General features: G+C 44.6%; 1 protein-coding gene across 3 annotated transcripts; it reads left to right on the forward strand.

Annotated features, from left to right (window-relative positions):
- The first annotated feature begins 10,234 nt into the window (after positions 1-10,234).
- Positions 10,235-87,132, forward strand: mfhas1 (malignant fibrous histiocytoma amplified sequence 1). Of its 3 annotated transcripts, none has more exons than XR_004411396.1 (3): positions 10,235-13,269; positions 83,457-83,677; positions 85,297-87,132. XR_004411396.1 is itself a non-coding variant. In XM_033017902.1 (3 exons), the coding sequence occupies exons 1-3, from the start codon at positions 10,419-10,421 to the stop codon at positions 85,299-85,301; spliced, it is 2,979 nt and encodes a 992-aa protein (XP_032873793.1). In that variant the 5' UTR covers positions 10,235-10,418; the 3' UTR covers positions 85,302-87,132. The 3 variants fall into 3 exon arrangements, 2 of the variants coding, with proteins under 2 accessions (XP_032873793.1, XP_032873794.1); XM_033017902.1 differs by having other exon boundaries at positions 83,457-83,579; XM_033017903.1 differs by lacking the exons at positions 83,457-83,677; positions 85,297-87,132 and adding exons at positions 15,335-15,337; positions 23,139-23,261.
- Positions 87,133-126,166: the final 39,034 nt, after the last annotated feature.

Here is a 126,166-nt window from a genome sequence, read left to right on the forward strand (position 1 = left end):
GTCCAGAGCATGAGGAAAAAGTGGTGTGATAAAATAATAGCAATTGATGAATTACTCTGCTGTGTTGTGTTTAATGTGCCTATAAAGTTTCAACAAGAATTTCATTGTTAACTGCCCAGTACATATTACTATAATACTAAAACTCTTCCTATTGTTTGTGTTTGTGCCGACGATGTGTCAATCTGCTTTTCCCATCTTCTTCCAAACGCTAGGCCACAGCCTTCCCATTTTCACATATCATATTCACATTTTTCCCGTTGTGGCGATAAACATCTTCCTGTCGCATTTCCACCTATATTTCCGATGATATTAATCCTTTAAAAAAAATTTAAAAGCCCCAAAAACTCACCCATTGAACTGAAAGCCGAGCCCGGGGCTTGGGATGGGGCCGTGACCGAGAAAGAAGCCGCTGCTGGAACCAAGAACGAGCCTGGGTCCGGGGTCAGGAACGAGCCCGGAGATGAAGTTGGGGCCTGCACTGGAACCAGGCAGCGGCCGAGCTGAATGGGTCCTGGGGCAGGGAATAGGAGTGAGGGGAGGAGGATGAGGGAAATGAGCAGGAGGGAGATGGGGTGGCACTCCCACCCTCTCTACCCCCCTCCCGTTCTACCCTCTTCCTCCCTCTCTACCCTCCCTCACCCCACTCTACCCCCTCCCTCTCCCTCTATCCCCCCCTCTCTCTCTCTATCGCCCTCCCTCTCTGCCCCTCTCCCTCTACCTTCCCTCTCTACTCCCCTCCACTCCCTCTCTACACCCTCCCCCTCCCCCTGTACCCGACTCCCTCTCTACCCCCTCCCCCTCCATCTCTACCACCCCTCCCTCTCTACCACCCCTCCCTCTCTACCCCCCTTCCTCTCTAAGGATTGAAGAGGGAGGGTGAAGAGGAGCAGGAGGGAGTGCTGGGGGATGAGGAGAAATGAGCCGCACCTGCGCGGTTGGGGGCTATGTGTGAGTGGTGCAATATTGCTTTGGGGAAACGGCTGGCATTGGGGAAACGGGTGAGTGGTGGAATCTTACATTGGGGAGCAGGCGGAAAAGGCTCAAATGTCGAATGGTTTTCTTTTATTCCGAGTTGGGAATTCACCTTGTTATCAGTTTACATTCATTCATTATTTATCAGTTATACCCTTTCAGCTTAATAGTTTCTCCTCGTTGGGATGTTTTCTAATTCATTTGATTCAAACTTATTATGTTCAGTTGAAAAAAGGACACAAAGTGCTGGAGTAACTCAGCGTGTCAGGCAGCATCTCTGGAGAACATGAATTGGTGATATTTCAGGTCAGGTCCTTCTTCGACCGCCTTATATTCAGTTTTGTACATTTGCGCCATTTAATTGTAAAAACCGAACACTTCACGAGCCAGTGGGTTTACATGGAAGAAGGCAGGATTATATTTTGGCCAAGATACTTAAACAGTTGGTTTCTCAAAATGCATCTTCTGAATGAATTGATAAAGCTTCACCAAGATCATATTGGTGATGCCGTACCTCAATGCAAGTCCTTCATCCTAAATGATGAACTATTGCTTAATATTTCCACTTTGAATAATGCATCAGGCCCTCCAGCCCCTAATAAAGTGTCTCTGTCTCGCTGCCACCCAACAGAGTGTTACCATACCCCTCCTCACTTCATCCCATTACCTCAACATAGTTCCTTCCCATTTCTTTCTTCTCCTCCTGCATTTCTAGCCATTCCTCCTCCTTCCCAGAAGCCATACTTTGTCTTGCTTCTTTCTTGCAAAATCATGTTTCCTCAACCCACCCATAGACAGCTGATTTCTTGAACTCTTTTTTTACTCATTGCCGGGGTTTTAAAAACTGAAATAAAGTTTTTTGTTTCATTTATCAGACATATACAATGAGCATTTGTTGTAGCAACTGGTTATTTAATCCACCCCCAATTCATTTTAGCCAGGAAATATTTCCAAGAGCTTTTGGTACTCTCACAGTTTTGGACAGTGGCATTGAAAGGAACCTAAAATATATCTCTCCTCCACAATTATTCCTCTATCTCCCCATCTTTTTTATCAATGTCTTTCCTCCTATTTTATCTTACTACTAGACTAAGTGGAACCCGTTGGGTCCCAGCATCACACGGGAGGGCTGGTCCCCCAACACAATATTCCACCTCTCCACCAATTCCAATATTGGTGGCCAGTGGGGAGGAGGGGGTGGGGGGGCTTTCTGGAGCGCTAGTATGGGTGTTGTGGGCTGAAGGGACTGGTTTCCAGAGGGCTAGTATGGACTGTGGGCAGAATGGATTCTTGACGGCTCAGTCACAAGCCTGTTGTGCTGGCAGCTCACTCACTCACGGCTGGTGGGCTGGCAGTTGACCCACAGCTATTCCTTGAAATTCCATTTCAAGCAGGGTGCAAGGCCACTAAAGACAGCGAGTCGTGACCTCTTCCTCCTCCATCTAGCAGTGACTGAGCCACGCCCACACTTCTGGGTTTTATAGTCCGTCCCCCCCTCCCATCAGAAGGGGCGTGGCCTTCATGGCGTGATTAACAGGAAAGAGAATCTCAACATTTTAAAAACACTAATAACTCTTTTATTTTTCACCGATGGGAAAAATCCTCGGCACCTGACCGGAGGGGGACTCTGAGTAAGATGGACAAAAATCACAGCCGTACATGGTAGCGTTTTTTCTAAAATCAATATAAAGGGCAAACAGGATGTGGTCAAGATTAGACTTTAATTATATAGAAGGCAAGGCAACTTTAATTGGGCAAGGCAGCTTTAATTAGGCAAGGCAACTTTAATTAGGCAAGGCAACTTTAATTAGGCAACACAGCTTTAGCATTTCCAAACTATAGGCAACACAGCTTTAGCATTTCCAAACCAAAGGCAAAGCAGCTTTAGCATTTCCAAACCAAAGGCAACACAGCTTTAGGATTTAATAACCAAAGGCAACACAGCTTTAGCATTTCAAAACAATATTTTCTAACCAAATTAAGGGCACTGACAGGTCAGTAAAACCACTCACAGTTTAGTAGACATGTGTTCAGTGTTATTCACAGCTCAGACTGAGAGACGTGACCCTCTCGCTCCCCCATCTTGCAGATACTGATTGAGGCACTCAACACTTCCGGGGTTTATAGTCCCTCTGGAAGGGGCGTGGCCTTCAGGAGAGAGAATCTCAACATTTTTTAAACACTAATAACTCTTTTTGTTTTCATCGATGGGAAAAATCCTCTTGTCCTGTGCAGCGGAGGGGGACTATGAGTAAGATGGCCAAAAATCACAGCCGTAAGTGGCAGCGTTTTTTCTAAAATCAATATACAGAACAACAGGAAGTGGTCAAGATCAGACTTTTAGTAATATAGATGTGATTTCCATAATGTTTTTCTCCCACGTCTTTTTGAATTATTCCTAGGTCCATATGCTAACTGGAGGTTGGAAATTGTATGAAATGTCCCTTGAAGTGTCAATGCAGTGTTGTTCTATACCCCTTGGAAATGTGATTGCACTTAAGACCCGAGGCTTTGAACACTTTCCTCCTTTCAATTCCACTTTTCCTCCTGTGCAAACCCTGAAAATAATCCATCAAATAACGTGCCCAATGCTCTGGCCCTCCAATCATCACAACATTTCTGCAGCTACCATCCTACTCAAGCACGTTCTCAACTGGCCACTAGGGACGCTGCATTGATGGCAGCCTCTGCATACAGTCTGTCTGCTTTTCTGTCTTTTTTAAAATTTTTAGTCAGTTTTAAAAGTTTGTTTTGGAGATTTCTTTAGCTTTTCTATGTGGGGAAGGGGGGGAATGGGTAAGGGGGAAACCGTTTCCCAGTCACTTCCTGGCGAGGACGCGACTATTCTCCGAGTCGCATCCTCGCCCCCTTCCTTGCGGCCTACCACCTGGATTGGAGCGGTCTTTCCTGCCGCGGACATGGACCAGAGCTTCAACAGCGGCGGCGCAGCGCTGGATACATCGCGGAGCGGGCGATTGCTTACCTGGATCGCCGTTGAAGCGCCGGAGTGTTGGGCCTGCTGCTTCAACATCGGAGCTGTGGTTTGTAGAGCTTCCAGTGCGGGCGGCACTAACTTCAACATCGCGGAGTCCTGGGGCCCTTTGCCGAGGGCCGCCAGCGTTGAATCTCCATCCAGCGCGGCCTGTGGATTTCAGGAGCCAAGGACTCAGGTAGGAAGTGGCCGATTCGGATGCCCAAGCCGCTGAGGATGTCCTCCAGTCCCGACGTCGTACTTCCATCACCCCGGCGAGCGGGCCTGAACATCGGGCCGCCCGCAGCGGCGACAGCGGGGAGTTCAGGAGCCCCCCCTGACCACGGGAGGACAACAGAGGAGGATAACTGAATTTTGGAGCCTTCCCTCACAGTGGGATGTCTGTGTTAAAGTCTATTGTGTTCTGTGCTCTTTATTATTCGTATGGCAACCACACATTTCACTGGACCAATTGGTACATGTGACAAATAAATGTATCTTGTATCTTGTATCTAACTTTGAAACCCTGGTTATCATTAAACATCAATATGAAAGCTTCACTGTCACTCCATAGGAAGTAAATTAGAATAGATTTAGCATGCAGCATTTCTAGACTTCTTTGTGACCAAGATTGACCCTCTCTGTTAATTCACACACTTCCTCGGTCTAAGCAAAATCTTTCTCGAAGATTCTTCCTTGCCCTGACCTCCCATCTACCTCCATTAGCTCTTCTAGCATTTTCTCCATGTGATGCACCTCCTGCTTCTTGGAATCTTTTCACCACAACTGCTAATCACCCAACACTCTTCCTCACAGCTAATCACCCAACCCTAGTCATCACATTAATGACTGTCTCTGTTCACGTAAAGTCCTTTCTTGTCTCCAAAAATGAACTGTGTTTTTTTTTGCTTTTTTGTTTGTCACCATATCTCTAGCCTCTCCTCCCTCACCAATGCCTTTGAATGCACATCCAATTCATCATACCAGTATTTGCTGACCTACAGTATATTTGGTCCCAGAGATTTGGATTTTGAAACGGTCATTCTTGTTTTTGATGAGCTTCACCTCTCCATATCACTGCAATTTCCACCAGCTGCACAGTCCTCTGAACTATGTGACCGTGGAATTCATCAGTGCCCTTCCTGGTGGTAGGAATAACTGTTCCTGGAAATTCCCCACCATTTCTCCATTCATGGCTTCCTTATAATCCTCTAACATGATCATTGCATCTTTGAGAGCTGTGATTTCATCTGCAGGGGGAGCTTCATAGATTCATAAAGATAAACAAGGCCAACACGATTTAAGCTGATTCTAAACCGCCTGTTTACATTAGTTCTATATTGTTATTTTATTCACTTCTTAATCTTTTATCCTTTTTCAATCCTTTGTTTATTCTAACCTAAACTCTGGAATCCCCTTTCCATATCTCTCAATCTTTCTATCCCTCTTTTGAACTTTTGCATTTATTAAAACCTATCTCTTTGTTCAAAATTGTGGTAATCCGTCATAATCCGCCTTGGCAATTATATGTCTGTGAAGCACATAGAACCTCTTAGAGATATGACATCTGTCTTATGCTTGTCGTGTCATAAATGTCCAAGATAGGGGACTGACTGAGAAACTATCATAATTGCCATGGGCTAAATCAAGTTGGTTCAAATGCGACAGACAATTAATTTATTTCCAAACATCCATCATAATAACATATCAAGAGCAATGTTCTATATTTATAGTGATTTACCCAAGAACATGGATTGCTCTACCATAAGAATTATCTGGAACAAATAGCACAGATAATTTGTGAGATGTTAGACAAATGAGTGAGGGTAGAGGTACACTGCCAGGAGCGTGAAGGACCTACAGATGCTGGTTTAAACCAAAGATAGACACAAAATGCTGGAGTAACTCAGCAGGACAGGCAGCATCTCTGGATAGAAGGAATGGGTGACCTTTCAGGTCGAGGCCCTTCTTCAGACTGTCAGGGGAGAGGGAGATACATAGATAAGGAAGGTGTGAAAATGAGACAAAGGGGATGAAGATCAAGGACAATGTAGAATAGATCATTGTTAGCAAGGAGAAGGAAACAATAAACCAAGCAGAGATAAAATGTAAACGAGGACAGTCAGACTTGTCGGAAAACTGGGAAAGGGGAAGGGATGGAGAGAGAGGGAAAGCAAGGCATACTTGAAGTTAGAGAAGTCAATATTCATACTGCTGGGGTGTAAACTGCCCAATCAAAATATGAGCTGTTGTTCCTCCAATTTGGGCTGAGCTTCACTCTGACAATGTAGGAGGCCCAGGACAGAAAGTTCAGTGTGAGAATGAGAGGGAGAGTTAAAGTGTTTAGCAACCGGGAGATCAGGTAAGTTTAGGCGAATTGAGCGGAGGTGTTCAGCAAAACGATCGCCAAGCCTGCGCTTGGTCTCGCTGATATATAGGAGTCCACACTTGGAACAGCGGATACAGCAGATGAGGTTGGAGGAGGTACAAGTGAACCTCTGCCTCACCTGAAAAGACTGTTGGGGTCCTTAGATGGAGTCGAGCGGGGAGGCAAAGGGACAGGTGTTACATCTCCTGCAGTTGCAGGGGAAAGTACCTAGGTACTTCCCCTGCAGTGGTGTGGATGGGAAGGGACAAGTTCACCAGGGAGTTGTGGAGGGAACGGTCTCTGCGGAAATGGATTGAGATGGGAAATTGAGGGTAGTGGTGGGATCCCATTGGAGGTGGCAAAAATGTCGGAGGATTATGTGCTGTATGCGACGGCTGATAGGGTGAAAGGTGAGGACTAAGGGGACTCTGTCCCTGATGCGACTGTGGGGAGGGGGAGCAAGAGCGGTGTTGCGGGGTACCGAGGAGACACGTGTGAGGGCCTCATCTATGATGGAAGAGGGTAACCCCCGTTCCCTAAAGAATTAGGATATCTCAGATGTCCTTGTATGGAACACCTAATTTTGGGCATAGATGTAGGAAGTGGGAGTAGGGGGATAGAGTTTTTATAGGAAGCAGGGTGGGAATAAATATAGTCTAGATAGCTGTGGGAGTCAGTAGGTGTAGATCTGCTCTACTTATATGTTAACCAATACTAACACACAATTCCAATAAACCAATACTAATACACACCATTATTATCCATAATCCAGTCCGGGTTTTCATCATACCAGCACCTTTATACTTAAAGCCCTGTCCCACGGTACGAGTTCATTCCAAGAGCTCTCCCGAGTTTAAAAAAAATCATACTCGGGGAATGAACGTAGTGGGTACGTCTGAGCTCGGTGACGTCTCTTAGCGGCTCGTAACGCTAACGACAGGTACTCGGGAAGACTCGCTAACGGCAGGTAAGCACGGAAAGATTTGTGAAGATTTTTCAACATGTTGAAAAATGTCCACGAGAGCCCCAAGTACCTACGAGTGGCCATTAGCGTAAATCTCTGAGTTCGAATCAGGGCAAACTCTGGAGAGCTCTTGGAATGAACTTGTACCGTGGGACAGGGCTTCAACGGCTCCTGACACAAGCTACCAGTCGTGATGCAGACACAGTGATGCCAATATGCTGTGTAACTTTATTATATGCCAATAAATCTATTGGATCTTTACTTTGAGTATGTGTCAGTTGCTCTACAGTAGGTTTATAATAAATGTTAGTCGATAGTCTATCTCCTGTGATGGAGACAGTGAGAAACGGTAGGGAGATGACGGAGGTGGTCCAAGTAAATTTGAGTGCGGGATGGAAATTAATAGTAAAGTTAATGAAGTCAGTGAGTTCTGTATGGGTGCAGGAGGCAGCACCGATGCAGTCGTCAATGTAGTGGAGATAGAGTTCAGGGATAGGGCCAGTGTACACCTGGAACTGGGATTGTTCGACATACCCGACAAAGAGGCAGGCATAGCTAGGGCCCATACGAGTGCCCAAGGCTATGCCTTGGATTTGGAGGAAGTGGGAGGAGTCGAAGGAGAAATTGTTAAGAGTAAGGACCAGCTCTGCTAGATGGAGGAGAGTGTTGGTAGAGGGTTCCCTCTGATCCAGGGAAACAAGTCCTAGCCTAACCAGCCTCTCCTTAATAACATTCTTTGTGCTACGAGAACTGCACACAATCCTCTAAATGTGGTTTTACCCAAGTCCTGTTCAACTGCAACTGTAACATGACAATTCAACTCCCATTCCCCTGACCAAGCCAAACACCTTCTTCATCATCCTGTCCAATTTCATGGAATTATGTACCTGCACCCTTGCATCTCTCTGTTCTACAACACACCCGGGCTCATTTACTGTGCAAGTCCTGCCCTGGCTTGTGTTACCAAAATGCAGCACCTTGCATTTAACTGAACTAAAATCCATATCGCTATTCTTCAGTCCAGTCGCCCAGTTAAAGATCCCATTGTAATCTTAGATGACATTTCGTCACTGTCCACTGTACCACCAATTCTAGCATCATCTGCAGTTAAACTGCACAGTTCATTTCTAAACTGTAACTTCTATGGAAATCTTTGTACAAATCATGATAGATGGGAAATGTGAGTGCTGCAGACCTTAAAGGCATTGTAAATTCCAAGGGGCTTTTAACATTTCATTAATTCTCTTTCACTTGTGGGTTCATCTTCACTGGTCATTTTAATCACCTGTAAATGTCTTGTTTATATTGCACTTTTATATCCTAACTTCAGTTTTCTAAATTATAGCTTTTATTGTACAAATCCTTTATTACATTCTTCAGAACAAAACATATCCATTCCCTTATTAATGCCATGGTAATTTTTACACCTCTCTTCCTATGCTTCTCATGACTGTAATTTAACCAAATAACCCCTTAAGGATAAAACCAAACTGCTGGAGAAACTCGGCGAGTCGATCAGCATTTGTGGGGAGAAAATAATTAATCCCTTTGTTTTTTTTGCCCCATATTTCGGCATCTGCAGCCTCTTGTGTCTCCCTTAGCTCAATGCATCATTTATGCTAACTCGTACAATAATTAAATGTAATAATTTGCCTTATTTTAGGGTACAATGTCATTGCCTCTGAAGTGTATAATTCTCCAATGAAATAGTGAGATTTGCAAGCACCAAATGGTTACAATAACTTTCTACATGAACCTACCTTTGTTCTGCACCGGAACAGTGAAAATTAAAACCTGCCTATTATTTTCCAAAACTATTACAAGATCAGAGTCGCGGAACCCCAAACAGAGCACCTTGTCATGAAAAACAGAATCACACGCTGGGTTCCTTTAACAACATTCTATCCTCGGTGAGCAAAGGTTGTAGTTTGCAAGGGAAATGAAAGTTTCGCAATGTGTGCCTTTTACAACAAAGGAGGGGATAGCGAGAAGGTAAATGTTTGATGACGGCTGATTCATTCTTTTTACCGTCGCATTTCAAAGCGGAATTTCCAATTACAAAACTACTCCTCATAACCACAGCCTTCATTTCTTTGTAGCGATCAACTACAACCGAGGAGTTGAATTATAACCTACAAAGGCCAAATTAGGTCAGAAATTAATGATACCGTTTTTTAAAAAAAGTTTAAATTATAACAGGAAAGGGCTAAACATACACAATGTAATAGTAAACAAGTTATTTGAATGAAGGGGTGTGTTCTTGTCATTTACTGCCGATCCTTTTAATCGGGATAGATTGGACTCGGGTTAGCCTCACTGCCTCGGTCTGAAGTGGAGAAACAGCATCTCATATTTCGCTTGGGCAGCTTACAGCCCAGTGGTATGAATAAAACATACAAGAGTAAGATATGATCTTTGGTATGAATATTGATTTCTCTCACTTCAGGTAGCCCCGGCATTCATATTCATATTCTCTCTCTCTCTCTCTATCCCTCCCCTGCCAAAGTCGCACTTGCTTCTCATTCTCACCCTACGAACAGCTTAAAATTGCCTGTTTCTTTTATCATCGTTACTTTTTTCATATATTTTATTCATTGTTCTTTATTTCTCCACATTGTCGTCTATATCTCTTATTTCCCTTCTCCCTAACCAGTGTGAAGAAGGGTCTCGACCCGAAACGTCACCCATTCCATCTCTCCAGAGATGCTGCGTGCCTGAGTTACTCCAGCTTTGTGTGTCTATCTTCGGTTTAAACCAGCATCTGCAGTTCCTTCTTACATATTTCGTCTGCTCTTTGTTACGGTCGGTTCGACGAAGCTGAGCCGGAGTGTGCGGAGGGGCGGCGGCTCCGCCCGGCGTGCTGTGTTATTGGTTGCGGAAGGGAGGCGAGGGAGGAGTTTGAAGCTGTCGGCCGCGGGTAGACAGAGGCAAAGATCCTATAGCGGAGATCTTTGGACAGCGGTAGGTAGGCAGGCAGTGCAGACAGATAGTGTAGACGGGCCGGCCGGCTGCGGAGGCTCAGCTTCCCCCTTCTACTCTCACGGTCAATGGCTCCGGCACAAGGTGGTGGCGGCGGGAGCCCGGGACACTCGGCGCTCAGGGCGGCCGTGGCCTGCGGCTGACCATGTAGAGGGAGCGGCGCAATGGCCGAGAGCAGTGGCAGCGTGCAGGCGGTCAAAGTGTGGCGGGAGGCGGCGCTGCGTTGCAGGAAACTCCGCAGCAACCTCCGGCAGCTGAGCCTGAGCAGCGCTGGCGACCAGCGCCTCTCCCTGCCCGACAACATCAGTCAGGTGCAGATCCTCGACCTGGCCAACAACTCGCTGCGGGAGCTGCCCGACGGCCTGGACGCGTCGCTCACCAACCTGCGGGCGCTGATCCTTCGGAGGAACTGCCTGTGCCGCCTGCCCGCCCCCGTCTGCGCCCTGGACCAGCTGGCCGAGCTGGACCTGGCTCACAACTGCCTGGCGCAGCTACCCGGAGAGCTGGGCCGCTTGCAGCGCCTCAAGAAGCTGTGTCTCAGCCACAACAAGCTGCAGCTGCTGCCGCCGCAGATCGCCGCGCTACTCTGCCTGGAGGAGCTGGACATCAGCTTCAACGAGCTGGGCCAGTTGCCGCCCACCTTCGGGCAGCTGCAGCGGCTGCGGACCCTGGACCTGGACCACAACAGGCTGAGCTGCTTCCCGCAACAGATCCTGCGCCTCGGCGAGCTGGAGGAACTGGACTTCTCGGGCAACAAGATCGACGCTCTGCCGCAGGAGATCCTGCAGCTGCGCTCCATGAAAATCCTTTGGCTGAGCGGCCTGAGACTGTCCGACCTGCCCGAGACCTTCTGCCAACTCACGGCGCTGGAGAGCCTGATGTTGGACAACAACAGCTTGCGCTCGCTGCCCCAGAGTTTCGGCCTCCTGGAGAAGCTCAAGATGATCAATTTGTCCTCCAACCTGTTCGAGGACTTCCCCAGCGCCCTGCTGGGGCTGAGCAGTCTGGAGGAGCTGTACCTGAGCAGGAACAGGCTGTCTGTGATCCCGCAGAAGATCGGCAACATGTCCAGGTTGGCCACACTGTGGCTGGACAACAACAGGGTGCGCTACCTGCCCGACTCCATCGTCAGCCTGTGTCACCTGGAGGAGCTGGTGCTACAGGGCAACCAGATCGCCATCCTGCCCGACTCGTTCGGCCAGCTCTCCAAAGTCAGCCTCTGGAAGATCAAGGATAACCCTTTGATCCAGCCGCCCTACGAGGTGTGCATGAAGGGCATCCCCTACATCGCGGCCTACCAGAAGGAGCTGGCACTGTCGCAGCCGGCGCTCAAACCCCGACTTAAGCTGGTGCTCCTGGGACCTAAGGACGCCGGCAAGACTTCGCTGCGGCAGTGCCTGGTCGGGAGCAAACTCAGCTCCCCGGCCGTGCAGAGCAAAGGCATCGAGGTGACCCAGTGGGTGGCGGACGCCGAGAACAACCTGACTTTTATCGTCTACGATTTGGCGGGGGATGCGAACTACGAGCCCATCCAGCCGTTCTTCCTCTCGCCGGGCGCCCTGTATGTGCTGGTGGTGAGCCTGAGAGCGTACGCGCCGCGCCGCTTTTACCAACAGGTCGGGTACTACCTGCACTTGCTGGGGGCGAGGGTGCCCCACGGCGTGGTGTGTGTGGTGGGGGCGCATGTGGACGAGTGCAGCGAGCGGGAGGTGGAGGAGAAATGCCTGGACATCCACCAGCAGATCGCCGTGCAGGAGAAGCGAGACGTGGAGTGCATGCAGGCGCTGGCCGGCCAGGTGGACGGGGCGCTGGGGCAGGGCCGGGGGCTGGATCTGCGGGCCGCCAGCCCGCACGCCCCCTTCTACGGCGTGTGCGAGAAGAACCTGCGCAGGAAGAAGGCCCAGCTGCAGTACCTGCTCAACCACCGGCTGCAGATCCTGTCCCCAGTCATCGGCGTCAGCTGCTGCCGCGGGCGGCCGGCCGGCATCGGCCGCCTCAAGGACAAGTTGCTGTCGGTGGCCGAGCACCGCCAGATCTTCCCCAACCTACACCGGGTGCTGCCCCGCTCCTGGCAGCGGCTGGAGGAGCTGCACTACCGGCCTCAGCGCCTGTGGCTGTCGTGGTGGGACTCTGCCCGCCTGGGGCTGCAGGCCGGCCTGACCGAGGACCGGCTGCAGAGCGCCCTGTCCTACCTGCACGAAAGCGGCAAGTTACTTTATTTCGAGGACAGCCCGCCCCTCCGGGAGTGCGTCTTCCACAACCTGACCGGGCTGATCGACATCCTCAACGTCTTCTTCCAGCGCGACGCGTCGCTGCTGCTGCACAAGCTGCTGGCCGGCGCCGAGGTGGACGAGCTGAGGGCGGCGCAGCTCCAGCACTTCGTGGAGGGCTTCTTGCTCCACGGGCTGCTCCCGCTGCACGTTATCCGGCTGCTGCTCAAGCCGCACATCAACACGCAGCAGGACCTCCACCTCATCCTGCAGCTGCTGGAGAAGTTGGGGCTGTGTTACTGTCTCAACAAGCCCAAGACGACCCCTCTGAACGGCGCGGCGGTGTGGTTCAAGTTCCCCAGCTACGTGAAGAACGAGGTGCCCCACGCCGAGGCCTGGATCAATGGTTTCAATCTCTCCGGGCAGCCCATCGCCGTCGAGCAGTTACAGGTGGAATACAGTTTCCCCTTTCTGTTCCCACCAGGCCTATTTGCCAGATACAGCGTCCAGATCAACTCTCACATTGTGCAGCGGTCAGATGGCAAATATCAGATCTTTGCCTACAGGGGCAAGGTCCCGGTGGTCATCAGCTACAAACCCTCCCAAAACTGTCTGCAAGCGGACACCTTATCTATTGCCAGCCACGCTACCTTGCCAAATATTTGGACTGCATGGCAAGCCATAATCCCTCTGGTGGAAGAACTAAACGTGCTCCTCCAGGAGTGGCCGGGATTATACTTCTCTGTGCACGTCCTGTGTTCCAAGTGCCTTAAAAGAGGGTCCTCAAATCCTCACGCCTTCCCAGGTAAGGTTCTGTTTCCCAACTGCCTCAGCAATTCTTGCCTGTGTGATTCAATAAGTCTGTGTATCTGTTTTATGTATGCTTTACATCATTAATACCTTTACATTAAGATTGGTTTGAAAGTGCGGCTGGCATTTGCAGGAGGCGGTTGTACCTTCAGTTTTAATGGCCACATGCCCATGTGTGGGGTGGGCAATAAGCAAGACCAATGAGAAAGTCGCAAAAAGACTATTGATAGATGGACCAGGCAAAATTATGGCAGGCATGGTTCAATGTGCAGACACCCAGACCTTTCAGGAAAGATGCGTACGAGGAAACTCCAGATGCTGATTTACACAGAAGATAGACACAATATGCTGAAATAACTCCGTAGGATAGGCAGCACCTCTGGAGAAAAGGAATTGGTGACATTTCGGATCGTGACTGAGGAAGGGTTCGACCCGAAACGTCACCCATTACTTCTCTCCAGAAATGCTGCCTGTCCGGCTGAGTTACTCAAGCATTTGTGTTTATTTTCAGGAAGGAGTTGGACAAAAGTTTTTCTTCTTTGTAAGAATCTATTGGTTTATTATTTCAATATAAAACCGTACTGTGAAAAAAGTTTTGTTTTACGTACTCTCCAACCAACCATTCCATATATCGGGAGGTTCAAAAAATAAAATTAACAGAATGCAGAATTTAATATTACAGCTGCAAAGAAAGTGCAGGGGTGAAAAAAAATGCAAATGGTATAACAAAGTAGATTGGAAGATTGGGTATTCGGCCCTAGCTTATGAGAGGTTGACTCAAGAATCTGATAACAGCGGAAAAGATGTTCCTGAATCTTGGGGTACCTGCTTCCAAGGTTTTGTATCTTCTGCAAGAGTAGAGAAGAGGAAATGACCAGAGTGTGAGTGGTCCTTGAGTGCTAATTTCCTGTGGTAGTGTGAAGTGTAGATGGACTGTGGACCAACATTCTTTAAAATTTCATGAAGTTTGTCTGGAAGATAGTCTAGGAGCTTGAGCACGAGCTGTGTATTTCCATTTCAAGTAATTCCAAGATCTGCAGGAAAGGAGGATGGGTAACTCGCGTTGTCATTCTTAGTAGGCAGATAAAGAGCATCCAGCGTATTTAAAGCAGGTTGGATTCTAGCCTGCAGTGATGAGGTGGGTGATAATAGTTGCACAAGCTAACAAGTGATTATTCTGTAAGCTGCTTGAACATTCCAAAATATTCTTATGATCGAGGTGGTTTGAAAAGGAGCTTCTAATTTAGTTACAGACTTGTTGAACCCAGCATAGAGTTAGTCATCTGCATCTCAGTAATGTGACCTCTGCTGACCAAGACTGCTGGGAATCGTGGAGGTTGACAGAGCAAGTTAGAACTGGGCTGTGAAATACTTTGCAATGGATGAAGTGTCACGTACCTCAGTGGCCTAGGCACATTGGTAAGAACTTTGAAATTAGGGACTTTGTTAAACAAGTAGAAATGTCAAACCTAGAGAAGGAATATTCGGCTCACTCTGTTTATGCTGAACTTCACTGATACAATCTGGAATTAATCCCCAAACCCTGCACTTTTCCTCTGTCCCATTTCAATGTCTTATCCAATTTCTCCAAGATTCAATAGTTCCCAGCTTTAACCATTCCATGTTGCAAAATATTCCATTGCGTAAGAACTCAAAATGTAACTTTTCACTATCTCTATCAAATCTGACTTTTCCTGCCCCAGTGAAAATAGTCCCATGCCATTTAATATCACTCCTATGGTGGTTTATTCCTGCTTACATCTGCTGAATCTTCTTTCTAACTGATGCCCTTTCTGAAGGAGGCATCAAGAATTGCAGTTAGTACTCGTGTTTTACAGAGTTGTTAATGTTGTGTGCCATTATCGCAGCAAGTATGCAACTCTGCTGTCTGATTAAACACTGATAGTAAAATTGTGATCAGATTTGCCATGATGGCATAAGTATCTGACCTGCATATTGGCAAAAGGCTCACTATCTTATTTAGTAACTTCAAGTTATAATATAACAAGGATTTGATTTAGCCATTGCTTAATATCAGCCCTACTGAGAGTCTGGAGAAGGGGGTTTCACCCCTTCTATGAATGAGCAAACTTGCATTCTCTGTTCTCTGTTCCACATCCTCTGTAAAAAAACGAATGGAGGGAGTTGATGCTAGCCCCAATGACATGGATCATTTCCTATCATTAACCACCGCTGATCAGATCACACACACACACACACACACACACACACACACACACACACACACACACACACACACACACACACACACACACACACACACACACACACACACACACCCTTGATGCAAACTTGTCAGCACGCAGGCTTTTGATTGTCACAAATAAAAGAAAGTGTCTGGGAAACCAATCCGTGTCTCGCTTTTGAGAGCAAGGTAGAAAATTATGACACAAAATAAAATCTATGATTTAAAGAATTATTAAAGCACTTTTCTGACATTATCTGGATGTTTTTAGATCTTGACCAAAGCATTTATCCTGTAAAGAGATGGCTTTTCACTTCTATTGAAGTCACTTCCGAGACATAAGACATAGAAGCAGGAGTAGGCCTGTGGAAACAAATCTGTGTGTTCCTCTCAGTACGTTTCAGAATTTTGTAGGTCTTAGTCTGATACCCTTCCATCTTCTGTACTCCAATGAGTGTAGACCATTCAGCTTCATTGGCCAATTGATTATTTCCAGGAATCAATCTTGGCAATTTAAACTGCACTGATTCCAAGTTAAATGTGGAGTTTCTGTTATGGGGCAAAACACTAGGGAATACTCGCGTTGAATAATCAAAGCCCTCTGCAAGAGACTTTTACTCTTGTACTCCAATCTCCTTTCAATAAGGCCAACCTTTCCTCCTCGTTGATTACTGCGATTGTATGTTTTACTTACTACATTTGATGAACCAACATAGAAGACAGCTCTGAACATCAACATTCCTGGGTTCTCAATGTTTGGATCCTCGCTTCTTCATCGGCAGAGCTCAATCAGTATGAATTGGCAGCAATGCTGCTTTCTGGATAACCATTAACACAGGAGCATTGCAAGGATGTGTGTTCTACTCTCTCTAAACCCATGACCGTGTAGTTAGACATTGCTCCAACACCATTCTAAATCCACAATGATACCACCATTGTTGGACAAATAACGGGTAATGATAGTCAGAGTACAGGAGGGTGATTGATAATCTGAATGGTGCCAGAACAATAATCTTACACTCAATGTTGTCAAGGCCAAGGAACTGATTATTGACTTCAGGAAGGGAAAGCTGAGGATCCGTGAATCTGTTTTCATCGACACAACAGTAGTGGAGAAAGTCAATAGCTTCCAGTTTGTGGGTGTGCATTTCTCTGAGGATCTGTCCTGAGCAATGATATAATCATCACAAAGAACACTCATTAATCCCTCTACTTCCTTAGAAGAAAGAGGAGATTTGGTATGTCGCCAAATGTTCTATCAAAGTTCTACATATGTACAGTAAAGCACATACTGACTGGTTGCTTCACTGCCTAGTTAAGTAACTCGGAATGACCATGAGCATAGGAGGCTGCAGGGAATAGTGGACATTGTCGGGTCAATCACAGATACTTATTTCCTCACCACCATGGAGATCTACTGGAGGCACGGCCTCAAAAAGACAACTAATATCAAAGACCAACACTACCCTGGCCATGCTCTTGCATTGCTAATACGGTCATGAAGGAAGTACAGGAGCCTGAAAGCCATGACCTCCAGGTTCCAGAACAGCTTCTTTCCTGCAACCATCACGCTCTTGAACACAGTACAGCCCGAACCACTCCCTCAGCAACCATGAACTATGATGGACTTTGTTGTGGTTGCACAAGGAGTTTGGATTTGCACTACTGTTGTGTGTAGGCAGATTACCTAGTATTACTGATTATTAATTTATTGTATTATTGTTTGTGTATATATATATATATATATTTATGTATTACTGCATTGGTGGGTTTGTTAAGCTGCAGCTAGTAATAATTTAATTGTCCCATGATTGGCACAAATGACAATTAAACACTCTTGACTCTTGATGTGTGAAAACAGTTTTTCTATTCTTCCCACCAAACTATGCATAATTTAATATATTCCCCACATTATATCTAACATTTAATGTGCACTCAATTAACCTGTCCAAATCCCCTTCCAGATTTTTACATCCTCGTCTGAACTTAACTTCCTACTTGGCTTGGAGCCATTGGCAAATCTGTACAATTTTTCATTTGTGAACTGATTGTGATTAGTTCAAAGCCCGTACAGTCCCCTGTGTCACCGCTCTACTGGCAGTATGAATCATGAGAAGACTTGCTTATTCCTACTCTCTGAATCTTTCCACTAATCCGTCCTCGATTAGAAGTTTTAACATCTTTGGTGTTCACTGTGGGTTTCATTTTCAGGGGAGGTAGCAATGAGTGTAATGACCAAAGATACTAGAGGAGCTCTCCTCTAGTATCTTTGGTAATGACTTTCTGTGACAAGCCATCCTTCCTCTAGAAACAATGTAATTTTATAGCAGTTCTGGAGACTGGGTGGGCTGATAAACTGAGGTCAAACATCATACAGGGTTTCATCGATTGACGAGTAGACCTGCAGGGCTCACGATTGTATGTTCTTGCAGCGGATCTGTCCTTGTAATGTCCTCCAGTGCTTCACGGTGAATGAATTACTGTGCACTGCACCCACTGGTGTTTTAGGAAACCAAGACACCCACACCAAGATCTCAGTGAGATTAAAAGATTCATCTATTTTTGATGCTTTTGCCTCAGGGAAGAATCTTGGCCCGGGACACCTGGCAGATCTTTTGTGCTTCAGTGGTACCTCTGAAAGTGGTACCTCTGGGCCTGCCTGAACTGGCAACCAGAGTGGCAGCTGACAAACAGGAGACAGGGACTTTGCCAGAACAATGTGGTCTCAACTCTAGTGAAGGTTATCCGATCGAGCCCTGGGGAACCTATGTCTTTTGACTTGGGCAGATGTTTAGTAATCCATACCTCCAGATTCAGGGACAGTTTCTTACCAGCTGTTAGGCAACTGAACCATCCTATCACCAACGAGAGAGCTGTCCTGACCAAAGATCCTATAGCGGAGACCGCTATAAGATCTTTGGTCCTGACCTACCATTTACCTCACTGGAGACCCTCAGGCTAACTTTCATAGTTTTTTATTGGACTTTACCTTGTACTAAACATTATTCCATTTACCCTGTGTCAGTACACTGTGGACAGCTTGATTGTAATCATGCATAGTCTTTCCGCTGTCTGGATAGCATGCAACAAAAAAAGCTTTTCACTGTGTCTCGGTACATGTGACAATAAACTAAACTATAGTTTAGTGATACAGCATGAAAACAGGCCCTTCGGCCCATCGAGTCAATGCCAATCATCAATCACCCATTCACATTGTCTCTATGTTATCCCACTTTCTCATTCACTCCCTACATAGTAGTGGAAATTTACAGAGGCTAATTAACCTATAAACCTGCACGACTTTGGTATGTGAGAAGAAACTAGGAAACTTATGCGGTCACAAGGAAAACGTGCAAACTCCACACAGTACCCAAGGTCCGGGTCAAACCCGGGTGTCTGGCACTGTGAGGCAGAAGCTCTACCAGCTGCAGCACTGTACCGCCTGGTATTGTGAAAAGACTGTAAGGTTCCCAAAGATCCAGACATTGCCGGATGTAGGTATGTGCTTCAGAGCCTCTTGCTTGTAAAGTTATTTGCTCCCTGCTAGCCCAGTAAAAATTAATTTATATCTCACTCAGAAAAGCATGGGAAATAAAACATTCCGTGCCTTTATCCAAGCCAGGCTTTCCAGCCACTGTGCTATAATGTAAACAGCTGCTCGCAAAGCCTCCGCGTTACAGCTCCTGTGACCTGGGTTCAGTCCTGACCTTGGTAGCTGTCTGTGTGAGTTTGCACGTTCTCCCTGTGACCTCGTGGGTTTCCCCTGGAGGTTGCTGGTTTCCTCCCACATCCCAAAACATATGGACGGTTTCACTATTTTCATCTATTGTGTAGGTAAAGGATAGAATCTATGGGGAGCTGGTGGGGAAAATAAAATGGGATTTGGGTCATTGGTGTAAGTCAGTGCTCCCTGGGGCATGGACTCAGTGGGCCAAAGGGCTGGTTTCTGTGACTGTTTAAGTGGGAGTAGGTTTAAAGTTGCCATTAGGCTCTTAACTCCAGCAGCACAGTGGCACATCGGTAGAGTTGCTGCGGCGGCGGCCGGCAGGGGGTCAGCGGCAGCGGCGCCACACGCATCGGATCGGCGCGCCGCGGCAACGGCCGACGGAGCAGTCGGAGCTGGAGAGCAGCGCAGCGGCGACGGCATCGGAGCTGGGACAGCATCGTCCAGAACTCGGACTGGGGCACTTCCGGAGGCAGCGGCTACTCGACCCGACCGCGGGCCCAGTGGACGACAGCGGCGGCTGGGACAGCGGCAGCGGCCTCGACGCAGAGGGAGAATAAGAAGGGATGAGACAAAGACTTAAGACTTTTGCCTTCCACCACAGTGAGGAGGTGCCTGGTGAACTCACTGTGGTGGATGTTAATTTGTGTTTATTGTGTGTTTTGTCATTTTTACTATATGTAGGACTGCAAGGCAACAACATTTCGTTCAGACCACAAGGTCTGAATGACAATAAAGGCTACTTGTTACTTGTTGTTGTAAGGATTGTAAATTGTCGCTATTGTGTAGGATAGTGCTAATGCATGGGGTGATCACAGGTCGGCACGGACGTGGTGGGTTGAAGGGCATATTTCTATGCTGTATCTCTACACTAAACTGTTCAAGTAGAATGGTGTAAAATGCATACAGGTTTTGAAGAAATAAGGAAACCGGCATGTCAGTACTTGACCAAACCCCATACCCACAATACATATTGGATGTCTGATCCTTAAATCTGAACCCTCCCACCTTATTCCACTCCAGCTCATGGATTCAGCCCCCAAACAGTATTACCAGACCCTATTGTCCTTGACACCTTGGCCAGCTAATCCCAACTCTCACCATCTCACACTACAATTTCTGGATCCCTCTACAAATCATTTAAGATTGTAGAATTGGTTCTTAAAATTAAGTACTTGTCCAAATCTTTCAGGGTAGACATACTTTAAATACTGAATGCACACATTCATTGTCTTAAGTGGCTGGATACTGATTCCTACCTATTGATCCAGTCTACACGGATTCTCATTGTACTCCACTTGTGTGCCTGGTCTGATATAAATGACTGCAGACCGTGCTAGTGAAAGGACCAACCTGTCGGCCTGGCCTGATCTCAGGCACCAGCCATGTGTGTGTTGGGATTGGGCCAGGTATTTCTTCTTAATTGGTTTGAGTCTGTCTATCAAGCTTGACTGGGTAGTTTATTCAGGTTAAAATGATTGGCTTAGTATTGCTGCATGTGTTCTCTGTTCTTGATCAGTGGTGTTGGGGGGGTCTGTTTGAGATTATTATCTTTAGAATGCTGTACGGCTCAGATATAGCAAAAACACTAAGTCCGAGGGTACAGGTGGTATTTGGATCTGCTGAGGTAGATCTGGTGCAAGTAAAGTTTTAACTTTCTATCCAGTCAACCCTTGGATCAGACATCCAATTCATTATCAAGGACCAGTTTGTAGTCATACTCTGATCGGGCCGAGGTAATGGATTTGGTCTCTTTCCTTCACCCCATGACATTGGGTTTGTGGGCTAACTGGTCCGGTAAGGGCCTGTGATGATATGTGGTATATTTCACTCACGCTCTGCCTCGTTTAGTGAAGGTGAGCATTGCTGGACACTGGAGGTTGTAGACCACAGTAGTTTTCACTGTCATCCCTTGTCATTATGCATTGCAGTGGGCTAGCCAGGGTGTTGGTGTACGGAGGCTTCTCACAGTGAGCACTTGGGTGAAGCAGAGCAGCAGTACCAGTGTATATCCGATAGATATCTTGGTTGGCATGTCGTTGGGCAGAAGGGCCTGTTTCTGTGCTCTATATATCTGTAACTCCATCCTTGCTGCAGAAATCCGTCTGTGCTACACTTCACTCAACATTAGATTGCAAACCTACTTTGTTCTTGAGTTGTGCAGCCCAGTTTCCTTTCCTGTCCTCCCCCCTGCACTCCGCTGATGCCCATTAGTTTGCCACATTGCTCTATTTGGTGTCTGGCTGCGCTTTCTCCGAAGAATTTATTAGGGAGGCACTAGTCAGACAGACATTCCTTTGGAAAATGGATTTGGGACCTTTGTTTAAATATCAGTCGCATATTCTGCCAAAATGTTGATATATGTGGAAAGCTTTGATCGGGAATTCACTCTTTGTGGTCACAGGTCTGCACCGGGTGCAAACTTGCAGGACTTTTAAACAGCCTGCAGAGTTCAGTGGCATTGCAGAGTTCAGACTTCTCTCCGAGGGTTTGAACACTGCCAGATCTTGCACAAAAACTGCTTTTTTTTTTGTCTTGTTAAATGTATGTCTTGAGTCTAGTTTTTATTATTTTTCTTTAGCTGTGTATATGTGGGGTGTGGGGGTTCATAATTTATAGGAGCAGAATTAGGCCATCCAGCCAGCCTACTCCGCCATTCAATCACTACCGATCTATCTTTCCCTCTCAAACCCATTCCCCTGCCTTCTACCCATTAACCCTAACGTCCACACTAATCACGAATCTGTCAATCCCCGCCGTAAAAATATAATTGACGGCCTCCACAGCCGTCTTGCCACAAGGTTAATTTTTCTAATTAAGTGCAACTACCCTTTTTAATACATAATTGTTAATCTTCTGTCAATCCATCTTGCTTGCCTAGAAAGTCAACCGGTTATTGGGGAGGCTGGTTCCTTAGGCCGTGAAGAGTGTTCCAAGGTTTTAGATATGCCTGGGAAATGTTTCTTGTTTGGGGGCAGATGTTGTTGCTGTAACCCAATTGCAACAGCTTGAATGGAGTTGTAGTTAGATGTGGCAGACATCTTCAACACTGATCAGGTTGTGTTCAGGCCCACAGTCTTTGCTGATTCAATGCTCTCGGCTTTTTCCAGGTACTGCGCACAGTGAAATAATAGGCTGAAGGTTTGCTTCTGTGAAGGCAGGGACCTTCGGAAGAAGCCAAGTTGTAGCAGCATCATAGGCACATGGACTGGGACAACACACAAAAATAATTCTTATTTATACATAGATAGAGATACTTCAGGGTAGTCTTGCCACAGATGACCAGATCTTGTGAATAAATAAGGCAAATGGGAAGACATTTCTAAATCTTTTTGGGCTTCCTTAGGGATGTCATGCCCACTTCTGGGCATCACACTTCACTAAGAATGTTTGGAAGATATTGGCGATTTACTAGCTGGCGACATGGATGAGCAACTTCAGATGCGTGGAAGAATTGGAGAGGCCCCTCAAAACAATGTTAGGAACATGGTGCGGTCTAAAATCATGGAGTTTTGATGAAATTAGGATATTGAATCTTCTGCAAAAGTGTTAGGAATCGGAAGATATCGATTCAAATGAGAAGAGACATAATTGAATGTGAGAAAATTCTTAAAGAACTTGAAAGATAAGGTATAATGATGATGGTGTATTCTCAGCTGAAAGTCATCGGGCTAATCGATAGGACATTTAGGACTGAAATCAGGAGGAACCTATTTAATGAGAGGGTGAAAAACCTTCGGATTTCTCTGCCTCGGGTGGAGGCTCAGTTGTTCAAGAAAGCGATCATTAGGTTTTCGAACATGAAGGTAATTGAGTGGTATGGGGTGAGTGCTTGAAAAGGGCACTGAGGTAGATGTTCAGTCGAGGTGTTGATGAATGATGGAGAAGGTTCAAGCCTTAGGCCACTCTTGCTATTTCTGTTGTTTTTCTTGAGAACAATTGACAGAAGAACCACGGGTAAGATCTGAATGTTTCATGACTGGAAGGTATTGACCTAATTTGTTGCAGAAGCAGATAGAATAATAAATAGAACATTGGATAAACACTCAAAAAGGGAGGGCAAGTAAATGTGTGAGTCTGGGGCAAAGAAAAACCTGTCAAGCAGTATCTGTGGGGGGGGGGGGGGGGAAGGAATTGTCGACGTTTTGGTTCAAGACCCTTGCATTAGGACTGAGAACGGAGAGGGAGATAGCCAGTATAAAGAGGGGAGCGGTGAGAGCAGGAGCTGGTAGGTGATAGATGGACCAAGACGTGACAAGGGATAATGGGCAGAAGGAACCAGGAAGGCGATGGAAGGGTGGAGATGGGATGTAGGTGGGTGGTAGGTGGAAGTAGATAAAGGGAACGAAAAGCTGAGGGGATGGAGGGAAGGATGTAGTTGGAGATTGAGGCTGGAGGGTATTATGGGGCACAGGCTGTCAGTGAAGAGAAGGTGATACTGGGAACCCTTAAAGGAGGTGATGGGCAGATGGAACCACAAGGGGGAGGTGATTCAGTGGGTGAAGTATATGGGTGGTACATGGATACAGGCAAGAGGGGGAGGGCTGAAAAGCAGGTGGAAAGGAGGTGTAGACACAAGGGGTCTGCAGATGCTGGTTTACAAACAAAGGCACAAAGTCTGGAGTAACTCAGCGAGTCAGGCAGCATCTCTGGAGAACATGATATCCATTTCACCTAGCCATGTTCTCCATAGATGCTGCCTAACCGGCTGAGCTACTCTAGCACTTTGTGTCACTTTTTACTTGAAAAGGAGAGCTTTGTTCAGTTCCAGCAAATGAGCTGGGCAATGAGAGTAAATGAATAGTTATTTCATATGATAGGCACAGTCATGATGGATCAAATGTCATCCTGTGATGTGTTATTTTATTGCTCTGCTTTTGAGTCATTGTATATGAATTTTTATTATTGCCACAGAGGTTGTTCTACCTCAAGTAGGGTCCTTTCCTTTCCAAAATTCCCAGCATCCATTCTACAAAGATGTAAGAAATATGTTTCTTTAGTCTTTTAAATCCCTTGTGCTGCAACTGTTGTTTGTACTAAAAAAAATCTCAGGTGTCTTCAAAGGAAAATTCCACTGCAGGGGCTCTCTTGTCACAAGTATGCTACCTTGCTCTGCTTGGTATTTCGTCCCACTGGTTGCCTGTAAAACACCCGAGGCCAATGAGTTTGCAGAGAATGTTCTTGCCACGTAACAGTTAAGACAACGTTCAATAATTTGGTTTTGGCAGTTGGCGCAAATCCTGTTATTTCTTAAACTTTACTGAGAAAATGTTTGCTAATTTGTTGGTTGATTTCATGAATGAGCTTTGAGGGCACAGAATGTCTCCAAGAGCTTTGTAGCTGTGATAGCTTCATACATTGTAACCACAACTCTGGCATCAGAAACAGCAGCCTATTTGCAGACTAGGATCCCTAAAGTACCAGTAAGTTAAGGACCAAATAATCTTTCTTCATGTTTGTTGAGTGATTAAATATTGTCCATGATATCCAAGGAATTTCTTCTCAATAGACTGAGGGAATATTCACATCTACCTAAGAGTACATGCAAGGCCACGATTCAATGTCTTATCCAAGAGAGTGGTGGTACTGCCTGTTTGCTGCTTTAACATGTTAGGCTAGGTTGACCTGCTCAGATCTCCAGAGAAAGACTTGATTCAAAAACGTACTCAGTGAAGACATGGCGGCAAAAGTGATTGTTGTTCATTTTCGCTGTGTTCCAATCTAGAAAGCTGTACTGTCAAATCAAATTCATCGACGTGAGGTTGCAGGCTAATTGTATTTTCAGCTTGCTGTGCTCTCTTTACCTCTCCTTCTCTCTCTCTCTCTCTCAAACTCAATTGCTTTGGCCTGTGCCACTGAGAACTCATTATAAAACGATCTGTAAATGAAACCACCCAAAATGCAAAAACTGTGGGTGCTGGGAATATGAAATAAAAAGCAGAAACTTATTGGAAACACCCAGCTGATCAGGCAGCACCTGTGAAGAGAGAAACATTAATTGTTTCGGTTCCAAGACCTTTTGCCCGAACTGGGAAGAGGAGACAAGTTTTAGGGTTTTTATAAATGGAGGTAGACAATATGGGAAAACATTTAGATGATACTAGACCAAGTGCAGACCCTTGGGTCTGTTCCCCCAACGTGTGGTTGCGGGGAAGGGGGGGGGGCGGGCTGGGGGGGGAGGCATGCGGCGTCACACACACTAACTACCCCCCCGCACAAACGCTAACTACCCCCTTGATATTATATTAATATTATTACTGGCTCCTTTTACCCCATAACCGCCCTATCCACTGACACATGGCCCCCAACTCGCAGGTGCATCGAGAGAGGGAGGAGAGGGGGGGTAGAGAGTGAGGATGCATTGAGACACAGACATAGGGAGGGGGGGAGCAAGAGATGGGAGGAGAGAGAGGGGGCAAAGAGAGAGGGGGTGGGAAGGGAGGTGGAGGGAAGGGGGTGGTGGAGGGGAGGGTGTGGAGGGGGGAAGGGGGTTTAGGGGAGTGAGGATGGGGGGTTGGGGGAGAGGAAGGGGGGAGTGAGAGGGAGGGGGGGAAGAGAGAGCGGGGGGAGGGAGAGAGGGGGGGAGGAGAGAGAGAGAGGAGAGGGGCGAGTCGACAGCCCGAGCGAGGCACGGAGCGATCTGAGGACGGTGAAAAACAGCGGGGAGACCAGCCGATCGTGGCTTCCGCCAGCGTGACAGAGCTGGGCCGGGCCGGGGGGGTGGGGACAGATGATCGTCCCCTGTGACGGGTAGAGAGCAAAGATCCTATAGTGGTATCAACAGCCGTTGATTGCTGGAGGAACAGCACCTCATATTCCGCCTGGGTTGCTTGCGTCCGGATGGCATGAATGTTGAATTCTCCCAGTTTTGCTAGCCCTTGCTGTCTCCTCCCCTTCCTTAACCCTCGAGCTGTCTCCTCCCATCCCCCCACCCCCGGGCTCCTCCTCCTCCCTTTTTCCTTCCTTCTCCCCCCCACCCCCCCATCAGTCTGAAGAAGGGTTTCGGCCCGAAACGTCGCCTATTTCCTTCGCTCCATAGATGCTGCTGCACCCGCTGAGTTTCTCCAGCATTTTTGTGTACCAGCCGTTGATAACTGCCTGCTGACATCAGCCGTTTAAAGACGCGTTCGCCCAGCAGCGAGCGTTCACAGCAAAGAAGCACCGGCTTCTGACTCTCTGGAAACCCACAGCTGGGAGGGCCGGGGCTTCACGAGCTGCGCCGGCAGTGAGGAAAAGGTTCAGCACGAGAGGCGCCGCTGATCCGAGATCTGCAGAATCCTATAGCGGAACGGAGCTTTAGAATCTTTGTTCTGCAGAACTTTCTCAATCTTTCTGCGCCTTTAATCCACAGCGGCGGCGGGGGGGGGGGGGCCAGGAGCCACGTGGGCCTTGATTGGTGGGCATGTGGCCATTGTGACGTAGCAGCTAGCAAGCGGCGATTATATTTTAAAAAGTGAGTTTTGTGAACAATTTTATTCAAAATCTGGGGAAATAATTTAGAGAGGAGTGCATTTATGAAACCGTAAGTTAAATTCCTACAGAAATTGTAAAAATCGCTGCGTTTTTGCATCTGGTTTTCGAGGAGGTACGTTTCAAATGCAAAATGCTGCGCACACACACACACACACACACACACACACACACACACACACACACACACACACACACACACACACACACACTATAATAGATATGATATGATATGATACGTTGTCATCCCCAATTAGGCAAAAAAGGTCTTGACCCAAAACATCACTTATTCCTTTCCACCAGAGATGCTGCCTGACCCACTGTGTTACTCCAGCATTTTGTGTCTATCTTTAGTCAAAAGTCATGTTGCTTGCCTTAGAATTGGGTGGCCTGTTATCAAGATCCTACCTCGGCAACAGAATGCTGTGGCCCACCTCTTCCACTACCTGTACTGTGGACTTGTTTCTAATTGTGCACGTTTTCACTTGGACAGACATTTTCTTTCCACTATCTTGTACAATTTATGTGTAATTTATAAATAATTTATGTTTTGTGTGTTGTCTGCATCTATGTGCCTTTGATGCTGCTGCAAACGGGTTTTTCTTTGTACCTGTACCTCGGTGTACTTGTACATGCGACAATAAAATCAATTTAAAGAGGATATTGATGCTTCATCTGGGCAACGCCGCAGGTGGGAAACTGCTGTTATGAGGCAACATGAGATGCTGGAAGTATTTCTGCATTAGCAGAACATTTTAAATTACTAAGAGAGTTAATGGTTTAAAAGACAAAAGACATAATTTTACAGATTAGGGAGTCCATGGCAAGGAGCCATTAATTTAAAATTGCTCTGCACTCTGTCAGCTGATGTCTGCAAACCCTTATTGTTACAGTCTTTGTGCCAAACATCGAGGGAGCATCATGTTTCAGTACAAATACAATCTGAGTTGAAAGGTTATTTGGAATCTCCTGGGTTCCTTCAATTTTGAAAGGTAAATAGGAAGACCTGTGTTCATAAAGATCCTGAAACAGCCTCAGGGCTTCCTACGCATTTACAGCCAATTAATCTGTTTGTGCAGACACAGTTATAATCAAATTAACTTCAGCCCCATTCTTTGTCACGCTGATGCTGGCAGTCTTTTGCAGAAAAAAGGATGGCATTAACCTGTCCCATCCCAACTCAAGGCTGAATAATCCGTGTACAATCCCTACCAGTCAGGCACAGGGACAAGATGGAGTCACAGATGGAGCAGCAGGACACCAGACGCCTGTGGCAGGGGCTACGGTCTGTAACCAACTACCGGAGCAGCCCCCCCTCAACCGGAAGTGCCGACACCTCCCTAGCTGATGACCTGAACTCTTTCTACGCTCGTTTCGAGACGGGCAACATCACCCCAGGCTTGCTGGCTAACGACAACACCACCAGCGTGCTGGCTAACGAAGCTGGAGGGAGGTCCATCGCTGGGAATGTGCACACATTCTCGTTGTCCGAGCACGACGTGAGGAGGGCTCTGACACGTGTGAACACCAGGAAAGCTGTAGACCCAGATGGTATATCTGGGCGAGTATTTAAGTCCTGTGCTACTCAGCTAGCTCCAGTGCTCACTACAATATTCAACCTCTCCCTGGCTAAGTCCGTGGTCCCTGCCTGCTTCAAAAGATCCATCATTGTACCTGTACCAAAAAATGCCTCCCCAGCCTGTCTGAATGACTACCGTCCGGTGGCCCTCACCTCGGTGGTCATGAAATGCTTTGAGAGGCTGGTGAAGAACCACAACTGCGCCTTCCTTCATCGCAACATGGACCCACAACAATTCGCATACCGTCCGAACAGATCCACGGACGATGCGGTCTCCCAGGTTCTGCACACCGCTCTCTCTCATCTTGACAGCCAGAAGGGGGGCTACGTGAGGATGCTGTTCATAGACTTCAGTTCAGCCTTCAACACGATAGTTCCCACCAGACTTGCTGAGAAGCTGCTGGAACTGGGGCTTAACACTCCCCTGTGTGCCTGGGTCCTGGACTTTCTCACCGCCAGGCCCCAGGTAGTCAAGATGGGAGGAAATACATCGAAGTCCCTCACCCTGAGCACAGGATCCCCCCAGGGTTGCATCCTCAGCCCCCTACTGTACTCCCTGTACACACATGATTGTGTGGCTTGGTTCAGCTCCAACTTGATAATCAAGTTTGCTGATGACACTGTGGTGGTGGGCCTGATCTCCAATAACGATGAGAAGGCCTACCGGGAGGAGGTGGCTGATCTGGCACTCTGGTGTCAGGACAACAGCCTCTTCTTGAATAACAAAAAAACTAAGGAGCTGATCGTGGACTTTAGGAGGGCACATCATCTGAGGACGTTGAAGATAAATGGGGATACTGTGGAGAGGGTGAGCTGCTTTAAATACCTGGGAGTCCACATCTCAGAGGATCTGACATGAACATCACACGCCGCAGCACTGGTGAGTAAGGCAAGGCAGCGCCTTTACCACCTCAGGCAATTGAGGAAATTCAGAGTCTCTCTGAGGATCCTCCAGTGCTTCTACTCAGTGGCTGTGGAAAGCATTTGTCTGGAAACATCACATTTTCTGCAGAGAGTAGTGCGTTCGGCCGAACGCACTATGGGAACTACACTTGCCCCCCTGCAGGAACTATACATCAGGAGGTGCAAATCCAGAGCCAACAAGATCATGGGGGACCCCTTCCACCCCGGCAGCAGACTGTTCCAGCTGCTACGGTCAGGCAAACGCCTCTGTTGCCATGCTGTGAAAACAGAGAGGATGAGAAGGAGTTTCTTCCCAGAGGCCATTAGGACTTTAAACTCCTAACTCACCAGGGACTAACTTACTGTACCAATTTGCTGTTGTGTGGTGTCTTTTTAAATTGCTGTTTCTTTTTTTTTTCTCCCACAAATATGTAATTCCATTATGTTTTGGGGTCTTTTTGCACAATCCGCAAGCATTGCCACTTTTCATTTCACTACACATATGTGACGAATAAACTTGACTTGACTTGACTTTCACTTTTTTCTACGTGCAGATCCCAGAATTTTCTACCGGTAACCTGCAAATTTAGATTTTTTGTTCAAAATGTTGTTTAAATTAAATTAAATTTAAATTTCTTTATTTATATAGCACATTTTTAGTCAACTTGCATTGACCCCAAAGTGCTTCACATAATTACATCCACATCCACACACACAGGCAAAGGTGGGTGAAGTGTCTTGCCCAAGGACACACACAGGCAAAGGTGGGTGAAGTGTCTTGCCCAAGGACACAACGACAGTATGCACTCCAAGCGGGATTCGAACCAGCTACCTTCCGGTTGCCAGCTGAACACTTAGCCCGTTGTGCCATCTGTCGTCCCAGAACTGTACCAATTTGCTGTTTAAAGACACACAAACTGACCTGATATTGGGGGGGAAACTCAAAAGCCAAGGGCCTGGCATAAATCCAAGGCAGTAACAGGACCAGGACAGCTCAGAGAAGAAATAGACTGACGCTGATTCTTGCAGCTTGCCATTTCAAGACATTTTCTGGGTGTTGATTGCCAATTTTGTACAAAGCGAGCGAAAGGAAATAATTCACATTCTCGTGCTTCCTTTAATGAGTTCAGGGTGTCTGTGGAGTATCACAGCCAACACTTATCCCCATCACTGCTGTAACATGTTGGAGCCAGGCAATCTGACGCCTAGCAAAGTCCCACAAGATAGTGAGTGAAGTGAGCGATTAATGGCAGAGAATGCTGAAAGTACTCAGCTGGTCTGGCAGCTTCTGCGGAAAGAGAAACAGTTCAATTTTAATTCAGCCCATAAATGTTATCTGACCTGCAGAGCATTTCTAACATTCTTTTATTTTCTTTTTGTGCTTCTAGCATCAGTAGTTTTTTTTGCTTTGTAAGATGAACTAGACCAAGTGCTGCTCCCCCAACGGTGTGGTCCCCCAACGCAATATTCCCCCACTCACCCGTTTCCCCAACACAACTGAAGCCGTCCCCGAACGCAAGATTCCAGCACTGCAAGCCGGCAGCCCTGCCAGCAGCGTGTTTTTTTTCTACTTTTTTTGTTTTTTTAGTGTGTCTCAATGTGTGTTTTTTATGTTTCTCTGTGTGTCTTGTGTGGGGGGGTGAGGGAGAAACCGTTTCGGTCGCCTCCTCCACGGCCCAACATCGAGGATCGGTGCGGCCTTTCCCGGAGACGCGCCCGGGGCTTCAGTAGCGGGCACAGCGAGGACTCTTTCGCTTCGTGGAGCGGGCGAGCCCTCGCCGGGGGTCGCCGGAAGGGAGAGCTCCGTTCGCTAGCCTGAAGCCATGGGCCAGAGCCTGGGATCCCTTGTTGGGGACCCCGGAGAAGAAGACCTCCGACCGCTGGCCCGCGGCCTACTTCTACCGCGGGTGCGGCGGTGACTTGCCAGGGAGCCCTGGAGAGGATCTCCGACCACCGGCCCTGCCGTCTGTGGTGCGTCTGGCTGCGGGAACTTTAGATCTTCGACCGCCGGCCTGCGGCCTACACAAACTTGAAGCCTCTGTCTCCGGTGGGGAGACACCGATTCAGGACTTACCTGGACTTACCTTGTCTGGACACCCGCAGCGGCGACTGCGGAGGGTTGTGGTCCCGACCAAGGGGGAAAATGGAGGAGGTCGCACCAAATTTTGTGCCTTCCACCACAGTGATGAATGCTGTGGTGGATGTTTGTGGGTTCTTTTTTTATTATACCTCTGCTGGCAAATTCATTTCACTGCACTTTATGTGCAAGAGACGAATAAAACATGACTTGACCTGACTTGACTGCCCTGCCTCCCTCAGCAGTGGACTTTAAAAAAAAAATCCAATTGCACCTCCCCTGCCTGCTGCAGCAGTTCCAATTGCAATACCAATTGGCCCTCCCCATACTGTTGAAATATCCCATTGAGGTGAACTTCAGAGTGTTCCTGTCTTGCAACTTTGTAGCGATGTGTGTTGGAAGCTGGGAGGAAGGATTTTAACTAAAAATGTTGTTAAAGTTGGCATTTTTAAAGCTTGAATCACAAATAACTTTGGAAATATAGGTGGAAATACACATCGTGGTCACAAACAAGGCAAAGACTTTTAGTTATGTATAGTAGATGGATAGATGGATGGATTTTTAAAATATGTAAACTATCATTAGCCAAAGGAGTTCAATTACCCCGTAATAGCAACATTATTTTACCCTATCACAGAAATCCCCCTTGACACACTCATGAGCTTTTTTTTTAAACCAAAAATAAATTTTACAAAAATGATATGTACAATACAAACAAACCCACCACCATGATACAAGGTAAAACAAATATTCTTAAATTCTGAATATTAAATAATAATAATAATAATAAATTTTATTTAATGGGCGCCTTTCAGACATCTCAAGGACACTTTACACCATCCTTATTGAGGATTCATTCCACCCCTGCTGTGCCCAACGGTCCCGGAAATCCCCAGGATGCCCCTGGGCAGCGTGTAGTCCATCTCTAAATCCACCTGGGTGTGGATATAATTCTGGAAAAGGGGCAGGCAGCTGGCTCGGGCAGAGCCCTCTTCCACCTGGCGCTGTGACTCGCGGATAGTCAGCTTGGCAAGGCCGGGGAGCAACCCAACCAGGACATCTTTAGCCCTACGCACAGGGTGTCCAAAGATGAGGCTGGTGGGTGTGAAGTGCAGCCAGAAGGCAAGGACCTCCTCCATCTTCTCCACCCCCTCCCCCGAGCTTCCTGACCCCTGTGGCCTAGACCAACGATTTCACTCCTCAAATCTGATGAAGTGTCTTTGACCGAAATGTTAACTGTTTCTCTGTCAACGGATGTCGTGTCTTAAGATTTTCCCAGCATCTTTGTTTTTTCCTTTCAGATTTCTTGTGTCTGCAGTTTTTTGATTAAGTTTTTGATAAGTTCAAGGTTCATAAAAATAACAATCTTTGTAATGATGAACCACTGCAGCACTGGTGTAATGCGGGTTGATATTTAAAGCAATTACTCTACAATTTTCCGCATTCTCCTTTGCTCATTTACTCACCTTTTGAATTACACCACTGGGCCTTTTATACGCACTTGAGGAAGCAGCTGTGGTTGCAGCGTAATGTCTTGTGAAAGACGGGACTTTGATTTTCAGCCTGGCGTTTTTACTGGTGTTCCTGCTGAAATCGTCTGACAGAGGGGTGAAGTGGCTGATGCCTGTCGTATTAGTCTGGTACCTGATGGATGTCCAGTCATGCAACAATAATGCATCTGCTAGCTCGCCCTTTCGTGGCCCACCCTTCAGCTCTCTGCCCTTGGCTGCAAGATCAACTGTTCATGGGTTTTGTGCATAGATTAGTGGCATGATAAAGCTAATTCAACAGTTCTAATCAAAATAAACAAAGCTAGTCAAATTATACAGCAATGACCTCCAGTCTGTCACGTAAGCAAACGTCTCTCGTCTTTCTTTCTCATCTTTGCAGTTGTTTCTATTGAATTATACTGAATTACACAGTTATCATTTGTCACATACACACTGACTGCTTCCATAAAATCATCAGCCAGAGCTTATTGATGGCACTCTGGCCTATGAGACAGCTAAGTCATGTGTTTATCTCACTCCAGAAACACAGTCTAGGCCGACACGTCAGTGCACTGTGATCAGAGGAGCCTTCGTTTCAGTTGAGATATAAATCTGAGGTCTTGTGTAACCCTTAGATGGATTTGAAGAAATACATTTCACTTTTCACAGAATCATTATCCAACATTGCTAAAGCAAATTATTTTAGATGGTACATGAATATGCGGGAAATGGATATGGATCACGTGTAGGCAGAGAAGATTAGTTTAACTTGGCATCATGCTCGGTACATGCTCACCCCATTCACCATCAACAACACCACAGTCACATCTGTAAGTAAGTAAGTTTATTGGCCAAGTATTCACATACAAGGAATTTGCCTTGGTGCTCCACCCGCAAGTAACAACATGACATACAGTGACAGTTACGAATGACTCAGAAAACACTAAACATTAATAATAATAAAACATTAATGATAAAACACCATTGACCAAGCATGTGAACCAACAAAATACCAGATCAAAAGGAGGCTACAGATTTTTGGCTGTGGAGTAGAGCAACTACTCGTGGATAAAAACTGTTTTTATGTCTGGCTGTGGTAGCTTTGACAGTCTGGAGTCGCCTTCCAGAGGGAAGTGATCCAAAGAGTGTGTGGCCAGGGTGAGAGGGGTCAGAGATGATCTTGCCCACTCGCTTCCTGACCCTTGAGGTGTACAGTTCATCAATGGAGGGAAGGTTGCAGCCAATAATCTTCTCTGCTGATCGTGCCATATTGTTCTACGTTTAAATCGACGACTCATTGGGTGTGGGAGCCTTCAAATTGGCTGCTACATTTTCTCAGATACAATTACTGAGAGAGATACAGGAAGCGAGGGATGATTGTAGTCCAGTGGACCGTGAGCTTTGTGCCAGTGATGAGGCTTCAATCTTAGAACATACATTTCCTCAGACTGAAAGCACAGTGAATTTAATTATTGATAATTGGCTTCCTTAAGAGGTAGTTCACAAGTTCCAGGATAAAGTCCACATTTTCCTAGCTCTCCCTGTGCACATATGCAGTTGGAGGGGAAGGTGGCAAAGGACTTTTGTTCAGCAGTGTAAGGCCTCGCTCATGCTTCAGTGAATAAGGAAATAATGTCTTGGTGCTCATGGTGCATAAGTAAGTGTTATTCCCACATTGTATAGCTGATGTTGGAAAAGCAGGCGGGTGTAGGTTGAGCAGTTCCCCACAATCCACAGAACAGCCCCTTGCCAGCGGGTAACGTTTTAAAGGCGAGGTGTGGTGCAACAACACGGTAAGAAAATGGAGAAAAGCATTGGGACAATATCGCAGCTTTGCTTGACACTAGTTTGGATTGAGAATGTTGTAGATCAAAATCATGGTTTGTAAAGTGGAGATGATTTTTTTGTGGGGACCAAGTTTGAGAAGGATGTTTTGGCCCATCCAAAATTAGTGACAGGTTCTATACAAATGCAAGGCTACTAGGAGGCACCACAAAACATTTGGGAAGATAGTCCCATCACCATCTCTGCAAAGGTCTCTAAATCCACTGGAAGGCTCAAGGGACAGACACTGGGATCCTGGCCCAGTCCTATATCCCCAGCATAGGAGTCATTGTTACATTCAGCTGGCTTCAATGAGCTGTTTACACACTCCAAATCAGAGTCCTAAACCAGATTTCTCCAAAGTCCAGCAAGGTAAGAGGTTACCAGTTGGATGGAAGAACAATTCAAGGATGATATCAGAGGCTTTGTGAAGAAAATGCAACATCTCCACTGATTGCAGGAGTTTCCGGGCATGACTTATTTTAATAGAACAGCACTGTGAACTTTATCTCTGTTCCTCAGGAGCGTAGTGTAAATGGAGAACAAAGAACACCACAACCCAAACTAGACACCCACATGCTTCATCAAGCACCTTCTGCCCCACCAGTGGCAACTATTGAATCTCACATTGGCCTCATCGAGGCTCTGCCTTCCTTCTTGGGAGAATGTGAAAGATGCCAGGCACTGTCGAGGTGTTACTTCAATCAGCATGTAAACGTGCCTGATGCTATCACTCTGCTGCAAGGATTGTCTGCTACATTTCCTACACTACAGTACTATTTTCCAGAGCATAATTGTTTCTAAAATGTTTTGGCCCATCCAAAATTAGTGACAGGTTCTATACAAATGCAAGGCTACTTTTACTTTAAAACCTGCAACAACTAATGAAACATTCTACTCTGAACTTGTCATATCCTCAAACAGAAACTGGGAGTAATGCACCAGGAGAATTATTTATCTTATTCAGGAAAGAAAAGTTCTGTTTAGAAACTGGCGGGGAAATCTGCAACCCTCTTCCAACACATTTTAACAAGGGCTAGGATGGAAGAGTGAATGAGGAAAGGGTAACAGGATGAAATGACGAGATTGTACAGCTGGAAGGCTCCAGATTCCTACCACAATCTGCTGAGGAGACATTTCTATTTGCCCTAAATTTAGTAATACAGGTGTTTCAACAGGCAGTCCTGTGGGCTCACTACTAAAGCCGGTGTTTTCCATTTATACATTATTCATATTCTTAAAAATCAATTGTGTCATCAATAACTTATGTGATGAACCTTCCCTTCATTTGCAGATGTCCTGTGTTGAAGGCCTAAAAATCAAAACCAGTACTGAACTATTTGGCATTGACAGTAGAATGTTTAAATTAATAGTCAGGTCACATAGAGGGTAGTGCTTATAGGGGGATGAGGTCCAAGAAAGAACCCCACTAAATTTCACCTCATTTTCAATTAAGCCTTTGCCACATCTTTTGAAAGTAGTCACTTCATTCTAAAATTAGATTTTTCTGGGCATCTTCAAAACTCTCTATTGGACATTAGCTGGAAGCATCGTGGACCAATTACCAGCAAATATTTGAAGACATACCTGCCCCCCCCCCCCTCCGCTCCCCCTGCCCCCCCCCCCCTCCCCCTGCCCATCCCATCCTCCCCATTTTCAATGTACAAAGATTTTGTTGGTTATGTACATGTTTTTCAGTTGCCTTTACACTGCCTGCTGGTAGCTTCTTACTTTCTTGAATAAGTGGTTTGACATGAGCAAACCTCCAGGGCTTCTCCTCTCTACCATCTGAGGAATGAAAGATTGTGGCCAGTGCCTCCGCTATTTCAACTTTGCAGTATTGCTCTCTGAAACCCATAAACTGCAGATGGTGAAAATCTAAAATACATCCATAAAATGCTGGAAATGCACAGCAGGCGAGAGAAACTCAGTCAACATTGATGTCGTTGCTTTCTCACAGACTGGTTTACTGTTGTCATGTGCAGTGCTTAGTTTGGAGACAAGGAGGCGCCGGTTAAAAGGATTGTTCCTTGCTGTTGGTGCAATGGCGGATTGCGTCCTGTAGGTTACTTAAGCTGTTTGTGTAGCTGGCTGCCTAATTTAATTCATAACATTTTTTACTTTGATATCTTTGTAGTATTAAAAATTCAAAACAATTGAAAATCTTGTTTTCAACTTTCTATAGGTGGCAATATTCCATGTTGTAACAAATTAACTAAGATACAGTGAAAAGCTTTGTTTTGCATAGTGTCCAGGCAAATCATAACACGTGAGTAAAATCAAGCCATACGCAAGTACAATAGGTAGTGCAAAGAGAAAAGAAACAGCGGCAGTATATGCATAGACTTGGAAAGGAGTGTTAACAGAATAGAATGATTGTAATGGATGATAGTAGATCCTCTTCTGGGAGCAACACGCATAGTCGTCACACTCCGGTGCCATCTTTGTCCTTTCTCCCATCTATCTTGATCAGCGGCGTTAGGGTTTCATTTAATATTACCTGCTAGTCATGCCTTGGCACTACTTTGGCTCTTGCATTGTTCATATTAATTGTTATCTGTGATTCCTGTCATCTTCTGGTTGTGATGAAACCTGCACATCCTGTTTGTTGTATTTAAATTTTTATTCCCTTTGTTATTCCAGGCACATAGCCTGGCTTGCAGTACCTTTGTTTTTTCTTCAAAAGAACATGTTCAGCTTCTATTTTAGTCTGACTACCCTCTATTATGCTGGTACTATTTTACGCTGCAATCCTGCTGACGCTCTACTTAAATCACAGAAATTAGCTGCTTTGCTGGGAAGCATTTTTGATGTTTCTGGTGCATTTCCAGAATTTCTATGACTAACTGACCTCTTCCCATTACATTCTCTGTGCCCTACCTCATTTCCTAGAACCAGATCTAATTCTCTTTCCTCCACCCTTCTCAGTCTGGTGACGTCTTATTGAAGCAATTCTCTCCCACACACATCAGAAATTTCCCCTCTCTGCCCCTCTTGAGCAATATTTTTTTCACCTACTGTGTCAGAGTAATCTTCTCCTTATCGAGTCCACACACAAGATTAGAAGTTGTTCAGCCAGAGCTGAACACACTTCTCGGCATTTGCACAATGGTGTCTGTCTTGCGCTTCTTGTGCTTCTTGTGCGTGGTGGTGGAAAGATTGGTTGAAACAGGGCCGCGACGTGAACGCTCTTTCCTTGGCCCCCTGGATGTTGTCAGAGTAATGAAAGTCCCTGAATATGACCATTCTATTTTTGTTGCATATGATTCAAAATTTCCAACATGTTTGCTAATTTCTCTCATCATTATTTGACACTGCACAAAATCTGCCAACAATTTAAATGCTGCTCTGTTCAACAAAAGAAAAGACATCAGTCCAGGAAGCATCTGGTCAATCCTATATATTTGGGACTGTAATATCATCTTTAATCAATACTCGCACAGCCCCAGCTATTGTCTCTGTAATTGTTAACCAGGAATATGAAGAGCACATTCTTGGTTATTTTTAAGTCCAGTCTCTGTTAATAAGATAAGGTAATAAAAACAAGGAATACAAGAAACATTCACTAGTCAAGTTCAGTCAAAGGAAATCGACATATGCATAAGTACATCTAGTAAGACATTGGAGTAGAATTAGGCTATTCAGCCCATAGAGTTGGCTCTGCTATTCGATCATGGCTGATCTATGTTTCCCTCTCAACCTCACTCTCCTGCCTTCTATCCGTAACATTTGACTTAATCTTACTTGCAGCAACATTACAGGCGCGTAGACTTAGACAATGCACCAAAACATGAATTATGCATACGTTATATATAAATTCTACAAGAGAGTGAAAAGAAAAGGTCTATGCAAAAAAGAAGACATAAGAGCAAAACACAATTAGTAAATAAGTCCACAATAATGCAAGAAGTGGTCTATAATGTCTCTTTACTGAAGTAAGATTAGGGTTGTGCAGGTCATTTCAAGAACCTGTTAGTTGAGAGTAAATAACTGTTTCTGAACCTGGTGTTGGACTCTGGCTTCTGTACTTCCTACCTGATGGTAGAGTGAGAAAAGGGCATGGCCTGAGTGTGAGGATTCTTGATGATAGTTGCTCGAGGCAGCGCCTTATGTAGCTGCTTTTGATGATGGGGTGGGCCTTGCCTGTGCTGGACAGATGGCATCTATGGAAAGTGGGACAGAATTAATATTTCAGGATGATAATCCTTTATCAAATCTGGAAAAGTGTTCAGGAAAGTTTCCTCAGACAATATGTAGGGCCCTACACGGGCGAGGGCAACTTTTGATCTAGCCTTAGACATTTGGAAGGGACAAGTGGATGAAGTGTTCGTGGATGAGCTTTTTGGGACCAGCGACCACTGTTCTATTAGGTTTAAGATAGTTATTATGGATAAAGACAGGACAGGTCCGAAAGTAAAGATTCTAAATTGTAGCAAGACTGTCTAATACCAACTTTGATGGGTTTAGATAGGAACTCGCACAAGTTGATCGGAGCAGGTTGTTTGCATTAAAAGGAGCGTTCGGGAAATGCAGTAGACAATAGATGTAGGAGTAGGCCCTTCGGCCCTTCGATGCTTTTAAAAGTATGGTGACTAGAGTTTAGCATGCTCATGTTAGAGGGAAGGGCAAGGCAGAGGGACGTAAGAAAGTCTGAATGATGAGAGAAAGTGAAGCTCTGGTCAGGAATAAGGAAGAGGCATGGGACAGGTATAGGCAGCTGGAGGAAGATATCGGGAGGGCAAAAAGTGGGCAAGAAGATTGCTCTAGCAGATAAAATTAAGGATCACCCAAAGAGATTTTATATGTACATTAAGGGGAAAAGGGTAATTGGGCCCATTGCTGTTTGTGGTTCATATCAACAATTTGGATGAAAACCTTATACAATGCATGATTAGTAAACTTGCCAGAGGGTCCTGATCAGTTGAGCAAGTGCGGAGAGGTATGGTTAATGCAGTTTAATGCAGATAAAGTGAGGTATTGTGTTTTGGGAAGTCTAACCAGGCTGGACCACACAGTGAATGGTAGGGCTCGGGGGAATGTTGTAGAGCAGAAGGATCTAGGAGTGCAGGTACATAGTTCCCTGAAAGTGGCATCACAAGTATATAGGGTGGTCAAAAAGGATTTAGGAACAGTGGCCTTTATCAGTCAGGGTTTGGGGAACAGATGTTGGGATGTTATGCTACAGATGTACAAGTTGCTGATGAGGCCACAGTTAGAGTATTGTATTCAGTTTTGGTCACCCTATTTATAGGAATGATGTTGTTAAACTAGCCACTGTGCAAAGAAGGTTTATAAGGATATTGCCAGGACTTGAGGGCCTGAGCTATAGGGAGAGGTTGGGCAGGCTTAACCTGTATTCATTGTAGTGCAGGAGGATGAGAGGTGTTCTTATAGAGGTGCACAGTATAATTAGGGGAATAGATAGGGTACATGTACAGAGCCTATTATCCAGAGTATTGGAATCAAGAACCAGAAGACATAAGTTTAAGGTGAGAAGGGAAAGATTTAATATCAATCTGAGGGGCAACTTTTTCCACACGGTGGGTATATGAAATGAGTTGACTGAGGAGGTAGTTGAGGCAGAAAATATAGCAACATTTAAAAGACATTTGGACATGTACATGGATAGGAAAGGTTTCAAGAAATATGGGCTAAGCACGAGCAGATGGGACTAGTGAAGTTGGGGCTGAAGGGCCTGTTTCCGTGCTGCATGACTATGTGACTAACACCGCTTCAGACCTTGGTCACTTGCTATTTTCTTCAATCAGCTCATTGCAATGTTTAAGCCATTTCTATTTTTACTGTGTTTATACACCGCCCTCTGATCAAAAGCTGCCATTGTTGTTTCCCCTCCAACTGCCAAATGAGTTGTGTTTATTTGTGAAACACTGGGAACAGTAGTATAACTTGGAGGTATTAGAGAGCATTGTGTACTGATTACACTTCTGTGAGTGTGCCCTGTCAGGATGCACCCAGCTTTCGTCAGCCAATTCGCACAGAATTAACCACTCCTTGTATAAATACATTTTGCACATTTTAATTTTCTTGACACAGAAAAGAAACAAGAGCATCTGACTTCAAACCACAGGGTGTATTTAGCACGATGGTGAGTGGAAGTTGTTTTGCTTGCCGAACACATAGACTGCGTGGCCACTCTCAGTATGTGTAGGTATTGTTAATAGGCCTGGGCCCGGAGTGTACTCTGCAACTGGGCAACTCTTTGGGATCCGGATTGCTGTGGTGAATGTCTGCTGGAAATAATGTTTCTTCCAGGTACCTCAACCCACTTCCTGATGGAAGTTAATGCCCAAGCCTAATGATACCGAGTTGATTGTGTCGATCCTTGTGGAAAGGAAAGTCATATTCTTTCGAAATTCCTTTGTACGGTTTCCTCCTCAATGTACTGTTGGGCAATGGCTTGAATACTACACCACACTAACTGATGAACAATAGACTGTTTTGGGTTGTACTGAGGACTTTGAGGGTTTTTTTCTTGCACTGGTATTTGGATTATTGGTTTATTGATTTTTTGTTGTTTATTGTATGTTATCTAAGTGTATTTATTTACAGGTCTGTTGTGCTGCCGCAAGTAAGAATTTCATTATTCCGTAGTCAGTACATATGACAATTAAACTCTCTCTGACTTAATTGGCAGTAGAGAAGTGATGCAGCCACTGACTGCGACACTGAAAAGCTGTTTTTTCTCTTTGACTGGTTCTGATTTGGATGGTGTAACTCTTACAGTGCTCGTGATGGCCTTCAATGAGGAAGGAATTGAATCAGAGTTTGTGGGGATACAGTGAAAAGTGGAGGGAGGGGGATCCTTTAAAAATAGCCAGCACCGACTCTAAGCTCGTTGGCCTGAATGGTCTGGTCTGTGCTGTGGTATTGCATGAATGATATTCGGGTACATTATCAGGACTGAGGAAATGGAATTAGTTCTGACTGCCCACCCACCCACCTCCTCAAGCTCAAAGATCTTGCTGATTGTCTAAAATTAGATATTTATCCCATTGCTGCCCTTCCTCCATCTGGATAAAACCCCAAGTAATCACCCCATAATTTGGTGGAGCAAGTTATTGGGACTGTCTGTAACTAAACTTTGACTATTCAGGAATGTTGCCCATTTTAATTGGACTGAAGGACAACTTGACATGAAACTCTTGCTTGTGTATTAAATAGTTCAAAGGTTACTCATAAAATATAGAACAGTACAGCACAGGAACAGGCCCTTCAGCCCACAATGTCCATGCCAAGTTAAACTAATTCTGCCTAAACCTGATTCATACTCTTCCATTCCCTGATTATCCATGTGCCTACCCATAAGCCTCTTAAATGCTACCATCTCCACTCTCACCTCTGGCAATGCATTCTAGATACCCACCACGCTGTGTTTTTTGAAAAAAACTTGCCCTACAGATCTTCTCACCTTAAAGCTATATTCTCTAGTCATTGAAATTTTCATCTTGTGCAAAAGGTTCTGACTGTCTACCATTTTTTATATTTCTCATGGTTATACATCTCCTTGTTTTTTTTTAATTTAAGGTAACATTTGTTGTGATGTGGAAAATGCTAATAAAGTGGCTTGCTGCTGGGGATTTTTAGCAGAGAGAGAAGCAAGGAGTTCTACCCTCTGAGCCTCTACTCCCCCTCACTTGGATCACAGCTGAATTTTTGCCTTGTTTCCCTTCACTAACGCAAACCTGTCACCCGCTGTCAATATATCAATTGGCAAAGAGACTTTAGAGGAAGTTGCCTTTGGTTTTCAGTGACCATTTTCTGTAAGAAAATGCTTCCTAAGTTTGCCATTAAACAGCTTTTGAAATTATGCCCACTTTGTTCAGGCGTCTTCTAGCAGATTTTCGCTTTAACCAGTTGATTCCTCTTTAATGTTAAGACCTTGATTGCAACACCTCATCTGCTCTGTGTGTGTTTCTAATTGATGAGTGGTTTTAGATTCTGTGTGTTGACTGTGAAAGAATTATGTTTATATTCCTTCCTCCAAATGAGAAACAATTATGTTTTGCGTCAAATGCCTCAATCGGACAAACAGTGGAAACCAGTCTGGTGCCTGACTAAATTTGGTTGTGTTAAGACCCATGTTTGTTTGATCTGTGGTGACGGATACTTTCATGTGAAAGCTTTTGTTAATGCAGTGTAGTGATAATATTGGCAGGTTATTCCAGGGATTGTTTTATCCATTTTTGGTGGTTTTCTGGAGGTTTATGCACAAATATTTTGGCTGCAATGCAGTCGTAGCGTGCGGTGGAGCCCTGTGTCTCTACTCGCCTCCAAGCGTTGCTTTAAATAGATTCCAAATTGCTGTCAGTGATCAATAAATATTTTGGCACTACGGCAGACTGTCTCCACTTTCCACCCTTGGCACCTTAAATTAAACAGAAGAGATTACAAACTTCTACTTTCTTCTCGTGCCAAAAGAGGCACTGTGGTGGGGAATCTGCACCAGTTGGTGCCATGGTCCAAACTTCATTGACCTGACAAACTCCGAGCCTTCCACATGCACCTGCTTACAAATCATGACGCAGCTTTTGCCTTGGCAATGTCCTGCTTTGTGTAGGAGGATGGTTCGAGGATTGTGGTGAGGGAGTTGAAATGGGACGGGTAAAATCAGAGTTGTGGTTGATCAGCGTAAGACGATGATCAGGTTTGCGGGAGAGGGGGAAGAGGGGAAGATCGAGTGAGGAGAGAATTGAGAATAAATTAACAGTAAAATGATCAGAATATAAGGAAAGCAGTGCATTTTGGGGGAGAAGATCAGTGAGATCGTGAGGCCGGGGAGATAATTGAACTCGATGTAACTTGAGGGATGAAAATAGAAATCTGAGAGATGGGTGGATTGGAGATCAGACCAGGGATGGGTGTAAAGTTCAGTGAGAGGCAGCCTACGTTTTATAAAGCTGCAACATGCCTACCCTACATTCATTGGCCCAACTGATGAAGGCAAGTGTAACATACACCTTCATACCAATCTGTCTACTTGTGTTGTCACTCTCAGCCAGCTGTGGACTTGAATCCCTCTATACACCAATGTTGTTCACCTGCTATTTCTCAGTCAGTTCAAGGTTCAAATTTCAAGGTTCAAATGTATTTGTCACATGCACCATAAGGTGCAGTGAAATGAATTGAACATGCAGCGTTACAATTAAAAAAGGACATAATGCACAACATAATTCAATACAGACATCCACTACAACATTCTTCACTGTGGTGGAAGGCAATACAGTCCATACACTCCTCCTCCTCCTGGGTACACATAAATGCTGGAGAAACTCAGCGGGTGCAGCAGCATCTATGGAGCGAAGGAAATAGGCGACCTTTCGGGCCGAAACCCTTCTTCCGTTTCGGCCCGAAACGTCGCCTATTTCCTTCGCTCCATAGATGCTGCTGCACCCGCTGAGTTTCTCCAGCATTTTTGTGTACCTTCGATCTTCCAGCATCTGCAGTACCTTCTTGAACACTCCTCCTCCTCCTCCCTTGTTCACCCATGGTCGGGGCCCTGACCCTCAGTAGTCGCTGCTGCGGACAAACCGATGTTCAAGCCCTCTGGTCGGGATGGTCGGAACGCCGACGTCGGGACAAGTCGAGCACACCCCGTGGCCCATAGCTCCCAAATCAGCCACCTCCTTACCAGAGACTGTGGCTTCAAGATGTAGGCCACCGGCCGGCAGTCGGAGCTCTTCAATGGAAGGTCCGCTCCACGCCTGCCGCCAGATGTTCCACTGACCGAGGCTCCAAGATGTTGTAGGCCGCAGGCCAGCGGTCGGAGCGCTTCTCCGGCAACCCCCGGCAAGGGGCTGCCTCGCTCCACAATGTCAAAGTCCCTACTGCGCTGCCGCTGAAGCTCTGGGCCCGACTCCGGGAAAGGCCGCACCAAACCAGCAGTAAGGCCGCGAGGAGGGAGGCGAAGAAAAGACGAGGAAGAAAGTCGCATCTCCGTCGAGGAAGGTGCCTGAAAAACATTTTCCCCCTATTCCCCCCCCCCCCTCCCCCCATCACCCCCCACACAAGACATACAGAGAAACACGGAAACATACCTTTGGGCATACTAAAAAAAACAAAAGGTCGTAACAACGAACCCGGTGCAGGCGAGGCAGCCGACTCACAGTGCCACTGGAGCTGGTGTGTCTTTAGACTTTAGAGATACAGCATGGAAACAGGCCCTTTGGCCCATGGAGCCCACACCGTTCAGCAATCACCCTGCACACAAACACTATCCTACACACTAAGGGCAATTTACAGAAGCCAATGAACCTACAAACCTGTACGTCCTCCTTGCCTTCTGGCTGCATTTTTCACCCACCATCCTCATCTTTGGACACCCTGTGCGTAGGGGAGAGGGTAGGGCTGAAGAAGTCCTGGTTGGGTTGCTTCTGGGCCTGGCCAAGCTGGCCATCCGCGAGTCAAGGCGCCAGACGGTGGAGGGCTCGACCCGAGCCGGCTGCCTGCCCCATTTCCGGGGATACGTCCGTGCCCGGGTGCGGATGGAAAGGGAATACGCCCTGTCTACGGGCACCCTGAGGGAGTTCCGCGACCGCTGGGCACCGAGGGGGGTTGAATGTATCCTGGACAAGGATTGCAATATAGTTGTTTAGCAGTTGCTTAGCATATGTTTCGTCTTGTATTATGGTTGTGTTTTGTTTTATTGTATTGTAAATACTATTTAAATATTTGAATCAATATTTTTGATTTAAAGGAAAAAAAAAAAAAAACCCTGTACGCCTTGGAAGTGTGGAGGAAACCGGAGCATTCAGAAAAAATCCATGCAGTCACAGGGAGAACGTACAATCTCCATTCAGAAAGCACCTGTAGTCAGGATCGAACCTTGGTCACTGGCGCTGTAAGGCAGCAACTCTACTGCTGTGCCGCTCCACAGGGTCTTTAAAAAAAAAATGATGACAAATAGATGTAACAAGTCAGTTAATATTAATCAGAATTCTTCTGTCCAAGGGCCATTATGGCAACAATGGTGTTTTCCAGTGTCTCTGTCTTGAAGTAATTCATTTCTATGCTGACAGAACATGATAACAAATGTCTAGGAGCACCACTTGACCCAAGTAAATCTCATTGGCAAAATGAAACAACGCAAAGCTTTTTCAAGGCATTTTTGATGCAATATTTTACGCCTTTGGAAAATCTGACAGAATATGGCATTCCATTTGTAAGTGACACCAGGATCAAGGCTCTGATTGACTGCGTGTCCAGTTTCTTATGTAATGTAATATGGTGCCTGCTTAATGGCCTTTGGAACTTGTTATTGAGAAAATCCTTTTCTTGAGAGCTGAGTATCTTACACTCCATAGGTGAAGTCGCTTGATGGTTAATCTCTTTGTCATTCATTCCTGACAGACTTTGTGAGCAGGGCTATATTTATAATGCATACAGCGTGAACAATATCTGAGAATGATTCATTTTTCACTGATTTATTTTGTAGATGACTTGCAATTTCACAAATTCTGGTGATATATTACTTCATAAGGAGGGAGTCTTCCCATTTTTGTGAATTTATAACTTTAAGAAAGGCAAGGTGGATGTAAACATTCCCACCTGCCCACTTATCACCAGGTGGCGCTGCATTAGAAGATGGATAACGTGCCATCTTAATAGACAATGGAAAGCTTGGGGGACTAATCCGGGGGGTGGGGGGGAGAATGTTCAAGATTGGAAATTGTTTTTTAAGTTTTTCAAAGCAACAAACAAACTCACTGATGACGAAGGCTTTTCAGCTCATCCACGTCAATCCTCTCCCCGCCCTCCCAAGAGCCCCCCAAATCCTGTCATTCAGTATCCATTTCCCAAATCAGGAGGTGACTTGGCCATTGGCCCTGAGCCTCTCCGATAGTCTAGTTGTCCTCTGGTACCAGCAGTACATGGCCAGTCAGAACCCTTTACATTGCCTGCTGTACAATAACATCCTTTGGCACCTGCTTGCACAAAATAGGATCCTGTTGGCATCCAGGTACTTTCACAAACTGATTCATGCTGATTCTGGGTGGAAGCTTCCCAGCAGGTGTCCTCTGGGACTCTGGGCCTCTCCCCACCCCACAGTTGAGCTACCTTCTTTCCTCATCAGCAGTTATATATCTATTAGACAAATGGGCTCAATGAAATGGATGAGGTCATGGCAGAACCCCAGTAGCATTTTGCTTGCTTGCCGTGTGTCGGTGTCCTTAAGATCGGTTCCGGAGAACCTCAGGGCAATCTTAGCGTTAATAGAGTTGTCTTCCATGACAAGATCGAAGATTGATGTTCTGTAAACTAAAACCTGTTCTTGCCCTACAGTCAGTAAACATGTTTCTTATGGGTGTATTGATATTTTTGTACCATGGTATATTTCCCCAGAGGGATTGTATATGTGCTTGGTGAACCGTTGGACAAAATGTGACATGGGCATTCCATGGCCAAAACCATCTCAAAATCAGTCCCTCAGATCATAGAGTCCTGGAGCTATTCAGCGTGGAAACAGGCCCCATGGCCCAACTTGTCCATGTTAACTAGGTTGGCATTCAGGCTCCTCCCATTTTCTCAGCATTTGGCTAAGCTCCCTCCAAACCCTTTCTTTCAATGCTCCAACTGTGCTTTATTGTCACATGTGCAAAACACAGTAAAATTATTTTTTGTGTCGCCAGATTTGGCACCATTTTCAAAGTCCGCACACTAGGTCTTATGGAGCGGCCACCGATCCAGTCAAGTCACAAGCTACTGCTGTGCCTCCAGCAGTCGTCTTCATCTGGATCGCTCAGCGAACCGACTGACATCTCACCTGACCTGGTCATCTTTGTGCCCGGGGGCGCCTCCCACCGCCGACCTTGAGGGCGTGGAAGGTACGACCGTGGTTCACTTTCCTGCCAGATTTGCTCTTCGCAACTGTCATCGCCGGCTCCCCCCTCTTCGTTTCTCAGGAGACTAGCGGGGCTCGGCGGTTTCCCCACCCCCCTACAGGCCACAGCCCAGGTCCTCCTACATCTGCCCGTGTAGGTCTGTCTTTCCGGGCAGGTACCCCGGTGGGCGAGCCAGGCCTGACGTCGCGTATGGACGCCGTTCACCGGGATCCTTTCCACAAATTTGTCCTAAAGTCCTTTGAAACTCTTACTTGGATCCACTTCCATAGCTTGCTCTGGCAGCTCATTCCAGAATTGGACTACCTGCTGAATGAAAAAGCTGCCCCTCTTATATCCATCCCCTCTCACCTGAAGCCAATGTTTTAGAATTCTCTACCATGGGGGAAAAGGCTGTGAGCATTCACTTTATCCAGGCACTTCATGGATTTGTATACTTTAGTACCTCACCCTCGTTCGCTCCAAAAAAAAAGACCCCAGCCAGTCCAACCTCCCTCTGTTACCGAAGCCTGCAGCGCTAGGTAACATCCTGGTGAATCTATTCTGCACCCTTTTCAACTTAATCACATCCTATCTGTAGCTGGGCTACAGGAATAGTTGATTGATTAAATCTAAAGGAAGGGAGGGTTTTATGGAACGTGACAGTCCACACAATGAGGGAGGCCACTCACCTGATTTCTACTGCATATAAACATAGACTTCAGTGCAGGAAGTCTGGTCTTTGCTCATTGGGTCTGGAGTGAGATTTAGATGTTCTAACGCGGGCAACGATGGCCAGTCCCAAGACAAAGACATTCTCCTCCTGATCCTCTGGAAGGAGAAAACAAGGAAAATGCATATGAATTAAAATTAAGATTTATACCGGTTATTTATATTTCTCTTGCTGATTTGGGGGCACTACTGATTTTGTTTATTATCTTGAGGGCTTTGGGTAATATCCTCAGTATGTGGCGGTGTGTGGCAGGTTCCATTCTATGAAGAACATTGGTGAACCAGTTGGGTTTTCAGCCACAGTCTGATGAACTTTAACACCCACCCGATGGGAATGAGAGGTTGAACCCATGTAATTCAATAGACAATAGACAATAGGTAATTAGGCAAGGCAACTTTAATTGGGCAAGGCAACTTTAATTAGGCAAGGTAACTTTAATTAGGCAACACAGCTTTAGCATTTCCAAACCATAGGCAACACAGCTTTAGCATTTCCAAACCAAAGGCAACACAGCTTTAGGATTTAATAACCAAAGGCAACACAGCTTTAGCATTTCAAAACAATATTTTCAAACCAAATTAAGGGCACTGTCAGGTCAGTAAAACTACTCACAGTTTAGTAGACATGTGTTCAGTGTTATTCACAGCTCAGACTGAGAGAGTGACCCACTCGCTCCCCCATCTTGCAGATACTGATTGAGGCACTCAACACTTCCGGGTTTTATAGTCCCTCCGGAAGGGGCGTGGCCTTCAGTAGAGAGAATCTCAACATTTTTTAAACACTAATAACTCTGATTTTTCATCGATATGAAAAATCCTCTTGTCCTGCGCAACGGAGGGGGACTCTGAGTAAGATGGCCAAAAATCACAGCCGTAAGTGGCAGCATTTTTTCTAAAATCAATATACAGAACAACAGGAAGTGGTCAAGATCAGACTTTTTGTAATATAGATGTCCTTCCTCAAATTAGGGGACCAAAACTGCACACAATACTCCAGGTGTGGTCTCACTAGGGCTCTGTACAACTGCAGAAGGACCACTTTGCTCCTATATTCGATTCCTCTTGTTATAAAGGCCAACATGTCATTCGCTTTCTTCACTGCCTGCTGTACCTGTATGCTTACTTTCATAGACTGATCCCGTTGTACTTCCCCTTTTCCCAACTTGACACCATTTAGATAGTAATCTGCCTTCCTGTTTTTGCTACCAAAGTGGATAACCTCACATTTATCCGCATTAAATTTCATCTGCCATGCATCTGCCCACTCCCCCGACCTGTCCAAGTCACCCTGCATTCTCATAGCATCCTCCTCACAGTTCACACTGCCACCCAGCTTTGTGTCATCTGTAAATTTGCTAATGTTACTTTGAATCCCTTCATCCAAATCATTGATGTATATTGTAAATAGCTGCAGTCCTAGCACCGAGCCTTGCGGTACCCCACTAACCACTGCCTGCCATTCTGAAAGGGACCCGTTAATCCCTACTCTTTGTTTCCTGTCTGCCAGCCACTTCCCTATCCATGTCAGCACTCTACCCCCAATACCATGTGCCCTAATTTGCCCACTAATCTCCTATGTGGGACCTTATCAAATGCTTTCTGAAATTCCAGGTACACTACATCCACTGGCTCTCCCTTGTCCATTTTCCTAGTTACATCTTCAAAAAATTCCAGAAGATTAGTCAAGCATGATTTCCCCTTCGTAAATCCATGCTGACTCGGACCGAACCTGTTACTGCTATTCGGCTATTTCATCTTTTATAATTGACTACAACATCTTCCCCACCACCGATATCAGGCTAACTGGTCTATAATTCCCTGTTTTCTCTCTTCCGCCTTTCTTAAAAAGTGGGATAACATTAGCTACCCTCCAATCCACAGGAACTGATCCTGAGTCTATAGAACATTGGAAAATTATCACCAATGCATCCACGATTTCTAGAGCCACTTCCTTAAGTACCCTGGGATGCAGACCATCTGGCCCTGGGGATTTATGAGCCTTCAGTCCCATCAGTCTATCCAACACCATTTCCTGCCTAATGTGGATTTCCTTCAGTTCCTCCGTCACCCCAGATCCTCTGGCCACTACTATATCAGGAAGATTGTTTGTGTCTTCCTTAGTGAAGACAGATCCAAAGTACCTGTTCAACTCATCTGCCAGTTCCTTGTTCCCCATAATAAATTCACTTTTTTCGTTCTTCAAGGGTCCAACTTTGGTCTTAACTAATTTTTTCCTCTTTACATACCTAAAGAAGCTTTTACTATCCTGCTTTATATTCTTGGCTAGCTTACCTTCGTACCTCATCTTTTCTCCTCGTATTGTCTTTTTGGTTATCTTCTGTTGTTCTTTAAACATTACCCAATCCGCTTGCTTCCCGCTCATATTTGCTACGTTGTACTTCTTCGCTTTAATTTTTTTACTGTCCCTGACGTCCCTTTAATTTTTATACTGTCCCTGACGCCCAGTCATGGTCGCCCCTTACTCCCCTTGGAATATTTCTTCCTCCCAGGAATGAACTAAAACTGCACCTTTTGTATTATTCCTAGAAATAACTGCCATTGTTGTTCCACTGTCATCCCTGCTAGTGTATCCAGTCAACGTTGGCCAGCTCCTCCCTCATGGCCCCTTAGTCCCCTTTATTCAACTGTAACAGTGACATCTCCGATCTACCCTTCTCCCCCTCCAATTGTAGATTAAACCTGACCATGTCAGGAATGGAGGGTTATGGTCTGAGCGCAGGTATATGGGACTAGGGGAGATTATGTGTTTGGCACGGACTAGAAGGGTCGAGATGGCCTGTTTCCGTGCTGTAATTGTTATATGGTTATATGTTATGGTCACTGCCTCCTAATGGCTCATTAACCTCGAGATCCTTTATCAAATCCGGTTAATTGCATAACACTAAATCCAGAATTGCCTTGTTGCATGTTGAAATCTCCCATAACAACCACAGCATTACTTTGGCTATATGCCAATTTTAACTCCTGATTCAACTTGCGCCCTATGTCCAGGCTACTCTTTGGGGGCCTGTTGATTAGTCCCATTGGGGTCTTTTTACCCTTATATAGAAACATAGAAAATAGGTGTAGGAATAGGCCATTAGGCTCTTCGAGCCTGCACCGCCATTCAATATGATCATGGCTGATCATCCAACTCAGTATCCTGTACCTGCCTTCTCTCCATACCCCCTGATCCCTTAGCCATTCAAAATTCCTTAGTTCTATCCATACTGACGATTTTCATATTTACGAATTCCTAAAGTAAAAGTTCACTGCTTTCTGATCATTGTTTCATTCAGTCAGACAGCTGGCCAGACAGTGTGAGCTAGACTCTAAGCTGAAGATGATTCACGAGGTCTGGGATTTGGCAATAATCCACCATTTCTGATGATCGTTTCATACCCTGAGTCAGATATATTGAGCTCCATTTCATACATATTCAGCCCTCGTATGTTAATGTTCCCCAGTATGTACCTAAATAAAATACCTCATCTAACATAATTATTATTGTCTGTCATCTTGTCTTTCGGATAAAGGTTCAAAAAGATATCAAAAGGATTCTCTATTTCCACTTCAATATGACTTCCAGTTTGTAAAACTGACCATCTGTCCGAGTGCCTTGGCTGAGCTGATTATATATCCTCTCTCTGGGACCATCAGCAGTGGAAATTTCCTCAATTCTGTGTTAATAAGTGATCAACTAGCTTTAAGAGTCTCATCAAGAGCTGTTGTGCAGCCATATTAAATAATGTGACTTCTTGCCTATATTCCTGGTTAATGCGTGTGCCCTGTTCAGTCTCCACATCAGACACAGGAATTTGGAGTTGTACTTTTCAATGCAGTACTCTTGGGAATTAAGTTCACTGCTCTGCTTCCTGCAGTTCCTAGAACTGCCTGTTTTATTTTTTCCTTCAAAGCTTTGTTTTAATATCAGGGGAACGTGCTTGTATATAATCCCTTTCCTGGGCACGATGTCCCAAACTATACACTGACGGGTCTAATAATGAAATGTGATCATTATTTTGATGTTTGAGAAAGGTGAAACTCCAGAACACAACAACAAACAACGTGAAACTTGAATCAGAATTTATTTTATTTTTAATTTCCTTTTCCATTTTCTTTGAACACTTAATAATTTAGAAATTCTATTGGATCCTAACAATGAGCTAGAGCTTGGAGCAGCTGAATTGCTGAAAATGGTTGTGGGGTCTAATATTATACATCAGCTTTGAACATGGTTGCGAACAAAATGTATCATTATATGGTGATTAGGGTGGGGTTAATGGGAGAATGGTGGGGCAGCATTTAGAGGCCTGATTGGGGTTGATGCAGTAATCCAGTGACTAAGGATGGGTCAACTGGATCAGGGGAGCTCAACCGCCTCAGGAGAGTTGGGAAGGTGTAATCTCTAGAGGGATACAAGGCCCCTGAGCCAGTTGAGAAAACCACAACTTTCCATTATGGCACTGATTGTTAAGGAATTCTGGCTAGATGCATCTTTGCAGTACAGGTCATACCATTCCCAGATGAAGGCACATGCTGGTCTGCAGAGTGGCATTATGTGGTGAACTGCAGCAGTCCATTGTGCATAGATTTGTTCGCATGATAATTCTTGCTTAAGGGTTGTTTGTTTTTGAGACAAGCTACAATGGCATCTGCATTGATTACAATGCCTCAGTGATGCACTAAGGCTAGATCTAGCCCTGGGGAGTATGAAAGGTCCAAATATTCAGTGAGCTCTCTCTTTCTATTGATCCATATCATAAGGTCATAAGTGATTGGAGCAGAACTCGGAAATTCGGCCCATCAAATCTATTCCGCCATTCAATCGTGGCTGATGTATCTCTCCCTCCTAACCCCATTCTTCTGTCTTCTCCCCATGACCCCTGACACTACTAATCAAGAATCTATCTAACTCTGCTTTAAAAATATCCATTGACTTGGCCTCCACAGCCTTCTGTGGCAAATAATTACACAGAATCACCACCCTCTGATTAAAGAAATTCCTTCTTATCTCCTTCCTAAAGGAAATGTCTTTAATTCTGAGGCTATGACTTCTAGTCCTAGACTCTCCCACTCGTGGAAACATCATATCATTCCATTCCTTGCATATCTATGTGCCCATCTAAACGCCTTTAAACAAGCGCTAATGTATCTTCCCTCACCACTACTGTGAATTACCTTTATTGTCATTCAGACCTTACGGTCTGAATGAAATTTCATGCCTGCAGTCATACATGCAATAATACAATAATAAACAACAACAAACACAAATTAACATCCTCCACAGTGTATCCTCCAAACACCTCCTCACTGTGGTGGAGGCAAAAATCATAGGGCTGCAGTCTCTTCCCTCCTCTTCTCCCTCTGCGCTGAGGCGATTCCCCACCGGGCGATGGTACAACCAGTCCCGCGGCTCACCGAACCCCGCAAACGGGCCGGCTCAAACACCGCGGCCCGGGGTGGTCGAAGCTGCCGCCCTCCAGTCCAGCGGACGCAGCCGCTGGCCCGTGGCTGAACCCAGGACTCAGGTCGCCGCCGCCAGAACGCCGTCCCAGCCACCGGAGCACCTTTCCAGCCCCTAGCTGGATCGCCCTCACGTGAGTGCCGTTCCTCCCTCGAGCTGGGCCGCTCCGACGGGAGCGCCATACCACCCTTGAGCTGGGCCGCTCCGACGGGAGCGCCGTACCTCCCTCGAGCTGGGCCGCTCCGACGGGAGAGCCATTCCACCCTCGGGCTGGGCCGCCCCGACGGGAGCGCCACAGCCCCTCACGGGAGAGTCTCAGCCCCGCGCCAGGCCGCCCTCACGGGAGCGTCACAACCCCTCACGGGAGCGCCGTTCCTGCCCCGAGCCGGACCGCCCTCACGGGAGCGAGCCCAGGGCAAGTCCTGACTGGCTCTGCCTCCAGAGTCTCGAGGTCGCCAGCTCCGCCATTAGGCCTCAGCGCAGACGGAGGCAGAGAAGGGGGATATGACAAAAAAATCGCATTCCCCCGAAGGGAGAGACAGCAAGCCCCGTTTCAACCCCCCCCCCCACATAAACACAACCTAAAAAACAAAAACTTAACTAGACAAAACGAAAAAAAACAACACAAAAAAGTAAAAACAAACGGACTGCAGGCGAGCCGCTGCTGCCAGGGCAGCGCCGCCACTTCCGGAGTGTGTTTAATTCTGAGGCTTCCTGAATGTGGCAGCGCATTCCAGATACTCATTAGGGATCTATGTGAAAAAAATTGCCCCAAACATCTCCTTTAAACTGCTCATGTCACCTTAAAGCTCTGCACTCTAGTCTTTGAGATTTCCACCCTGGGCAAAAACGTTCTGAATGTATACCCTATCTATGCTGCTCATAATTTTATATATCAGGTCTGCCTGCAACCTCAGACTGTCCAGAGAAAACAATCCAGGTTTATCCAACCACTGCTTGTAGTTATAATCGTCCAACCCAGGCAGCATTCTGGCAAACCTCTTGTGCATCCTAACCAAAGCCTCCACATATTTACTGGACTGGGTTCACCAGAACTGCATGCCATACTCCAAATGCAGCCGAAGCAAAGTCTTATGCCCCTGTCCCACTTAGGAAACCTGAACGGAAACCTCTGGAGACTTTGCGCCCCACCCAAGGTTTCCGTGAGGTTCCCGGAGGTTGCAGGTGGTTGCCGGAGGTTGCAGGTAGTGGAAGCAGGTAGGGAGACTGACAAAAACCTCCGGGAACCGCATGGAAACCTTGGGTGGGGCGCAAAGTCTCCAGAGGTTTCCGTTCAGGTTTCCTAAGTGGGACAAGGGCATTATGAGCTGCAACCAATCAAGGCAAGCATAGCATACACATTCTTCACCACTCTATCTACTTGTATTTCCACTTTCAGGGAACTATAGACTTGGGATACCAAGATCTCTTTGTATTTCAGTCAACATCTTGTTGTTCAATGTGTAATGGTGGCAGTTAAACTGGCTGAGAAAACAGTGACTGGACCTACTTTTGCCAGTGGTTTGTAAGCGTCCATAATGGTCAACCTACTCCGATTGAAATGGAGAGCAGTGGGCAGTCTAGCGGCAGGGTTTCCTTGGCTTCAGGAGCCAGGGTGGCATGGATATACATGGCCATACTTTGTGGGGCATTTGTACATTATCATGTGAGGTCCAACCAGCAGGGTTAAAGTAGCTGAGTTTCCTACAGAACATGAACCTCAATCATTTATATTCTAAGTTCAGCCATGTTTGAATGGAGGAGTATACTTGATGGGCCGAATGGCCTAATTTTACTCCGATTACTTATGACCTTATGACAGTCCAGGTATATAGCGTACTTAAAAATAAGCAGTGCCAAAGCCTTGTGCATGTTTATTCTCATTGGACTGATGCTACTCTACAGAGCTATTTCTTGCTTTCTTTGATCTCCTGTAATATCTTCAGTCCTCTGATTGAAAAGAGACAATTTGTTCCTCTGTCTACTGTCTAGTCACAGATTTGCTATGTTTTGACATCGTAGAAAATAGGTGCAGGAGTAGGCCATTCGGCCCTTCGAGCCAGCACCACCATTCAATATGATCATGGCTGATTATCCTAAATCAGTACCTTGTTCATGCTGGACATGGGCTATTCTGGAATTGTCTCTATTTCCAGAATATGGTTTCTAGCCAGTGGTAACATGAATGAGGAGGTGTTTGTATCTTTAATAGTTCAGAGTTCTTGTGATGGAAATGGGCAAGAGGCAGTGGAACAATATTTTAGGAGAAAGAGAACTGATGAAGAACAGAGGATGTTACTATAATGTTACATTTGTGCAGAACCTGGTCAAGGGACGTTGAAAGATAAAATATCCTAATTATAAGAATCCATCTTGTATAAAGTTTAAATTCTTCATCATTTATACCTAGTTTAGAGCTTTTTAGTTCATTTTCATACTGTCTGGTATGCTTGCCTTCATTGTTTGGGGCATTAAGAAAAGAGTCAGGATGTCATGTTGCATCTTTATCAGGCAGCATTTGTAGTATTCAATTAAGTTCTAGTTGCCCCATTACAGGAAGAATGTGGAGGCTTGGGAGAGGGTGCAGTAGAGGTTTACCAAAATTCAGCCTGGATTAGAGTGCATTAGATGTAAGGAGAGGTTGAACAAACTTGCATTGTTTGCAGTTGAGTGTCAGAGGCTGAGGGAACTATAAATAATTATGAGAGGCATAGATAGGGTAGACAGTCAGAACCTTTTTCTCAAGTTGGAAATATCAAAGACTCAAGGGCATTGCTTTAAGGTGAGAGAGGCAAAGTTTAAAGGAGATGTGTGTGGCAAATATTTTTACACAGAGAGTGGGGATGCATTGTACATGCTGCCGGGGGTAGTGTTACAATTTAAGAGACTTTTAGATATGCGCATGGTTATGCAGAGAAGGGAAGGTTAAAGGATAAGAGAGGAAGGCATGGGAGATTAGTTTAAGTTGGCAGCATTTTTAGCACAGACACTGACGGCTGAAGGGTTTGCTCCAGTGCTGTGCTGTTTTATGCTCTGTATTTCTGAGAAAATGGGCGATTATTATAAAACAGAGATAAATCGGGATATTTGGACAGATTAAGAGAATTGTGATGTATTAACTATACGTGGCTGAGAAGTGTGATACTTTCCAGATGTATAGACGTACCACTGTCAGCGTGGTTGCAGACTGATCTTGTGTTGCACCTGTAAGGAGGGAGCATGAAGGGGCAAGTTGAGCAAGATCAGGTCAGGTTCAAAGTTGGGATCTTTTGGACGTATTTGTCCCTGAGACCAATGGAGGCAATGTCTCCCATGCTCTATGTCTTGGGCACACATGATAAGGCCCAGCCTATCAGAGGACTCAGATGGGAACAAGATAGAGGTGGCACTAGACCACCCCCCTATGAGTTAAGTGGACAGTTGGTGGCTGAAGCCTTGGAGGAAAGTGGCTTCCGAGTCACCGCAATGTGTTGCTAATGTGTTGAGATCTGGGTGGTCGTGTACAGTCTGGCCTTCTGGAATGTGCACAGCAGACCGCACTATTTAAAATGAAAGAGATAAAGCAGGCAAGAGGGATGGCAAATACAAATGGCCTGTCCCGACACCAACAGAAAGAAAGCAAGTAATCTGGATGATTCAGTATTAAGTCCTGCAGGCAGGCAGTGCCCAGACAAAAAAATGGGATGCTAGTCCTTGTGTTTATGTGGGGCTTTGCTGTAACAGTGCAGGAGACCACAGTCAGAGAAGTCAGAGTGGGGCGGTGAATCCAGAAACTCGATGCAACACTGCACACGGAGCTCAGGAGTTCCATAAAGCTATCAACTAACGTGTGCTTGGTTTCTCCAAAGTAGAGAAGGCCACATTGTTATCCTGTCAGGACCATGCCCTTTAACTTCAACACATGCTTGGATCAGACCAGTCCCAGCCCATGTTCTTGAGAGGAATGAACATTAAACCCCAGCCTTGTGAGAGCACCGACACCACACAAATAATATTTTTTTAAATATCTGTAACGCTGTTTCCACAGAAATTGCGGATTATTTCAGTTTATAATTTTCATTTTAAAAGCTACAGTTTTTTCATTAAAAAAGTCTTACTTTTGAATTTGTGGATTTGCGAAACTTAATCAAAACCCAGCATTTTGACATTCAGGGAGGGTTTGCATTAGAGTCGCAAAGAACTTCCAGAAGATTCTTACACATTTTGAATTCTCTGGCAGAATTCCTGGGAAAAGCAGGATGTCAGCGTAACCTTGGTTACAGCAAAGAAGCAGAATATCATATCTGGAGTAACCATGATACCAGTGAACTATCATGGAAGCATCTTGTGCTGCTTTCATCTCCACTATCAAAACATTCCAGCAATAACTCTGCTCAACCTTCTCATCACCTCTCTCAATCTTTGCCGTGGCTTGTTTTACTTCGGAATTTATGTCTTGAATCTCTTGCTCTCTGCTGCAAATGAATGTAACATCACCATGAAATAGAGGGATGTAATGAATGGCTTCTGTAAAGCACCAGCAGTCATTTTACCCCGTTCAGTAAAGCATTCATTGATTATTTGACTCCTTCCTCCTCAAAAGTCTTAAGATTTGGCTTAAAGCATTATATAATGTTGAAACAAGGAACTGTTGATGCTGGTTTTAAAAAAAAGACAGAAAGTGCTGGAGTAACTCAGCGGGTCAGGCAGCATTGCTGTGGAACATGGTAAGGTGACTTTTCGGGTCAGGATCTTTCATCAGACTGATTATGAGAGGGGTGGTGGGGGAAGAAAGCTGGAAGGGTAAGACGGGCAGGAGAAAGCCTGACAAATAATAGGTGGATACAGGTGATGGGGGGTTGATAGACCAATGGTTGGACAAAGGCAAGAAGCAGAAGGTGTGAGGCAAAAAGATTGAAGAGTTGCAAATTGTGAAGCTAGAGGAAGGAATATGGTTGGTTTGGGAGAAATAGTCCAGGTAAGGCACAGTGGAGAGACGTGGGGGTGGGGGAGGAGGGGGAAGACAGTTGGGTTGGGAAAGTGGGAGGATGGGGTTTTGCAGTTACCTAAAATTGAAGAATTCAATGTTCATTCCGTTGGGTTGTAAGCTACCCTAGCGGAATATGAGGTGCTGTTCGACCAGTTTATGTGTGTTCTCACTCTGGCATTGGAGGAGGCCCAGGACAGAAAGGTCAGTATGGGAATGGGAAGAGGGATGGTTAGCAAGAGATCCAATAGGCCTTGACAGACCGATTGCCGAGTCCAAGCCTGGTCTCGCCAAAGTATAGGAGGGCCATAACAGGAACACTGAATGCAGTACACGAGGTTAGATTAGGGACTTAGGAATCTTTACCTGCCTCACATCAGAAATTACCTGAGAATCAATGCAATTTTCTCCGTAAGTAGCTTGTAATGCAGTAGGGCATTTATGCCTTGTTTTTCTGTACAAGATGAAATGGTTATGATGTTATTTTATGGAAGTGATAATGCTGAGTTGTTCTCCCTCTCTTGTATGGTTAAAGAAACATTATGGACTTTTGACATGAAACATTATGGTTAAAGAATATTATGAACTTTTCATACTGAAGAAGAGTTTCGACATGAAACTTCACCCATTGCTTCTCTCCAGAGATGCTGCCGGTCCCGCTGAGTTACTCCAGCTTTGTGTCCATCTTCAAATGACCTCACCCGCTCCAGATGGCTGTGCGTATGCATGTAATCGCGCCCGACCTTCGCGGGACCATCGCGGCTCAACGCGACCATGAGGTCGCGTAATTTGCGTGCCACGGACACGTAAGTGGGACAGGCCCTTAAGGCTTTCCTGACTGGTTCAAATGCCCATTGTGACAGTGAACATCCACCAGCTGTAAACCAGCAGACTGCCAATGGTTATTTCATTTACTTCTGAACATAAACAGATTTTGTCAGATCCTCTCACATTTAAGGATTTAAGGTCATACCCTTTGCCCTGTGCTATTCCCCTGACCTATCCCAGTCTCTCAAGAGTATTTTCTCAGTGTACCACTCATTCACTTTCTAAAGTATTCGCGGGCTTTATTCCTACTTGGACAAGCAGGCTTCTCTGCAAAAATAACTACTTCTTTAAATGTCCCTCTTCTTGCTGTTCACTATTTTTATTTTAGTTTTTATTTAATTCTTTATTTCGAACAGAATAAAAGAATAAAAAGCAAGTGTGAAACAGCATACAAAAAAACAAAACAAGGATATTTATAAAGTGTCATAAACAATATCTATAAATTAATGAAATCGCATGTGTCCGAAAGCTGTTCACTATCATCTTAATGAAAGAATTCCTTTGGATCAGCATTTTAACTTTGAGTTCAGAAAGGTAGATTTTAATTCCCCTAACGGCTCATCGCATTTTCTGAATTTCATGCCAAGGTTGTGTCTTTGTAATTGTGCTTCTTTGCTTGTGGACTTCCATGAAACAGTGAACATTGTTGATCCGATGATCAGTCCTTCATTCTTTCTTGATACATCGCATTGCAATATTTATATTTGCAGTGCTCGCTGTTTGAGTCGCAGCCACAATCCGACAAAATTGAGAAAGGATGAGTAAGGGGAATAACAGAACAAGTGTGAATGGGTGGTGGATGGTTGGAGTGTACTCAATGAGCCGAAGGGCCTGTTTCCATACTGTATCTCCAAACTAAACTAAACGTTCAGCACCTAACTGGGGAAGACCAACAAACCCATGGGAAGTGTGCAACTGCAATCTCTTCCAACATAATGCCAGGCATTGAGAGACTTTATTTACAGGAACAGATTGAGAAATTAGTTTCATTAAAACAGAATTTTTTTAAGGGGCTCTGAGGAGAAACATGTGGCACTGATCCACATTAATGACTATAGATTACCAGCGCGCAAATACCATAAGAACAATGTTCTGAATATGTTTTCTGCACCAAGGGTTGCAGAGACAAAACCATATTTAAAAGGAAGTAACTGTTGCATATTTTGGAGAAGTATGGGTTTGATCGAAAAGGGGATCTTAATGATATGTAATTGTGAGTCAGTCACGTTACAGCACAAGATTAAACCATCTGTTATCGGGAGGAACACCGACAAAGGTCAAGAGATTTTCCAACATCATAAAAAGTCTAGAGAAAGAAATTTGCTGACATCCCCAGTCACAGCACAAATAATTTGGTACTAATCATAAAATAGATTAAAAAAATTAAGAGCCACATGATATTGGAGGTAGACACAAAATGCTAGAGTAACTCAGCAGGACAGGCAGCATCTCTGGAGAGAAGGAAAGAGAAGATAAGGTAGCATTTCTCCAGAGATGCTGCCTGTCCTGCTGAGTTACTCCAGCATTTTGTAGGAATTAACCTGGTGAATCTAGGCTGCACACCCTCAATAGCAATAATGTCCTTCCTCAAACCAAAATTGCACACAATTCTCCAGGTGCGGTCTCACCAGGGCCTAGTATAACTGCAGTTGGACCTCCTTGCTCCTAAACTCAAATCCTCTCTCAATGAAGGCCAACATGCCATTCGCTTTCTTCACTGCCTGCTGTACCTGCATGCATACTTTCAGTGGCTGATGTACAAGCACACCCAGGTCTCGTTGCACCTCCCGTTTTCCTAATTTGACACCATTCAGATAATAATCTGTCTTCCTGTTCTTGCCACCAAAGTGGATAACCTCACGTACATCCACATTATACTGCATCTGCCGTGCCTCTGCCAACTCACCCAACCTATCCAAGTCACCCTGCAGCCTCATAGCATCATCCTCGCAGCTCACACTGCCACCCAGCTTTGTGTCATCCGCAAACTTGGAGATGTCACATTTAATTCCCTTGTCTAAATCGTCAATATAGATTGTAAATAACTGGGGTCGCAACAACGAGCCTTGCGGCACCCCGCTAGTCACTTCCTGCCATTCTGAACAGGACCCGTTAATTTCTACTCTTTACTTCCTGTCTGCCAACCAGTTCTCCATCGATGTCAATACCCTACCCCCAAAACCATGTGCTCTAATTTTACACACTAATCTCTTGTGTGGGACCTTGTTAAAGGCTTTTTGAAAGTCCAGGTACACCACATCCGCTGGCTCTCCCTTATCCATTCTACTTGTTACATCCTCAAAAAATGAGAGAAGATTAGACAGGCATGATTTGCCCTTCATAAATTCATGCTGACTTTGACCGATCCTGTCACTGCTTTACAAATGCGCTGCTGTTACATCTGTAACAATCAACTCAGGCATCTTCCCCACTACCGATGTAAGGCTAACTGGTCTATAATTCCCTGTTTTCTCTCTCCCTCCTTTCTTAAAAAGTGGGGTTACATTGGCTATCCTCCAGTCCACAGGAACTGATCCAGAGTCGAGAGAGCATTGGAAAATGATCACCAATGCATCCATGATTTCTAGGGCCACATCCTTGAGTACTCTGGGATGCAGACCATCAGGCCCTGGGGATTTAACTGCCTTTAGTCCAAACAATTTACCTAACACCATTTCCTGACTAATATGGATTCCCTTCAGTTCCTCCCTCCCACTAGATCCTCGATCCCCTAGTATTTCTGGGAGATTGTTTGTGTCTTCCTTAGTGAAAACAGAACCAAAGTACTCGTTTAACTGTTCTGCCATTTCTTTGTTTCCTATTATGAATTCACCTGACTCTGATTGTAAGGGACCTACATTTGTCTTCACTAATCTTTTCTTTTTTACATATCTAAAGAAACTTTTAGAGTCAGTTTTTATATTCCTCGCACACTTTCTTTCATGCTTTCCCCCACCCCCCTCTTAATTTAACCCCTTTGTCCTCCTCTTGAGTTCTAAATTTCTCCCAGTCCTCCGGTTTGCTGCTTCCTCGGGCCAATTTATATGCCTCTTCCTTAGATTTAACACTATCCTTGATTTGCCTCATTAACCACGGTTGAGCCGCCTTCCCCGATTTATTTTTTTTGCCAAACGGGGATGAACAATTTTTTGGAGTTTATCCATGCGATCTTTAAATCTTTGTAATTGCATCTCCACCGTCAACCCTTTAAGTATAAATTGCCAGTCTACCCTAGCCAATTCCCGTCTCATACCTTCAAAGTCTCCTTACTTTAAGTTCAGGACTTTAGTCTCTGAATTAACTGTGTCACTCTCCATCCTAATGCAGAATTCCACCACATTATGGTCACTGTTGCCTAAGGGGCTTTGCACAACAAGATCACTAACTAATCCTTCCTCATTACCCAATACCCAGTCTGGATGGCCTGCCCTCTAGTCGGTTCCTCTACTTATTGGTTTAATAAACCATCCCGTATACATTCCAGGAAATCTTCCTTGTCAGCGCTGTTACCAATTTGGTCGGCCCAATCTATATGTAGGTTAAAGTCACCATGATAACTGCTGTACCTTTGCTACATGCATCCCTAATTTCCTGCTTGATGCTATCCCCAACCTCCCTGCTGCTGCTTGGTGGTCTGTATACAACTCCAACAAGCGTTTACTGCCCTTGGCTATTTCGCAGATCTACCCATACCAATTCTACAGCATCCAAGCTAATGTCTCTCCTTGCTATTGCATTAATCTCCTCTTTAACCACCAATGCCACGCCATCTCCTCTTCCTTTCTGTCTATCCTTCCTGAATATCGAATACCTCTGCATGTTTAGCTCCCAGCCTTGGTCACCCTGGAACCAATTCTCTGTAATTACAACTGTCATATTCCTTACTACTAACTGCACATTCAATCCATCGACCTTATTACGAATGCTCCTTGATCTGGGGGGTCCTTGTTCATCAGTCAATGAAAGTAAGCATGCAGGTGCAGCAGGCAGTGAAGAAAGCGAATGGCATGTTGGCCTTCATAACAAGAGGAGTTGAGCATAGGAGCAAAGAGATCCTTCTGCAGTTGTACAGGGCCCTAGTGAGACCACACCTGGAGTATTATGTGCAGTTTTGGTCTCCAAATTTGAGGAAGGAAATTCTTGCAATTGAGGGATTGCAGCGTGGGTTCACAAGGTTAATTCCCGGGATGGCGGGACTGTCATATGCTGAGAGAATGGAGCTGCTGGGCGTGTATTTTCTGGAATTTAGAAGGATGAGAGGGAATCTTATTGAAACATATAAGATTATTAAGGGTTTGGACATGCTAGAGGCAGGAAACATGTTCCCGATCTTGGGGGAGTCCAGAACCAGGGGTCACAGTTTAAGAATAAGGGATAAGCCATTTAGAATGGAGATGAGGGAACACTTTTTCACACAGAGAGTTGTGAGTGTGGAATTCTCTGCCTCAGAGGGTGGTGGAGGTCGGTTTCTGGATACTTTCAAGAGAGAGCTAGATAGGGCTCCTAAAGATAGCGGAGTCAGGAGATACGGGGAGAAGGCAGGAATGGGGTTCTGATTGTGGATGATCAGCCATGATCACATTGAATGGCAGTGCTGGCTCGAAGGGCGAATGGCCTATTCCTGCACCTAATGTCTATTGTCTATAACCACCCTATCAGTCCTGCTTTTCAGCCTCCTACCTAGTGCTCTATACTCACGTTGCAGAATCTCCTTCCTCATCTTACCCATGTCGTTTGTCCCTACAGGATGTGGGTCGTTTAGTTTATTTTTATTGCGAAGTTTCATGCACAATGTGGGGAAGTGCTGATGGCTGTGGTCCACTTTGTTTCTTCACTCTGATAACCCCTTGATAACCCCTTGAAAGGTTGAAGGATACGTCTGTGAAAGAAGCCACATTCCACAGCTTTGAGCTGTGTGGTCTATGTGAGTCATCCCCTGACAACGGAGCAATGGACTGAGCCTCTGATTCCCGAACTTTATTTTGAATTGATTAATGAGTTGAAAAGAGATTTTGATTAAGTTTGCAGATCAAATCCAAATGTTTGGATACATTTTAAATATATATATTTATTTCTTCTAATTTTTCCAAAGGTCAGGCAGAAATGCAGAAAACTTAAAACATGCATTAAACTGGCAGGATAAAGGGTCAAGAAAACAGATGTTATTTTACGTGAGCTGCAGGTTAAAGGCATGTCCAGTTAACACTTTGAGGGGTTTTGATGGTAAAATTATGATAGGGAGTTCCCACTATTTGCTGAGGCTGAAATGCAAATGAATACTCGTTCCCAAAAGAGGAATTAAAGAGGTTAGAAAATATTTCTTTATACGTAAGGCAGTTCAACTATTTTTTTCTGGCACCAACTGTGATTGAAATGGACACAATAATTAAAAATGCAATTGGGTCATTTGAAAAAGAGAAATATAAACAGTAACAGGAATGAGGAGGAGCCTGGGATGTGTTTAAGATAATGGAATGTGGGATTAATGTAGATGAGATGCTACAAGCCTTACAAGAAGTGAGGTGGAGATTGACATTAGATGAGAGGAATAATACAAAATAAGGGGAGTGAGTTGGATTTGACCTGTTAGGAGATATTAAACAGTATTAATGGTGAAGGAGGAGATGGCAATGGAGATCTTGAGGATGCAAGAAGGCCAGTGTGTGTGGAAAAATTGCAGACTTGAGGATTAAAGAAGATAAAGTGGGAAATGGACAGGTTGAAGCAATTTTTCATTAGGCTAAGGGGACTTGAGTGAGGTCTTTAAGTTATAAATGGGTTGGGCATTATACACCAGGCATGAATATTTACATTTTTGAGGGAATCGAGTGGCGCCCGTAATGGCTGCCTCGCCAACAGTTTGTCTTGTCCCTTCTCTGTTTTTATTATTTTAAGTATGTCTTGAATGTTTGTTTCAATGTCTCTTGGTATGTTTTATGTGGGGGGGGGGGGGTCGGAGGCAACTTTTTCCAGTCACTTACCTCGATGGAGTTGTGATTTTTCTCTGTGTCGCATCTCCGTCCTCCCCTGCGGCCTACGACGTGGAGTCGTGCGGCCTTTCCTGGTGACTGGCCCGGAGCTTCAAGCCACGGGTGCGGCGCGGACTTACTATCGCAGAGCCCGGGATCTTTTGCCGAGGATCGCCACTTTAACACCGTGAAGCAGCTGTAAGAAGAGGCCGACTCGGGAGCTCCACGAGTGTTCCAATTCGTCCCGACGCCGGAGTTTTGATCATCCCTACGAGAGGGCTTGAACATCGGACCGGCGGCAGCAGCACTGCAGAGGGTTCAAGGTCCCGACAACGAGTGAACAAAGGAGGAAGATGACTGAACTTTATTGCCTTCCATCACTGTGAGGAACGTTAATTCCACTGTGGTGGATGTTTATGTTAAAGTTTATTTTATGTGCTGTGTGTATTTTTGCTTTTTTACTTAGTATGGCTGTATGGTAACTCACATTTCACTGGACATTAATTTGTATATGTGACAATTAAATTGAAACTTGAATCTAAAACTATGGTCTACATGTTCAAGGCAGTAGCTAAAAATGCCACTAAGCCATTCAGCTACATTTCTTCACCAAGACTAGAATCTGTAAATCATGGGAACTGGTTGAGGTGAAAAATTGGGATGCTTTAAAAAAATACATGAGAGAAATGGAGATTGAATGGTAAGATGAAGGGCAGAGAGTGAGGCAGATGGAGTGTGAGGGGACGTGAGGGCAGTAGCTGCTCGGGTAGTGTCTCAGGCTGACGATGACTTGCTGGGTACGTGGGTTTTGATTGGCTGATGAAACAACGTGGGAACTGCAGACGTTTTCACATGTGGGCAGCTTTAGTTAATGAATGAATGAATACGTTTATTGGCCAAGTATTCACATACAAGGAATTTGCCTTGTTGCTCCGCCCACAAGTGACAGCATGACATACTGTGACAGTTAGGAATGACACATAAAACATTAAACATTAATAATAAAACATTATTGATTAAGCATGTGAATTAAATAAAATACCAGAGCAAAAGGAGGGTACAGATTTTTGGTTATTGAGTAGAGCTACTACTCGTGGAAAAAACCTGTTTTTATGTCTGGCTGTGGCAGCTTTGACAGTCCGGAGTCGCCTTCCAGAGGGAAGTGATTCAAAGAGTTTGAGGCCATGGTGAGAGGGGTCAGAGATGATCTTGCCCGCTCGCTTCCTAGTCCTTGCAGTGTACAGTTCGTCAATGGAGGGAAGGTTGCAGCCAATAACCTTCTCAGCTGATCGGACGATTCGCTGCAGCCTCCAGATGTCGTGTTTGGTGGCTGAGCCAAACCAGACCATGATGGAGAAGTTGAGGACAGACTCTACGATGGCCGTGTAGAATTGGACCATCATTACCTGTGGCAGATTGTGCTTCCTCAGCTGCCGCAGGAAGTACATCTTCTGTTGTGCCTTTTTGACTGTGGAGTCGATGTAAAAGAGGTGTACTGCATCCAATATTTACACCATGCTGCTAAGTGAATTTGGTGCCGACAATACATTTTGAATTCAGTTTGAAGAGGGGTCCTGACCCGAAACATATCCTTGTTTTCCATAGATGCAGCCTGAGTCGCTGAGTTATTCCAGCACACTGTGTCCTTTGTTTGTAAACCAGCATCTGCAGTTCTTTCTTTGTACAATAAATTTTCAATATCATCTCGAATGCTCCTTCTCCACTTTGAGTGGTCAAGAGGCCATGGATTTCCAGGAGTCAGTGGGGTTACTGTATTTTTTCTAAGGAAGCTGAGCACATCCTTGAATCTTTTTCACTGTATGCCAAGTAAACTCTTACCATGACGGATCTGGGAAGAGTGACTCTATTTCCACAGTCGGACATCTGAGCAACATCAGGGCCACGATGCTGGGGATGTTGTTGTGAGAGAGAGACACTGGTACTGGTTTGCTTAGCCTTCCAGTGAATTTTGAATGATTTTGCAGAGACTGTATTTGTTGTTGTCTCTCCAATGCGTTCAAGTGCCTGCTGCAGATTGACCAGGTCAGAACCGTACAGGAGGCAGAGATCACTCCTTTCCAATAGACCATTAATTTTATACCATGTCTTGGGTCGTGATGTTCAAAATACTTTTCCTCAGTTGACCAAAGGATGTGCTGAATGTGAATTTCATGATTGACGTATGCAATCATTGAATCGTATGAGAGGTTGCTCACAATTTCCAGAGTGTTATTGTGATTCCTAACTGTTAGATGGAGGTGTTGTACAGTTAGCATTGGTGGAGGACCTTTGTCGTGGCTGTTAAGTGTGAGGCCCATCCTCTGGTCTGTTTCTCTGTCCAGCCTTCGTGTTGTATGTGCAATGCCATTCCATGTAATGTAAGGAGTGAGGAGGAATGTGCGACTCAACTGGGATGTTGCCTCAGGAGAAGCTTTCCTTGGAATCTATGTTGTTCTTGATCAAATGATTGAATATTTTCTTATTATTCAATTCTTCAAGGTAACATGATGTGCTCGCTTCGGACTTTCTCGTTCAAGAATTGAACTTATCTTTATCTAATTGTGGTTACAAACCTAGGGGAAGGTTTTGATTTGTTACGAATTTCATATAAATCTTCGCCCACTGCTCAACATCATCTGATTATAAAGGTTAAATGTTAAAGCTCCTCCACAGTGAAGGTTGTGGGATTTTTACACAGCTCAAGGCTACTGTTCCTTTTTGTTGCCTCTTTAATAAAAAGTTAAAGGCAATGTTTCCTCTACAGTTATATTAAACAGGGCACTATGCCACATAAATGATATTAAGCAAACATAAGAAACAAGGTTCGCATATAATCAATGTCAAGGGCACGTTTTGGTGCCACTATTGCATTTCATGAATAATAGTTAATGCTGTGATAAGTCTCCTCACTGGTGGAGTGCTGGGAGACATTAAGTGGCCGGCAGCTGTAGAACTGGGAGGATGATTATCACTTGGCGGGGGGGGGGGGGGGGGGGGGGGGGGGGGTCTATGCCCTTGACAGCTGCGAGCGATACTTTTGAGCTGCGGCTCCCTTTACTTTGCACTCCAACCTTTGAAAGGACAAAGTTCACTTTTCAAAGCTCAGGACTTGTTTCCGATCAGCAGTGTGGAAATATGTTCTGGTCCAAGGTTCCAGTTTATCACCATCAGCAAATTGCTCCCAGTGTGTGGGTGTGAGGTAGAAGGGAACTTGGGGGAAATTTTTAAAAACGGGATTAAAATCGCATAAGTACAAATGGATCCTTAATGGTTGGTGTGGACTCGCTGGGCAATAGGGCCTGCACTAATGCAGTATGTCTTTGACACTATACACTGTGCAACTAATGTTCCTGAAAACTTTTATTGTTTGAACAAACTTTCTGATAACTTCTTAATTTCTCCAGGGATGCAGAATTTCCTTTGTTAACCCTTTGCACTTGTCCCTGTGTGTGGTTGTCAGGGAGAGTGGCCAGAACTTGAAGGTTTGAGTCACAAGGAGAAGTTGGGCAGACTGGGACTTTATTCCTAATGCCCCTGTCCCACTTAGGAAACCTGAATGGAAACCTCTGGTGACCTTGCGCCCCACCCAAGGTTTCCATGAGTCGCCAGAGGTTTTGGTCACTCGCCTGGAAAGCCTCGACCGAAGCGTGAGCTGCATCTACTCACCAAAGATCCTACAGGATCTTTGCTACCGACCACACACACACACACACACACACACACACACACACACACACACACACACACACACACACACACACACACACACACACACACACACACACACACACATCGCAAAGGTTGGGGCCAGGGACAGCGGAGGAGCGCTGTCTGCACGATGAAGAGGAAGGTAAACGGCTGCCACGGAGCACGGTAAGTCCTTTGGAGAGCGCGGGAGGGAGGGAGAGAAGGGGAAGAGAAGGGGAGAGAAGAGGGGAGAATGGGAGAGAAGGGGGGGGGGAGAAGGAGTGGAGACAGTTTTAAGAAGATTAATAAAGTTAGTGGGCATTTTACCTTCCGGCGGATCTTCTAGGTCCTGAAAACTCCAATGAGCTAATAAAAATGGCCGGTCAGCGATGGAAATGGCCATCGACTGCCTGTAAGTAAATAGCGACCCCACTCCACTGGCTTCGACCAAACGGTAACTAATTTTTAGTCGAGGCCGGTTTTGATTTTGTTGAAATAATCGAAGGAACATAGAAGAAGCCTCGACCACGCGGAAACTACTTTTGACCATTAGGGAGAGTTACCAAAACCTCCGGGAACCTCATGGAAACCTTGGGTGGGGCGCAAGGTCACCAGAGGTTTCCGTTCAGGTTTTCTAAGTGGGACAGGGGCATTAGAGTGCAAGAGGCTAAGGGGTTATCTTATAGAGGTGTGTCAGATCATGAGGGGAATAGATAGGGTGAATGCAGCAAGGGTTTTACCCAGAGTAGGAGAATCAAGAACCAGTTCTCATAGCTTTAAGGTGAGAGGGGAAAGATTTACTGGAAACCTGAGGGTCAACGTTTTCACAGAGAGGTTGGTGGGTATATGGAATGAGCTTCCAGAGGAGGTATTTGAGGCAGGTATTATAGCATTTGAAACACAGATACATGGATAGGAAAGGTTTAGTAGGATATGGGCAGTTGGGACCAGTTTAGATTGGGCATCTTGGTCAGGATGAGCAAGTTGGACTGAAGGGTCTATTTTCATGCTCTAGGACACAAAGATAGCAATACTTGGAGGTGTAGAAATGTCGTAGATCACTGAGGATCTTGATCTTATGTGAGAAAACTGCCAATGATGAAAATCTGAAATCAAATCAAATGTTGAAACCCCTAAAGAGGTCAGTCCATGTCTGTGGAAACAGAAACAAAGTTAATGTTTCAGGTCAGAGGTCTAAGCTGCCTGACATGCTGAATATTTCTAGCCATTTCTGTTTTTATCTTTTATACGTTGCTTCATCACAAATTAGCAGTCCCTGTAGCACATTATAGTCGTGTTACATTGGGATTCAAATCTCTCCATATCCTTGTGGGTCCCTGGCTCTCGTTGACAACCAGCTGAATCTTTGCATTCTTCCCATTCTCATTCCTTGTGCATTCACGATTTCTCTTGGTCCACCACTGATAGCTGTGCATAGACACAAAATGCTGGAGTAACAGCGGAACAGGCAGCATCTCTGGAGAGAAGGAATGGATGATGTTTCAGGTCGAGACCCTTCTCCAACATTTTGTGTCTATCTGCGGTTTAAACCAGCGTCTGCAGTTAGCTGTGCATTTGGTTGCTTGTGGCCAAAGCTCTACAATCCCACTGCCCCTCGGCTGATTGTTCTTGCAGAGAAGCAAAGATCAATATCACATGGATGCTGATTGTAACTCAATTTAATAGGCTATGTTGATCAATATTCTTGACATATTACTAGATTGTGGCCACTGACATTGTAAACGTCGATAAAACCATGGCAGTGCCTGAGGTAAGGCAGACCACACACTTCAATTGTGCTACACAAGTCGTGGCTTGCATGGGTTACACATTGTTCCAGCGAATGTACTGATAACTTGTGAATAAACAGAATAAATAAAAAGACTTAGGCAAGCTTCTAGTCAGCCTTACTGGAAACAGGAGCTGAAATGCGAGATTCAAGTATGCAGTCATGAATCTGTTGGGCTGATGAATTCTCTGTGGTATACTGGTGGCCAAGCCAGTGACAGTGCAGCTATCCCTCAATACTATATTGGAGTGTGGGCCTTGCTAACCATACTAATCTCAGAGTGGCATTTATATCCCATAGCCTGCTGCCTGGCATGTTGCGAGCTACAGTACACACTCTGTGGCCCTATATTTCCACTGCAAATAATTGGATAAGACTATTCCTTGCTGTCTGGCTTTCAGGAGATCCACAAGCGAAGAGGTTTTCACTTGACATTACACTATGCCAGTTTTCATCTGACATTACGAGATGTTCCCTTGCTCAGCAGAATGTGGGGTATGACTGGAGGATTAAACTTTGAGCATCCGCTGTTCCTAGATTGCCCTAGATGGCCTCTTGCATGAACATTATTGAGGTGGAATTCCCAACCCGGTTTAATTACATGACCTCCCATCTTAAACCATCCCATAGAAACATAGAAAGATAAGTGCACGAGTAGGCCATTTGGCCCTTCGAGCCAGCATCGCCATTCAATATGATCATGGCTGACCATCTAAAATAAGTACCCCGTTCCTGCTTTCTCCCCATAATCCCTTGATTCCTTTAGCCTTAAGAGCTAAATCTAACTCCCTCTTGAAAACATCCAGTGAATTGGCCTCCACTGCTTTCAGTGGCAGAGAATTCCACAGGTTCAAAGCTCTCTGGGTGAAAAGGTTTTTCCTCATCGCAGTCCTAAATGGCCTACCCTTTATTCTTAAACTGTGATCCCTGGTTCTGGACTCCCCAACATCGGGAACATTTTTCCTGCATCGAGCCTGACAAATCCTTTAAGAATTTTATATGTTTCTATAAGATTCCCTCTCATCCTAAATTCCGGTGAATACAAGCCCAGTCGACCCATTCTTTCAACATATGTCAGTTCCCCCCCCCCTGTCACCCTCGGCAGTGCTCCATACACTAGGTACACTGCCCCTCTGCAGCTATTAAGGGGTTGAGCATCTCACCACCCGGGTCGATCGATCGTGACTGTGAGGGAAATTGCTGTTTTTGCCCCCTTCAGCGATGTTCCTCTAGCAGTTTGATTATTGTCATTGTTCTGGATAATCTAATAGTTTCCTTTAGTTCTATCTACTCAGTTATTGAAATAATTAAGTAGGTGATCCAACTGTTCAAGTTCAAGTGAGTTTATTGTCATGTGTCCTGTATAGGACAATGAAATTCTTGCTTTGCACACAGAAAATAGTAGGCATTTACTACAAAACAGATAAATGTGTCCATATACCATGATATAAATATAAACACACATGAATAAATAAACTGGTAAAGTGCAAATAACAGAAAGTGGTTATTAATAATCAGAGTTTTGTCCGAGCCAAGTTTAATAGCCTGATGGCTGTGGGGAAGTAGCTATTCCTGAACCTGGTTGTTGCAGTCTTCAGGCTCCTGTACCTTCTACCTGAAGGTAGCAGGGAGGTGAGTGTGTGGCCGGGATGGTGTGGATCCTTGATGATACTGCCAGCCTTTTTGAGGCAGCGACTGCGATAAATCCCCTCGATGGAAGGAAGGTCAGAGCCGATGATGGACTGGGCAGTGTTTACTACTTTTTGTAGTCTTTTTCGCTCCAGGGCGCTCAAATTGCCGAACCAAGCCACGATGCAACCGGTCAGTATGCTCTCGACTGTGCACCTGTAGAAGTTAGAGAGAGTCTTCCTAGACAATCCGACTCTCCGTAATCTTCTCAGGAAGTAGAGGCGCTGATGTGCTTTCCTTATAATAGCATCAGTGTTCTCGGATCAGGAGAGATCTTCAGAGATGTGCACGCCCAAGAATTTGAAGCTCTTGACCCTTTCCACCATCGACCCGTTGATATAAACGGGACTGTGAGTCCTCATCCTACCCCTTCCAAAGTCCACAATGAGTTCCTTGGTTTTGCTGGTGTTGAGGGCCAGGTTATTGTGCTGGCACCATTTGGTCAGTCAGTTGATCTCTCTTCTATACTCTGACTCGTCCCCATCAGTGATACGTCCCACAGCAGTGGTGTCGTCTACGAACTTGATGATGGAGTTCGCACTATGACCGGCTACGCAGTCATGAGTATAGAGTGAGTACAGCAGGGGGCTGAGCACGCAGCCTTGAGGTGCTCCCTTGCTGATTGTTATCGAACAGTCTGTGGTCTGTGAATGAGGAAGTCGAGGATCCAATTGCAGAGGGATGCGCAGAGACACAGTTCTGAGAGTTTGGTAACCAGCTTGGAGGGGATGATTGTGTTAAATGGCGAGCTGTAATCAATGAATAACAGCCAGACATAAGTTTTTGTTGTCCAAGTGGTCCAGAGCGGAGTAGAGAGCCAGCGAGATCGCATCCACCGTTGATTTGTTGTGGCGGTAGGCGAACTGCAGAGGGTCCAGGTTTTTCTCGAGGTAGGAGTTGATTTGCACCATGATCAACCTCTCGAATCACTTCATCTCCACCGACGTTAGTGCCACTGGTCGATAGTCGTTGAGGCACGTCACCTTGCTCTTCTTGGGCACCGGTATTATTGATGCCCTTTTAAAGCAGGTGGGAACCTCGGATCTCAGAAGTGAGAGGTTGAAAATGTCCGTAAAAACTCCAGCCAGTTGGTCCACACAGGTTTTTAGAACACGACCGGGTATACCATCAGGGCCATGCGCTTTTCGATGGTTCACCCCACTGAAGGATTTTCTGACGCAGGCCTCTGTGACTATGACTGAAATACCATCACAGCTCAGGGAGCTCAGGAAGGCACATCAGTGTTCTCCTTATCAAATCGTGCGTAAAACGCATTGAGCTCGTCAGGGAGTGATGTTTCGCCGACATTCGAGCTGCCTTCTGCTTTCAGGCCTTGTGATTGCATTCAGGCCCTGCCACTTGCCGAACATCTGTCTCATCCTCCAGTTTGGAGCAGAAGTCCCTTTTGGCCTTTTTGATGGCCTTACCAAGGTCGTATCTGGACTTCTTGTAGGCCACTGTATCATCAGACATGAATGCCCGGTGTCTGGTCTTCAGGAGAGTGCGGATCTCAAAGTTCATCCAAGGCTTCTGATTGGGAAACACTCGGAAGGTTTTTGTCAGGATGCAGTCCTCCACACATTTCTTTATGAAGTCTGTAACGAATGTGGCATATTCGTTCAGGTCCGTTGCCGAGTCCCTGAACATTGCCCAGTCTACAGACTCCAAACAGTCCTGGAGTTGTTCTTCTGCCCCCCCCCACCCACCCCCGACCAGCTCTGTGCTGTCCTCACCTCTGGGGGTGCGCTCTTTAATTGCTGCCTGTAGGCAGGAAGAAGCAGCATTGTATGGTCGGATTTACCAAAGTGAGGGCGAGGAATGGATGGTGGTGTAGCAGTGGTCGAGGGTGTTTGGTCCTCTGGTGCAGCAGGAGACATGTTGGTGGAAGTTAGGGAGCGATTTTGTAAGGTTTGCTTTATTGAAGTCCCCAGCTATGGTGATAGATGCTTCGGGGTAAGACGTCTGGTATTTGTTGACCACGGCGTGCAGCTCCTCCAGTGCCAGACGGACGTTTGCCTGGGGTGGGATGTAGACCGCGGTCAGGATGATGGAGGTGAATTCCCTTGGGAGGTAGAAGGGACAGCACTTCACCACCAGATGTTCGAGGTGTGGAGAGCAGGAGTTGGACAGGACTGCCACGTCTGAGTACCACGCAGAGTTGACCATGAGGCAGACGCCCCCTCCTCTCCCTTTCCCAGATGCCTGCGTACGGTCCATACGGTGGATGAAGAACCCTTCAGGCTGGACCGCTGAGTCTGGGGTGCTGGGGTGAGCCATAGCTCTGTGAAACTGAACACAGAGTATTCCCTCAGCTCCCTGTGATAAAGCTTCAAGCCAGAAGTGCCTGGTCGCTGATCCCCAACCGCCTGAAGTCAGTACCTTCACTGAAACCAGTCTTGGGCCAATACATAACTCTGCATGTGATACTAGAAATCACTGAGAGCACTGAATGCTTGGGCAACATCCAGGGGTGGGCTGATATAGCGGCATCACTCAAATCCCAGGCAAAGTCTATCTTTAACACAAAGATCTAACCATCTTTCCTGGATAATCAATGTTGTTACCCATGAATTCCATCATAGTAAATACTCACTATCAAAATCCTGGGGTTGAGTATTGACTAGAGGTGTGAATGAATAGTTACATAAAGAATGTACCTACAAGAATATTTCAGAAGCTGTGTATACTGTAGGCACTGCTTCATACTTTCACCCCCTCTACTGTCGATGCAGCAAGCCTGCAGTTTGTTGTCACACCCCTGAATTAGAAGTACCGAACAGGACTATGGGAATATCCTCGCAGTGGTACTGCAGCAGTTCATGAAGCCAGATCACCAATGTCATTGTCAAGGGCAATTTGGGCTGTACATCAAACGGTAGCCTTGGCAATGCATAGTCAGATCCCATATTTGAAAAATAAATGTATCCCAAATGTCGCTGTGGTCTGGACACCTTGTTGGGAGGAAGTGCGTTGGCTATTGAAATCAACTAAATTTCATTGTTTATTCTTAACCATGAAGTATTTGTAGTGAAAAATAAGTATGTTCAGTTTATAGGCCCACATTTAATGTCAGATTTCAATGTTCTGCACATATGGTTATTGAAGCTTCCTTGTTTAACTGATCGGTAATGCATTTCTGTCATTTGCTCGTGGAATAACAGTCCATACACCGTAATAATTCAACGAATGTGAATTACTGTTTCTGATCATGTGGTGAAGCATGCCTGCCACGTAACACTAGCTGACGAAACACTTTCATTAGTAAACGTGGGCTGAGGCAGCAGATGTCCGTCACATCTCAGTGTAGGCATGAGTTCCAGATGGTTAAAGCCACAAATCCACACTGGTAGTTGATTAAGAGTGTTATGGGAATACTGTACAACGGAGGTGGTGTTTTTTAGATGAGACATTAAATTCAATGAGGCCTTCCTAATGAACAGAAAAAGTTTCAGTAATTGTAAAAATGGGAACTTCGCTCAAATGCTTTAGTTAACACTCTTAATACCTAAACCAACTTTTGTAGGATGGAACTTCTCAAGCTGGTTTAAACCGAAGATAGACACAAAAAGCTAGGGTAACTCAGCGGGACAGGCAGCATCTCTGGAGAGAAGGAATGGGTGACGTTTCTGGTCGGGAAGAAGGGTCTTGACCCGAAACATCACCCATTCCTTCTCTCCAGAGATGCTGCCTGTCCTGCTGGGTTACTCCAGCTTTTTGTGTCTACCCAATTTTATTTCTGAATGCATATGCGAATTGATAAATTGATTACATTTCCTACTAATGCCCACACTTCAAAAGGTTTGTTGGTTGGTTTTTAGAATCCTAAAGTGAGAAATGTGACTGTGGAAATGTTGCTAATAAAGAATCTGTTTCAATTGAGTACTTTCCTACTCTTCTTTGAACGGTGCCTTGAGATCACATTCACCTGAGAGGACATGTAGATTTAATGCCTTATTCAGAGAACTCTTTCAACAGTGCAATACTGCGCTGAAGTATCAGCCTTGACACCCGCTCATGTCTGGAGTTTTTATTCTCTCCATTACTTAACTTACACTTAAAGATTTAGCAGTAGATTATTTGAGTGCTGGTCCTTTCAATCAATTCCATCATAGTCAACATCTTTATGCTACACCTGGCTTTGGAAAAAATGCCAGTATCAGATGCACTACCTCAACTAGTCATAACTTGTCCTCGCATTTTCCAACCAGTCTGAATGTATAAGAAGAATTCCTGTCGTTTCCAAGCTTAGTTGATAATCTAAGGTACGTTTGATGTTTTCACACATTAAACCCCATGGCGTCTGCTCTGTTTGCAAATGTTAAGTTCTCTGGAATATACGTCATTAGATCGACAGTCAATACAAGACTGTTTCGTTCTGAATGATGATTGGTTTATGATGTTTTTCAGCCAACCAAAAATGTCGGTGGGAGAAACATTCTAACGGCTGGCTGGAGAAATTGTGCACACACCCAGCAGGCTGCGTCAGTGGATGCTATTCAAAGTACAAAGCAGAATTCATGCTTCTGTACTTTGTTTTTCAAATATTTAATTTTGAGGTTCTGAATGGTGTGTGTGTGGATCAAAGGATGAAAACAAGATGGATGAGTTTGAAGGCGATTTTGTTTGCCTGGTGTCCCTAGTTTTCACTCTGCAACGACAACATAGCTTCTTGCAACTCAACTTTTCCAAAAGTAATCAATTTATTCATCACAAAGTGAATGTTTAAATTATGGAGGGCAGAGATTGTGGGTGGTGGACAACAGGGAGTCAAAGTCGGGACATGAGACTGCAGATGTGAAATGCTGGAGAAAATCAATGGGCCAGGCAGCATCTGTGAATCAGTGACAGTCGTGTCGATGCAGATCTTGCTGGAATTGAACTTCCCTTGCACCGATTGGACAGTGTTAAGGGCCTGTCCCACTTTCACAACGTTTTTTACTCGTGGACATGTTTCATCAGGCTAGAAAAATGCCCCGACCTACTTGATGTCACGAGTACCAACGAGTAGCATCACGACCTGCCTACGACCTACCTACAACCTCCTACGACTTGACCTCATGACGACCATGCTGCGAGTATGAGTCAAGGGCAAACTCGGCAGAGGTTGTGAATTAGGTCGTGAAACAGGGACAGGCCCTTAAATCACAGTCATTTTCAGTGGCTTTTGCCCAAACTGGACGCAGATTAGGGCTTGCACATGACACGGTTAAGGCTTTGTGTTCATACCAAATGTGTTTAAGTTTATTGTCACGTGTACCGAAGTGAAAGTGAAAAGTTTTTTTTGCATGGTATCAGATAATACTATATATAAATACAATCAAGGCAATCTCAAATACAATAAGTACAGCAAAAGGGAAGATGCAGAGTGCAGAATATAGTTCTCTACATTGCAGCGCAACAGTTCTATAGACATAATACAATGTCCACAATAGGGTAAAGTTGTATCGATCAATATCCTAGCTTTTGGAAGGACCGTTCAGAAGCCTGATTACAGAAGCTGTTCCTGAGTCTGGTGGTGCGCGCTTGTAAGCTTATGTGCCTTCTGCCTGATGGGAGAAGAAGGAATGACCAGGGTGGGACAAGTCAAGACAGACACAACATGCTGGAGTAACTCAGCGGGTCAGGCAGTTAGAACCTTTCGTCAGTCAAGTCAAAGCAGACCTGAGTAATGACTCATAATTACTGGGCTTGTGATGGATATTACCTTTGCTGTAGTGTCAGGGGCATCATCACTTAGAAGAGGCAGTGGAGCGAAACTTTGCCTGCCTCTCAGTGAGATGAAAGAAATCCCAGGACAATATTTTGAAAATGCTTAAAGGAGTTATTCTGACATCCTGGCAAAAATCTATCTCTAAATCAACAACTCTAAAATGGATTATGTTTCTTGTGGGACCTTTTGTGGGAACATTGGTTGCTGTATTTCCTGACCTTTGCCATACTTCAAAAATATTTATTTGGCTGCAAAATTTTTTGAGAGGCCCCCAGTTTATGAAAGCCTGCGTATAATTTTAAATTCCCATTTTTCAGAGTAACTCTCAACGAAGAAGTACTCTTCTTCTCTGTTGTTGCTGTGAAACGTCTAAATATTTGAGTCAAGCTTCTTATTTTCTCTTTAGAAAGTGAATTTATGTTCCTTATGTTTAGATTAAGGGAAGAAAATCTGGCAGCCTTACCTGGTCTGGTCTATAGGAGATTCTAATCCTCGTGTTTGATTCTGAAATCAGTAAAAAATACTTGTTGTTTTATAATAGTTTGTTTTCCTAATCTCCTTCTTTCGTGTCCATCTTCCATGTTTCAAATGTTGACATCGCTGTCATCGTCCGTCCTGAAAAGGACACAAGCTTCCGGCGACAATCAGTGGGAGCCATCACTTGTTGCAATAGCTGATGGTGGTAGCAGAATTAGCTCAGGATTCTTCCAGTTTCCAGCCCCACGACATGGGCGCTTCTGCTATGGGGTCGTTTTCCTAATAACAATCACCAGAACTTTGTCAATCAATATGTTCAAGTTCTGTTGGAACACAGAGGGTTAAGCCAGTGCAGACACTAATGGGCCGAGATAGCATGTAAAGATGTGAAATATTGTACACTTTACTGAACTGTATATAATTCATCCAGCTGGTGTCCTTGTCTAATTGAGAGGGCATCATTAGTTTGCATGAGATTGATGCCTTACTTCACTCCTGAAGCCTAATGAGTTGTTATTTATTGTGTAAGAAATGATTCAGCCTCCAGTAACATAAGTTGTACATATTAGATGCAGCACCAACTCTGCTTCAATCTGTTTGCCCAGTTGGGAATTATTCCGTTTCATTTACAGACAAAAAAATCTACGCAAACAATTTGGGGCCCATCAACAAACTCCTTTTGCTGAAGGCTGACATTTTCAACCGACTGCTGCAGCTGCTGAATAGGTTGCATGAATGAACTAATTAGTGACTTCCAACCACATTTTGATTCACAGCTATCAGCGGCTGGTTTTCCATCCAATCAATTACTCCACTCGAGGGAATGGGTCGTGCCTCACTGACTGGGATCTGTCATTTCATGAAATCCACTGCCTGTCAGGACATTTAGTTTTGTTTGGTTTAGAGATACAGCGCAAAGACAGGCCCTTCACACTCCCACACTCCAAAGATGTACATGTTTGTAGGTTAATTGGCTTTGGTAAAAATTGTAAATTGTCCCTAGTGTGTAGGATAGTCTACGGGTTTATTGCTGGTCGGCGTGAACTCGCTAGGCTGAAGGGCCTGTTTCCACGCTATATCTAAAGTCTCATGCCTTAAAAGAGTCTTTTATATTTCATTTATTTACTTATGGAATGTGGCTATATTGACTATACAAACTAGGAGCAAAGGTAGGTCACTGAGCCGCTCAAGCCTTTTAATATATTGTGACTGATGTGGTTTCAACTTCATCTCCACGTTGCCATCTACCTGTATGACCCAGTGTCTACCTATGCCGGCCTTATAAATATTGCAATACTGTGGTTTCACCCACTGCTCTATGAAGAAGAGTTCCAAAAACATTTTGCTTCATCTCTGTCTTAAATAACAATTACTCTTTGTTCCTGATTCTCCTACAGGAGGAAGCATCCTCTCCATATTACTCTATTTAGGGCGGTGCAGCTGGTAGAGTGGTTGCCTCTCAGTGCCAAAGATCCAGATTCGATCCTGACCTTGGGTGCTGTTCATGTGGAGTTTGCACGTTCTCCCTGTGACCCGGGTTTCCTCCAGGTGCTCTGGTTTCCTCCCCCATCCCAAAGACATGCGGGTTGGTAGATTAATTGTTCTCCGTAAATTGCCCCCAATGTGTAAGGAGTGGATGCAAAAATGGGATGACATAGAACTTGTGTGAACGGGTGATCGATGGTCTGTCTGCATGGACTCAGTGGGCCAAAGGGCCTGTTTCCATGTTATATCTCTAAACTAAAACTACAGGATCTTCCATGTTTTAATCAGCTTCCTTCTCACGCTTTGAAACTAGTCCAGCACATACTTGTCTATCTCACCCAACCACATGACACCATATTCATTACATGGATTAATCCAGTAAACCTTTCCTCAATGTTTTCCAATCCATTAAATACCTCCCGAAAATAGGACTACTATTGGACACAGTACTCCAGATGTGATCTCACCAATATGCAAGGAATTCAAACATAACCCCTCTGCCTTTCCATTCAATTCCCCAACATGGCCTTTTCATTTTTCCTGCCAAAATGGACAATTTCATATTTTCCTGATTTGTATTTTGCTTGTCAGTCCGCATGCAGTGTGTCCTCTTCATAATTTCTTATCTATCTTTCTGTTATCAACACATTCAGCAAGCGTGCATACGATGGCTTCATCCAAGTTATTTGTAGAAATTGTAAACTGTTGTAAACAGCAATTCCTGTGGCACACCACTTGTTAGCAAATAGAAAAGAGACCCACTTATGCCTTTTCCGTGAGTGGTATCATTTTACAATTGTACCAATTTTAAGATCTACTTGTTTATTCAGTAAACACATTCATGACTAACTCAGTAAACCAGGTTTTGCATCTGTGGCTAATCTGGAATATAAATAGTTGAGGTTTGTGTTTGCTACTTGTCATTTGTCAATATGTGTGATGATGTCTCTTAGATAATTTGTCAACATTGGCCCAGATTTTTGACAGTTCCTGTTGAGCGGATTATTATTTCCCTCCTGTCCATCACCCAACTTAAGTTACCAAAGTGAAGGGTGGAACCTGCTCAGAATTTAATTGCAAATAGAGCACATGAGTATTACAATAATGCTAGATGTGGTATGGAGGAAACTGGCAATTTCTCAGCACTAATTCAGGACAAATTATTGACAACAAAAATAACCAACTTATTTTGAGATGTGAAGTGGAGTCGAGGATCATCATCCAGTTCTGATAAAAGACCTGAAATACTGACTCTGTTTCTCTCCCTGCCAATGCTGTCTGTCCTGCTGCCTGTTTCCTGCATTGTGTTTTTGATTTGAATTCCCAGCGTCTGCAGTGTATTGTTCCAAGTAGATAGAGTTATAAAGTCAAGAGTCATGAATGTTTTATTGTCATATGTCCCAAATAGAACAATGAAATTCTTACTTGCAGCAGCACAACAGAATATGTAAACATAGTACACTGTAAATAACATAATAAATGAGAGAAAAAAAAGTTCAGTGTGTGTATATATACAGATACTCACAAATACACATTTATATAGATCATATATATATATATATGATCTCTTCTTCATATTGGGTCCACACACAAGATTAGAAGTTGTTCAGCCAGAGCAGAACACACTTCTCGGCATTTACATACAATGTTGTCTGCCTTGTTGCTTCTTGTGCGTGGTGGTGGGAAGATTGGTGGAAACAGGGCCACCACATGAACGCTCTTTGCTTGACCCGTATATGATCTTTATTCATGTATATTTGTGATATACATATATATACGTACACACAAAAATCAAACAATAATAGTGTAATAATACCAATAATAGTCTATGTAATTCAGATCTTATTTGAGGTTGTGGTGTTTAATAGCCGAATGACTGTATGGAAGAACCTGGCCGTTACAGTTTTCAGGCTCCTGTACCTTCTTCTCGATGGCAGGGGTGAAATGAGTGTGTGGCCAGGGTGGTGTGGGTCTCTGATTATGCTGACTTCCTTTTTGAGGTAGCAGCTCCGGTAAATCCCTTCGATGGTGGGGAGCTAAGAGCCAGAGGTGGACTGGACAGTGTTCAGAACTTTTTGCAGTTTTCTTCACACCTGGGCATTCAGGTTGCCGAACCAGGCCATGATGCAACCAGTCAATATGCTATCTAGAGTGATACAGTGTGGAAATAGGCCCTTTGGCCCAAATTGCCCACACCAGCCAACATGTCCCAGCTACACTAGTCCCACCTGCCCACATTTGGTCCATATCCCTCCAAACCTGTCATATCCATGTACCTGACTAACTATTTCTTAAATGTTGGTATCGTCCCTGCCTCAACCACTTCCTCTGGCAGTTTGTTTCATACACCCAACATCCTTTGTGTGACAAAGTTACTCCTCAGATTCCTTCCAAAGTATCTTTTCCCCTTCACCTTAAACCTATGTCCTCTGGTCCTCTTTGAAGTACTTTGAAATATCTCCAGCTATAAAAGCTCCTTGAGAGAGTAATTGCTCGATTCCCCACTGTCAACAGTGGTAGGAGCAGGCAGCGATGTTCTCTGAATTCAATGAAAATGGTGTACGATGTACAATATGTGGCGAGGGGAGGCATCAATGCAATGTTATCTGCTTGTCAACACGACCTGACATTAGAGTTTTTATCAAGGAGTAGTTGAATATATATTCAGACACACTGCTTCAGTGCTTCTATATGTTAACCGATGGAAGTGTATAAAATTATGAGGGGGATAGATAGGGTGAATACACAGTCTTTTACCTAGGGTAGAGGAATTTAAAAAAAACAAGAGGACATAGAGTTAAGCTGAGAGGGACAAGATTAAGTTGAGAGGGACAAGAGGCCAACCTTTTCACTGAGGGTGGTAGGTATATGAACAAGCTGCTGGGGAAGATAGCTGAGTCTTTTAAATCAGGATTTTAAATCAGGATTTAAAAGGCACTTGGACACACATGTATAGGAAAGGTTTAGAGGGATATGGGCCAAACGTAGGCAAACGTAGCTTAGATGGGGCATCTTGGTCGAACTGGATGAGTTGGGACGTGTATATGTGCTGTTTGGCTCTATGACTCCAAGAAAGGTACTTACCCAGGCTGCCAGAGAAGAGAGCTTCAGTGTTGAGTACTTCCAACCATTATATTTTCATTGATCATGTACAGTAATTGTCCAACTTACCACCAGGCTTGTAAATTACTTTATTAAACCTCCCGATGAATGCTCGGCTATTGTTAAGGAGTTTAATTAATCTTTATGAATCTCTCTCTCTCTCTTTCAACAGGGGAACTATTGACCCAATCCAGGCCTGAAGGGGTGACGGAGATTATCTGCCCCAAGAATGGGAGTGAGCGTGTGGACGTGGCCCTGATTTATCCCCCCACCCCCACTGTGATCAGTCCCTGCTGTAAGTGAGAATGGCCCACCCTGCTAGTCTCCATCAGAAAAGATATCTTTAAAATTCTGTTCAAATATTTGGGAGACAAGTTATTTAGCAAGAATAAGGTAAAGTAGAAAGTGCATCTTTGCTTAAAATTATAGAGGTAAATAAACTCACAAAGGGCATAAATAAAGTGAAGAGCCAGTCTTATCCACAGGGAAGGGAAGCTAGGTTTAAAGTGAGAGGGGAATGATTTCAAAGGGACCTGAGGGGCAACATTTTCACATAGAGGCTGGTGCATATATAGCAAGCGGCCAGAGGAAGTGGCAGAGGTGGATAAATTTACAACACTTAAAAGACAGTTAGATGGGTACATGGATGGGGAAGGCTTGGAAGGATATAGGCCATGCGATGGCTATACTTTGTTAATTTAAAGAGCTTAATTTTTCTAAGTCTACTCTTCCAAAGACAAACCATTAGACCTGTTTGCTTCTATTTATTTACCTGCTGTATTTAAGAAAAACATTCTCCTCATCCCTTTTCTGAGTCTTTTAGAAAAGGTCATTAAGGCTGTTTTGTTTTTAAAAACAAACCAAATACTGGGGTTAATTTCTAGAAAGATGATTTTGGGTGGCAGAGTGGCCCAGAGGTAAAGCTGCTGCCTCACAGCGCCAGAGACCTAGGTTCGATCCTGACTGCAGGTGCTGTCTGTGCAGAGCTTGTACCTTCTCCTTGCAGCCGCGTGGATTTTCTCCGGGTGCTCCGGTTTCCTCCCACATTCTAAAGATGTGCAGGTTTGTAGGTTAATTGGCATCTGTAAATTGGCCCTAGTGTGCATAATATCCTATAATTAGTGTAGGGGTCAGCATGGGGCTCCGTGAGCTGAAGGGCCTGTTTCCACATTGTGTGTCTAAACAAGCAGATAATTTATGTTAAAATTGAATGAAACCTTTGTGAGACCACACCTTGGTGTACTGTAAAGGATAATGAAGCACTGTACCAGAAGCAAAAAGATGTCTTCATCAGGATTCAACAGGCTTTATGCTACAAAAGAGAAGAGCGATCAACCACAGACTGTGTGGCTGTGCCACCAAGTAGTCAGAAGACAGATTACCCTTACTCGTCACCTCCACTGTGAATCAGAGGTCAGCCAACATAACTACAGCACTCCCAGATACAGAGCCTTCCCTGTTGCTGACAGACCCCGTCCACATGCTTGTGTGATCTCTTTCTCTTATTCCACTGCCATCCACCTCTTCACATTTAAAAAGTACTTAGATGTGTACTATTAGAGCCATGGAGCTATTAAGCATGGCAACAGGCCCTTCTGTCCATGGCCCTTCTATCCATGCCATCCAAGTTGCCTAACTGAACTATCTGGTGGTCTGAGGTCAATGTTCGAGGGTGGGATGAATGGGACTAGACTCAGGAGCTCCTTTTTTGACTGGCACAAAGACACCTCCTCCTTGTGTTGTAACTCTACTTATGATTCCTTGCTGTGTCAGACTGCAGCTTGAACATATGCTGAGTCCTCATCACTGAGGCAACCAAGCACTGAGGATGTTCAGCAAATAACTGCTTGGATCATACCCATGGATTGAGTAAAGGAGCTAAAAGCCCAAGAACCACTTAAGTAATATTGTGGGGCTTTAGAATATTTCTGCAAGAGTAAAGATGGCTGAATGGCCTTCGTGCTGTATGTTTAGCCTGTTGTTATGATGGATCTCTTTGTTCTTTTCCATAGGTTGATGTGCAGCCGAGGCATTGTGAACAGTAGAGGAATGTCTATTTATCCTTGGATATGTGAAGAGGAGACTGGAAGCTCTGAACATGGATGCTCTTTGACAGTGGATTCAATGGGCATGGGCAGAGGATCTCGAGCCAGACCACTGACTTTCTCGATTCCACGCACGAAGCTGGGAAAGAGGTGTTGTTGTCCACTACAAAATGTCCTCCCTTGGATGAAGAATGGTGGATTTTTATCGTTTGAAAGCAGATTGACCCACTTAACTGATTCTTTTCATGGACAACGCAGTATAGACAATCTACAAAGTGCGCAGGAGTTGTTCACCCAACAGCATTTCCCATATCTGCGACTGCTACCAAGGACAAAGGCAACAGGCACATAGGAAAACCACAAACTGTAGGCTCCACTTGGAAGTCTCAGACCATCTTGATTTGGAAATAAATCACGGCTCCTTCAGCGTCGCTGGATCCATAATCCTTGAGCTTCCTATCCAACAGTGCCAGGGGAGTACCTTTACCAGAAAGATGGCACTGGCTCAGGAAGGTGGCTCATCACCACCTTCCTGAAGGCAATTAAGAATGGGCAGTAAATCTTGGCGTCCTCATCCTGAAATATTAATAAATAATAAGAAAGACACAAACACAGTTCCACCATCTATTTCTGGAACAAGTGGCTCCTCAGGGATTTTCTTTTGCAGTGTTTAATGAAAGCCATATTCCTACAAAGTGTTGTAGGAATAAAATGCCAAAAGTGATGTTTCCGTTCTTGAGTCGGCTCAGATCATTCAGAGTCTGCAAAAGCGCATCACCACCATTTTATTGTTTAAACTTATTGAAAGGTTTAATTTAGAATCTGCATTATTTTAAAGTTTGTGCAATACTCGGTGTAACAAAACAGACTATTCACGCTGCTTCCTTCACCCTTGTTCAGAACCAGTTTTGAAAAAGCCCCTTAACTGACCCCTATCAACCTTCCAGATCTGCTTGGGGTTGAAAAATTGGATTAAAACATCAATTCCAAATTGTCACTATATGTTGTGAGGTATTAAAATGTAATTTTATTATAACACTGGGGAACAATTATTTGAAAGTTGCATTTTATTTTACAAAGATAAATCTGAAAATCTGCATTTTCATTGTCAACACCTCTCATCTCCGTCCCAGTACAACCCATTGAGTGGGTTCTTCCAATTGCATCCATTCAGTAATAGCACTCTCATCCCCAAGTCAGAAGCTTGTGAATTCAAGTTCCACTGCAGAGAATGACCACGTGTACCAGGCTGGCACGACAGGGCAGTATCGCGCAGAGCTGAGCTTTTGGAGCTGCCCTTTTCCAAATGAGATACCAAACCCTCTTGGAAGATCGGATTCAGTCCTACAGTGTTACTTGAAGTTCAGGGGATATTCCCAGGTGGGCTGGACAACACTTATCTCATCCACCAAAAAAAATCATTACTTAATTGTTCATTCATTTACTGTTTGTGGAAGTTTGCTGTGTTAAAAAAATGTTGGGCAAGGTTGCCTACAGAAGAACGACAACATTTCAGGAGGTAATCCGTTGAATGTGACGTGTGTTGGGACATCCTGAGGACATGCCAAGGCAGTCCAAAAAGATGAGCTTTTTCTGCTCCAAAGGAAATTGTAGAATTGTGTATCATTAAAACAAAAGTGTTTTTCTTTTAATCAATTAATCTAAAATAAAGTGAGAATCAGTGCACCCTACAAATATCTTATTTTTTATGTCTTGTTAATGAACATGTATTGCGATGGAACTGAAACATTTGCACATCAGTCACCTTGAATAATAACACTTATTAAAAGAATCATTGGAAAATGTTGATGTCTTCATTTTCTGACGTACAAAATCTAGCGATGTTACAATACTTACCTTCAGCGGCGCTGCAGTTCTGCCACTGTCCGTGTGCGCGCCTTTGAGGGGGGGGGGAGTGGGATTCAAATGCCGTTTTCCCTTGCCTGTCGGAGTCAAACTTCCTCAGGCTGTTAAGCTGCTGAAGAATAATCGATCCGACTTCCGTTCTCTGAAGTTTTGTTTTTTTTTAATCGCGGGACAATTTAATCCCTGGAGTAAAGAAAAGCTACTTCTAACGCCATCAACGCCTAAAACGGGACGGATCTCACGTAGGGGACGAAACGAAATGTAAGTTGTTTATTTTACATATAAACTTGCTTCTTAAGATGACTTTAATCAAAATTTCCTTGGCGATAATGTGATTTTGGTCCCATACGAACCAGCAGTGTTTTTCCTGCCGATATGGGGTTTAAATTCACTGCAACCGCAACGTTCCAATCGATCGCGTTCCACAAAAACCCACTCGCAAGATGATTAAAATGCCCATTAATTTACGGGAATTAAACATTAAATTCCTTCCATTTGGCCTATAAACTCATGACAATGAGATTTAAAAATCATGTTATATTGTGAATTCTTGTGTGAATATTATTTGGACACTTAGGCTATTTAAAAATGTTAACCTTTTCTTAAAAAATGGATAGATGTTTAGATCTAGTAATTGAATTTTGTAATTAGCTACAATTAGGTAACTAACTAATTATATGCTTTAATTTCAGGTCATCCAAGTAAGATTGTTTCATATTTGTTTCAGAATGCTTCAATCTATAATAACTGAAAATGTCATTCAGTTCTCTTAATTTTTAAGAAAGTTATGGGCTTTTGACTGTCCTCGATCACAGCTTTTGAGTTAAGTCAATGGAAAAGCAATAGGGAACAAGTTGCCAATTTCGGAGTATGCAAATGGCCATAACCTTTTAAATACTGAAGATATGAAAGTGAATTAGGTGTCAAATTAAACTTATTTTTATGCTTTATCTGATGGGATAAATTGCAGACTTGATTTTTAATATCTCAAAATGTTGTAACATTGCTACAAATTCTGACAATAATGTTCTAGTCATAGAATAATACTGCTTGGATACAGGCTCCTCAGCCCAACTCATCTATACTGATCAAGATGCAGGCTCTTTAGCCAACTCATCTATGCTGATCTAAGATAGCCATATGTCTTTGTTTGGCCCATATCCCTCTAAAATCTTACAAACCATGTCTCGTCTAAATCTCTTTTAAATGCTGTTATTGTTACTTGAAGAAAACTTTCTCTGGCAGTTAATTTCATATACACACCACCTTCTCTCTGAAGAAGTTGCCCCTCAGCTCCCTTTTAAATCTTTCCACTCTCACCATATACCCATGCCCTCTTGTTTTTGATTCCCCTTAACCGGGGAAAAGACTATATGCATTTACCTCGCGTTTTTAATACAATAAGGTCACCCCTCAATCTTCAAAGCTCCAGTGAATAAAGTCCTTGCCTGCCCAACCTTACCCTGTTATTCAGGCCCTCGAGTCCTGGCAACATTCTTGTAAAACCTCTTAACTGTCATGAGGCTGGAAAGACTGTACCCATATAGAAAGATACCCAAAAGTGTACACAATATTCTTTGCACCACTGCAACATAACATATCATCCCCTATACTCAATGCCCTGAGTAATGAATGCCATTGTGCCAAATGCCATTTTCCCACCCTGTCTACCTGTGACACCATTTTCAGAGAGTTATGTATTTGCACTGCAAGGTCTCTGTTCTACAACACTCCCATTGTCCATTCACTGTGCAATACTTGGTTTGACTTCCCAAAATGTAACACCTTGCACTCATCTGAATTAAATTCCATTGCCCAGTTACCTAGCTGATCAAGATCCCACCATAGTTTTTTTTTTAACTTTCTACACTGGCTTTGATATCTCCTTGTTTAGTGTCAGCTGCAAACTTACTAAAAATGACTTGTACATTCTCATCCAAATAATTTTAAACTAATGTCAAACACCAATGGGCCAGCACTGATCCCTGTGGTGCACCACAAGTCACCAACCTCCAATCTGAAAAACAACCGTCCATCTTCTGCTTCCAATCAAGCCAATTATATATCCAATCAGCTAGTTTTTCTAGGATGCCATGCCATTTAACCTTCCAGACTAGTCCACCGTGTGGGACTTTGTTAAAGGTCTTGCGAAAATCTATCCAGACAAGGTCCACAGCCCTGCTCTCATCAATCCTCTTGCTTCTTAAATTTTTTTAAACTGATATGGACACGATTTCCCACACAAATCATGCGGATTATCCTTAATTTACCCATGCCGGTGGTCCTGTCCCTCAGAATCCCCTCCAGTAACTTAACCACGACTAATGTCAGCCTCACCTCCCCATCCAAGTCCACTAGCACTGCTACCACTGTCCATTATTACAGCTATCCAAGATCTCCCTACTCCTCGAATTCCTACTGACTATTTTGGAAGAGAAGGGGGGATTTGTAATCGAGTCCCATCAAAGTGATCATCTCCATGTTTCTAACTTCTACCCCTAATTGCCTCACTGTCCCAGCAATTTCCTCTCTGAGCACTATAGTTATTCCAGCCTCATCAAAAACCAACCGTAACCTCCGCTTTTACCTGTACCTTTATCATGCCTGTAACAACTATACCCTGGAACGTTGAGCTGCCAGCGCTGCCCTTCTCCCATCTATGTTTTTGTTATGGCTATAATATACCTGTCCTTTGAGCTAATCACTGCCCTAAGATCATCTGCCTTACCAGTGAAACCTCTTGCATTGAAATGCAGTAAATGCAGTCTAAACCACCCGCCCTCTATCTCTCATTGCCGTGCTCCAGGCCAACCTATCTACTAAACTTGCCCTTTTTGTCTACAGTATTTGACCCCAACTTCTCATCTGTCTCTTTTCCCCCATCAATTTAGTTTTTAAAACTCCCAAGTGGCACCAGCAAATCTCACCCCAGAGAATGAAGGCCCTCTCAGTTCAGCAACCCATCCCTCTCGAGCAGGTCACTGCTGCCCCAGAGAGGTTCCAATGAATCCCTGCCCGCTACACCAGCTCCTCAGCCATGCACACATCCAGCTTACCCTTCTATTTCTGTCCTGGTGCCGGCAATTCAGATATTACTGCCCTCGAGGTATTGCTTTATAACCTCTTTCCTAACTTCCTGTATTCACCCCACAGGACCTCGTACCTTTTTCTACCCATGTTGTTTTCAATGAGCACAACAACTTCTGGCTGCTCACTCTATCCCTTGAGTATGTTTTGCAACCACTCCGAGACATCCTTGACTGGGCATCCAGGAGGCAACGCCCTATTCTGGTGTTTCATTTGTGGCCACTAACTGCTGTCTGACACCCTAACTATTCAGTCTCCAATCATTATCGCTCTTTCCCTGACTCTTCACCCTTCCCTGCTGAGACTCAGAGCCAGTCACGGTGCCACAGCTGGTGCTGCCCTCTGAAAAGGTCACCCACCCCCACCCCTCCCAAGTATCCAAAGAGGTAGGCACAAAATGCTGGAGTAACTCAGCGGGACAGGCAGCATCTCTACAGAGAAGGAATGGGTGATATTTCAGGTCGAGACTCTTTTTCAGACCATAACGGTATACCTGTTACTAAGGTGAACGGCCACAGGGGAGCCCCTTCTACCTCTGCTGGTGGTCACCCAACTACCTGCTGCCTGCACCTTAGGTGTGGCCACCTTACTAAAACTCATTTCTGTAATAGTCTCAGCACGCCGGGTGGTCCGGAATGTGTCCAACTCCAGCAGTAGTTCCCTGAAGTTGCAGCCTGGCACACTTCCCACAAGTGCAGTCTCCAGGGACAGTGTAAGTCTCCCTGATCTCCCACATCCTGCAGAAGGACCATAACATTGCACTAACTGCCATCATGACCACACTAAGTCTGAAGAGTAGAGTTAAAAGACCGTGTCTTTTTTCCTAAAAGTATTTTTTTCCTATAGCTCTGCTCAGCATCCATGCCAAAGCCTCACAAGCCAAAATCTCAGCACTGATTATTCAAACACTGCATTAACCATATAACCATATAACAATTACAGCACGGAAACAGGCCATCTCGGCACTACAAGTCCGTGCCGAACAACTTTTTTCCCTTAGTTCCACCTGCCTGCACTCATACCATAACCCTCCATTCCCTTCTCATCCATATGCCTATCCAATTTATTTTTAAATGATACCAACGAACCTGCCGCCACCACTTCCACTGGAAGTTCATTCCACACCGCTACCACTCTCTGAGTAAAGAAGTTCCCCCTCATGTTACCCCTAAACTTCTGTCCCTTAATTCTGAAGTCGTCCTCTTGTTTGAATCTTCCCTATTCTCAAAGGGAAAAGCTTTATCACATCAACTCTGTCTATCCCTCATCATTTTAAAGACCTCTATCAAGTCCCCCCTTAACCTTCTGCGCTCCAGAGAATAAAGACCTAACTTATTCAGCCTATCTCTGTAACTTAGTTGTTGAAACCCAGGCAACATTCTAGTAAATCTCCTCTGTACTCTCTCTATTTTGTTGACATCCTTCCTATAATTGGGCGACCAAAATTGTACACCATACTCCAGATTTGGTCTCACCAATGCCTTGTACAATTTTAACATTACATCCCAGCTTCTATACTCAATGCTCTGATTTATAAAGGCTAGCATACCAAAAGCTTTCTTTACCACCCTATCTATATGAGATTCCACCTTCAAGGAACTATGCACGGTTATTCCCAGATCCCTCTGTTCAACTGTATTCTTCAATTCCTTACCATTTATCATGTACATCCTATTTTGATTTGTCCTGCCAAGGTGTAACACCTCACATTTATCAGCATTAAACTCCATCTGCCATCTTTCAGCCCATTTTTCCAAATGGCCTAAATCACTCTGTAGACTTTGGAAATCCTCTTCATTATCTTCATATCTTGGTATCATCTGCATACTTACTAATCCAATTTACCACCCCTTCATCCAGATCATTGATGTACATGACAAACAACAAAGGACCCAACACAGATCCCTGAGGCACCCCACTAGTCACCTGCCTCCAACCCGACAAACAGCCATCCACCATTACCCTCTGGCTTCTCCCATTCAGCCACTGCTGAATCCATCTTGCTATTCCTGCATTTATACCCAACAGTTTAACCTTCTTAACCAACCTTCCATGAGTAACCTTGTCAAAGGCCTTACTAAAGTCCATATAGACAACATCCACTGCTTTACCCTCGTCAATTTCCCTAGTAACCTCTTCAAAAAATTCAAGAAGATTAGTCAAACATGACCTTCCAGGCACAAATCCATGTTGACTGTTCCTAATCAGACCCTGTTTATCCAGATGCTTATATATATTATCTCTAAGTATCTTTTCCATTAATTTGCCCACCACTGAAGTCAAACTAACAGGTCTATAATTGCTAGGTTTACTCTTAGAACCCTTTTTAAACAATGGAACAACATGCGCAGTACGCCAATCCTCGGGGACTATTCCCGTTTCTAATGACATTTGAAATATTTCTGTCATAGCCCCAGCTATTTCTACACTAACTTCCCTCAATGTCCTAGGGAATATCCTGTCAGGACCTGGAGACTTATCCACTTTTATATTTTTCAAAAGTGTCAGTACTTCTTTTACTTTGAAACTCATAGTATCCATAACTACTCTACTCGTTTCCCTTACCTCACATAATTCAATATCCTTCTCCTTGGTGAATACCGAAGAAAAGAAATTGTTCAATATCTCCCCCATCTCTTTTGGCTCTGCAGATAGCTGCCCACTCTGTTTCTCCAATGGACCAATTTTATCCCTCGTTATCCTTTTGCTATTAATATAGCTGTAGAAACCCTTTGGATTTACTTTCACCTTACTTTCACCTTTCAGAAATCAAACAGCCACTCTCAAAATGGCCGCTCCACTGAAGCCCAAAACTAACTAAAACTTACTTTAATGGCTGCTATTTTTAATATCCGAGCTCCAAAAATACAATTAAATTGGGATTTAATTGTATTGCAAGAAACTTTAAGACATTAGCAAATTTGCAGATGACACAAAGCTGTGTGGCAGTGTGAACTGTGAGGAGGATGCTATGAGAATGCACGGTGACTTGGACAGGTTGGGGGAGTGGGCAGATGCATGGCAGATGAAGTTTAATGCGGATAAATGTGAAGTTATCCACTTTGGTAGTAAAAACAGGAAGGCAGGTTACTATCTAAATGGCGTCAAGTTGGGAAAAGGGGAAGTACAACGGGACCTGGGGGTCCTTGTACATCAGTCTATGAAAGTTAAGCAAGCAGGTACAGCAGGCAGTGAAGAAAGCGAATTGCATGTTGGCCTTTATAACAAGAGGGATCGAATATAGGAGCAAAGAGGTCCTTCTGCAGTTGTACAGACCCCTAGTGAGACCACACCTGGAGTATTGTGTGCAGTTTTGGTCCCCTAATTTGAGGAAGGACATTCTTGCTATTGAGGGAGTGCAGCGTAGGTTTACAAGGTTAATTCCCGGGATGGCGGGACTGTCATATGTTGAGAGAATGGAGCAGCTGGGCTTGTACACTTTGGAGTTTAGAAGGATGAGAGGGGATCTCATTGAAACATATAAGATTGTTAAGGGCTTGGACACGCTGCGGCAGGAAACATGTTCCCGATGTTGGGGGAGTCCAGAACCAGGGGCCATAGTTTAAGAATAAGGAGTAAGCCGTTTAGAACGGAGACGAGGAAACACTTTTTCTCACCGAGAGTGGTGAGTCTGTGGAATTCTCTGCCACAGGGGGTGGTGGAGGCAGGTTCTCTGGATGCTTTCAAGAGAGAGCTAGATAGGGCTCTTAAAAATAGCGGAGTCAGGGGATATGGGGAGAAGGCAGGAACGGGGTAATGATTGGGGATGATCAGCCATGATCACATTGAATGGCGGTGCTAGGCCTGCTCCTGCACCTATTGTCTATTGTCTATTGACATTTCCCAATACATTTGATTTATTGACAGTACAATTTTTTCTATCAAGAAAAAGTCAGACACTCAAGTCAAGTCAAGTCAAGTCAAGTCAAGTCAAGTGAGTTTATTGTCATGTGTCCCAGATAGGATAATGAAATTCTTGCTTGCTGCAGCACAACAGAATATTGTAGGCATAAATACAGAACAGATCAGTGTGTCTATATACCATAGACCATATATACACACATAAATAAACAGATAAAGTGCAATAGGCTGTTATAGTTCGGAGTTTGTTTGAAGTTGTGTTTAATAGTCTGATGGCTGTGGGGAAGCGGCTGTTCCTGAACCTGGATGTTGCAGATTTCAGGCTCTTGTACCTTCTACCTGATGGCAGCGGAGATATGAGTGTGTGGCCAGTGTGGTGTGGGTCCTTGATGATGTTGGCAGCTTTTTGAGGCAGTGACTGTGATAGATCCCCTCGATGGTAGGGAGGTCAGAGCCGGTGATGGACTGGGCAGTGTTTACAACTTTTTGCAGCCTTTTCCGCTCCTGGAGACTCAAGTTGCCGAACCAAGCCACGATGCAACCAGTCAGTATGCTCTCTACTGCGCACCTGTAGAAGTTCGAGAGAGTCCTCCTTGACAAACCAACTCTCCGTAATCTTCTCAGGAAGTAGAGGCACTGATGTGCTTAATTTATGATTGCATCAGTGTGCTGGGACCATTGAGATCTTTGGAAATATGCATGCCCAGGAATTTGAATTCCTTGACCCTTTCCACCATCGACCCGTTGATATAAGCGGGATTGTGGGTCCCTATCCTACCCCTTCCAAAGTCCACAATCAGTTCCTTGGTTTTGCTGGTGTTGAGGGCCAGGTTATTGTGCTGGCACCATTTGGTCAATCGGTCGATCTCACTTCTGTACTCTGACAAGAGACAAGACAAGAAACATTTATTGTCACATTTACCAATTGGTACAGTGAAATTTATGGTCACCATACAGCCATACGTATAAAAAAGAGCACAGAACACGATAGTCTTTAACACTGACATCCCCACACAACGGAATCAATGTTTCCCACTGTGAGGGAAGGCACCAAAGTTCAGTCATCCTCCTCTGTTGTCCTCTGTTGTTCACCCGTGGTCGGATGGCTCCTGAACCTCTCGCTGTCGCCGCGACGGGCGGCCCAATGTTCAGGACCGCTCGCTGGATGATGGAACTCCGACGTCGGAACGGGAGAACATTCTCAACGGCTTGGACCTCCGAATCGGCCACTTCTTACTGGAGACCGCGGCTCTCGAAGTCCACAGGTCAAGCTGGGCGGAGATTCACACTGGCGGCCCTCGGCAAAGGGATCCCAGGACTCTGCGATGTTGAAATCAGCACTGCCCTCGCTGGAAGCTCTGCAAACCACAGCTCCGCGATGCTGAAGCAGCAGGCCCGACACTCCGGAGCTTCAAACGGCGGTCCAGGTAAGGCATCGACCGCTCTGCGGTGAATCCAGTGCTGCACCGCTGCTGAGGGTTTGGTCCGGACCCCGGCAGGAAAGGTCGTGCCAATCCAGTTGGTAGGCCGGGAGGGGGGGGGGGGGGGGGGAAGATGCGACTCGGAGAATAGTCACATCCTCACCAGGAAGTGACTGAGAAACGGTTTCCCCCTCACCCTACCCCCCTCCCCCACATAGAAATACTAAAAAAAAAACTCCAAAACGTACTTTTAAACAAACTAAAAATTTTAAAAAGATAGAAAAACAGACAGACTAGGCAGAGGCTGCCATCATGCGGCGCCCCTAGTGGCTTTCCCATCAGTGATATGTCCTACAACAGTGGTGTCGTCGGCGAACATGATGATGGAGTTCGCACTATGTCCGGCTACGCAGTCATGAGTATAGAGTGAGTACAGCAGGGGGCTGAGCAAGACTAGTCCCAATGGCTGCCCGCATGTTGTCTGCCGACAGGATAAACTATATACAAGACATCTCCCTTTGTCCTGTGCAGCGCCACCTGCTGGCTGTACAGGAGGAGATCGCATCCACCGTTGATCTGTTGTGGCGGTAAGCGAACTGTAGTGGGTCCAGGTTCTTGTCGAGGTAGGAGTTGATATGCGCCATGATCAACCTCTCAAAGCACTTCATCACCATCACCACAGACGTTAGTGCCACTGGTCGATAGTCGTTGAGGCACGTCACCTTGCTCTGCTTGGGCACCGGTATTATTGATGCCCTTTTAAATCAGGTGGGAACCTCAGACCTCAGAATTGAGAGGTTGAAAATGTCCCTAAAAACTCCAGCCAGTTGATCCGCAAAGGTTTTTAAAACACGACCGTGTGTACCATTAGGACCAGACGCTTTCCGAGGGTTCATCCCTCTGAAGGATCTTCTGACGTCGGCCTCTGTGTCTGTGACTGAAATACCATCACGGCAAATGGAGGCTCGGGAAGGCACATGAGTGTTCTCCCTATCAAAGTGTGCGTAAAACGCATTGAGCTCATCAGGTAGTGATGCTTCGCTGACATTTGAGCGAAGCATCACTCCCTGACACTCAATTTAGAGCATAGAACTGTATAGTACAGGAACTGGCCCTTCAGCTCACAATATCTGTGCCGAACATGATGGTGAGATGAACTCTTACCTGCCTGCACATGATCCTTATCCCTCCATTCTCCGCATATCCATGTGCCTATCCAAAAATTGCTTAAATAGCACTATCATATGTACCTCAAACACCATCCCCGACAGCACATTCGAGGCGCCCATCACCCACGATGTAACTCCTTTAAACTTTATCCCTCTCACCTTAAAGCTATGCCCTCTAGTATTTGATATATATACGGGGGGAAAGTACAGACTGACTAACCTATCTATGCCTCTCATTATTTATAACTATTTCTGTCAGGTCCCCCCTCACCTGTCGTTTCTGAGAAAACAATTCAAGTCTGTCCAGCCTCCCCTTGTCGCTAAAACCATCTCATCTATGCCTAATTCTGGTAAACTACCTCTGCATCCTTTCCAAAGCCTCCACCTTCTTCCTGTATTGAAGCGACCAAAACAGTACACGATACTTTAAATGTAGCCTAACTAAAGTCCTATGAAGTTGTATCATGACTGCCTGACTCTTATAATGTCTCTACCAATGAAGGCAGGCATACCATATGCCTACTTTACCACTTTGGCTGCTTGTGTTGCCACTTTCAGGGAGGTATTGGCTTGGGACCCCAAAATCCCTCGATACATCAATGCTGTTAAGGATATTGCCTTTAATTGTATATCTTCCCCTTACATTCGATCTCCCTATCTGCAACACCTCAGCCTCTTTTCAGATTAAACTCCATCTGCCATTTCTCTGTCCATTCATTTATAACCCACTGTGACAGCCTTCGTCACAGTCTGCGACTCGAGCAATCTTGGTGTCATCTGCAAACTCACTAACCAACCCATCTACATTTATGTCCGTCATTTATATATATATCATAAACAACTGAGGTCCCAGTACAGATCCCTGCAGAAATCCAGCAGTTACAGACCTCCAGCCTGAGTAATGTCCTTCCTTCATCATCGTCTTCTATCAGTAAGCCAGTTCCAAATCCATACAATTATGAATCCTGTGTATCATCTTTTCGATCAGCCTACCATGGGGGACTTTATCAAATTCCTTATTAAAATCCATGTAGACAATATCCACCAGCCACCCACCATTGAACACCTTCATTGCCTCTTCAAAAATTTTAATCAAGACATAACCTGCCGCATACAATGCCATGCCAATTCTCTTCCAAATGGCAGTAAATCCTATCCCACGCAAACCTCTCCAATAGCTTCCCTACTACTGACGTGAGGCTCACCAGCCTATAATTCCTTGGATTCTCTCTACTTGCCTTCTAAAAACAAAGGAACTACATTAGCTACTCTCTAGTCCTCTGGGATCTCACCAATAGCTAGGGAAGATTTATTACAGGTTAAATTATGAAACCTGAATTACAGGTTAAATTGAATTTTTTGACAAGACCAAACGCAGACTGGGCTATTGTTTCGCAGAACATCTTCACTCAGCACACCTGAACCCACCTGATGTCCCAGTTGCTGGACACTTTAATTCTTCTTCCCATTCCTGCACATACCTAGGTCTCCATTGTCAGAGTGAGGCAAAATTGGAGGAATTCGCTTGGGCAGCTTGCAGCCCAGTGGTATGAAGGTGGACAAAAATGCTGGAGAAACTCAGCAGGTGAGTCAGCATCTATGGAGCGAAGGAAATAGGCAATGTTTCAGGCCGAATCCCTTCTTCAGACTGATGTGAGGATTATTTCTTGTACGTGACGGCTGGTAGGGTGGAAGGTGAGGACCAGGGGGACTCTGCCCTTGTTACGAGTGGGGGGATGGGGAGAGAGAGTAGAGTCACGGGGTATAGAAGAGAACCTGGTGAGAGCCTCATCTATGGTAGAAGAGGGGAATCCTGGTTCCCGGTGGTATGATATTGATTTCTCTCACTTCAGGTAGACCCGGCATTCCCTCTCTATCCCTCCCCCACCCAAGTCACATTAGCTTCTTATTTTCACCCTACAAACAGCTAACAATGGCCTTTTTCCTTTATCATTGTTAAACATAGAAACATAGAAATTAGGTGCAGGAGTAGGCCATTCGGCCCTTCGAGCCTGCACTGCCATTCAATATGATCATGGCTGATCATCCAACTCAGTATCCCGTACCTGCCTTCTCTCCATACCCTCTGATCCCCTTAGCCACAAGGGTCACATCTAACTCCCTCTTAAATATAGCCAATGAACTGGCCTCGACTACCCTCTGTGGCAGGGAGTTCCAGAGATTCACCACTCTCTGTGTGAAAAAAGTTCTTCTCATCTCGGTTTTAAAGGATTTCCCCTTATCCTTAAGCTGTGACCCCTTGTCCTGGACTTCCCCAACATCGGGAGCAATCTTCCTGCATCTAGCCTGTCCAACCCCTTAAGAATTTTGTAAGTTTCTATAAGATCCCCTCTCAATCTCCTAAATTCTAGAGAGTATAAACCAAGCCTATCCAGTCTTTCTTCATAAGACAGTCCTGACATCCCAGGAATCAGTCTGGTGAACCTTCTCTGCACTCCCTCTATGGCAATAATGTCCTTCCTCAGATTTGGAGACCAAAACTGTACGCAATACTCCAGGTGTGGTCTCACCAAGACCCTGTACAACTGCAGTAGAACCGCAGTAGAACCTTCTTTGCATATCTTTCATTCATTGTTCTTTATCTCTCCACATCATTGTTTATATCTCTCGTTTCCCTTATCCCTAACCAGTCTGAAGAAGGGTCTCGACCCGAAACATCACCCATTCCTTCTCTCCAGAGATGCTGCCGGTTCTGCTGAGTTACTCCAGCTTTTCATGCCTATCTTTGGTTTAAACCAGCATCTGCAGTTCCTTCGTTCACATAGCAGTGAAAAACTACTGGGAGCATCAATTGTAGGACAATATGATCTTAATCCCACTCTACCACACCGAGAATTCTGAAAAATGGGCCTAATTAACATCCCTTTCACACTTCCTTTCGAACAAAGCTGTCATTGAAAGATGTATTTTAACATATAGATTAAAGAAGGTGAGGTGGATTGGTAACATCACCAAGTTACCACCTATAGAATAGCAAGGGTGTCAAATATGTTCAAGTTCAAGTTCAAGTGAGTTTATTGTCATGTGTCCCTGTATAGGACAATTAAATTCTTGCTTTGCTTAAGCACACAGAAAATAGTAGGCATTTACTACAAAACAGATAAATGTGTCCATATACCATGATATAAATATATACACACATGAATAAATAAACTGATAGTGCAAATAACAGAAAGTGGTTGGTAATAATCAGTAATAATCAGGTTGGTAATAATAATGCCATAGTACTTGAAGAAATCTAGTCCAAGTTGTCGGCATCCTATGTGACTGTGACAAAGGCAGTTTCTAAGTTTCTAAGAATTCAAAATATGTTGATAATACAAAAATAGATGGAAGGGCAAGTTATTATAATTATACTGTGATTCTGCAGCTCGATGTTGAAAGATTCTGAGTGGCCAAAAGACTGGCAAATGAAGTTTAATGTGGGGAAATGTTAAGCCAGTAGGGAAAATCAAAAGGCAAATTATTATCTAAATGTAGAACTGCAATTGCGTGAAGCACAGAAGGATCTAGATGTCTATTTGCATGAATCACAAAAAAACTAACAAGACAGTTTCAACGTGTAGTTAAGAAGACAAAAATGAACAGATAATCATATCAAAATTAAATCTGCGGTTGATTAAGAGGCCAGCATTAGAGAAGCATTGATAAATAGGAATGTTTCCCGTCTCAAGAAGATTTTGAGGGGCAAGATTATAGAGGGTTTTCAAAACAAAATGGAGATTCTTTTAAATGTTGGTAATATCTGGAAGTAGTGCAGGTGAATATGACCTGATGTAACTGTGGAGAAGGGAAGCAGAGTCTTACATAAATTCAAGTTTATGATTCAGATTCAGATTCAGATTCAAACTTTATTGTCATAGTGCAGTGTACAGTACAGAGACAACAAAATGCAGTTATGAGACCAACCAAGAAAGCATTGGGATTGTTATCAGAATCATGATCATACTTCACTGCACTTATAAGTTATAAAGTCTCAAAGTATGCTTTACTTATGTCTCTTTTCTCCTGTTCCCTTCTCCCTACTACAAACATGGCCCAAATATCCAGTGTCCCAGCACAATGTCTCAGTAATTAAAATATGACCTCAATTTCAGCTGATAAAATGAACCTCCATTGTTCACCTCATTTTTCATTAACATTTGTTGAAAGGAGCGGGATAGAGATTTTGGCTGGATTTGACTCTTTACAAATGAAACACACTGTGGCAAGAGAGTGATTCTGAAAGCTGCTACCATGACAACCAAAACATACCAGTGTAAGGCCGGGCTAATCTGAAGGTCCACACTCTGACTAGGTGCATAGTTTGGTGGAACTCAGGAAGTCTGTTCCAGTGCAGAAGTGTTTGCTCACATTGACTACATGGCTCGAAATATTTGGCAATTTCATCCGTGTTTGTATTTTAATTAAACGCAGATGCCGATCTCCTCAGGAGCTGAAGGGCACGTGGGCGTGGGAGTAGACACGTCCATAAAATGGCTGCCTGATGCAGGCGAAGTTGTGCTTCACTTTCCCAGAAGAAGGAACTCTTCGTATTTGCAGAGGTAAGGATCAAAACCAGTGCTGCACCACAAACTTTACAAAAGTGCAAATCCTGTTGCCTTTATACAAACCACTGCTGCTCTGGAAAATTTCTCCTAAACTGGTCAAAACAGTTAATTTCTGCCCTGGCTCTCTTCACGCTTAAAACATATAAAACTCCTTTGGTTCAATACTTCAATTTCAAATTGTTATTGAATTAAAGGATTATTAAAAGCATTTAATTGCATTAATGGAGTATTAGAAGTTTGGCTTGAGTTTAATCACCATTAAAAGCGCAGCTTATTTCTATATCAACAAAAGTTGTTATTGATTGTGTAATGGTAGTGGCAACAGATTTAATAGTAACTTACAAAAGGGAATAGAATTAATGCTTAAAAAGTTTTTAAAAACAGCTAAAGTAAAGAGAAGGAGATTGACACGAATCTCAAAGGCTCAACTCAGGCTAGCTGCAATGCTCCATTCAGTTGGACCCACCCCACTACCTGGCTTTGTAGAAAAATTCTCGCAGTAAAACACCTTTGACCCCAAGTCTGTTAGGCAGTGGCCAGCACAGAACGTTGTGCAAGCCCTGTGGATGGTTTCCTGAGCAGATGTTCAAAACCACTGGCAGAATGCCTCATCTCCAGAACGTACCAACAAGCACTAAAATCTCACCTGGTTGGCATGGGCGGAAATTGCTTTTAAAACATGGGGGGGGGGGGGGGGGGGGGGGACAATGAGGCCTGACATCTAAGACAGGGGTCGGCAACCTACGGCCCATGGGCCGGATTTGACCCGTAACCCAAAATCATCCGGCCTGCAGGCGTATTTTTTTTCCTATTAGTTTTCGCGACCTGGGAACTGCAGCCAGTCCTGGGGCACACAGGCGACCTGGGCAGTAAAATGCTTGCTCCTTATTCTTAAACTGTGGCCCCTGGTTCTGGACTCCCCCAACATCGGGAACATGTTTCCTGCCTCTAGCGTGTCCAAACCCTTAACAATCTTATATGTTTCAATGAGATCTCCTCTCATCCTTCTAAATTCCAGAGTGTACAAGCCCAGCCGCTCCATTCTCTCAGCAAATGACAGTCCCGCCATCCCAGGAATGAACCTTGTAAACCTACGCTGCACTCCCTCAATAGCAAGAATGTCCTTCCTCAAATTAGGGGACCAAAACTGTACACAATACTCCAGGTGTGGTCTCACTAGGGCTCTGTACAACTGCTCCTATATTCGATTCCCCTTGTTATAAAGGCCAACATGCCATTCGCTTTCTTCACTGCCTGCTGTACCTGCATGCTTACTTTCATAGACTGATGAACAAGGACCCCCAGATCCCGTTGTACTTCCCCTTTTCCCAACTTGGCGCCATTTAGATAGTAATCTGCCTTCCTGTTTTTGCTACCAAAGTGGATAATCTCACATTTATCCGCATTAAACTTCATCTGCCATGCATCTGCCCGCTCCCCCAACCTGTCCAAGTCACCCTGCATTCTCATAGCATCCTCCTCACAGTTCGCACTGCCACCCAGCTTTGTCTCATCTGCAAATTTGCTAATGTTACTTTGAATCCCTTCATCCAAATCATTGATGTATATTGTAAATAGCTGCGGTCCCAGCACCGAGCCTTGCGGTACCCCACTAACCACTGCCTGCCATTCTGAAAGCGACCCGTTAATCCCTACTCTTTGTTTCCTGTCTACCAACCTCTTCTCTATCCATGTCAGCACTCTACCCCCAATACCATGTGCCCTAATTTTGCCTACTAATCTCCTATGTGGGACCTTATCAAATGCTTTCTGAAATTCCAGGTACACTACATCCACTGGCTCTCCCTTGTCCATTTTCCTAGTTACATCTTCAAAAAATTCCAGAAGATTAGTCAAGTATGATTTCCCCTTCGTAAATCCATGCTGACTCATTCATGTTACTGCTATCCAAATGAGCGGCTATTTCATCTTTTATAATTGACTCCAGCATCTTCCCCACCACCGATGTCAGGCTAACTGGTTTATAATTCCCCGTTTTCTCTCTCCCGCCTTTCTTAAAAAGTGGGATAACATTAGCTACCCTCCAATCCACAGGAACTGATCCTGAGTCAATAGAACATTGGAAAATTATCACCAATGCATCCACGATTTCTAGAGTCACTTCCTTAAGTACCCTGGTATGCAGACCATCAGGCCCTGCGGATTTATCAGCCTTCAGTCCCATCAGTCTATCCAACATCATTTCCTGCCTAATGTGGATTTCCTTCAGTTCCTCCGTCACCCCAGATCCTCTGGCCACTACTATATCAGGAAGATTGTTTGTGTCCTCCTTAGTGAAGACAGATCCAAAGTACCTTTTCAACCCATCTGCCATTTCCTTGTTCTCCACAATAAATTCATCTTTTTCGGTCTTCAACGGTCCAACTTTGGTCTTAACTAATTTTTTACTCTTCACATACCTAAAGAAGCTTTTACTATCCTGCTTTATATTCTTGGCTAGCTTACCTTCGTACCTCATCTTTTCTCCCCGTATTGTCTTTTTGGTTATCTTCTGTTGTTCTTTAAACATTACCCAATCCTCTTGCTTCCTGCTCATCTTTGCTACGTTGTACTTCTTGGCTTTCATTTTTATACTGTCCCTGACGTCCCTTGTCAGCCATGGTCGTCCCTTTCTCCCCTTGGAATCTTTCTTCCTCCTAGTAATGAACTGATCTTGCACCTTCTGTATTATTCTTAGAAACACCTGCCATTTTTGTTCCACTGTCATCCCTGCTAGTGTATCTTTCCAGTCAACTTTGGCCAGCTCCTCCCTCATGGCCCCATAGACCCCTTTATTCAACTGCAACACTGAGACCACCAATCTACTCTTCTCCCTCTCCAATTGTAGATTAAAACTGACCATGGCTCATTAACCTCGAGGTCCTTTATCAAATCCGGTTCATTACATAACACTAAATCCAGAATTGCCTTCTCCCTGGTAGGCTCCAATACAAGCTGTTCTAAGATGTTCTAAGAATTCATCACAAAGGCACTCTACAAAGTCCCTTTTTGGGGTCCAGTACCAACCTAATTTTCCCAGTCTACTTGCATGTTGAAATTTCCCATAACAACCACAGCATTGCTTTTGCTACATGCCAATTTTAACTCCTGATTCAATACAATACAATACAATACAATACAATACGGGTTATCCGTCACATTGCACATAAAGTGCAAGTGAAATGAATATGTCAGCAGCGATACAATGAGAAAGAACACACAATACACAATAATAATTTAATACAAACATCCACCACAGCATTCATCACTGTGGTGGAAGGCACAAAAATTGGCCAGTCCTCCTCCATTTCCCCCCGTGGTCGGGACCAGAGTCCAGAGCCAGTCCATAGTCGGCTCTTCCCCACCGGAGACCGCGGCTTCAGGATGGTGTAGGCCGCAGGCCGGCGGTCGAAGATTTAAAGTCCCCGCCGCGCCGCAGCCAGAAGCACCGCAGACCGCAGGGCCGGCGGTCGAAGCTCCCCTCCAGGGATCCCCGGTGATGGTAAGTCCACGCCGGGTCCGCGGTAGAAGTTGGTCGCGGGCCGGCGGTGGAAGCGTCTTCTTCCCCCGGGTCCCCCACGAGGGATCCCGGGCTGCGGACGCCGCGCCAGCTGAAACTCTGCAGACCGCGGCTTCAGGCTGCCGGCAGCCGCAGGCCAGCGAATCGGAGCACTCCCCTCCGGCGAGCCCCAGCGAGGGCTCGCCCGCTCCACGCCGAGAGTCCGCGCTGCGCCCGCCGCTGAAGCCCCAGTCACGTCTCCGGGAAAGGCCGCGCCGATCCTTGCTGTTAGGCCACGGGGGAGGCAACCTGGAAAAAGTCGCCTCTCCGTGGAGGAGGCGACTGAAGCGGTTTCCCCCTTACCCCCCCACACCACCCCCCACACAAAACACACCGAGAAACATCAAAAACACACTTTAAAACATACTAAAAAAACAAAAAAAGTTGAAAAACTTTTCAACTTGCGCCCTATGTCCAGGCTACTGTTTGGGGGCCTGTAGATTAGTCATATTAGGGTCTTTTAACCTTACAATTCCTTAGTTCTATCGAATTGATTCTATCATATTGTTCTATTGTATTGATATAGTTCTATATGTATTGATTGTGTTGTATTTGCTGTCTATATTTTTATGAATAAAGTTTATTTATGAAGTAAAAAAAAGAAAGCAGGAATGTAGAAGGGATTACCAGATACAGTGAAGAACAATGAAGTAGCAAAAGATTATGAGGAACCACAGAAACAAAGTAATGCAGTTAAGTTGGCAAATCAACGGAGAACGGAACAGGAGAGACAATGAGGAGGCAGAACGCAAGAATGAGCAGGGCAATGGAGTTGCATCAGCATTAGTGAAGGAGAAGCAGAGTGAGGGAGCACGGTTACAAGAGACAGCAGCAAAGCCAGGAAATAGCAGAGACAGCCTGGGGATAGGAGATATAGTGAGTTGCTAGCGAATGGCAGAGACAGCCTGAGTAGAAACATAGAAAATAGGTGCAGGAGTAGGCCATTCGACCATTCGAGCATTCAATATGTTCATGGCTGATCATCCAAAATCAGTACCCTGTTCCTGCTTTTTCCCCATATCCCTTGATTCTGTTAGCCCCAAAAGTTAAGTCTAACTATCTCTTGAAAAGCAGGATATATTGTGAGGTGCCGGCAAATGGCAGAGACCGTCTGGGGCAGGAGATATAGCGACGATGTAGGTGAGGTGCAGAACACACCGTTGTCAATGATTGCAACAATGAGAATGAAGGGGCAGCAGAAAAGCTATGGGGGAGTAGCAGAGCCAGCAGATACAGACAGCAGATACAGAGACAGCAGATACAGAGACAGAGCCAGCAGATAATGAGACAGAGCCAGCAGATACAGAGACAGAGCCAGCAGATACAGACAGCGCCAGCAGATACAGAGACAGAGCCAGCAGATACAGAGACAGAGCCAGCAGATACAGAGACAGAGCCAGCAGATACAGAGACAGAGCCAGCAGATATAGAGACAGCAGATACAGAGACAGAGCCAGCAGATACAGACAGAGCCAGCAGATACAGAGACAGAGCCAGCAGATATAGAGACAGCAGATACAGAGACAGAGCCAGCAGATACAGAGACAGAGCCAGCAGTTACAGAGACAGAGCCAGCAGATACAGAGACAGAGCCAGTAGATACAGAGACAGAGCCAGCAGTTACAGAGACAGAGCCAGCAGATACAGAGACAGAGCCAGCAGATACAGACAGAACCAGCAGATACAGAGACAGCAGATACAGAGACAGAGACAGAGCCAGCAGATACAGAGCCAGCAGATACAGAGACAGAGCCAGCAGATACAGATACAGCAGATACTGAGACAGAGCCAGCAGATACAGAGACTGAAGGGAGCGGGGAAGCAGCAGAGCAGCACAGAGGGAGCCACAGTACGAGCAAAGAAGTGAAACAGCAGAGACAGTGGGAAATGAGGGAATGGCAACCAGTGAGGAAGCAGCTTGGTACCACCTCTCCAACCAGCAACACAAACACGGAAGTTTGCGAGATACTGAGAGAAATGCTCATGCTTCATTCACAACTTAACCATGCAGTGACATATACAGCAAGCACATTTTATACTCTGTGGATGGTGAGGAGCCATATTGATCCACTGCTAGAATACTGGCCCAGAGAATTAGAAGTATATCTACCCATGGAGAGACTGTCTCCATTGAGCTTTAATCACTGTTTTCAAATTAATGCATACAGCTCCCGACTATGTCCATCCAGATTTTGGGGAGAAAATTGCCCATTGCTTTAAATGGGATGACTGAAAACCTGTCTGTGTCCTTCCAATGCTATCTGGTATCTGGTATCTGATCTGGAGCACAATGATCTGGTGCTGTGCCAGACAGGTACTGTACGTATGATATCAAAATAGGAGATGGAACGGGAAAGTCCACTTGACGTATATTCCGCCTGTCACCAAACGTGCTCAGTGGCAGCCATCCTCTGCACCACTCTATGCCTCCGGCAGCCCCAGCTCATGCCCTGCTACTTAAAGTCAGTCTATTCTGCCACAGAGGAGCAGCCTTTGGCAGACTCCCTGGGTGGAACCAAAGGGCATTAGTCGAAAGCAACAGAGCAAGCATCTGAGCATTTAGCCTCCCCCTGCACTGAAGCCCCACAGGATACATAAATATTAGTTCAACACTTTGTAATTAATCCAGAGTTAAAGCCACAGTAGCCCACTTGATTGACGTCACATCTACTACCTTAAATATTCACGCCTTTACCTCCCCAATTGGTGCAACATGACTATAGTGTCCAACATCTACCATGTCTGAAGAAAACAGTGATGTCACCCATTCCTTCTCTCCAGCGATGTTGCCAGTCCTGCTGAGTTACTCCAGCATTTTGTGTGTATCTTCGGTTTAAACCAGCATCTGCAGTTCCTTTCTAATATCTACAAGATGTATACCAGCAACATTGCAGAACTTTTTTAAACAGCACATCTCTCACTTGGAGCATTAAGTATAACCACGATGTGGGCTTGTCACCATCAGCAGAGGTTCCTCTTCTCGGCACACCACATCCTTGTTGGAAATATATCACCAATTCCTGGAGTCTGAGGGTCTAAAACCTGACATACCTTGCATACAGCTTGTGGGAGTACCTTCGCTATACACAACCACAGTCTGAAAAGGAGGCTTAATACCACTTTCTCAAGGCCAATTTAAAATGGACAATACAAATTGCTATTTTGCAAGCAATGGCTGGATCCCTAAATAAATAAATAAATAAATAAATAGATTGATAGATAAATAAATAAGAGCCGTTTGAGCAAAGTGACAATTGCAGAAGTGCAATGATCAATGGAGAACAAATATGAGGATGCTGGGAATCAGAGTTGCAGCAGAGTTGTAGAATGAAGAGGATTGCTGCTTGTCTGTAGAATGATGGAGATTGCTGCTTAATCAAGCAAGCTTCAACTGGTTCAATGGAAGATGAGATGCAGAGCAGAGGGAATGATAGACTGTGATGACAAGAGAGGAAATGAAAATGGTCACGTGTGGATGACTGGATGTGGATGGGTTGCATTGCCATTCTTTACGGTTTAAGGGAAAGAGGTGGAAAATAATTAGCTTGGGTTCAGTGCAATGGCCAAACTGCAGGTTGAGATATAGGAAGTTTGGGTCACAACCCTATGAGTGTCTAATGTGATCGCCATCATCGTCACTGTCTAAAGACTGACACCACAAAGCCTGTTGCAGTGACAAGGCTCTGACTCCAGCAAGGTGCACAATGCAGTACTGAGGAAACACAGTGGCGCAGTGGTAGAGTTGCTGCCTTACAGCGCCAGAGACTCAGGTTCAATCCCGATTACAGGGTCCCGAGATCTTTGGTTTTCTCCCACACTCCAAAGAACTACAGGTTTGTAGGTTAATTGGCTGGTATAAGTGTTAATTGTAAATTGTCTCTTGTGTGCTAATTTGCGGGGAACACTGGTCGGTGCTGATTCGGTGGCCCGAAGGGTCTGTATCTCTAAACTAAAGATACCTTAGAGGCACTACAACTGAAGGCACCTTGGGTGCACAATGTAGTGCTGAGTAAACACTGCACCTTAGGGACACTTAGACCTTAGAGACACTACACCTGGAGACACCTTAGCTGCACAATGCAGTACTGAGGAAACATTACACCCTAGAGGCACTGACTCCACCCTGGTGAGTTGCAAAAGATTCCATGTCTCTTTTAAAGGCAGTACAGGATATTTTTCACAATGTCAGGGTCAATATTTATCCCTTTCAACCAACTTCAATTGATATAACAATGGTCAGGTTATTTATATTATTGGTGTGTGTTGGAGCTTGCTGTGTGCATTTGCATGCCACTTTACATTTCAACAATGAGTACTCATCAACAATACATAAATGCTTTACTCACTCTATGCTCATGACTGTGTAGCCGGACATAGTGCGAACTCCATCATCACGTTCGCCAACGACACCACTGTTGCTGGACGAATTACAGATGGTGATGAATTATAGTATAGAAGTGAGGTCGACCAATTGACCAAATGGTGTCAGCACAACCACCTGGATCTCAACACCAGCAAAACCAAGGAACTGGTTGTGGACTTTGGAAGAGGAAGGATGAGGACCCACAACCCTGTTGATGTCAATGGGGCAATGGTGGAGAGGGTCAAAAACTTCAAATTCCTGGGCGTGCATATTTCCAAAGATCTTTCCTGGACCCAGTACACTGATGCAATTATAAAGAAGGCACACCAGCGCCTCTACTTCCTGAGAAGATTACGGAGATTCGGTATATCAAGGAGGATTCTCTTGAACTTCTACAGGTGCACAGTAGAGAGCATTCTGACTGACTGCATCGTGGCCTGGTTCGGCAACTTGAACGTCCAGGAGCGGAAAAGACTGCAGAAAGTTGTAAACACTGCCCAGTCCATCACCGGCTCTGACCTCCCCACCATCGAAGGGATCTATCGAAGACGCTGCCTCAAAAACGCGGCCAACATCATCAAAGACCCACACCATCCTGGCCACACACTCATTGCACCGTTGTCATCGGAAAGAAGGTTCAGGAGCCTGAAAACAGTGATGTCCAGGTTCAGGAACAGCTTCTTCCCTATAGCCATCAGGCTATTAAACATGACAACAAATAAGCTCTGATCTATAACAGACTATTATTATTATTATTGCACTATATTTTTTATTTATTGAGTATGTGTGAATGTGTACATATACACACTGAACTTTTTTTCTCTCCCGTTATGTACTATGTTTACATATTCTGTTGTGCTGCAGCAAGTAAGAATTTCATTGTCCTATCTGGGACATATGACAATAAAACACTCTTGAATCTTGAATTACAAATAAGCCTTTTCCTTACAAAGATGGTGTTGAGATTAGGAGCAGTATTTAAAGGATATGAACAGCTTCTTCCCGGCGGCTGTCACTCTACTCAACAACGTACCTCGGTGACTGCCAATCACCCCCCCCCCCCCCCCCCCCCCGGACACTTATATTATTTATTCAAATAATTTGCTATGTCGCTCTTCCAGGGAGATGCTAAATGCATTTCCTTGTCTCTGTACTGTACACTGACAATGACAATTAAAATTGAATCGGAATCGGAATCGGATAAATGCAGGACATTTTCCTTTGTGCCTTGTGTCAGACTTATTAACTGAATGCTACACAGATGTCCCAAAATCTCAATGAACACTGATCTTATAGAGGTGTACAAAATCATGAGAGGAATAGATCGGGTAGACGCACAGAGTCTCTTGCCCATAGTAGGGGAATCAAGAACTAGAGGTCATAGGTTTAAGGTGAGGGGGGGGAAAGATTTAATAGGAACCTAAGGGATAACCTTTTCACACAAAGAGGTGTGAGTGTATGGAATGAGCTGCTGGAGGAGATAGTTGAGGCAGGAACTATCGTAGCATTTAAGAACATTTTGACAGGTACATGGATAGGACAGGTTGGGACTAGTGTACATGGGACATATTGACCCAAGGACAAGTTGAGTTGAAATGCCTGTTTCCACACCGTATCACCATATGACTCTATAACACTCTGTTTCCCAGATGTCATGCGCGATCAATAAGCAAGCGAAAGGCTTAAACATTTGAGTCGGAAAGATGGGAGGCCTACCAAGGCACATTGGAGCAGTCAAAGCATGCAACAAAGGTGTGGATGAGTGTTTGCGCAGCAGTTGTGCTGAGGCAGATGTAGAGTCAAGCAATGACTGGTGGTGGGAGGTGGTACAAACCTGGGGATGGAGCTGTTGGCTGATTAGAAGTTCATTGCCGGGTCAAACAGATATCATTGTTGCTCAAGGTGTGGTTCAGACTTGGGTTTATCAGGGATAGGAATGAAGTTAATGATTAAGATATAGAGTTTTGTGGTAGAGACAAATGGCTTTGATTTTTCCAATATTTAGATGAAGTAAGTTTCTGCTTATTTGGTGCCAGATGCCAAACCAGTGATCTGACAATGTACAGGCAGGGATGGGATGGAGAGCGGCAGTGGTGAGAGTTGGAACCGTCACTGATTCCTACAAATTACAAACTAGTTCGGTGTCCATAGCTTTACTGATTTAAGCTTTGCATTGGTTGGACATGTTTACGTAGCCCTTGTCATTTAGTACAATTGACTCCCGAGGCGTGTAGAGAGAGGGTTAGTTGTGAAAAGTAAACTTGTTCATAAAATGGAGGTCAATGTTTTTACAGAACCTCATTGTTCAAATTAGTAATTTAATTCACGGCACAATGGCGCAGCGGTAGAGTTGCTTCCTTACAACGCCAGAGACCTGGGTTCGATCCTGACTAAGGCTGCTGTCTGTACGAAGTTTGTACCTTCTCCCTGTGACTGCATTGGTTTTCTCTGGGTGCTCCAGTTTCCCCCCAAATTCCAAAGACGTGCAGGGTTGTAGGTTAATTGGCTTCTGTAAATTGTCCCTAATGTCTAGGATAGAACTCGTGTGTGGGTAATCGCAGTTTGGCGCAGACTCGGTGGGCCGAAGGGCCTGTTTCCACGCTGTACCTCTAACTAAGAACTAAAAAATACAATCTCATCCTTGTCTCAAGGTCCTACAGGTGTCAAATGCAAAGCATTTCAAATTGACTGTCAATAGAAAGGGTGTTCCTGTCTTTTTGGGGGAATCTGTAAGAGGAAATGCTTTGGCATTTTCAGTGAAATTACAAGGGTTTCCAGAGCAATTTTCTTAGGCTGTTTTATTTCAGAACATGTGTGGACATCTTTAACCTATTCTGAGCTTTCCACTTCCTTTAGAGGACCACTTAAGCAGACTATTAGAAGGCCAAAAGGGGCCATGATATGTCATTGAGAGGTCGGATTAAGGAAAAACCCAAGGTTTTTTAAGCATGCATTAAAATAAGCGGGTGTCTAGGGTGAAGGTCAGAATCTTTTTCCCATGCTGGAAATGTCCAACACCAGGGGACATAGCTATAAAGTGAGTGAGGGAAAGTTTCATGGACATGTGTGGTGCAAGTTCTTTGCACTGAATTGCACATAGTGGAGGCCTGGAACGCATTGCCAGGAGTGGCGGTGGAGGCAGATACGATAGTGGCATTTAAGAGGCTTTTAGATAGGCACATGAAAGTGCAGGGAATAGAACAAGGATCAAATACAGGCAGATGAGATCTGCATCATGGATATTAACGGCATCATGTTCGTCACAAACAATGTCAGCCAATCAAAAAATCTAGTTGTCGCCTTTAACAAACAGGGTTGTGTGCATTCCCCAGCCAGCATCAATGGTGCTGAAGTGGAGATGGTCGTGAGCTTCAAGTTCCTTGGTGTGCATATTACCAATAATTGCCCTGTTCTAACGAAATTGACACTAAGGCAATGAAGCACACCAACAGGTCTACTTCCTCAAAAGACCAAGGAAATTCGCCAAGCCTCCAATGACTCTTACCAATTTCTACAGATACACCATAGAAACCATTCTATCAGGAGGCATTATAACTTGGTTTGGGAACTGCTCTGCCCATCACACACAAGAAGTTGTGAACACAAACTGTAAATTGTCCCTAATGTGTAGGATAGAACTAGTGTGTGGGTAATCGCAGTTTGGCGCAGACTCGGTGGGCCGAAGGGCCTGTTTCCACGCTGTACCTCTAACTAACCTCTACCTAATTTGAGGAAGGACATCCTTGTGATTGAGGCAGTGCAAGCGTAGGTTCACGAGATTGATCCCTGGGATGGCGGGACTGTCATATAAGGAAAGATTGAAAAGACTAGGCTTGAATTCACTGGAGTTTAGAAGGATGAGGGGATATCTTATAGAAACATATAAAATTATAAAAGGACTGGACAAGCTAGATGCAGGAAAAATGTTCCCAATGTTGCGCAAGTCCAGAACCAGGGGCCACAGTCTTAGAATAAAGGGGGGGTAATTTAAGACTGAGGTGAGAAAAAACTTTTTCACCCAGAGAGTTGTGAATTTATGGAATTCCCTGCCACAGAGGGCAGTGGAGGCCAAATCACTGGATGGATTTAAGAGAGAGTTAGATAGAGCTCTAGGGTCTAGTGGAGTCAAGGGATATGGGGAGTGACGGTGATGGTGAATGGCGGTGCTGGCTCGAAGGGCCGAATGGCCTCCTCCTGCACCTATTTTTCTATGTTTCTAAACCATTCTCTCCCCCACATTGACTCCATCTACAGTTTATGCTGCCTTGGGAATGCAGCTAACATGATCAAGGATCACTCATATCTAGGTCATTCTCTCTTCCCTCTCCCGTTGGACAAAAGCTGCAAAAGCTTCAAAGCGCGTAACCCAGATTCAAGAACACCTGGTTCCCTACTGTTAGTGGACTCTTGATCAGATCTCTCATAACTTAGTGTGTAGTCCACATTTCCCAATCTACGCCGTGTAACACTTGCACATGTTTTGCTGGACTATCTCTGTAGCTATATTATATTCTGCTCTCTTTAGTTTTCTCTTTACACTACATGTTGTACTTGTGTATGCTTTGATTGTTCTCATGTGTGGTATGATTAGACTGAATAGCATGCAAACATGGTTTTTCATTGTATCTCGTTTGGTACACATGACAATAATAAATCCATATCAATGCCAATGTTTAGGGTTTGCAGTAGGCTGATGGCAGCTAGGAAATGTACATCCTTGTCCAGTTTGGTCTACATTTGATTTTAGTCCCATAGTGCCCTTTGGCTATCATTGTTATCTGGGGCCTCAGAACAGGCAATCAATATTGGTGTAACCATCAAAATCCAAATCCTAGTATGGATATGAAATAAAACCAGGTTCTGGTTGGTGGATAATGGAGAAGGATTCCAACCTTTGGAAGTCAGGCTTCAGCATTTGGCCCTTTGCTTTATTTTACTTTACCAAAAATTAATGTATTCAATTATTTACGACAAAACAAACAATACCAACACACCCACCACCAAAATCAAAAAATACCAAATATTCTAAATACTAAATATTAAATAACTATATTACAATCCTGCCCCAAGATGCATTCAACACCCTGCGTTTGTCCTGTTGTTGGCTTGAACTTTACTGTGAAAGCAGAGGCAAAAGGTTGCATCAAGTAACCAGACCTCTGGATCGGAATTCAATAAGGTTTATGGGTGGCACTCCCTTGTTTGTGAGATTAAGAGCCCAATAATGCCTCCCCCTATGTGTATATTGACCCACCCACTGGCTGGTACTAATGTATGTCCAATGAAGAGCACGCACATTGTTGGCTCTCTACTGCAACACTTGGCAATTTTGTAATTTTAAGTTTGCCGAAATTCCAATTTGGGATTTTGAAATAACACAAAGCAGCAAATAAAAACGAGTTATAAATGTCATAAATTTGAAGCAGAAACGAAAATGCCCAAATCACTGTGAAAGGGAGAGGCCCACCTGAGCAGAGCTCTAGCCTCATGTTTTAAAGATGTACCGGTATCCGTACGTGCTGTATGACTGGTTGAGAGTTTACACCATTTCCTCGTTTTCTTTGTGGATCTTACATTCTGTGCCCACTTCCAGCCCGTGGTGCGGTGAGAACACTCAGGCAGCGGTGCAAAGGGCTGCAGCCATGCAGCGGTGCAGTGGGCTGCACTCAGGCAGCGGTGCAGTGGGCTACATCAGGGACCTGGGGTGGAGGGTACTGCACGAGGAGTCCCATGCAACCTGTTTCTCTCGTGACTCGCCAACCGCCTGCCACTTTTGCGGGCTGGAAGAGTCTGTGTTCCATGTCTATATGAAGTGTGTGAGGTTGCAGCCCCTCTTCCAATACCTAAAGGGGCTGCTCCTTGCCATCTGGCTCACTTCATTCTCATCTTTGGACACCCTGTGCGTAGGGGAGAGGGTAGATCTGAAGATGTCCTGGTTTGATTGCTCCTCGGCCTTGGCAGGCTGGCCATTGCAAATCACGGCGCCAGGCGGAAGAGGACACAGCCTCAGCCAGCTGCCTGCTCCTTTTCCGGGGTTACGTCTGACAATAGACAATAGACAATAGGTGCAGGAGCAGGCCATTCGGCCCTTCGAGTCAGCACCGCCATTCAATGTGATCATGGCTAATCATCCCCAATCCGTACCCCGTTCCTGCCTTCTCCCCATAGCCCCTGACTCCGCTATCTTTAAGAGCCCTATCTTGCTCTCTCTTGAAAGTATCCAGAGAACCGGCCTCCACCGCCCTCTGAGGCAGAGAATTCAACAGACTCACCACTCTCTGTGTGAAAAGTTCTAAATGGCTTACCCGTTATTCTTAAACTGTGGCCCCTGGTTCTGGACTCCCCCAACAACGGGAACATGTTTCCTGCTTCTAGCGTGTCCAAACCCTAAATAATCTTTTATGTTTCAATACGATATCCTCTCATCCTTCTCAACTCCAGAGTGTACAAGCCCAGTCGCTCCGTTCTCTCAGCATATGACAGTCCCGCCATCCTGGGAATTAACCTTGTAAACGTACGCTGCACTCCCTCAATAGCAAGAATTATATTAGAAAGGGACTACGTGCTGTCCATGAGTGACCTGGGGGATTTCCCGGACTGCTGGGCACCATGGAGGGTGGAATGCATCCATGACAAGGATTGTGATACTGTTGTTTAATTTTCAGTATATTGATATTTAAGAATATTTGTTTTACTTTGTGCTATGGTGGTGGGTATTCTTTTGTATGGTAAATATTATTCTTGTAAATATTTGATTAAAATTATTTTTTTGTTATAAAAAAATGCGGTGCAATGCGAATAGTCAGGCAGCAAGTCCTGGGACCAGAGCCAAGCTTCAGCTTCTCTCTTTGGTAAAGAGCCCCACCTTGTGGTTCGGCTGAGTACTCACTCATACACTGGACAGCCTACAGCTGAACCATGAAACAACTTAGCAGGCAAGATCTGCTCTAAATCATTCAACCCCCAAACTTGCCACCTCCACAGTTTGCCAACAATCTAACCAACCGATACCGGATCTGACCTGTTTTGTATGCTTTGTTTAAACTACTATTCTTTCTGCCATATAGAGCTAAGTACTAAACATATTTTGTTGCTTATTGAAGTACATAGCATGTAATAAAGTTTTATTGATGCAGACATTATCAGTCACTTAACTATACCCCTCCCTGGGCGGGGAACATAGGTTCTCTACACAAACGGACAAGATTATATTGGTCCATAGTGCGCTTTATTCTTGGGGAATTTAATAATATTTGACTCCTTGATGCTTTTAAAATCTTTCACAGCCAATAATTAAGCTACACAATGAACTGATTACTCTGCATATATTTGTACAAAATTACAACTGCCAGATAGACATGGGTCAGTTAAAAATAGTCATGGTAAATTGGGAAGTAATGGTGTGAGCAGGAGTAGGCCATTTGCACAGATTAATAGATTGGATAGAAATTTAAAGTACATTTATTGCTGTAATTCATATTGTAAATTAAAAGGCAGACATATGCACCAAATGTTATAAAAGTGAATGTAGATCAAAGAGGTGCAATGCTTCATAAATTATAATCTCTTGAAGGTGGAAGAATAGAATGACAATGATGAAGAAGGGTCTTGACCCGAAACGTCACCCATTCCATCTCTCCAGAGATGCTGCCTGTCCCGCTGAGTTACTCCAGCTTTTTGTGTCTATCTTCGGTTTAAACCAGCATTTGCAGTTCCTTCCTACCCAAGAGCATATATAAGTGATCTAATATGTTTAAGAAGGAACTGCAGATGCTGGAAAATCAAAGGTAGACAAAAGTGCTGGAGAAACTCAGCAGGTGCAGCAGCATCTATGGAGCGAAGGAAATAGGCAATGTTTCGGGCCGAAACCCTTCTTCAGACTGAGGAAGGGTTTCGGCCTGAAACGTTGCCCATTTCCTTCGCTCCATAGACTATTGTACCTAGGATGAGATAGCAAGTTGGGAGGGGGTCTTGTGGAACACAAATACTTGACATGTGATATTTGGGGTGCAAGATCTTTGTCTATGCTTTTGTACTGACATATTTCCATCCAAAACTGGGTACTGTAGCCATTTCTTGGCGCTGGGTAGTTATAAATTCTTTAGAGGGGCAGGGCATAAGTGATTTATTAGAATGATACCAAGAATATAAGAATCTAGTCACCTGGAAAGTTAAGGCAAATGTGCAATAAAGGATTGCATGGACAATTTCGACAAAGATATTCAGACTATTGAACATATAAGGCAAACTGCTTCCACTAGCTGGAGGCTCCTTAAACCTAAAGCATATGTTTAGAGGCACTGTAGGAAAACAATTTCCACAACAAGTTGTTACGATCCGCAATGCACTGGAAGTATGGCAAAGGTAGATTCCACAGAAACTCAGAAAAAGGAATTAGATAAATGCATGAAAAACACAAAAGGACTAATCAAACAGCTAAGTTGCTGGCCAAAACATGGTGAAAAATGTAAGCTATAGAATTGAAAGAGTCCATTATCATTACTGAACCACAATACATTATTAGTAAAAGCTTGAAAGGCAGCACATTCAATGTCTTAATTGAAACATGGCATTTTCCACATGTCTTTCTCTATTAAATGACACTATTAAAATGTTCAATGAACTGCAATAAATAAGGCTCTTCATATTATGGTAATCAAGACTTTTGTTTCCTCGTTAGATATTTGGATACCCGTCTGATCGCCAGAAGGAAATGGACATCAGGCAATGAGCTGGTTAGTTATTTCTTGGCAGCTGTCAAAATCCCTGATAGGAAACAACTGATCTAAAAATGTTTGCAATGTATCTCCATTAATGATATGGTCATTCACACTCCATCACTGATTCCTTCCCCATGCAGGAAAGTGATTTACCATGGAGATGATAACGCTGAGGCTTTCGATGTAGATTTGGAGTTGTCAAATACAGCATAGGCTAGCTATGTGCCAAGACCTTTCTGATCTTGTAGCCAATTTTTCAATTATCTACTGTCCTCGGCAACATTGCTGTCACAGGCGAACCTGTCTCATTCAGCAAAGACTGGAGCAAACTGAAAATCTAGCTCCTGTTTTTTTGGATTGTTGTCAATGATTGATGTGCACCCTTGTTATAATGGATTATGGGGGAGCGGGGGATGGTGTCTGTTATTGCTTATTGGCAGCTATAACTGAGTAAGGCATTATCATTGGATAAGTAGTAGAAACAAACAATTGCAGTTGCTGGTTAATACACAAGTGGCCACAAAGTGACTCAGCAGGTCAGGCAGCATTCTTGGTGAACATGGATAGATGTTTTGGATCAAGACCCTTCTTTAGACTCTCAGTCCATAACTGGGTCTGGAATCCAGGTGAGTTGATAGCCTTGGCCTGCTGGTGGCCAGGTGAAGGGCGAGGATCAGCGGAGCCAATAGCCGTGGCTCACGGGCGACCGGAGTGCAGGTGAGGGTCGGCGGTGGAGCTGCCGGCAGCTGGCGTGGGCTGGGTGCCGCCAATGAAGCTGTGTGGGCCGATTCTTCTTCTTGGTTTCTTGGTCCTCCAAAATATTCCAAATGGAATTTAAACTGGTGGGGGAGGGAGGACTTAAGCCAGAAAGGGTTATTGGGAAGAAAGAGCTACTTTAAATTTAGTTTCATCTGGTTGGGTAACTATAGTAGGGTGGAGATTATTCCATGCTTTAATTGTGCGGGGGAAGAACGAGTGGAGGCAGAAGGCATGGTCTGGTAGCGACACAAACCAGGGGCAGACTGGGGAGGCGGTGCTAGCCTGGGGTGGTATTGGCAGCCGCCGGTAAGCCCGCCCGCTATAACCGAAACATGTTATGAAATGGTCCGTTTAAACAAAGGTTTCCTGTACAAGAATGACTTTTCAAATTTTGAGTATTCATTGTATGCCATTTGAATGAAATGTCAAAAATAGTTCATTGTTCACAAACTATGTTCACTCTCGCCCATATCACAAATCAAGGCAGGTAAATATTTGTCATGGCCTCTGCTTATGTTACAGCTCTGCCAGTGTTAGAAAACCTAAAAGCATGGACATCCTTGACTTTCCTTTCCTTCCGTTTTACAAGAATCTGTCTTCATAGGAAAGTCAATTGTGATCAAGAACTCATCTGGTGACATTACTGGGGCCTTTTCTCCTGAGAGTCATGAGTCGAGAGTATTTAATTGTCATATGTAGTGGCAAGCACAAAACACACAAATAAATGTACATTAATTAATAATACAATACATTAATAATCATCAAAACTAAGTAATCAGACAACAGTAATGCAAAATCAAAGTCCTTGTGCAACCAAAACAAAGTCCAACACTAAGAAGCAGACCGGTACATCTGCTAAATAGATAGTATGTGCGTCTACTCTAAAAGCTAGCAAATCACTCATAGTGTTCTCTCAATAATGTAAGGTTCCATTACATTGCATGCAATTAGGAAAGCTAATGTTATGTTGATCTTTATTGTTCAAGGATTTGGACGCACCAGTAAATATATCTTGGTAGAGCCTTGGTGAGACCACACGTGTACAAGTTTGGTAATTTTACCTAAACATACATATACTTGGTGTAGGGAGAAGGTAGCAAAGACTGTTTTCTGGCACAGTAGGTCTGTCAATGAGAAGAGATTGAGTAGGCCCGGCCTCATTGAAATATACAAAATTCTCAGTGGGTCTCCCTGCTGAGGAGACTGGAACTAAGGGTTGCTGTTTTAGTTTTAGTTTAGAGATACGGCATGGAAACAAGCCCTACGGCCCACCGAGTCTGTACCAACCAGCGATCCCCATACACTAACACTATCCTACACACACTAAGGACAATTTACAATTTTACCGAAGCCAACTAGCCTATAAACCTGTACGTCTTTGCAGTGTGGGAGGAAACTGGTGATCCTGGAGAAAACTCGCACAGGTCACAGGGAGAACATACAAACTCTACAGACAGCACCCATGGTCAGGATCGAACCTGGGTCTCTCTTCCCTTAGGGGGTGGTTAAACTTTGAAATTTTCCATCAGTGAGAGCAGCTCGATCATTGATTGCATTCAATCCACAGATCAATAAATTTCTGGACAATAAACAAATCTAGCAATATGGGTATAGGGTTGGGAAATGGTGCAACGGTCGATCTGCCATGATCTTGTTTAATGGCCGATCAGGCTAGAAGAACCAAACCTGCTCCTAATAGGTTCTTGTAAGTAGAATTGCTGTTTTAGAAATGCAGGTTTTCACGTTCCTTTTTGATACAGAAAGTAACACCAGAGAAGCATTCAAATCAAGCAATCAGCATCCAAGAAGCAGCGTGTAAAGGAAACGGAACTGCAAACAACAGTGAGCAAAAGATAGACAAAGGTATGCGACAATCAGTTAAAGTCAGCTACACTAAGCCAGCTATTTTACCTCAGCTTCTGGTTTTCTGTGAACCATCATGTTACTTTAATTCAGGAAATCTCTAAAACTAAAGCTAAAACTCTCATCTTGTTTGTTAGTATGTCTGCGTGTGTGCGCGCGCGTGATGCGTGTGATCCTGAAACTACGGCAAAATGGTACACTATAGTGCTACAATTATGTTCCACCTTACTCACCATTGTCCTGGGGTGTGCTGTGGCAAGTTTTTGTTCAGATATATGGTATATTTTACAAATTATTCACATTTAAAATTTTACCAAAACCACTTTGGAAAAAATCTCTTCCATCTGCACTGGCTATTCGCAGCATATGACGTCACAATGGGATCTCATTTACATAAACTGTCTGTCAGAAGGGTTCCACCCCACAATGACATCACAATGGGATCTCATTTACATTAAAAAAACACAGCAGCGTTCCACCTCACAATTACATCAAGGGGGGGTAGGGAAGGGAGATGGGTTATGGAGGGAGGGATGGAGTGACTGAGGGTAGGGGAAAGGAGAAGGAGAAGGAGAGGTGAGGGAGGGTGTGAGGTAGGGGAGGAGAGGGGAAAGAAGAGGGAGGGTGAAAAGGGAGGGGAAGAAGTGTTGGGTTGAGGGGGAAGAAGTGTTGGGGATGAGGGGGAATGGAGGAGGATATGGGTAGGAAGAGGGATGGCGAGGCGCAGTTGGGGAGGGTTGCCGTGACTCATGTCACAACGGGAACCCGTCAGCTGCGCCTACGCAGTTGGGGGCTATGGGTGAGTGGTGGAATATTGCGTTCGAGGACTAGCCCTCCCGTGTAACAGGGACACTACGGGTCCCACTTGGTCTAGTTAATCATAAAACTCGCCCATGGGACCAAACAGAAAAATCAATGAAGCCTGGAGTTCTGTTCATTTCATGACCTTTAGAAATGTGTCGCAAAATCTGTTATGTGCATTCATGTCACAAATGTAGCAGCTGCAGCTGCTTATGTCAAATAGAACTGTTGTCAGTGTTTTAGAAAACATGGCAACTGATTAAACCAACTGGGATAAATGAATGGAATCTGATTTTGTTCTTATTGGTTGAGTGGAAACACTGGCCAGAACACTGACATGAATTCACCCGCGATTCTTTAGATAGGTTCTTGTAGATACATCCAAAAGAGGGGGGTAAATCCAGATTTAATCTCATTGGTTGAAACATCATAAATGCAACAATGCAACATTACCTTGGTATTGAAAAGGATTGTCATTCAATACTTGGGCTCAGCAAACTAAATAATCAGAGCTGTTTTTTTCACAATGAGCCAAGAAGACCATATCTTAGAAGTCATGGCAGGCAGTATCCACTGTGATAACTGAATTTATAGTACTCTAGGTTGGTAAAAAAAAAGGCATACTTCATGCTTGCTTTCTTCCATATAGCTGCATAAAAAAGCTCCAAATGTGGCCTAACCTGTTTTCTATATCAGCATCATGACCTCCCAACTATTATAAATGTTGCAGCTGCATAAAACTTTAGTCAGGCCACATTTGGAACATAGCATGCAGTTTTAATCGTCACACTGTAGAATGAATATGGAGGCTTTGGAAAGGGTGTAGAAGAGTTTACTAGGGTGATGCCAAGAAGAGAGAGTATTCATTACAAAGAGAGGTTGGACAAACTGGATTGTTTTGCTGAAACATTGGAGGCTGAGGGAACAACCTGATAGAAGTATGTAAAATTACAAGAGACATAGATAGAGTGGATAGTCAAAGCTTTTAACCCAGGATGGACATATCATATACTAGAAGGCATAGTTGTAAGGTGAGAGAGTGAAAGTTTAAAGGAGATTTGCAAGGCAAGTTTTGTTTTACAGAGGCTGGAATGATGGGGAGGTGGCAGAACAGATATAATAGCTGCATTTAAGAGGCATTTAGACATTCAACTGGCATCAGTCAGTGCAGACACGGTCTGTCCTGGGTAGACACAAAATGCTGGAGTAACTCAGCAGGACAGGCAGCATCTCTGGAGAGAAGGAATGGGTGACGTTTCGGGTCAAGACCCTTCTTTAGACGGTCTGTCCTGCACTGTTCCATGTTCAAATGTGGTCTGAAATTGCCGTCTCTAACATTTGCTGCAGATGTCTCTGCTTTTGATTTATTGCAATGATAGTCAGTTGTTAATCAGCTTTTGTTAATCTGCAAATGCATAAATAAAGTTAACTTGAGGCAGTAAGAATCTAATATATTACATTGCCACTTTAAGCTTCAGAGTCATAGAAACAAATCCAGAAACTATTAACCCAATAAAACAAGCGTGCATGAAATCCCTGCTATCTCACGCAATTTCTGACATTTCTGATAATGTGTCATTACATTGATTGCTCTGCCTATGCTTGCTGATAACCATGATCCACTGTTGACCGAATGGGTGCAACCAAGGTTTAATATTAACTTTTGTGTTTACTTTTGTTGATGATGATCTTTCATTTTTTTCTCTTTCACTTAGGTGAAAAGTCTGATTGCAAAGAAGTCCAGGATAAAATAAGATCAGCCACAGTAGTGAACAAGAAAAACTCCCAAAACACACTCTCAAATTCATCCTTCTGTGCAGTCCTGTAGAGTACTGGAGCCAAGTGTTAAATACAGCTGCTCCTCGACCTACGAAGGGATTACGTTCCGATAAACCCATCGTAAATCAAAAATATCGTAGGTCGAAAACTCAATTAATACAATTTGATCACGTGATCAGAAGTGAGCTGCGGCTCGCTGCAGTTGCCGAGCGCTTGCACCATCGTAAAGTCGAAATATCGTAAGTCGAAGAATCGTAAATCGGGGAGCATCTGTACAAGTCATGATCATTTCAAATCATATTTGAATGGATTCAATTACGAATCTTGATTAGTATGGGTGACGGGGGTTATGGGTAGAAGTTTGGAGAATGGGGGTAGGAGGGAGAGATTGATCAGCCATGATTGAATGGCGGAGTAGACTTGATATGCCGAATGGCCTAATTCTGCTCCTATCACTTATGACCTTATGGCACATTTCCACGATGGTCTGATATTGAAGTGGTGGTTCTTACAATAACGTTGTCAATAGAAACGAGAGAAAAATCATTGGCTGACAGCTATATTAAATCCATTAAAGTATTTTATTAGCAAATGGCAACAGTAATACAATGTAATAGACCTCAACATTGAAGATGGGTATATTCAACAATGAGCAGATCTTGCAAGTGGCTTTTTATTAAGATTTCAGCCTGAGGTGCCAATAACAAGCAATGGGCACATTATATTCAGCATTTGCTGCCAGTTTTAAACTGTTCACCTTGCTCTTAACCAGAAATAATGCTGCTCCACATTCTATTTTATTTCTCTACCAAGCGAAGCAACCTTTTTTATTAACTCAATAAAGGCAAGTGTCATTTCAAAAATTCTAACTTTGCTAATGTAACATATCTTCAGTTTCTATTTCTATTAATTCTTTTTGTTGTGTTTTATAATCAATAAATTTAAATCAAATTTGATCTAGTTTTCTGTCGGATTTCATTGTATTTCCAGGATGATTTCCATTCTTATTCAGACATCAGTATCCTGAGCAGTTTTTATTTCTCCAGATTTAAATCATGAATTGACATCTTCTGAAAATAATAAATAGCTGTCACACAAGAATTCATTGGAGCGCAGAAGGATGAGGGGTGATCTTATGGAGGTGTACAAAATTATGAGAGGAACAGATCACGTAGATGCACAGAGTCTCTTGCTCAGAGTAGGGGAATCAAGGACCAGAGGACATAGATTCAACGTGGGGGAAAAGATTTAATAGGAATCCAAGGGGTAATTTTTTCATACAAAGGGTGGTGGGTGTATGGAACAAGCTGCCAGAGGAAGTAGTTGAGGCTGGGACTATCCCATCGTTTAAGAAACAAGTTAAACATGGATAGGACAGATTTAGAGGGATATGGACTAAGTGCAGACAGGTGGGTCTAGTGTAGCTGGGACATTGTTGCTTGGTGTGGGCAAGTTGGGCCGAAGGGCCTGTTTCCACACTGTATCACTCTATGACCCTTCAAGAATTGATCGCATCTGTTTGAAATTGAGAGCTCTGGTGCAAATGCACCGATGGCCTGTGGGAGGGAGGGGTGGTGAAGTGGGTGAGGAGGTGGTGTGGGGGGTGGGGGTGGTGTGGGTGGGAGGGGGTAGTGTGGGGAGGAGGAGATGGTGTGGGGGGGGAGAGGATGGTGTGGGGGGGGAGGGGATGGTGTGGAGGGAGTGAATGGGTGGTGTGGGGGAGGGGTGTGAGGTGGTGTGGGGGAGGGGTAAAGGGGGGGTATGGGGAGGAGGGGGGGGGAAGGGGTGTGTGTGTGGGGAGGAGGGGGAGGGACTCCACTCAGCGGCTGTCGGCTGCGGCACCACACAGCACCTCCCGGCTCCACTCAAGCTTTCCTGACTCCACGCAGTGGCTTTCCCGACTCCACACAGCGGCTTTCCCGACTCCACTCTTGCGGACTCAATCAGCACAGCTTCTTTACTCAGCCCCGCCTCCGGGGTTTATACTCCAGTTGGTGCCGGAAGGGGCATTACCTTCATGGTGACAGACAGGCGAGAAGATCAACCTGCTGATCTCACAATGTTTTACACCTTCATAACTTTTCTCATATTTCACCTATTGGAACAAATCTTGGTGGCTTGGAGCAGAGGAGATCGGGTAGCTTTTTTGCGCAAATTTAACTACAACTAGTAATAGTATAGAAGATAGATAGATAAAATGCCTTGGTAACACCTAGTTTATCTCTATACATATCATTCTTGCATCGTTAAATGTAATGTGTTCCTATTTAATACATTAACGGCCTCAGAACCCTGGCACAAAACATTGTAAAGATTAAGAATGGGATCACCCATGATGATTAACCAAAAAGCAAACAGGCTTAAGGGACAGAATGACCTACTCACTCATTCCTTTGTTTGTTTTAATTGTAATTTCAATTAAAATGAGCCTTCAAATAATGGAAGCTTCAGTAGGTAAATACCGCGTTGCAATTGCAACACAGATATTGCAACACCTGATCTATGCTAGTGTTTATGCTCCAAATTAGCCGTCACGCTAATAAACAAAATCATCCACCATAACTGTGCATCCCAATTGTTTTCTCCACTTGTGTTATGCCTTCCCCTAAATTCAGTCAGCTTCAACCAATCCATGTTTAATATAAATTTCTCCCAAGTTTTAGATTTGATCTGACAAATATCAGTGGCACTACAGTAAAGTTGCTGTCTTACAGCGACAGAGACCCGGTTCAATCTTGTCTACGGGTGCTGTCTGTATGAACTTTGTACGTTCTTCCCGTGACCTGCGTGGGTTTCCTCCCACACTCCAAAGACGTACAGGTTTGGCTTGGTGAAATAGTAAAAAAATATCTTGTGTGTGTAGGATAGTGTTAATGTGCGGGAATCGCTGGTCAGCGCGGACTCGGTGGGCCGAAGGATGTTTCTCTAAACTAAACTAAAATAGTTTACACTAATGCCTTGAATTCAAGAATCACCTTTCAATGCAGTTCCCAACTGCACTCTCAAATTTTAAAGACC

The sequence above is a fragment of the Amblyraja radiata genome, chromosome 3 (assembly GCF_010909765.2).
Source record: "Amblyraja radiata isolate CabotCenter1 chromosome 3, sAmbRad1.1.pri, whole genome shotgun sequence".
Taxonomy (NCBI): domain Eukaryota; kingdom Metazoa; phylum Chordata; class Chondrichthyes; order Rajiformes; family Rajidae; genus Amblyraja; species Amblyraja radiata.

Excerpts from the sequence above, each read along its gene's own strand:
- mfhas1 (XM_033017902.1), top strand. The coding sequence starts at position 10,419 with ATGGCCGAGAGCAGTGGCAGCGTGCAGGCGGTCAAAGTGTGGCGGGAG. Across the intron at positions 13,270-83,456 it reads AAATCCTCACGCCTTCCCAG|GGGAACTATTGACCCAATCC; the intron begins GTAAGGTTCTGT and ends CTCTTTCAACAG.